This window comes from Rhodamnia argentea, chromosome 9 (genome assembly GCF_020921035.1).
Source record: "Rhodamnia argentea isolate NSW1041297 chromosome 9, ASM2092103v1, whole genome shotgun sequence".
NCBI classification, from domain to species: Eukaryota; Viridiplantae; Streptophyta; class Magnoliopsida; order Myrtales; family Myrtaceae; genus Rhodamnia; species Rhodamnia argentea.
The window spans coordinates 12,770,274-12,913,179 of NC_063158.1; the positions used below are offsets into that span (position 1 = coordinate 12,770,274).

The 142,906-nt window shown below is 38.4% G+C and overlaps 10 protein-coding genes across 15 annotated transcripts; 4 read left to right on the forward strand and 6 right to left on the reverse strand.

Moving 5' to 3' along the window:
• The first annotated feature begins 1,099 nt into the window (after positions 1-1,099).
• On the forward strand, positions 1,100-3,923 carry LOC115731219 (cytochrome P450 710A1-like). The gene is made up of 4 exons (XM_030661857.2): positions 1,100-1,866; positions 2,082-2,485; positions 2,767-2,997; positions 3,581-3,923. Exons 1-4 carry the CDS (start codon positions 1,248-1,250, stop codon positions 3,881-3,883), a joined length of 1,557 nt encoding a protein of 518 aa, XP_030517717.2. The 5' UTR covers positions 1,100-1,247; the 3' UTR covers positions 3,884-3,923.
• A 9,827-nt stretch (positions 3,924-13,750) lies between these two features.
• LOC125316713 (40S ribosomal protein S14-3) lies at positions 13,751-16,668 on the reverse strand. 2 transcript variants are annotated; one of them, XM_048285795.1, is made up of 6 exons: positions 16,567-16,668; positions 15,785-15,904; positions 15,649-15,694; positions 14,738-14,823; positions 14,339-14,468; positions 13,751-14,012 (listed from the first exon to the last, which is right to left on the reverse strand). In XM_048285795.1, the coding sequence occupies exons 1-6, from the start codon at positions 16,567-16,569 to the stop codon at positions 13,945-13,947; spliced, it is 453 nt and encodes a 150-aa protein (XP_048141752.1). In that variant the 5' UTR covers positions 16,570-16,668; the 3' UTR covers positions 13,751-13,944. The 2 variants fall into 2 exon arrangements, with proteins under 2 accessions (XP_048141752.1, XP_048141751.1); XM_048285794.1 differs by lacking the exon at positions 16,567-16,668 and adding an exon at positions 16,085-16,102.
• A 4,307-nt stretch (positions 16,669-20,975) lies between these two features.
• LOC125312455 (phospho-N-acetylmuramoyl-pentapeptide-transferase homolog) lies at positions 20,976-26,717 on the reverse strand. Of its 2 annotated transcripts, XM_048285460.1 has the most exons (9): positions 26,509-26,717; positions 25,953-26,027; positions 25,452-25,669; positions 24,888-25,338; positions 24,710-24,774; positions 23,310-23,503; positions 22,900-23,108; positions 21,420-21,617; positions 20,976-21,268 (listed from the first exon to the last, which is right to left on the reverse strand). In XM_048285460.1, exons 1-8 carry the CDS (start codon positions 26,644-26,646, stop codon positions 21,435-21,437), a joined length of 1,533 nt encoding a protein of 510 aa, XP_048141417.1. In that variant the 5' UTR covers positions 26,647-26,717; the 3' UTR covers positions 20,976-21,268; positions 21,420-21,434. The 2 variants fall into 2 exon arrangements, with proteins under 2 accessions (XP_048141417.1, XP_048141416.1); XM_048285459.1 differs by lacking the exon at positions 20,976-21,268 and having other exon boundaries at positions 21,291-21,617; positions 26,509-26,716.
• A 3,199-nt stretch (positions 26,718-29,916) lies between these two features.
• On the reverse strand, positions 29,917-35,863 carry LOC115756000 (la-related protein 6A-like). 2 transcript variants are annotated; one of them, XM_030695661.2, is made up of 11 exons: positions 35,534-35,863; positions 35,218-35,299; positions 33,948-34,042; positions 33,800-33,862; positions 33,638-33,717; positions 33,372-33,456; positions 31,618-31,665; positions 31,446-31,511; positions 31,204-31,341; positions 30,534-30,630; positions 29,917-30,448 (listed from the first exon to the last, which is right to left on the reverse strand). In XM_030695661.2, exons 1-11 carry the CDS (start codon positions 35,774-35,776, stop codon positions 30,321-30,323), a joined length of 1,125 nt encoding a protein of 374 aa, XP_030551521.2. In that variant the 5' UTR covers positions 35,777-35,863; the 3' UTR covers positions 29,917-30,320. The 2 variants fall into 2 exon arrangements, with proteins under 2 accessions (XP_030551521.2, XP_030551522.2); XM_030695662.2 differs by having other exon boundaries at positions 30,534-30,614; positions 31,203-31,341.
• A 3,421-nt stretch (positions 35,864-39,284) lies between these two features.
• Positions 39,285-47,683, reverse strand: LOC115755998 (mannosyl-oligosaccharide 1,2-alpha-mannosidase MNS3). The gene is made up of 6 exons (XM_030695657.2): positions 47,374-47,683; positions 43,821-44,782; positions 43,386-43,647; positions 40,820-41,017; positions 40,473-40,621; positions 39,285-40,336 (listed from the first exon to the last, which is right to left on the reverse strand). Exons 1-6 carry the CDS (start codon positions 47,449-47,451, stop codon positions 40,078-40,080), a joined length of 1,908 nt encoding a protein of 635 aa, XP_030551517.2. The 5' UTR covers positions 47,452-47,683; the 3' UTR covers positions 39,285-40,077.
• Positions 47,684-49,682: 1,999 nt separating this feature from the next.
• On the forward strand, positions 49,683-52,907 carry LOC115755997 (nuclear intron maturase 1, mitochondrial). Of its 3 annotated transcripts, XR_007199758.1 has the most exons (4): positions 49,683-50,874; positions 50,959-51,983; positions 52,241-52,341; positions 52,468-52,589. XR_007199758.1 is itself a non-coding variant. In XM_030695656.2 (2 exons), the coding sequence occupies exon 1, from the start codon at positions 49,939-49,941 to the stop codon at positions 51,979-51,981; it is 2,043 nt and encodes a 680-aa protein (XP_030551516.2). In that variant the 5' UTR covers positions 49,683-49,938; the 3' UTR covers positions 51,982-51,983; positions 52,468-52,589. The 3 variants fall into 3 exon arrangements, 1 of the variants encoding a protein (XP_030551516.2); XR_004017190.2 differs by having other exon boundaries at positions 49,685-51,983; positions 52,468-52,907; XM_030695656.2 differs by lacking the exon at positions 52,241-52,341 and having other exon boundaries at positions 49,683-51,983.
• Positions 52,908-71,155: 18,248 nt separating this feature from the next.
• Positions 71,156-73,468, forward strand: LOC115755992 (gibberellin 2-beta-dioxygenase). Its single transcript, XM_030695647.1, has 3 exons — positions 71,156-71,640; positions 72,015-72,369; positions 72,987-73,468. The coding sequence occupies exons 1-3, from the start codon at positions 71,234-71,236 to the stop codon at positions 73,236-73,238; spliced, it is 1,014 nt and encodes a 337-aa protein (XP_030551507.1). The 5' UTR covers positions 71,156-71,233; the 3' UTR covers positions 73,239-73,468.
• Positions 73,469-79,790: 6,322 nt separating this feature from the next.
• On the forward strand, positions 79,791-101,991 carry LOC125316661 (katanin p60 ATPase-containing subunit A-like 2). The gene is made up of 12 exons (XM_048285532.1): positions 79,791-79,803; positions 92,403-92,467; positions 92,929-93,075; positions 93,156-93,193; positions 93,692-93,757; positions 93,873-93,980; positions 94,608-94,674; positions 97,098-97,182; positions 97,435-97,595; positions 99,536-99,637; positions 100,002-100,224; positions 101,473-101,991. Exons 2-12 carry the CDS (start codon positions 92,429-92,431, stop codon positions 101,604-101,606), a joined length of 1,170 nt encoding a protein of 389 aa, XP_048141489.1. The 5' UTR covers positions 79,791-79,803; positions 92,403-92,428; the 3' UTR covers positions 101,607-101,991.
• A 2,015-nt stretch (positions 101,992-104,006) lies between these two features.
• Positions 104,007-107,250, reverse strand: LOC125316561 (calcyclin-binding protein-like). Its single transcript, XM_048285196.1, has 5 exons — positions 107,009-107,250; positions 105,602-105,742; positions 105,175-105,414; positions 105,027-105,086; positions 104,007-104,312 (listed from the first exon to the last, which is right to left on the reverse strand). The coding sequence occupies exons 1-5, from the start codon at positions 107,117-107,119 to the stop codon at positions 104,208-104,210; spliced, it is 657 nt and encodes a 218-aa protein (XP_048141153.1). The 5' UTR covers positions 107,120-107,250; the 3' UTR covers positions 104,007-104,207.
• Positions 107,251-114,363: 7,113 nt separating this feature from the next.
• LOC115728657 (glucan endo-1,3-beta-glucosidase 11-like) lies at positions 114,364-116,600 on the reverse strand. Its single transcript, XM_030659000.2, has 3 exons — positions 116,440-116,600; positions 115,238-116,271; positions 114,364-114,787 (listed from the first exon to the last, which is right to left on the reverse strand). Exons 1-3 carry the CDS (start codon positions 116,507-116,509, stop codon positions 114,701-114,703), a joined length of 1,191 nt encoding a protein of 396 aa, XP_030514860.1. The 5' UTR covers positions 116,510-116,600; the 3' UTR covers positions 114,364-114,700.
• Positions 116,601-142,906: the final 26,306 nt, after the last annotated feature.

Sequence of the window (142,906 nt, forward strand, 5' to 3'; positions counted from 1 at the left end):
GTGGTGACTAAAACGATTCTAATCTTGATAGCCTCCCAGACGGACATCAACATTGGTTTCGAACTTAGTATGTTCTTTCAATCATATCTAGAGAAATATTAATATATATATATATATATATATATATATATATATATATATATATGCTCCGTTTGTTTAGCGGAAAATATCACAATTTTGGAAAATGACCGTATTTTCCTGTGTTTGATTGAAATCTAAAAATAAAACAGAAAATATTTTCCAACGTTTAAAAAGAAATTTTTTTTTATTTTCTTCGATCATTTCATTATTTTCCATGTACAGTAAAACATTTCAAACTAAATTCGTAAAGGGATTTCAGTCAAACATTCCTAGCCCAGTCACACCCTTGACCAAGCATGGGCGTGACGATAGTAGCCCAATCGCCAGGGCTTCAACATTTCAAGCAACCCCTTCGCTTTGCTCTTGTTTATGCGTCGGATACCATTAAGCAATTTGGGTCCTAAGATGACATCATCCGCAACCCAAAAGTATCACGGATGATGATATCGTCCTCCTATGTGTTCTCCTGTTCCATAATCGGATTGTCTCCGTCACTTGGCGGGTTTAATATTACACTGCTATTTGCCGGATTTTTTTTTTTTTCAGTTCATGGATTGTTATTTACTATTGTACTTTCTTTTAATCTGGATATTTCATTTTTATGTATCTTACCAATTTATTTTATGTATTTTTATTTTTATTTTTTTAACAATTTTATCTATTATTTTATCTATATCTGTTAATTATTCACATACTAAACAAATTAATTACATAAATATTAAATTATTTATTAATTATATGTCTTCATAAATTTTACATTAATTATTAATAATTATGTTATAAAAAGAAGATTTAAAAGAAAAAAAGTCATATTTATAAAGTTGTATAAATATAAACGTTAGAAATAAATATTATTATAAATATAACATGAAAAAAAAGTAAAAAATAAAATAAAATAAATAAAGATGTGCCCCGGAAAAAGACTTGCAGACACCTGCCACGCCATCGTCCCCACCTAGCTGATCTAGTTGGCACCCCTCCGCCGTCCGCCGTCCTAATTATATCTCCGCGCTACCTCTCTCTCTCTCTCTCTCCACTTTTCTTCTAGACACTTCTAATCCAACATCCTTCCGACGGTTGACCGGAATATACACTCCGTCGCCGTCGCAAACGATAAAACCGCCCATTGCTTCAAGCACCCAAAAGTAGAGAGAGAGAGAGAGAGAATGACCTCCTCCTCCTCCTTGTTCGCTTCTCTCTCCTCCCTCGCACCCCATCTCTTCTCTCTCCTCGCCCTCCTCGTCCTCCTCGAGCAGGTCTCTTACCTCCTCAAGAAGCGCTCCCTCCCCGGCCCGCCCCTCGTCCTCCCCTTCCTCGGCAACGCCGTCCGGCTGGTCGCCGACCCGACCGGCTTCTGGGACTGCCAGTCCCGCCTCGCCGCCTCGTCCCCGCTCGGCCTCTCCGCCAACTACGTCGTCGGCCGCTTCATCCTCTTCGTCCGCGACTCCGAGCTGTCGCACCGGGTGTTCGCCAACGTCCGGCCCGACGCCTTCCACCTCGTCGGCCACCCCTTCGGCAAGAAGCTCTTTGGCGAGCACAACCTGATTTACATGATGGGCCAGGATCACAAGGACCTCCGCCGCCGCATCGCCCCCAACTTCACCCCCAAGGCCCTCTTCACCTACACCTCCCTCCAGCAGATCATAATTCTCAAGCATCTCAAGAGATGGGTCGATCTTTCTTCGCCACCGGCGGCGGCGGAGGCGGGTGAGCCGCGAAAGCCCATCGTGCTCCGGCTACACGCCCGTGACATGAACCTTGAGACCTCCCAGACTGTCTTTGCAGGTGATTCATGAAATTTATGCAACAGTATATGTCCTGCCCTCGAGCTAAAAGTTTGCCAACTTTGTATTTTTAATTTTTTAATCTTATCCCTCGTAATTTAAACTTTTGAATATGTCTCTGCTGCGGACATGGATAATGACATTGCAGCAGCAAGTGCCTGTAACCATTTTTTTTTTTTTTTGGTCCTGACTTGATGTCACTTCAATGGATGGTAGGGCCGTACTTGAGCCGAGAAGCTCGCGAGAGGTTCAATGTGGACTACAACCTGTTCAACGTGGGGCTGATGACGCTGCCCTTCGACTTGCCCGGGTTCGCCTTCCGGGAGGCGAGGCTCGCCGTCGACCGGCTCGTGGAGACACTGGCGGAGTGCGCAGGGAAGAGCAAGGAGAGGATGGAGAGAGGGGAGGAGCCGTGCTGCCTCATCGACTTCTGGATGCTGGAGACAGCGAGGGAGGTCGGCGCCGCAAGGGAGGCGGGGGAGGAGTTGCCGCCGCACTCGGGGGACAGGGAAATCGGCGGCCACCTCTTCGACTTCTTGTTCGCGGCTCAGGACGCGTCCACTTCGTCGCTGCTGTGGGCCGTCACACTCCTTGACTCGCATCCGCAGGTTCTTGCGAAGGTTAGCTTCTTTCCTTCTTTGGTTCAGAGTCTTAACGTTAAAAAGATCAAAAAGACAGTTACCGTAAAAAAAAAATAAGAAAAATAAATACTACCCTTCTTTGGGGGTGTGACAAAGTTAGTAAGACAGATACCCAATTTGGGTTTGAATTGTCAAACTTTGGTTTGGTTTGATTACATAAAATTTGAATAGCTTCGGTATCAAAAACAAATTGAGCCATCTTTGATCTTACTATTAGCCTAATTGAACCATTTTTGTACCCACTCTTCATTTTGCGACAGGTGCGTGAAGAGGTTGCCGGAATCTGGTTGCCGGATTCGGACCCATTGATCGCCAGCGACCAGCTGAGGGAGATGAGGTACACGGAGGCGGTGGCGCGTGAGGTCCTACGGTACCGGGCCCCGGCAACAATGGTCCCCCACATCGCCAGCGAGGAGTTCGCGTTGACCGACACCTACATGGTCCCGAAGGGCACCATCGTCTTTCCCTCGGTGTTCGAATCCTCTTTTCAGGCAAGACTATTAGTGCCGGTCTTATCATCGTGCTCACGTTAGGCTCCATTTATTTCGCCGAAAATTGAGTGATTCGAAAACTATTTTCTAAAAAACAAGGAAAAATATTTTCGCCGTTCATGAAAATATTCAAATATAAATTGTTGCCGAAAGTGCAAACATTTTCAATTGACTAATTATTCTAAGCGCCACAAAAGATTGTCTTTGGGAAAATATTTTTCATATTAATCATTTTTCGTGAAATAAACGGGATCTTAGAATCATGCGAAAAAATGTGCCAAAATACATATTACGCATATTTAAACTGGAGTACTATATTTTCCAAGATGAGCGACTACACATGACACGTGAAAAGAATTTAAAAACATTTTTAATCAGTTAATTAACAAGTGCTTTTAGAGTCACCGTTGACGGAATTCTTTTATATTATTCAATGGATTGGTCAACTTACTAATTCGCGTCAATTTGGTGCAAGTTGTGATGTTATCATGTTAGTGTCGGATTTTCTCTAGCGACCTTAAACCACGCTAGACAGACATCGTTACCGTGGCATGCCGGAAATTGACGTCCCCGAGTTGTGCAGGGGTTCACCGAACCGGACCGATTCGACCCGGACCGGTTCTCGGAGGAGCGGCGGGAGGACCAGGTCTACAAGAGGAACTTCTTGGCCTTCGGGGCCGGGGCCCACCAGTGCGTGGGCCAGAGGTACGCTCTGAACCACCTGATGCTCTTCATCGCAATGTTCGCGACGCTGGTCGACTTCCAGCGGGACCGGACGGACGGCTGCGACGAGATCACGTATGTCCCGACCATCTGCCCCAAGGACGGTTGCAGGGTCTCCCTGTCCGTGCGATGCGCTCAGTTCCCCCGGCTCTCCCTGCGTTGACCCGAGCAAAAGGTCGAAAATGCCCCTCCGCGCCGAATTGTTGTCCCTGGGCGGTACAGTGATTGTTGGATTTCTCGAGGGTGTTTCAGTCAAATGAACTTAATTTTTCTCTTTTCTTATTAAAAATGTACAGACATTTTCAGTGACGTAGGATTCTTTGGTGGGGACTGTTGGCATCGATTTGGGTGGATGTGTGTGGGACATTGTCGGGTATTTTTCCAATTTATTTTTTTTTAAATATTTACAAAAATATTTTTTAAAAATAAATATTTACAGATTTGGGCCTCGCTCGATAGTTGGGTTCTTGAGTGAGGCCCGCTCGGCAGCCCAATCGCCGAGCAGCCACTTGCTCACGGTTGGGCTGCAGAGCAAGGTGGCTTTTTTTTTTTTTAAGTGTTTTAATTATTTATATTTATAATATTTAGTTTATTTCATATTTTTTTAACATGTTTACATTTATTTTATTTATAATTTTTTTCTTGTGAAGCTTATCTTTATAACATAATTAGTAATAATTAATATAAAAATTATTAAGATCTATAATTAATAACTAATGTTGTAATTATGTAATTAATTAAAAATATTCACAAAATAAAATTAGTAAGATATATGAAATTAAGAAACCCCCTTCTTAATTCAATATCTTTATAAATTAATCAATCGAAAACCCATCTAGACGATCACGAATCGCAAAAATTGCTATTAATAAATCCTGAAAATCCTAAAAAAAAAAAGGAAAACTCATGTAGACGATCCCGAATCGCAAAAATCCATCGTTCATCACAGCCAATGGCAGTAAATATTGATTAAGACGTCGTTTCGCTTCTGCAGACCAAATTTGAGTCCGATTCGATGTCGTCGACCCGATCCGCCGATTCTTAACACATCACCGTTTCGCCTTCCGATTGGATTTCTGTCTGTCCAATCCATCTAGAAACGCACTACTAATACATTCCGCATCACTCTGGCAAAAGTACAAAAGGCGATAAAATTTGTTGTTTATGAAATATAGGGAAAATGCCAAAAGAAGGGTTTTTTTTTCCAATTTAATTTTAAAAAAATATTTACGAAATGACATCTAGATCCTCATCCTCCTTAATTTCATATATCTTACCAATTTTATTTTATGAATATTTTCAATTAATTACATAATTACAACATTATTTATGAATTATAGATCTTAATGATTTTTTATATTAATTATTACTAATTATGTTATAAAGATAAGCTTCGCAAAAAAAATTATAAATAAAATAAATATGAACATGTTAAAAAAATACGAAATAAACTAAATATTATAAATATAAATAATTAAAATACTTAAAAAATAAAATTATAAAAATAAAAAATAAAATAAAAAAAACCTAGCCTTGATCGGCGGCCCAGCTGCCAAGCAAGTGGGCTGCCAAGCGGGCCTCGCTCGACAACCCAAGTGCCGAGCGAGGCCCAAATCTGTAAATATTTATTTTTAAAAAATATTTTTGTAAATATTTATTTTTAAAAAATATTTTTGTAAATATTTTTTTTAAAAAATATTTTTGTAAATATTTTTTTTAAAAAATTAAATTGGAAAAAAACCCGACATTGTTGTTGTCAATTAAATTAATAAAAAGAAAAAAAATTCTCTCCCTTTTCTTTTCTTATTTTAGAATTTGGATAAGATTGAATAATTTTTGGAGGAAAAAATAGGAAATTGTAATTTTTTTTTTAAAGAAATTGTAATTGTTTAAGGTTGTGCCTTTGTAGATGAAAATGAAAGAGGTAGGCTGCCGATACAACAGAGTCATAGTTGAAAGGCTACCTCACTAAAGAAAGGAGCTTTTGCTTCTACAGGAGCCTCCAGCGCCCGTCTAATAACTCGGCGGATTGCTTGGATGCGTTCCTTATTTTAACGTGCTGATGTTCGCACGTCATGCACCCCAATTGCCGATTTTATCTCTTTTCTTCCATGATGACAGGAATACCTTCTAGTTGCTTTACGTCGGAGAGATCCCAAGGTCCAAATGACGCCTTAGACGAAGCAGTTTAAGGAAGATGTCTTATGAGTGGCCCCTTTTTTTTTGTTTCTTTTTTATTTTCGCCCTTTTTTGTGTTGAAAAGCGTTGTGAGAAGCTGACGTGGCTTTGTCTCGTACCTTGTTGGGGCACCAACATACCCCCACACGTGGGTGAGTCGATTTCTTGTGATGCAAGGTGGATTGCAAAGTGCCTTCTTTCTAGGGAGAATGACACGATCTGAACTTTCACTTAATTATATAATAAGATCCCTAAATTTTTAATGTGTACACTATGGTCTATAAACCAATTTGCAATGTCATCTCTAAAGTATAAATTTGTTCAATACGGTCCCTAAACTTTTGATGCATGTTCAATTTGATCCTAAACTTTTGATGCATGTTCAATTTGATCCTTAAACTATATGAAAATATTCAATGTTGTCCTTCCATTATTCAATGTTGTCCTTCCATTAATTTAAGTTCAGGAACAACATTGAGCATTTTCATATAGTTCATGAATTAAATTGAAAATTACCAAAAGTTTAGAAAGCACATTGGACGAATTAAAATTTTAGAAACAACATTACACTTTGAAATTAGGTTGAGGACCGCATTGAACAAATCTTATGGTACAATACAATTACTTTTTTAGGGCGCTTTCCACCCGATACAATTATTTGTATTGGAAAGTTCTTTTAAGATAGGGATAAAGGTAACGCTGTATCATTTCATTTTTTTTTTAAATTTTATTCAATTTCTTTCTTAGATAATTGATTTTTTGGCAATTTGGTCGTCAAACTAACTATATGTATTTTGTGTTCGAAATTATTTATCCATTTAAAAAGTAAAAATGAAATACGGACTTAGTAAGTAATGTTGTTGTGATATCCTGCGTGATTTCTAACTATATTTAGAAATATGAAAAAAAAAATTATAAAGGAAAAAAAAAAAAAAACACCAGCTCAACACCGACGCCACTTTCGAGAGTCAAGTCCCTCGCCGCTTGCTACAGCCGGTGGATGCGTTGGCGTGTCATGCAACCTTGGTGAGTGCTCGCCTAGGGTTCTGCATGGCGGTGGTTGGGGTCGCCAAACCTCCGCGGCCGCCCGCCTACGATTAAGCAAAGCATCATTTTTTGTTTGCACTTGCTAAGGCTGCCGCAAGTCTGAATGATAGAGATCCAATGTGCACTTGGTCTTGTAAGGGCGCGCATGGCAATCCTTTTTCCTTAGAAATCGACTTCTTTTCTACTTTTGGAGAAAAGTGAATTTTTTTTTTTATTTCTTCAAATGGTTCCAACTACTTCTTGAGCCAAAAAGTTCTTCAGAAGTAGAAAAATGAAAATACGTAACTAAACGGATTTTTACTTCAGAAGTTATGTTACCAAACAAATTTCTACTCTAGAAGTGTTGTTATGTGCTCCCTAAGCTATAGTGCTAACCGTATCATGTGCTGCTTGCGGGATATGCAATGTTCAAAGTCTGGCTTCCGAATTTTTCTGCTCCCACAGAAGACACCACATAGGGGGTCAAAACTACATAGTAGAGTTACAATACAAATTTCAAGAGTACAAAAGGGAAGAAAAGGGCAAAAAACTTAAACTACAAAACAAGGAAGTGGAAAGAGAAACTTGCGAGGGGAGATTTCAGAACTCCCATATTCACCATGTCAGGATTTTTGGTGAAAAAAGGGATAACATTGAAATTTGACGCAAAAATTTAGGACTACATTGATAAAATTGAAAAGTTTATGAATGAATTAACATCCATACAATAGGTTTAAAATTGGTTGAAAAATTTTGCAAACATAAGAAAGTTCCATGTATAGAACTTTCTTATGTTTGCTAAAACAGAGCTTTTCGCTCACAAATTGTATGATTTGGAATTATTCATGTGGCCACCGAATCGGTCTCTCTACGCCCACGATTTTAGCCTATTAAACTCTAAGCTAGACCAAGGGTGGGTCGGGTAAAAATGGTATGACTCAAATTGACCAATTTAACACATTATAGTGTAATGCAAATTTAATTACCCATACCGAAGTCGATCCATACCTAACTCATACCCGACCAGACCCATATTGCTAAGGCATTTCCATATTTAAGCCAAGTGAAGAGAGTCATAGAAGTGGGTTAGGTCTAAATAAGTTGTGATCCCATTTAACACTTAAAAAACTCATTTGTGACCCAACCAACTCATTTAACAACTTAATCTATAACCGAAACCAACCACAACTCATCCATTTATGACGGAACCAACTCAATCTATAACCGAAACCAACCTCACCTCACCCATCAATACATATGACTTATTCTATTTGAGAGAGAGAGAGAGAGAGAGAGAGAGAGAGAGAGAGAGAGATTTGTATGGGCTTGAATATTGTGTTTGATTTAGTATGTGGTTCTACATTATTTGTCGAATAGATAGCCACTCAAAAGGAGATCTCTCGGTAGGTATGTCATTTGCGAACGAACATGGCGAAAAGTGGTGGACCGCGCATCAATTCAATCCGATAAGGGCGGGGAGTAATTGTAGGACCAAATAGAGAGCTCAGATAAGGAGCGATTCCTAATTCTTAGGATGATAGCGAGAGCAGGAATAAATGGAATCAACCATAGCTATCAAATCCTAAGGTTCATTTAGATTGGGAGAAATAGTTGGGTCCCGAGTAATAGAGTGGGCATGGTGGGAGCGTAGTCACCTTTTTAGCTTCATCTAGGCTTTTTCATGTGATTCGTGATCTATTTTGACGTACAAACTAGGAGGGTTGGTTTGTTCTTCTCTTGTAGATGTTCGGCGAATTTACAATTGCACTTCGCTTGGGCAGAGTTAAGGAGTTTGGAGACGTCACGAAGTACACCGGCCGCTATATAGAAAATTTCCAACGTTGTAAGTCGAAGTTAGTGAATTGTAATGCAATTGTTGAGGTTGTTATTTGTCAAGGATACACAGTTCCAAGGTTGTGGTATCTGAAGTCACTGGAAACTCATATTTGAGGATAAAACACTTAATTTTCTTGAGCACTTTTCAATCCACCATGATCAGCAAAATATCATTCTGTTCTTTTTTTTTTCCCAATTTTCTGATTCGTAATAGTAACATAGTACAATAAATTCGTCGAGAGGTGCAAACCTCTCAATGGATGTTTCAAGCCAAGTTTCTAGATCCTGTCAAACTCAACAATCTCAAAGTGAAGCAACACGATGAATTTGCAGAGAGAGTGGGATATCTGATGTAAAACTTGTTTTGTAAAGCTTGTGCGTGTCTATTCTAGTATGAATTGAGCTTTTTTGATCTTTTTCTGGCCGTCGTCATGGAAATCATGGCATTCGGAGCTTTGTTGGCCGGCATTGTGCACGACATCAAGGCCTTCAAATGCGCTGATCGTCGCGACACCAAAGGAGCATATTTTTAGACCAGAAAACACCGTCCCTGCAAACTTTCGAACCAAAGGTGTCGGTATCCAGGTTCTTGACTCGTTAACATCATGTTCGTTAAGTTTTTGGCAGCCGTTTTCAGACGGGTGCTTCGGATTAGGCCTCGAAGGTAGCATAGTTTTCGAACGGCTCGCCTGCATCACGGCATCCCTGCATCGACATTGTTTCCAAAACTAAGGCCAGCAATGTCTGGTTCTTCGATCCAACTTGAACAACATCAGTGGAGACATGTCACTCCCATGGCTCTATTATAGATCTTCTCATGGACTTCAAATTTTGCAACTTTTACCTGCAAGTTGTTATTTTGTTGCTTTAGTTGTAGCCAATCATCCTCACTCCGATTTTGCTTCATTTGTAAAGCAATGGCTCTGTTATAGATGTATCATGCTCAGTGCATACATCTACTTGGTGTCACGATTGAAAAAAAAAAAGACCAAATCTAAATAATACTATTAGTTAGACCTATTAAAATGGCAAAAGTACGGTATGAGTGCCAATATTTATGTGCGGCGCTAACTTTAGTGCCAATATTTTTATTTCGAATCACTTAAGTGCCAAATCGGAGAAAAAACGATCATCGAGTTGCCAATTCCGGCCAAAAATAATTATTTAAGTGCTAATTCCGGTCAAACAGTACATGTGGCATTTTTATTAAATTTTTTATGTTACGATTCAATTTTTTTAAAAAAAAAATCAACCCACGTGGCGTCCACGTGGATTGTTCAACTTAAAAATAATTATTTTTAAAAAAAAATAAAGGGAACCGTGAGTTTGCAATGGCGAGGGATGGGGGATGGCTAGGGGTGAGCATGGTTCCGGGGTAGAGCCGAGAACACGGAACCGGAACCCGTAGGATCCAGTCTAGTTCCAGGTTCCAATGTATGTAGGGTAGGTTCTAGGTTCCAAAAAATGAGGAACCTGTTCTAATGGGTAGGTTCCAGGTTCCACTACTTGGAACCCGGAACCTAGACCCTAGACCTTGAAATAAATTTTTATATTTTTCTTGGTATGTGTTTTTGCACGATCCTGCAATGTTCTATTGCGTCTGATATTGAGTGTATAATTTGGAGCCAAACAAACTTTTAGGTTTCAGGTTAAAAAAAAATGATAAACGTGTTCCAATGGATTGGTTTCGGGTTCTAAATGTAATATGTACGGAACCTAAAACCACTCACCTCCACTTTCTTTTAGATGTTGTATCGTTCACTCTTATTTTGATTAACCAAAAATGAAAAAATAAAATAAAATAAAATAAAAAATTGATAGGTTCTCGGGTACCCTGGAACCGACCCTAGAACTTGTGACGGGGTAGGTTCCGGGTTCCAAGGTATGACGGGTAGGTTCCAGGTTCCAAAAAATGAGGAACCTGTTTCGACGAGTAGGTTCCGGGTTCTAGGTGGAACCTGTAAGGAACCTAGAACCGCTCACCCCTAGGGATGGCCAAGGGGGGTCGCCTGCCGAGGCCTCATCGGGGCTAGGCGCAGCCGGCCTCGCTTAGCAATGGCTCGGCAAGGCTTGGCCGTCGCTAGGCGAGGCCAACAACGGCTGGGCCTCGCTGACCCTAGCGACGCCTCGGCGAGGGTTGCCGAGGCTAGGCGACCCCCCTCGGCCATCCCCCACCCTTGCCGGCAATTGCTGGCTCATAGCCCTCGCCGTCGCACCGGACTTCTTCTTCTTCTTCTTTTTTGACTTTTTATTAATGTTTTTAACTCTTTGCTTTTTTTTTTTAAATTATTGCTGACTTGGAAGCTCCGGCGAGCCACGTGGACCTCATGTAGAATTTTTGGCGAATCTTGCCGGAGTTGGCATTAAAATAACCGTTTTTCAAAAAAATTGACACTTAAGTGATCCGGAAAAAAATATTGACACTAAAGTGAGCGCCATACGCTAATATTGGCACTCATGCTATACTTTTGCCTATTAAAATGAGTCATAAACTCATTTCTTAAATCATACTGGGTGAGCTAAGTTGTTATTACTGGTTAATTACATTCAATAAATGGATCATAAATGGGTTTACAGTTTACTTAATCCCAACTCATCGCTATGACTCTTTTTTCATTTTCTCTCACCATCATTCAATCTCGCGTTCACCCGCTTCACACTCTCACATCAGTTTGGGTATGAATTTTTCTAGATTTGATTAAATATGCAAGTGTTTTATGAATATGGATCGGGTTTGGTATGGGTCACTAGATTTGCATTACAATAAATGACTCATAAATGAGTTAAATGGGTATGTTTGAACCTATCTATATTTGACCTGATCCAAATCCAATCCGATTTCTCCGGTTTGACAAATTTACAAATAACCAAGAATTATAAGCAGAAAACAGCAAATAACCATTGCCAATGCAAATGCCAGCCTCAATATTTCTTCAATTGTCTAGTGTACCACCATGCCAAGACAATTCCATGAAACACATCTGACCCAGCGTGAATTGTTTTCGAGTTTAGACAAGTCTTGCATTAAATCAGGGAAGAGGAATTACATGAATTAAACGAGGAATCAAATCAATAGAAAACAAAATGGTGAATCTTAACAAGAGCATCTTTAATCGATTGAAATATGGAATAGGAGAAACATAGAGGCTCATTGCTAGCAAATCTACTGTAAATTTCGACTTTTTATGAACCAAGCGTAAAGAAAAAAAACAAAAACTCTAACAGACAAGTAGCAAAGATCAGAAGATCGAGTTCGACATACATAGTGCTTAGGATTTTTTGAGCTCGACAAACAAATCTGAGAAAAACAATCAAAGACGAGAAGATTGACAAAGAGTGTGCTCGACGAAGAAGAGTATTGCTTGAACGAATTCCGAAGCCTAGACAAGGACTGTGGACGATGAAGAGCATGCTTTGAGTGAGAGAGAGAATGTGTCTAAATTGAAAGAATGATGGCTAGATGAAGCAATAGAGAGACATGAATTTCCACGTGGATTTGCCACGTGTCATTCGACATCGGGAATTTATCAAAGCAATTTGAAGGAAGTTAAAAAGGGCCAAATGTGGCACGGGTATACCAATTCAAAATTTTTTATGAGAGAAAAATTAGTTTGGAGTAAATGTAGCTCAAGGGAAAAATTACAAAAAAAAAAAAAGGTGTTAAACCTATTGCACTTGTGCTAATTCATTCATAAACCTTTTAATTTGACCAATTTAATTATAAACCTTTTGATGATTTAGCAATTTATTTATTTTGAAAATCGCCAATATGGATGCGATCGGCGCTAATGTGACCAATTTTTTTAATTTCTTTATTATTTTTTTTATTTTTTCTTCTCTATTTTTCATTATAATTTTTTTCTTTTCCTTTATTTCTTCTTAGTCGAACACGGGACACGAGGCCCTTCCTAGACGTAAGCGAGGTCGTCGGCAACCGGGCGAGGGCCACGAGGCCCTTGCTAGTCACAAGCAAGGGTGGTCGCGTAGTGGCTGTTTGGGCAAGGGCTGCGACCCTTGCCCACCACTGGTGAGGGCAGTGCGGTCCTTGCCAGACTTGGGCAAGGGCTAGGACCCTCCCCCATGACTGGCGAGAGTTTGAAGAGGCTCATATATGGAATGTCTTAAATTAATACATGATATCCTTGCTCAAGGACCTTACTCAAGTTTCAAGACTACTTCTATTTTAGCAGCATTTTCGACTATTATAGCATATTCAATTTCCTTTATAAACAACATTAAAAAATTATTAACATCAATGCTAGTCGTCCTACGTGGGATGACATCCACGCCATCAATCTTTGGCTAAAATCGATCGAAATAACTAAATTGAAAAATTATCAAAGTATTTATGACTAAATTAGCTTGGACCAAAAAAAAAAATAGCCAAATTTAAAATGTTTAGAACCAAATTAGCATTAATGCATGTGCCAACTTGAAATTTTTTGTGGCAACTCTTCTTGTGGTTTTTCAAGTACTGTCAGAGATTGACAAGAAAAAAAATACTGATTGAGAATCAACTCCTCAAAAACCACGTCGGGAAACACGAGTTTGACTCGCGTAGTAAATTGATGCATGACGTTAATGTTTATCCAATCATTTCACATACACTCCCCTCGGTAAGTTCTTAAATTTAGATGACCATTTAAGTTACAGCAGAAATCTCTCAACTTTTGAGAGATTTCTACTCTCCCTCTTTACGGAGCGCGAAAGTCGCCATTCTCTCTCAGGCTCAAGATGTCATTTTACGCATGGTTTTTTCCAGATTATTTTGGTTTGATCATATTAATCAAACCTCACCGAAATTTAATCTTAGCTTGGTTGTAATTATAAATGTAATCTTTGCCTGGGACAAAGATGGGTAGTGAAAAGATTTCCATTCCTCGCAGTGCCACTGTAAATTCAACTTTCCTCCATACATGAAGAGACCAAAAGATCCACAGGGGAAAGAAATATATCCTACTCTATCCTCCGGAAACTGGTCAATCCACAATTAAGAATCTCAAATGCAACTATCACGATCCACGCCATAAATCTCCAGAGAATCCAATAATCAAGTATTCCAGCTTAGCCGTTTTTCAGAAGTACAAAAATAGTTTCTAAGAGCAAAACTGTTCCGACCCCAGAATCGAAGCTAATATGAGATACTGAAACACTGATCTGATAAGAGAGATGAAAGACACTGGCCTACAGCCTTCTTCCTCTTCTACCGCCCTTTCTTCGAGTGCTATCAGTTGGGATTGGCGTCACATCCTCTGGACAAATATGAACAACTTGAGTTAAGATCGAACAACACATGAGAAGGGTGCAAAGATGGTAAAAATAGACAAGATCGAAATGACATAAGAAGATTCCTATGGAATTGCATGGGAAAATGCTTGCACAAAGTTTATATTACGCTTGTCCTAGGCCAGTGTAATATTACCCTCACTGCTTTAATTCAAAAGATTTGCAAAAGTCCAACCTACCACTGTGATACCACTGTGATTATCGAATTTGACCAAATAGCTGAGATTTTCCATCACCCAAGTACAAAAACAGTTGCCATCGTTTTGAATACATTATCAAGATAATGACTTACCTATGCGACCAATTTTCATTCCAGAACGAGCCAAGGCTCGAAGAGCAGACTGGGCGCCAGGACCAGGAGTTTTTGTCTTGTTCCCGCCAGTTGCACGGAGCTTAATATGAAGGGCCGTGACGCCAAGCTCCTATATCCAAGGAAATAAACAATTACAACAAAACTTAGGAAAATGTAGTTCAGTGTATCGACTCAAACAGGAGCCTCTCAAAGAAAAATTAGAAGAGAAAACCTACAAGTAGAAGAATGACTCTAAAGTACGAGGGTGCATGGGAATACTCTGAGAGAGAGAGAGAGAGAGAGAGCAAAGAGAGAGAATGCATGCATGCTCTCTCCAGGAAACATTTTTACGTAAATGGGGGAATCTTTCAGGATATTTTAACAGAAATGAGAAGAAACCTTGCATCTTTGGGCAACGTCCTGGGCAGCAAGCATCGCAGCATATGGAGAAGACTCATCTCTATCAGCTTTAACCTTCATACCTCCTGTTGTATGAAAATTTAAACAGCCATTATACAGCAGTCAAAATTTTTTAATGCAAACATGAAAACTTCCAAAAAAGGAATAGGCGATAGATCATTTGCCCAAAGTTAATCCCTCAATATAGCTACAGTAAACCAAGCTTGTCCTCCTAAAATTCCTAATGGGTGCGCATCTCTTCTTCAATGATCACATTAGACTAGGAGCCCGAACATCCATTTCAACTCAAAGAGACAACATAAAACAAATGAGAACAGAATTAGGCGAAAAGCTGTAAGTGTTATATCATAGAGGACTTAGTCTCGGAATGGATACTGTATTCTAGTCTAGAATGCATACTGTTTTATGATTCCAAGTTTCTATCTTTCAGCTTGTAACAGTAGTAAGCCGCTGTAATTTGGCTACAATTTTCCGTGATGAATTATTTATTGAAAAGACTTTTTAGATCACCTAATTTTGCCTAAGCAACCACTTCCATCTTTTATTTGTGTTATTTTCCTTTTCCTTTCCACAACTACATTATCCACAGCTTACTTTACCAACTCTAAGCTTTCTATATGTCAGTCCATTTGTACATAAAATAACAGTTGCGAAAATTTTGACGCAGCAAAATGTAACGACCAAATGAGGCAAAATCAGGACTCGCCATACTCCTAACTGGTCCAAACATTTTCTTTGCTTCTCACAACGTGAAATGAATCATTGTGCCTACAAGGGGATTTCAATTGTTCGACATCCTACTCAGCGTGCATACAACCACAAAAAAAAAAAAAACAAAACGCGATTTGCACAGGATCCAAAATTAAACAGTATAATCATTATTTGCTTACCAGTAATACGGACGAGGGTCTCTCTACCAGATAAATCAGTCACATGCTGAAGTTCAAGCAAGAAAACCAAATTCCAATCAAGGGTGTACAAAGGGACAAACAAACTTATAAACTAAATCGACCACAATACACTTACAATGAATGTGTCATTAAAGGAGGCAAAGATGTGAGCCACGCCAAAGACATACTCTCCCTCTCTAACGGCAGGACCAAGAGTGACGTTTTCTTCCTTCGGCTCTCTAACCTTCCTTTTCGACTAAAACAGGGTAAAAAGACAAATAGGCGAATTATCATTAATGGAATTCCAATCAAATGACCAAAACATGAACACAAAAAGATTACAGGCAGCAAGTTCGAGTAACATCCTAAAAACGTAAGAGCCAACGAAAGAACAATGGAAACAAATCACACGACATATATCATCTCCTGAACAAACCATTTTAACAAACGCTACAATGGATGGAGCCAGTACAGCTTGAACTGCCCACGAGCTACTAGCCTCGAAGAAAATGGGCTAGTTAAAAAAAGGGTGAGCTAAGATCCGCCCAGTTCGAAACTTCAAAATCGGATAAACAAAATCTTGAACAGGAATAGATCTAATCGAAGAAGGACGGGCCGAATCTTCAACATTTTGAGAGGCACAAAGAGGCGGCGCCGCCACAGGCTCACAAGCTCCAACCTTTTCCACTAAGTGAACATGGCGATATCAAGCACAATTTAAGGGAATTCACGCAACGCCCAGAAGCCGAGCTCTAGATCTATCCACAGGCGTGATCTCATCTCTCGGTCAGACCATATGAACGCAGGATTCAAGATACAGAAGTCCCCGCAAATCAATGGAAACCTCAGGATCATGCTTCGTTGTGCAGATCTCTTACTCAACGAGAAGAGAGAGATATACAGGACATCTTTGCTCACCATAGCTGCAAAATTTGTCGAGTCGAGAGCTCGAGTGCTTAGGGCTTTGAGGAAGATCTTTGGTGCTGCGTCGGCTGCGAAGATATCAGACCAGAGGAAAGGGCGCTGCTTATCGACTCAGTTTTTATACGGCGAGTTCGGATTAGGGTTTTTATCTTAAATGGAAGGAAGCTAAGCTGTGAATTCCCGAGACTACCCTTTTGGCATTTTCCTTTTTCCTTTTTTTTTTTCTTTACAATAGTTATTCTTTGTTTTGTCTTTTCATTTTTCTACCTTTCCATATTGGTATTTTCCAAATATATATATTGGTGTTTTCCAAAACTTGTTCTCGATTTCAAAATTGAATATCTAAGGGTTGGGATGGGACACACATGGTCATTACCTTTACCAATGGAAAAAGTACAATTTTTTTTAAAATATATTGCATTGATACAAATTCAGTCATAAACCTTTTAATTTAACTAATTTAGTCTTAGAATTTTTTGTAATTGTGTCAATGTAGTCAAACTGAACAATTTTTACCGAAAATAACAAATATAGACGCTGATTGTCCCATACAATTTTTTAATTCTTTTCATGGAATTTTTCAATATCTTTTTTTCATCCTTTTTTTTACAACTCTAGCGATCGAGGGCTTCACGGTTCTCGCTAGATCTAGGTGAGCTCTCAAATTCCAACCCACGGTTGGGAAATAAAAGAAGACAAAAATGAAGAAAAAGGCAAAAAAAATTGAAAAAAATTTAAACGAATTTAAAAAAATTTAAAAAATATCCACGTCAGTATCAATAATGCCACATAAGATGGCCGGTGTCCATATCGGTAATTTTCTGCCAAAATTGGTTCGATGAACTACATTAACACAAATTCTTTAAAATATTTAGGACTAAATTAATATAATTAAAGAGTTTAAGATTGAATTATTCCCAATTCAATAAGTTTATGATTTTATATATATATATATATATATATATATATATATATATATTTTCCCCTTTACCAGTGCTTTTATCAATTGCTTTACCTCAATTATAATAATAAAAGAGATTCAAAATCATATGATAAATACACGAGCAAAAATCTAGTTAAATGAAGACAAGCGCAAGCCGTCTTTTAGCATGCTCCAAAAATTCTTCTACGGTGCTCTAGAATCCAATTTGATGCAATGGCTAAATTCAATAAATTAAGGCTCCGTTTATTTTGTAAAAAATAAATAATTTGGAGAATATTTTCCTAAAAAATGATCGTTTTTATCACTTAAAATAATTGATAAATTAAAATTATTTTCATTATGGACAATAATTTATGCCTGAACATTTTTTCTGGATGATGAAAATACTTTTGGTTTATTTATTTATGTAAGCAATACAAATGTTTATAGGAAAATATTTTTAAAATTATTCATTTTCCGCAAAATAAATGGAACCTAAAAGAGGGGCACGATGCTTGGATTTGATCCCAAATAGAAAAAAGCAGGCGTGAATTGTTAGCTCGACATTAGACTTTGAACATAGTGAAATGTCTAAGAAAGATCATATAAAAAAAAAATGATTTGAAAACTCGCGGCTTACTTTGTAATACTATACTTTGGACCGGAAAGCCAACTCTTTCTTATGCTTATCCCGTGACGCTATACTCTAGATGGCAGGGCATAAGTTTACCCAATTGCATATGTTTAACCAAGAATTTTTGAATTTTTATTAGTTTCACTACTAGTATCAAAACAACTTTCCAATTTTACCTATATGGGAAAGTTACCAAAAAATACTAAACCTTTTAGTTTTGTCAATTCGGTCATAAGCATTTTTACATTTTGCCAATTGAGTTCATATGGTCAACTTTGATAAGAAATTGTTGAAAATGATACCGACCTATCTATGTGGTAGGACCGACATTAACGTGAAATTTCTTTAATTTTTGGCAAGAATTGTTGCAGTAGGATAATGGCTAGGAGGTTATGAAAGGCATTATGGCATTAAGATTTTCAAGGTTTAGCCAAGGCTTAAAATAGCTTGACGCCTGAATGATAAAAAGTTTAACACCTCTCATTCTTATTACTACATTTTCATATACATCTATAATTTCATAGTATAGTAAGTCAAGATCCGACACGACATCACTATTAAGAGCATTCTTCTAAGGCAAAAAGAAAAGAGTTGGGCAACAAAGGTTCATTTTTTTCATTTTGTTTATTTTTTAAAGTGGCCGACCGTCGACCATTGGGCAAGGGCCTGTGAGCCTTCCCCGATCGCTGGCGAGGGTCGTAGTCCTCACCGACTATTGGTCGAGGGTCGTGGGCCTCGACCAATGGCTGGCGGTATCTTGCCATCCTTTAACAATAAAAATAAAAAAAAAAAAAGAGAAAAAATTAATAATTTTTGTTTTAAAAAATCATGTCGGCTTCGAGCGTGCTACATAGAACAGTTGGCGTCCATGTCTTTTGGCCAAAATTGACAAAATATGAAAATGATTTAGGACTAAATTGGCACAATTGATATATTTAGGATTGAATTAACACAATTATAATAAATTTAGATTTTTTTTATAATTTTTTGTTCCAAAATTAAATTTTGACCATCCAAAAATAAATGTGTAAAGAGTTTTTTGCATTATAACTGTGCTTATAAATAATGTACTTTGAATGAGATTGACCAATAAATAATACCATCATATGGTTTCACTCATTTCCTTTATAGTTTTAGCCTTCATTTGTTTCCCAAAAATGAGACATTTCTAAAAAATATTGGGTGGAGCTTTTTCCACTCCCTTTTTTGCTATCACACTCCTTGAATTAGTGTTTTCACAACAATATCCTTTGTGGTTCCCACCTTTTAATATATCATACCCATTAATAGATTACTAAATTCAAACATGAGCCCATTTTGTGTTTACTATCTTGTTTTTTTTCTTTTTCTTCACTATCTTTCTCTTTGCGTGTTTCTTGTTTTCTTCCTCACTACCTTCTTTAAGTGGGTCCTCCGTCGCGCCTCCGACCCAAAGGCTCCATTAGTTGCGTCGTTTGCTCACTTCTCCATCTTGCCACTCTTCGCGGCCTCGACCCAACATCATCAAGACCTTCTTGACCATTGTCTTCTCCTCCACAAAGGGGCACAAGATCAACGAGGCGTAGCTCGACTCCACCGTGTGCCTAAATGATTTTGAAGATGAAGATCCAACTAATTATGATGAAGTTAAGGAACTTGAGAGACAGAGAGAGAAATGAGAAAGAAGCAACCAACTTGACGATGCTCTTAAGGTGAAAACGCCACCCCTTCACGACGGAGTAGACAATAGTCGAGTAGGTCTCAATGACGACAAATCGAGGTGGCGAGGAGCGACGAGGTGGAGAAGTGAGAGAACAATGCAGCCAATGAAGCCTTTAGGGTCGGAGGTGCGGTGGAGGACGTACGTGAAGAAGGTAGCAAGGAAGAAAATGATCAACATGCAAAGAAAGAGAAGAGAGAGATAGGGAAGAAAAAGGAAAAAGAAAAAAGTAAACACAAAATAGGGCCCACGTTGGAATTTAATAATTTGTTAGTGGGTATGATGTACTAAAAGATAGGACCCACAACGGATATTATTGTCAAAACGCTAACTTAGGGAGCGTGGTAGCCAAAGAGGGAGCGAAAAAAGCGCTACTCAAAATATTATTCAGAGTCATTCTTCAAGATAATGGCAATATTTTTCGGTATTTGGCTACAACTTTAAAATAAATAGGAAAATATTTTCCACCGTTTGGTATAAATTGGTATGAAAAGTCTGAGTGATTTTTCTAAAGAAAATTACCAAAACATCAATATTTTTATTTCTTTTTTCTTTTTTTCTTTTTATAGGCCAAAGGCGAGCTTGGCCAAGGCTGGCAACGCCCAATCCGGTGAGGTCGAGCTCGACCCTCGCCGACCTCGAGCGAGGTGCTAGCAAGGCTCGAGCTCGTAGGCCACGGCTAAGCTCCACCTCACCCAAGGTTAGCGAGGCTTGTCCCTCACCTATGGCTGGCATTGTCAATCGCTAGAGGAAGAAAGAAAAGAAAAGAACAAAAACAAACATATTAAAAATAAGAAATTATTAAAAAAATTAGGTTTTTTAAATATTTAAAAAGAAAAGAAACGCCAACAAGTGCATGGAGGAAAGATGGGGAAAATGATTTCCCCTCTTAAGAAAGGGGAAATTATTTTGCACTTTGAAGATATTCTTTTCATTGGTGAAAAATATTTTCTTTGACTAATTTTTTTTTTTTTTTGTAAATCAAACACCAGAAAATCCTGCGGGAAAAGTAGGCATGGATAATAAAATGTATGGAATTTATCAAATCAAAAAACCCTTTTTGGTAAGATGTTTTCAAAGATTAGACCTCACACGGCCGGCTTATTTAGACCTAGTGGCATCTTTGATGAAAACCAAACAACCTAAGGAATAGAAAAGTAATAATGGAAAATTGAGTCTATTTCCGAAGGGTCAAGGCCTAGGAACTAAGCCCTCTTCAGGAGAGGAGGAATTATGTAGGGCGTTGGTAAAGGACTGCTTACTGCTTAGTCACAAATCCAATCTATCTCCCTCAACGTCTTGTGGATGGCGCACAAGAAAGAAAATTGGTAATTGCACTCAAATTGGCAATTGCTGCACGACAAGAGAGTGCAATTACCGAAGAAAGCCGAAGCAGCTGAAGATGAGGAACAGATAAATATGAGAGATACTTTTAGCGCGATTCGTATGCAAAAAATTAAATATGACCATCTGTTAACTCGGTATGAAATTTCAGCCAGAGAAAACGGCATAACAACAAAAGAATTGGTATCTAAGTAAACATTCCAACTAATGAAACGCGAATTAGCATGCTCTAACTAATATAGTTCTCTAAATTACTCAAAAAGTTACGCTGATATAAGACCCACATACCCAGCAAACAAGGACAGCACAGACGATAAAAGGTATGCCCCCGCTACAATAATCGGTTTCTTGAAACCATATAATTCAAGGTGATGATGAAGCGGTGCCATCTGAAAAATGCGATTCTCATATCCACGCAGGCATTTGGTGGCTTTGAAATGTGACACCTGAAATGTAGATACGATCAATTCCAGGAATTAGGCAAGGCAACGTGATATGAAAAATCATCACCATGGCTTTCGGCTGTACACGCTCAATGCAGGACAATTGGCGGTAAATGCAAAACAGAAGTAACGAAACTTTACCTGTCATGAGTAATGAATACTGGGGAACTTCTTGAATGTGCAAGAAGTTTGATTTACAACACAATGAACCTAAATGCCAACATCTTTCAACTACTACATCAAATAAGCAGGGGATGGAGAATTTGACTCAAGCCCTCTCTTGCTCAGATAACATATGATTAAAGTAACTTGAAGACCTACGTGTTCTGTTGAAACAGAAAAACGCTCAGTATAGAAATGTCAATTAGTGTCAAAAGGTAAATATCGAAACAATCTTTATTGAGAGTTAAATTTCTTGTGATGCTTAAAAAATATCCCCATTGCTTTGTTACTGACTAACTAACTGTCGAAAATCAATTTGCCTGATCAACAACAGGCGATCACATACGGCATTGGAATGCCAATATTCATGGACCTGTTATCCCCAAATTCTGTCCACTGATTCCTTCCTGGTTATGTTCTTATAGTCTTAAAACCAAAAAGTTAGCTGAAACCTGGACCTGATCTGTCTGAGATAAACCCTGGTACTGTGACTTAAACCAATCTTCCAAGATAAAGGGTTTAGCAGGGCCCCTGTGCTTCAGTACATTTGCGACTTCTTCTGGGATCAAGCAATAGATCTTCGGTGCTAAGAACTAACCTTCCTTAACTCTCGCTCTAGATTAAACTTACCTAAGACAGAAAAAGAAATCAATTCTTCTGATAGTGGCTGACCAAGCAGTAGCATTGCTCTTTGAGATATACAGGTACATATATATCCTAGCACAGGTAATCACCCCCATACGCTATTGATTGGTTAAAAAAATACACCAGTATTTATGGTCCTCTTTAGTGGTAAGTAGCCTCCTCTAGATGAGTACATCCCTATGTCGATCTCATGTTGAGGTCCCCGAAGAGGAGGTCACAAATCAGATCTTCTCAAATTTGTAAAGTAATCTTCAGTCAAACACAAGCTGTTTATCGGTAAAAGAAATGAGTGCATCACAGGATCATATTCCCAGACATCTAAATTTCCTTGACCTCGTTGATGTCATCTAATTGATGAAATGCCAACAATATCAAAACAGCCAGGCTACGGTTAGTTAGCAGGAACAAAGGACACTGCATATTCTTAGGTGAAAAAGTATATTGTAACCAAACTGTATTTAAGTATTCCATGACTAACCTGCAAAACTACAGAGAATGCTTCAACAACGAAAACCCCAGATGAAATGAACAACGGAAGGAACATTCCCGTACAGGCTGCCATTGCAGCTAGGGCTCCACCAAGTGCTAGAGATCCAGTATCACCCATGAAGACAGATGCTTTGTACCTATTATGCAAAAGAAAACCAACACAGGCTCCAGCCATTGATGCACCGAAGATAGCAAGGTCTACCTTCCAACATACACAGTTGTTAGTATACTGAAACATACAGAGAAAAAACTGACTCTGTGCCACTACTTAACCTCAGAACCGGACGCAATGAAACTCTCAGGATTAGTTTCTCCTTTTAAAAATTTATTCAGATTGTTAAACTCTTCAGATGCACGAGAAGACACTTTGCATCTATCTGCACTCTTCACAGTACTCACCAGCACATATTGGAAGCACGACAACTGACATTGCTATAAAAGCCAGTGCAGAAACCCCACCCGCCAATCCATCAAGACCATCAGTTAGATCAATCCCATTTCCCATAGACACGAAGCAAAATGATGTCAACAGAGAATAAGACTTTCCCAGGCATACAATGCCCAATGGCGCTGGCAGAGGAACCAACTTTTTCCTGCATTAAGGCGGCAAATGAGTGAATTGTTGAACTAATAGATGGATGCTTACAAAATAGAGAGGCAATGCCACAGTAGGAAGTAAACATTTTATCAGCTAAACAAAAAAAAAATTATAAAATTTGAAAATACAACCAACTACATATAACATGGCATCTTAATGAAGTGACATAATCTACTTCAACAGATTCGCAACAATTTTGTCACAGATTTTGGCTGTCTAATACTGAACATTCAGGATGTTCTCATAATAACTTTAGTACATAGCCCAGTTCATTAATAGTAAAGAAGAGGGAGGAGAAGAGGGGGGAGGTGGGGGGAGAGAGAGAGAAGGGGAAGGGAGAACCCCTAATGGATAATATAGGGTCCACCAAAATAGGGATCTGCAAATTGTCAACTTTTCATGTTCTTAACTCCATCCAATTGGAGAAGTCCCTATGCAAAACAGAAATAAGCACTTTCTTTCTGAAAAAGAAAGACACTTACAACATGATATAAGCAATTACAAAAGTTGAGACAAAGACTTGCCTAAGTCTCAGCTTTACTAGTACTAAAGAGAGCATCAAATAAAGAAAAACTCATGAATGCGGAATGAGATGCAAGTGGTGATATACAAGAAGCGAATCACATAAGTTAAATTCCTTTAGAAGAAAATAGTACTGAAGGTTGTTGATTGATCATTTGTTAGTGGAAGGATTCAGGTCTAATTGATCAGTAAATCACAATGTTCTACTAAAGTCCATTGTAAATTTCACAGAACTCCAAAAGCTGGATCAGTCAAGAAAAAGTGTGTCTCAGTACTTCTTGACAGAACACATGCTGTTATCAAGAAAGTTGAGTCATTAATGTATAACATGTCTGCAAACAGACAGACTCTCCAGTTAATTTTGATCCCAAAACTGTTCAACTTCCACTTAAGGTAATTTGCACCGTGCACCTAGTTTCACTATTTGCCATTACCATTCAAACGATGACATTGAAGAAGAATACCCATCCAATCTCTTTCCATACCAAAAAATAGTAAGTACCTTAAAATGTGGGGATTTATATAATGTTCATGCAGCATTTTAGTGTCTTCCATCAATCAACAGATGAAAGCACCAGACAATTTTTCAGTAGTGAAATTTGTTAGACATTGGCACAAGATTAGATATGTGAGTTACCATCAGATAAAGGTTGATCAGATTAGTTACAAGAAGGTATACATGCCATAAGGTGATGATATCCTCGTGCAATCCAGCCACAAAGCGAAACTTGTCGCAACAACAACCTGTAAAACAATTAAGAATCAGTTTTGAGATTTTTATCAAAAGGGTTCTTTGACTAAAGACACCTTAAGGAGACATCTGAATCTGTGTAGGGAACTGATGTAAGAAAGCTTGCCTCTAACAACAATTTCGCCCAGGCAGATAAACCATGATTTCGATTCTCGAGAAGGCTGAAGTTATCATCTATAAACCCAATTGCAGCAAATGCCAGAGTCGCTACGGTAGCTGCAGTAACTTCAGTTGAAGAAAAACCAGCTATGGCTTGTGCAACAGCCACACCAACAGGCACAAAAAACAATCCACCCATTGTGGGTGTTCTCTTTTTCAAATAATGTCTCACAGTTCCTTCCTTACGGATAATTTGGTAAATATTAAAACCATCAAGTAAGGGAACAAATATGTAGCCTACACAGGACGCTATAACAGCCGACATGAAAAAAGGGCGGGTCAAGTAAAATTGTGGCAGTGGTAATCTGACAATACGCCAAGCACACCAATCCAATAATAAAAGGAAGGTCGTCAGAAAAGTAATCAAACCCATGTTGTTCAACATCCCATATTTGATCCTGCAAGTATACATATTCGAAAAGACCAGATTAGTATGAAAAGAATCTTCCTTCGCATTGCATCCATAGGCATCTTTGGTCACATCCGACTTGATTGAAGCAGTTCTAAATACCTGCGTTTCTTCCGGCGCCTGCCAATCAGTGCAAATCTATGAGCAGTAATTGTTAATGCATCATTCGTTGATACTTTATACTTAGGCAAATCCACGTCACTGCTCGCAGTTAATATCAATTCACTGTCACTGTCTTCACCATCACTGGATGACATCATATAACCACTGGTACCCTCACTGCCATCCCAATCATTAAGGGGTGGAATATCAACTGAGTCCTAGAGAACATCAAAGAAAACGATGAATACTGTTAGATACTTCAACAGAATAGTTAAACAAGGGCATGAACCAACTAGAGAACTAGCACATGTTACTCAGAGATAAAGAGAAACGGGGTACCGAGGCAAGATGTTTATTTTCTGAAATGGATGATGATACAAAGTAAATTTTATTCGATTCGCATAGAGCATAGAAGATTCAAATGCAAGTGGATAAAAGCCTAAAACAGCAGAAACTTGCGTGGAGCAAAACATACTTTTTAGTAGTGTGCAAAAAGTTTACCTCATCAAATGCCCTGTATGGAACGAGTCTCCGCCGCAGACGGCAACCAAACCTCTGGAAAATCATACCATCTATCTGTTTGAGAAAAGAGCAGATAAAAGTGATTTGGGGGCACATAAACAGCGTATAGCCACCCAAGTTCAGACTCTGTAAGCTACAAAAAAAATTAATAACAGCACCAGGCCTAAGCACATCCAAACGACCGCACAGAAAAGGAATCCCACAGAACTCAGACGATGTCTTCTTCACGTCCATATTGATTTCACAGTCCATAGAACGAAATAGCAATCCACAGAAGCAAGCATCCTCCTCCCCCCCCCCCTCTCTAAGCGAGCCATCCGCTGTCTCCATTCCATTTTCTCCATATGACCGACTGAGAATTTCGAATCAACTCAATTAACTGATAGCAAGAGATAGCATTTCGCAATCGACGCAAGGCCCCATCGACTCCATTCCCGATCGGCAAGCTCGTCATCTCTCTTCCCGCACCGAAAATACCAAAAAAACAAGATAACAACGATAAAACCGACGAAGGGAAGAAGAATCAGAGTCAGACCTTAAGACCGGAACAAGCACCGACGGAGCGACGCGCGGGAGGACAACGCGATCGAGCGGAGGAGGAGCGAGCAGCGGGCGGGAGCTCACCGACGACAGAGGCGCGATCGCATTTGACGGAGGACAGCTGAGCACGCATGGCGTATCCGGCGATCGGCTGCGATCCTGAAGATCGGCGAACACGAGCGGCAGCAGCACAGGGGGAATCCAGAAGAAGAAGGAGGAGAGAGAGAGAGAGAATATTCGATCGGAAATCCGAAAGCAGTTTTTCATACGAGCGAGAGGGAAACTGACGTCGCTTCGGAATCTTCGCTACTGGAAAAGAATTGGAGTTCGGTAGCTGAGTTTGAGTCCCATCACGCGCCCTTCCGGAGCGTGCATCAACTTGCCGTCCATGTCGGGAACTAAAATTTTGCTCGAAATGCAAAATCGTCTCCCGTAACTTTTTTCTTTTTCCTTTTTAAAAATTTCGAGATGATCTTTGAAATTCTGAACGTTTTTCCTGCGATTTTCGTAAGGGGAATTCGACGACGAATTTCGCTGCCACCGATTTAACTTCCCCGAAAAAAGCGTGAGTTCACGCACACCCTCTTTGCCGATTTGGTGCATTTTGAAACAGGGTGTGTCATGTCATTTTGGAAAAAATTCCAAGTAAAAGCCTGATCTCAAGGGCATTTTTGTCATTTCACTTTTATTCCTTTTTCTTTGTCTCTTCCTTTTTGTATTTTTTTTAAGAATTTAAAATAAAAATAAAAAAAACAGACACACAGAAGTAGTGGATATCCACAAACTCTCGAAATAAAAGCTTTTGTATGTCCACATACTCTCGAAACTGATTTTTAAATTGCAAACCGCTTCATGGTTGAATATGACACACCAAAGCCTCCTTAGAAAATCACATCACCACCTTCTTGTCCAGATGAACCTAAGCCTTCACCATCTCCACCTTCGTCGCCAAAGGAATCTGTTACTTCTCCTTTCTGTAAGCCGATCCAAAAATGGGTAAAAAAAAAAACTCTTATCCCACGGAACTCTCCTGACCGCACACATGCGCTCCCAAGCCAAAACCACCTCTAGTATTATCCAGCATTTGTATGTTCCAACCTTAAGACTTCCCATTACTCCAGCCCTTAAGCCCACAGTAGAGATATTATCATGCACCCAAGATACTTGCTTCCAATGATGTGGATGCTCACGAACGACTCAAAAGATCCATTCCCTCCGAGACTGTCTTGAATTGGCGGACGGAAAATGCTCTTGCTCAGAATGTGATCCTTAATACAGTCGATGTCCGACTTGAACAAGTAGAGCAGACGACTGCTGTGTCCAAGAAGATGTTCAGAAAAGGCTTCATCTGCTTGAGATTAAGCAGATTCCTTCCAGTCATTACTAGGAAGGCCAGACCCTGAAATTGAAAAGCTCAAGCGTAAGTTCCAAATCCTCCAGAGTCAAAAGTCTTTTTATCCTTCTGAATCTTTTCTATTCCGTTCTATTGTCCCAACTCCAAGATCCGAATTCTCTCTAGGACCGTCTTCATTATTTGCAGATGTTTTCAACTCAGCCGCTCCACCACCCAAATCCATTTTCTTGTCTCTCCGAGAACGCTTGAAAAAATTGGAAAAAGACAAAGTGTCTCGAGGGAAAGACAAAGTGTCGCCTTCAGCACCCCCTCCCACCCTTACCCAAATCCCCACCGCCTCAATCACGTATGGTGTCAAATCCTCTAAAAAGTTTTCTTAGACACCAAGTCCAGATTCCTACCATCTCTGCCATAAACCAGTCAAAATGTCCTCAAAATGAATTATCTGATTCATCTGATTCCGAATTATCTGATGAATCCTCTCAGTCTGCTGATGTCATGATGGCATACCTAGTTCCGGAAGAAGATATGGCCTCAAAGCCAGAAGTGGTACATCCAAACACTTTTCCTACTAGAACTTCAACTTCATTGTCATCCAAGGTATACTTCACCTTAGATGATCTTTCATACCATAAGTGGCCCGATTGACTCAAAGAATTCCATTCCTGTTTGACTACTAGGCACCTTACTGAACACAGCACTTACAAAGTAATTCTTGAATTTTCTAGTAGATTCACAAGAGCTTTGAAAGATTGGTGGAAGGCAGCCGTAGCGCAAGACCAAATGTATTTTCTAACTCAAAACTCTGGATAATGCTATCCAGATTATTCATTTGTTCTTCATTGGCAAACCTGACAGCACTATAGAGCTCAAGAGAAAGGAATTCTTTGAATGAAAGTGTTGTTCTATGGCCAGAAAAGATCTTGACAAGCACTTCAAATAGATGGTCATGCTCTTTTATCTACTTGATGCAGATTGGAATCTCAAACCAGCCTTCATGTTTTCTATTCCCAAAGAAATCAGCCAAGCGGCTAAAAAAACTTTGAAAGCAAGACAGAGGCTTATAACAGAAGCCATGCTTGGAAAAATTCAACAAGCGATTCACATTGCAATCAAATAATTATGCCTCAGAAAAGAACCTTTTAAGAGTTATCTTCGAGAAAACAGAAAATTTGTCACGTATATATAAAAATATTAGCGGTGAATTTTTTCTTCTATTAGAAATTCACGATTAGATTTTTTTTTTTTGTTGCTAGGTATATTAATTTTGAGATGACTGGATATATGACTTACATATATATATTTTTGATAAATTTGTATTTTGACCCCTACCTTTTTTTTCGAAAGGGGGGTAAAACTCCTAACTTATTGAAAATACTTAAAATTAATCCTGTGCTTGTCGATGTGGCATGTCGATATGCTAGACTCGCGTGTCGTTGGCGTGCCTGAAGCGCTAACCACGCATCAATCACATGTCGAAAAGTATCGAATATGACACGAAAGTTTTTGAAAAGTGTCGGTGCTATGTAAGTTCTTACCACTTTCTCGAGGGACGTGGTTCTCTATGACGCAATATCACGAATAAAGCAGTAAGCAACATCAATGTGTTTCGCTGGCCCCTAATACATCTAATTCAAAAATTCCACATTGCTAGCCAAACCTCTAAGCCAAACAGCTTCCTTGATCCCTCTACTGACGCCGTTAACTCTGTTTCAATTGTTGACAAGACAACTACCAACGGAAATTGCGCCACAACCCACAAAAAATCACAAGCGATCTTATCACCGTCTAAAACTACGTAAATCTAAAATGTAAGAGTCGTCCATTGTTTTCCTTTGCGTCTCTAAACTTGTTCTCTTTCTTAACTTTGATTAATAGCTTAACCCCTTCGATTGTTTGGTCTAGATTTTCAATCATCTTACACCTTCCCCAACAATATTGAAATGTTTACATGGACAAATTGTCAACACGGAACCTGACGCCACGAAATGCGGAAGAAGAGATGACCAACCCTTTATCTTCAAATGCAGAGGTTAATGATATCAGACCATAAAAATTGGGGCATTCCTTGTTTTAAACCTCCACATATCTTTGAAGACCTCAAATATTGTTCTCCACAGCTTTTGTATATGCCACACTTCACAGAAACTGGACAAGTAGCAGTTTTTCGCCAACTCAGAACAAAAAAAAACTTGTGAGATAGGCATTTGTCACAAGTTCACAATGAAGTCCCAATATCAGAAGCTAAAGCACAAGCTGACCAGTTGACGGAATTTTCTTACTACTAAATTACAATCCCTTTGCTCGCAAAACATGAATGCCCAGCTCCATCTCTTTTGCACAATCAATCCACCATAAGTCCACTACCACCCGGAAACATTCAATCAAAGCTTTGAGCAATTAATTAACTGAGCATGAACCTCACATTTCACTCCGTATGATAGTAGATCTGCTTAACTTAAATCAGGGACTGGAGGTCTACCACGTCCCATAGTGAATCCTCTCGTTCCATCAGGCATTCTTGGGCCTGGAGGAGGTTTTGAGGGCTCAACGATGTGTGTTAAAGTTGTAGTTCCATGCCCTGGCAAAAGATTTATAACCATTGGCTATCTATACCATTTAAGACAAAAGAACAAACAGAAATAAATTAATTCACTATGGCATACCATGTCCATTCATCCCACGATGATTGTATCTCCTTGGTCGCCCGTGGTTTCGGCTTCTATCCCCATTTTTCTCCTTTGGAATAATACGGTCTCCATCCTTGTATATGAAAGGAGAGACATAACAATAAAGGGACAAAAAGGGCTTGAAAATTTCCCATGTTTGCTCATTCACTAATGCACCCAAAATTTTTCCATTGTTGAAAGGCAGGAAAAAGATTATTCTATTGGCTTTAAACCGTCACCCCTCTCTTTTATTCAGTTGGGAATATGGAAGGAAAGCATAATTCTATTGCTGATCTAGTATATAGCTGGAAATCCCCATTTTGTCTGGAACTTCTATAATTATCCTTGTACAGATAAAAGAAAGGCCTATAGATAAGGTTAAAATTGTACCCACTTTTCTTTTCCTTTTACACTCAATCAAGTAAACACCGGCTACTGTTGATTAACCGCTCACTCTCTATTTAACTTCTATCCCCCTAAGCCAGTATTTTTATTATTCATAAGTGACAACTCAACTTCACACATGCGTAGCGTGGTGCCCGCAAGCTAAGTCAACATTACTATACAAAAATTACCATCCCAGATAAAGCCAAATTAAATAAGATTTAGACCATAAAAGAGCTAACTCAAGTCATAGTCACAACATCAAAGATGCAGAATCACTCACCTCTTCATCAGGCACACGATCATGATGCTCACTTAACTTGTGATCTTCCTCAACACCAACTTGATCGAATAAATGAGCAGAACCATTATTCTCAGATTCAGTAACCCTCCAGTTTACTTTTCTCTGCCCTTGCTTGCCCTGAAGCAAAAGGAACAATTTCTTCCCTTTAAAAAAGGAGGAAGGAAAGCGAATGTCCAATATTTGATCATGCAGAGAAAGAGAGGAAATTTGAAACTGACTACCATGCGCTTAAGAATCTTGACATGCATGCCATTCCTCCAGTCCTCTTCATTATTCAAAGCAGCAACCTAATCAAGTCATCAGAGAAAAATCAATTCCTGCAGAGACAGCTCATTTAATTTTTGTAGTAATAAATGTTTTACAGTATTAAATTTAAAAAGACTTGATACTCACCGCTTTCTCAGTAGCTTCCACAGTCTCATATTCTATGAGAGCATGTAACTGCAACGACACGAAAGTGACTTAGGATAAAATAGCTGGAGAAAAATTGGCCAAACCTACCCAAATGTGTGGCTCACGGAATCACACACAAAAGACATCTCTATGACTATTAGACAGAGTGAAACTGTGCCAACTCTCAAAGAAAGGAATAATATCAAGCATCATGTCAGGGGCCCGCCAATTCGAAACCCACATCCACTGAACCACCACGATGCACAAATAAGACCACTATTTAACATTGGCCGAGCAGAAATAGGGGCAGAAAACTTGAGCATGTATTGAAATCACCTCAAGTAACAGAGAGGAACATTTATACAAAGCATAGTTTTACATTTATCCTTTTTAAGAATTTATCGCTGATGATTAGATAGCAAATCATGATCAAAATTATGCAAGACAATACTGAAAAAAAAAATGTCTTGCGAGGTTTCCTAGGAAACAAAACGAAAATCTTCCCAACCATATGATAAAAATGTCAATACATGCATCTTATGGTTGCACTCATGTTATGAGAGGAAACAGAACCTGCAATCACATAACGAAGACCATTCTTCAAGAAAATAGAAAACGAAACCTATTCAGTTTATCCACCATAGGTTTCTGGCCAAAAGCTAATGTTGATTCTTTCTAACTAAGAATATTTCCAGACCACACAGAACACCGGCATGATTGGTATTCACAATGTGGGAAAGTGCCTTTGGAAGAAACCTAATCCTGCATGTAAAAGTTGTACAAGACATTGACCAGCGGCACAGCAGTGTTTTCTATGTTAAGAGGCCAAATGATTACTTATTATTTTAACCTCGTGGGGTTGGATGTAGTTAAAAAAAAGGACTTGGAATAAGCAGCATATCGAAGTTCGCCAGGAAATGCAATAAATATAATGGGGCCATCCTTCTGAACCTCGGCACATGTTTAACGAGTTCACGAGGTCAACAAAGTATTTCGTGTTCATCCAGGATATCCATCTAGGCCTCGGCTCATGTTCATCCATTTAAGGTTGAGCCCTAAACGTTAAGCAAACTTATTCTAGTCATAAAAAGGTCCATGTTCTTTTAAACGGGGTCCTATCAGCATGAGGGCAGTGCGAAGAAATGTTATTAGTTACACTAGTTTAGACTTCCAATGGCATTAATGGACACGATGGAGACATATCAGCCTCAATTGGCTGTCATGGTGGATCGGTATAACCATCGTATTAACATTTGGATGAGCAAAATCAACACAGATTCTCATTTGGCCCTTTTGTACATAACCTCAACTTTTTCAATATGCAGAAAAGTCCCACAATTAGAAGGTAATATGAATTCGAGGTTCGTTAATACTATGGTCCTAGAAAAGGTTGCAGCCAGCTTACTGTATGAGGAACTATATTATTGAGAAGTAGTAACTTTTCCTCCACTAGGTGTCGAACAAATAAAACCTCATTAACCCCTAGACATAGTATTATACAATCAGTAAGGTTTCAAACTCGAGAATGCTCCTTAAAAGTCATATTTAAAGTCATCTTAGAGTTCTCCACTTGAAAGTGCTTTACAGTATGTTGAGGTCTTTTCACACATCTAAAACAATTCAAGTAAGCTTCCACTTGGTCATCGATCAATACTCGACAAAAAAATAAAGCAAAAAAATTCTAGACCTTCAGTATCAATCCCATGTATCATTAAGTCTAGCCACACGAAAAGCGAAAGCATCTAAATGAATACCTTGGTGCTATGAAGTTTTTCTGACTTGCCATGCTTTTTTGGCTCTTCTACAGCACTTGGATCGTGGACAGAGATACTCTTCACCCTACATACCAAAGAAGTCAGAAGTGCACACACGTGTTACAAAAAGACGAAGAAAAGTGAAGCAGGTGGACAGAATTTTTTTTAAGGAAAGGAACTCTTGCAATGAACGTAAAAATAAGAAACATAGGATTTTCTTTTAAGGAAAGGAACTCTTGCAATGAACGTAAAAATAAGAAACATACTTTCCAACTTCAACAAAAATTCTCTCAAGGTTCTCCACCGAGTGATCTTCTGGCAGGTTCTCCACCAGAACAGTACGAAACTAGAGTGCAGATATTCAGAGTTAAGAAATCCACAAAACACAGTATGATAGGAAGGAAAAATTTGGTCTGTTCTCAAGATACCAGAGCCTCTGTGCTTGGAAGAGGATGAAGACGCTTCACCTTCTTCCCATCTGAACTCACAACCTGCAGTACAAGAGGAAGTTGTTGTGGACCAATCCAATGCAGGACCTACAAGCTTTACATAACTACAGAATGAAAACGAGCTCACCAAAAATGTAGACTCCTTCAGTGCAGTTGTAACAGCTGAATGATCTTGGGTTAGCTTTTTCATTTTCCTAAAAGAAGCAACTAATCCAATAGGTACTGGAAAAACATAAATCAGAAGTTTAAAAAATATATGTGTAAATACACCATTCACATAAGCGTGCAACATATCCATGGTTAGTGTTAACATGAACTCTGAAAATGTCATGAGACCAAGCAAGGCAAAGCGTGACCGACATACACAAGAATAATAAAACAAAACAGAGAGCAGAAAAAAAGTTTATCATTTGAGTGGCACCAAAATCAGCAATTTTGGCTGTTCGGGCTAATACAAAATGGAAGATGATTAAGCCAGTGTAGTTGCAAATAAACAATTTCAGAAGAATCTAACACGTGTTCCGGTTACTTCCAACAACAAGTACCATTAACACATAGAATGAAGGTGCGATGGACCATCACTCCAATGCTGACGCATCCCACCACCTCAAATGTTTCCTAGAACTCTACCAAACCGCTCTCACCCCCCAGAGTCTCTTCCAAAACCTTAAAGGAAAAAAAACCACACACAGATATCCCTTCACCCCAAAAAGAGAAACCTCCTTTCTCTCGTGTTTCTCCTGTTATTCTTGATTTCCTTTCCTTAGGTCTTCATGGACAGATTCCATCTAGACAAAACTTAGGATCCGTTTGTTTCGCGAAAACTGAATGTTTTGGAAAACATTTTCTGAAAGATGATCGCTTGTATCACTTGAAATAATTAGTGAATGATACATATTTTCATTATCAATGACAATATATATCTAAACATTTTTGTTGATGATGAAATATTTTTCATCAATTCATTTTTTGTAAGCGATACAAATGATTATTTAGGAAGATATTTTTCAAATCGTTAATTTTCTGCGAAACGAACGGAACCTTACATGAGAGTTCCTTCACGATTCTTAAGAGTTATAACAATTTATAGAGCATTCACATGCGAAGATTTTTTGTTGTGAAAACAATAAATTAGTCATTTAGTGATCAAGAATTTATCATCCATTGTTTAATAGACGAAGGAAACGGGATATCCTAATTGAGCCCGATTTCCCCTTCAATAAATAGACTAACACTCCGCGTCTTAGTCAGCTACCCATCTTAAATGATATGGATCAGCTTAGAAGAGCATACGAAAAACAAAAAGAACATACTCAAGAATCGGCAATAGCCACTACAAGCCACTGATAATTGTACTGAACCCATCCTAATAAGAACCATGAAAGGAAAATACTTACCGAATCCTTGTTTGTTCTTCTTAATCAAACTCATCATGTACTTATCAGTGGGCAAGTTTTCATCGCTGAAATAATACTCCACCTGCAAAATAGAAGAGCATCCCATCAGGACAAGAACTCCAAACTAAGTGCTTCATCAACAAAAAGAAAAAACAAAAAAAAAAGCTTAATTGAGAAGGCACGTCGAGTCATTTCCACTCGCACAATCTTAACCCGTACGCTAAAGAAGCATGCCTTAATATCACTGAAAATATCAAAGAACACAACCCACAAAATGTTTAAACTAGAAGAGACGAGAGAAAGAGAGAGAGCTTGCCTGCCTGATGATCTTCCGCTTGAGATCATCAGTGAGGAAGCCGGTGGCAGCGGAATGAGCGAGGCCCTCATCATTGCCGTGATCGGGAGCAACATCCTCGTCAGACGACGGCGATTGGTCCTCCGAGCCCTTCTCCTCCGGAGATCCGACGATGGCATCATCGTGCCGCGGCGGAGGCAACGGGAGACCCGCCACTTCGCCGTTACCGGCGGCGGCGGGCTCCACTTCACCGTCCGGGGACATGGAGAAGGGCGAGCGAGGGAGGGGGCGAGAGAGAGAGAGGAGTCGGAGGGACTCGGTGGAGAGCGAACGATCCCGCCTTTTTCTTCTCTCTCTCTCTCGATTTCCATTGTGATGCCCCGCGTGCGATTTTATATAGTCAAAGCATAGAGGCCCCTAGAGAGAGAGAGAGAGAGAGAGAGAGAGAGGTGGGGTCAGGGAGGTCAAAATGGTCATTTCGTTGTCGCCTGATGAAGTCAAAACGCAAAGCGTTTTAGGACATATTTAAGGAAAGAGGGCTTTCCTGTCTAATTTGTTTGGTATTTATTCAGGTTTGTGTGTTTTCTACGGGATTTAGGTCAAATACGTGATCCTGAACAGCCAGACACCGCTATAGCTCTTTCCATACCGAAATGTAGAATTCGCCGCATGTGCTTGCAGGTGATGTGGGAAAATTATCAAAAAAAAAAAAAAGTTCTTAAATTTATTATAATTATGTCAATTCAGTCATAATTTTTTTTTTTTTTTACTGATTCAATCCTAAACCTTTTACAACTATGTCAATTCAGTCCATCCAACAACGTAGTATTTTAATATTTTGTTTGACCTCGCCAACCTTAGGCAAAGCTTGCCCTCGCAAGCCATTGGCGAGGATGCACCTCGCCGTCCCTAGGCAAGGTCGGCCTCGCCAACGATCTAGCAAGGTCTCGGTTGGCCTTGCTTGGCGACGGCAAGGTCCAGATCTAGGCTGATTCAAAATCACTTCTACCGGGAGCTCCATGGTGTATAGAAGGCAACAATGACTTGCCAACTTAAACGAGACCTAGGTTGACCTTGTAGTCGTCGGCGAGGCCGGTAGAGACCTCGCTAGATATGGGCTAGCAAGGTCGATGAGGCAGGCAAAGTCGACCTCGCCGGTTGTTATCTCTTGCTAGTCGTCGGCTAGAGGAAGAAAAAGAAGAGAGAAGAAAATAAAAAGAAAAGAAAAAGGGAAAAATTTTAAAAAGTATTAAAATAATATGTCGCCGTATGGCCGACGCCAGCCGGAGTCCATGTCAGCTCCGATTAGTCAAATTTGACCGGATTGACTGAATTTACATAATTACAAAAGGTTTAAGACTGAATTGGCTAAAAAAAAGTTTAGGGTTGAATTGACATAATTGCAATAGATTTAAGACTTTTTTGGGTAATTATTCCTGTAGGTGATTAACTATCGCTCTACATTACCATCGACTTGTTGCTCACGCTTGGCAACCACAAACAATTAGATCAAGAAACCCTAATCCCACCATCCCCTTTGTTCCCCATTTTGTCCCCTCCACTCTTTTGTATGCATTAGGAGTGAGTATGGTTTTAGAGTAAAACCGGGAACCCAAGAACCGCATCGGTAGAAATTGGTCTACTTGCAAGTTTAAGGACATAAGGATAGGTTCCAAATTCTAAAAATTGGGGAACCGGTTCTGATGGGCAGGTGGGAACAAATGTTTATGATTTTTTTGTTATGTATTTTCGTGCGGTATCCCATGTCCGTACGATGATGAATGCGTAATCTAAGACTACTAATGTGAGCTTCTATTTTCTGCGATATCTAGGGACTTTCGCTTTGTTGATATTTTATATTTTTCATGTGTCTAAATATGAGTAGCAGTAAATGGTGATAATTAGAGGTAGCGTTACTTAATTGTCGGTCTGAATTCATCTAACATTTAATCGTGTGACTCGCGTCTGTATTAACTTTTCAAGTCAATTTGCATATCTCGACTGTACATTTATGTTATTTGGAATGGAAATAGAATGTGTAGATGATAATGTCAGCAAATCTCTACAAAAGTGGAAATATCAATTTAAACTTGTTATTCTTATGGACAAGTCTGTTATATCATCTGGAATTCACATGAATTACATCGAAATTAGCACTGTTGCTGATGCTGCCAAGGTTGCTAGAGACAGAGTATAAAAGCTACAGATTGGTCGTATGCAAAAATGAAACTTCAGAGGGCAAAAATGAAACATCATCAGCATTTAATAGAAAATTTGGTCGTGTTCCAAATCAAAGCGCATTATTTATAAACAATAAGGTTTAACACAATATGCACTAATCTTCACCCAACACCAATATCTTATCCTAAATCTTCGGAAACTTATACGGTATTAATAAAACAACTTGATATCAGGAGAAAATGAAACGTTACATAAATTGGAGAACCCTCTGAAGTTATTTTAGCTCCGATCAAAAGCTGGCTTATTGATGCCAATTGAGTCCTAAATTTTTTGACCCTATACGGTGCGAGTGAGCCATGGTATGTATTCTCTCTAAATTAATTAGATTTTCGACCAACGAAGACTCTAAAATCATAAAAATAGCAAGAGGGAGGCCATTGACGAATTTATTTTTTTGGGTCGAACCATTGATGAAGTGACAATGTGCTTAATTGATATTTCCAGAGCGATTAGTTTTGTCGTACTCTTCAACTCGGCCAGCCTAGCATGACATGATTCTAAGAATATTTCATCCTCCTATGCATCAATCGATCAAAGCTTCCTTCCATATGTCACCTTTCCAAGTTGATTAAGCTTTTTGGTGCACCGTGTTTGATTATCTGAAGCCTGCGACATTTGCTTAGGTATAATGATCTTAGATTCATCAATTCCCCATCTTTCGCTCGGACGCATGGGGTTTGCCCGTCAGGAAAGATTTGGCCGATGGGGGAGCTCATAGTGTTATTTGAGACTAGATTGGCTACTTCAGGGATTTATTTGAGACAAAATTCACTTTCATCCATCTTTGGAGAAATCGATACCCTTATTTGAAGTTTTACCAACAGAAGATATTGACAGACACCTTTGCTTGAATTATGGTCCTTTAGAGCGACCACAAAGGATAACAAGTTCTGAAATAATAAGTAACCAATTCTCAGTATGAGAGACAGGAGACCACTGAAAGGCGCTTGCAACTAGGATGAGCACACCATTGTCGATTTCACCGGAGAACAACTTTCCGACCTGAAGAGGGCTCACACTAAGATTTCGAGAATCGACACTTGTTGGCTATGGTTGAAGAGCTCAACTCAGGAGAAGGATTGATTTTGGTTGAGAAGCTCGAACCTGGTCAAGGGGCTCGCAGTGGTGGTCACAAGCTCGCCGGAGACAACAAGACCGGCGACCGTAGGCTACTTTGCAGGGGCTGCACTTGGGTCTCACTGTACTGTCTTAGAGTTTGCAAGGTGCAGGCGGCTGCACTTGCACAATTGGCGATTTGTCACACGGGCGCTGATTCATGTGACAATGAGGTAAAGGATTGAGAGAAATACCCTGCGCCATGGAGAGACCACACATGTATGCACAACATATTTTCAGTGTCACAAGACATATAGGAAACCCAAGATTACAGCGTATTAGACAATCAGCATACGCATATATTAAGATACTATTTCCTATTCCCAACACGGAGAGTTCAAATTACAGTTCTGTAAGATCAAAACTGTTCAGTCGGCGCCAGAAACTGTCAGTAGAAAACTATCACACCCTGGAGAGCAGCAAGCAGCTTCATTCCTCATTCATATAAGTACTTGGAGGGAACAAAGGAATTGGCATTCCGATGTCCAAACAAAGTTCTGATTTCACAATCATCGACTTTTGTGCCAGAAAGTATAACTGAAAAAATTAACATACATAGCAGATGTCGAAAAAAGGTTCGATAAAACCAGTCTTAACTTATGCTTCATCTATAAGACTCAGCGCCAAAATCTCAAGGTAACATTCTGACATGAGTATACATTCAACAGTAAGGTATCGTGTATTGACTCCCATTAGCATCACTCCAGAGAATTTAGCATCCGGCTCTCTGTTGACACTTGAGCGCGTCCAGTCGCTCGCTCTGTTTTGCATTTGTCAGAACAGGTCAAATGGGCTCCAAAAGGTAGAGATGACGTGATGAACTGGAAAGCATAACATATAGTCCAACCACCCAATACTCGAGATGCTAAAAATCCTTTATCTATTGGTACAGAGAAGAAAAGAATCGAATGAGGAGCTATAAGACATATGAACAGCCCCGGTCGAAAGAGCGTGATACCAGTGCTGCCATAATCAAAGAGGCAGAAAAATTTGGGAATTTGAAAAAAACTCTGATTTGGGACAGCTCGTTGTTGTGCAAGGCGCATAACAGATGGATGATGCTTTATGGCAGAATTCACTGCAGATAACCCTCGCCAAACAGGCCATGCTTCCTTTGGGTCCTAGAGATACCAATAAGCAAAAAAGGCAGTTTGGCTGTGATCTTTCTGATGTATTATCTTCGGAGAGATCACGATGTACTGTATGTGTTAGCTACTCCTGACCGCACTTTTAATAGGCAAAGGGTGAGCTTCCGTGTTGAAAACGAACTTATCCAAGGAAATGACATCACTGTCCGAGAACAACAAATACAAATATTTCAGCGTCTCTCCCAAGAAGAAAGTCTCCATTTTGTCTCTCCTTCGAGGAGGAATGTGGGTGACGTCATCAAGAGAACTGTAGCCACCAGTATCGACCTTCGTGTAATTCTCAAATGCCTCAAAGATCTGCCAACCCCATTCACGGTATCTGCATCACAAGAATTCGATCACAACTGCACTCAGAAAGATGGGTGAGCAGGTGGATATGGACAAAAATCTAGGGTGCTGAATGGTCCTGGGAATAACAAATAAAGCATATTCTGAAAGAAATTAAAGGAGCATACTTTGGGTCTTCTGTAATGCGGTACAGAACAAACAATGATTCCACTGTTTCAGGACGCAAAAGATTATGAGTATCAGCGCGTTTGATAATAATGTCGCTCAAATACTTAGAGGTCTTATTTCCACCATCAAGACCCTCTTCAGAGTACTCCTGTTCAAATTAAAATGCTCATTAGATGCATTAGCAATGCAAATCAAAAGAATTATTACAAATTGATTGACATACAGTCGTATAATCAACTATCTCCTAAAACAAACAATAAATCAACTTGACTTACTAAAATTCCCTTTAACCAAACTCAAAAAATTGAAGTTCTAATCCAACAGCAAATTAAACGGAAAAACCTACCTCTGTATGGAAGTAAGCAATTTCAGGAGCAAGACCAGTAGAGGTTACTGAATACATCTGAAAGCATGTATGCGTCAAATCTTCAGCAAGCTTCAAATTTTCCAAGTCATCAAATGTAAGTAAATTGTCTTTCATTGCTCTCTCTTTTGTCTTGCCTTTTGTCGCACCGAGTGCAAGTGTACCAGGAAGGAAACATACCTAACAGTCATAAAAAGTCGTATGGTAAAATGAATGTGCTTATTCATATGTAATGTGTGGGGTGTGTGTGGGTGCTTGTGTGTGTGCGTGTGTGTGTGTGTGAGAGAGAGAGAGAGAGCGCAAAGCGTCAACATGAGCTCGATAAAGATAAATGATTTTTATGGTGAATTTCAGATTGATCTGACAGAAAATGCTTTAAAGAATCAGAGAACAAAAAGAATTACCATCTCCAGAGCAGGCTTCATGAATTTCAAATTTTTTGACACATAGATCACATAGATTTATTTCCTCTGGGTGAATATTGACTGTAAGTGCAGAAATTTGAAACTACAACATGTCACAATTCTAGGTATATTTTTGAGTATGATAGCTATATATTACCAATATTAAGATCGTAAACATTTCCTGGATTCAAGGAGGAGAGAAAATTAAGGAAAGGCTTCTAGATTTAAGCTGAAAGGTATGATCCTTCCCATGCACAAAATTAAGCACGTAAACAAAACCATCTAACAGATGGAGACCTGGGAGAGATTGTGCCAACAAAGTTAGTTCAGCATGTGTGTTAGTTTTCTTAAATCAGAAACCCAATAACTGATGTACTTTCAGCTAATTCAGCCATTGTTTGCAAAGATAGTGGTACACTGACCTGATGTCCAACGTTGAAAGAAGGGAAAAGTATGTTTTATTTTTTCAATTTTGCCAATCAGTTCTTACATTCAATACTGCTAACTGTCATCTTTTCCCAGCATTTTATGGTGGTCTGTTCTTAAATTGTGTTAAATTAAACGAGGAGTTTACTGGGTTCTTAGTTGGCGTGAACTCAGGTATCAAGAAATACATATTTGTAGTTTGAACTCTTCACTGGCCCAGCTGATGAAGGCTTTCTTCCATAAGTCTCAGAGACTGTAAAAGGTGACACAGACAAATGCATAGCCAAAGCAATATTTACTCAATAACCAATGTAGGTTAAATATTGCAGAAAGATGCCACTTATAGTCAGAATTATGGTCATTTGGAATGAACCAATTGCCATTTTGAACCATATATAGCTAGTGCAAAAGCAGCATCCAGCGTTCAGAAAGAGATGATTGTTTAACATACAGGGACTCAATGCCCTGCATAATTGAAAAATTTATAGTGCCATGACTTTTATTAGAATGGAAGAGGGAATAAAGGATTCACAATAAAAATGTGGCTGAAAACAGGGTACAGTCTCAATAAAGGTGGCTGAAAACAGGGTACAATCACAACGACCCATAGTTTTTAGACGGGATTTCAGTGAATTTATATAAACTCTGACTTCAACTTAACTTTTGAAATGAAAACATAACTTTTGAAAAGAAAAGAGTTAAGCAACTCAAATATATAAATGGCATTCTGGCAGAGGAAAACGGACAGATAAAGCAGCATCAATAGTATGAAATGAAGAGATGCCAAAATATCAAGCAATTGCCATACTCCAGCCAATTTGCAATCTATTGATGATGACGAAAGGATAATAAATACAAATGAACAACCACATGGCCAGAGGATGACGCTCAAGGTCAAGAGAAGATTCTAAAGTATTACTAGGTCAAACAGCCTCTACCAAGTTCAATATTAACGAGCTAGGTGTCATTAGACACGAAGAGCGGTGAAGCAAATTGTAGTTCAAGCCTACAGGAAATGAAGTTATAAATGCGAGAATGCAGGTGCTTGAAATAATATGGTTATTTCATCATGGTCTAGAAATGTTGAAGAGATCTTCTTATGTTCCGCAAACAAAATAATTCGTAAGGAATGACATTGACTGCTCAAAGCAAGCTGATATATCAGCAATCATGTAGCTAGAGGCAAAAACTAGCATGGCTTGAAAGGTTAGTTGTATCACTGATTTTAAGCATCCACTTGTCAAGAATAGTCTCAAATTTTCTGTAACAATTTTCCCACTTAATTGTTATAACCTTCTTTCTTCCCTCGGTTACTTTAACAAATTAGATCTGGTAGTTGAAATTGCATAAAGCCTATCTCTAAACAGTTAGCTCCTTGGATTTTCCTACTTTGACCCCAAAAAAAAAAAAAGGTTAGCTCCCTGGACATCTATAATTCCTACAGTCAATGATGTAGGACTTCAAACACCCTCTTTCATATGTAAGTCAGATGAAAGACAATGTAAAGGAACCAGCGAGGTATGTGGAATAGAAGATCAGGGGAGTAAGGCTAATGAGGATCCATAGGAGGAATTATTAACTAACAAGGAAGTAAAAAATTGGGTCGAGGGTCAGATACCATAGTGAAGTTCTAAGGCAACTTCCAACATTGTAAAACTTGAATTATTAGATGAAAATACAACTATTTTAGAGCACTTCAATAAGTAGAAACCACATACCAGGTGATCCATTTTAGGACTGAAAGCACCATTAGAACCGTAAGGCAGTTCTCCCACAAAAACCAAGCCATTCGGGACTGATCTATGCACAAGCCGGTTACGGACACCCTTCATAGCTTCAATGTACATGTTGTATAGGTAGGTCACATTACTATTTTCACTACCTCCCTGATGAAGCCACACTTTCAGCAAATACTCATAATAGCTGTCCCCCCGAGATCCTAGCCTGATATTTTCTCCGCTAAATTGACCAGATTGAGGGCTGCACTCAGCAGACAAACGTCATCAGAAGAGAATGGAAGATGAATCACTAGAAACCATATGCTTAACGAATGGGAAATCATCATTAAAGTATTCTGCAGCACTCATTATGATAATTGACGTTGCTTAAGTAATTGTTCCATGTCTGCAGGAATGAAATTAGGATTATCAAACCTTATGTAGATAGGAACCAAGCCCTCCACCTTGGGTAGAGTCTTCAGATGATCCAAGACTTTCATTGCTTCCAAACTGTATTTTGGATCACCAGAAACGGTACTGAGATAATTAAACTCAAGCTGCAAAGTAGAAACTTCTGAAGTACTACTCAGTCCATCAGGAGCCGGATGCGCTGAAGAATCACGTAAAATCACATCACTATAAGGTACTGAAGTTGGACTAGCAGTGAAAGCAGATAACAGACGATCAGCCAAATCCCTAGCAGTATCCAGGTATACTGTTGGTTTGGGACCATTTCTTGTCAACTTCATCCCTTCATCTCCTCCACTTAAATGATAGGCACTCAAAAGACCACCCAAAACACGTATTGTCGTCTCGAACAAATTGACTTGGCCTTTGTGTTTAATCCTGTCTAATAGCTGAGTTTCAATCCAAGAACCTGCTTCTGAGACAATTTCATCAGCACCCATTATAATAGCAGTATCAAGAGCATCCACGACTGTTGCACCTAAACCTCCTAATCCATCAACACCACGCTGGCTGAGGGGCATGAGTTCATCATAGCCCATTGCATGCTTCTTGTAACCAGACCATGCATGGATAAAAGCATCCTTAACCTTTTGTTGTCTACTTACCCACTTTAATCTGGAACTTGGATTCTCAGCTTCACGACTCAAAGAGTTTTTTCCGCCCTTCTCATCAGGTGATAAACGAGGAGGAAGCCTTGGGGGTTTCCTCCAAAATTTTCTAAGTCCACTTATACCATCACCATTGATCTTGTCCCCTTCATTTACCATGACATTTTTTGCTAACCCACCAGAAACTTCGGGTCCTGAACTTGTATGTGTCAAGAAAAGATATGCTAAACCAAAGAGCATCACCAAAGCAAGAAACTTCCCCGTACTACAACTTAACCAATCACGCTTTACGTTTTGAGTTAGCAAGGTCTGATTTATCACCTGGGAAAGCCAGACATGAAAGAATGCAACCAAAAACTTTCCATCAGAATCACATACTTTTTCTTGGACAAACTAAAAGCTCAATTTATTTGTCAAAAGAAAGGATAACCTGAAAGGATATTTTCATGAAGGAAAAAAGCAACTATTTCATTCAGGAGGGCTAACCACATTATAGGCCATTTGTTTGCGCTAACTTTACTAGTTACGACTAAAGTGCATAAGTTTGACAACACCAGTAAAAGAAGTAGAACAAGTCTGTCTGTCCCTATGAGGTATAAACAATCCTACTCATAACGATCAACAATATCGGATTCCTTCAGTTATCTAGAATACCCCAAATATGACAGTAATCTGGATAAAGCTAGTGGCTCCTGCCAGGTCCAGGAGCATCATAAGCATCCCATCTAGTTTACACATAATAGCAAGAACGTAACCTGAAGAGATATTCATGACCAGGATAAATTGAATAAGTTTTCAGGTAAATGCCAGCGGACAAACAAGAAAGATAAGGGGAAAACTGAAACTCAGTACAAACTTTCATAGCCAGAAGGGGCAACAGAACCACATAACTTTCCTACTTAAGCTTTTGAGAAGTTCAAGCGCGACAAGATCCCCCAAGGAGAAAATAAGAGTCTGTGCTTGGTTTATCTTTTGAGATTTATGCATTTATCCATCCTAGATATTACTAGGAAGCATCCCAGTCAGCTATTTTTCTTGGCTCAAGACGCTCATTTGTGCTTCATTTCTCAGAAAGCTTGAGATACACAGAGGTTTGGTTCTCTGTGATCTTCGGTTAAATTTCAAGCAAATATCACCTCAATGAGATTCAGGATTTTCATCCATTGGTCTTGCTACTCCTTTTAGAAAAGTTCAAGCCCCAAAATCAGACCGGTAACTTAAGCACATCTCAGAATATAACAGTGTCTTTCTCTCTTTTTTCTTTTCGCTTTTCTGACAGGAAAGCAGATGAAGGGAAGAGTAGAAATTGAATCCAACATCTCGAGTCTCAGTAAGGTGGACAACCATCAACAAACCCTTTGATCCTAAATTTCAAGGACAATTTCAACAACAAAGAACGATTAACAAGCTTAATCTAAACTTAAACATCATGAAAATTCTGATCTTTGTGTAAGCATTCAAGTGATACCCACATAACCAGACAATATCATTTTTGGCTCTACCAGACCGTACAAGACAAAAGAGCATGATCATTTGTACACAATGGAACAACTAGGGCAGTGGCATCAGAATATTACACTGATGTCAGAGTAAACACGTGATCATAGCATGCGATGGAAATCAATTAAGCCTATACTTTGCATAGCATGCAAAACACCTGAGCAACCTCAAGCCCATCTCTACATCACGACTTAGAAAAAGTACTTTGCTACTTAATAAGTTCACTGAGAAAAGACCGATATTCGCAATTCATGAAGTTATCTAAATGACCTCATTCAGAATCCTTGCAAGCTTAAGATGGAGATTCCTTTAGAAGGAGAAGGTAATTCTTATCATGCGAAGATTACACATGAGGCAGAGACATGTGCTGCATCAAGCCAATGGAAAAAATGACTGACTCCAAAATTTAGGCACCATGTAAGATGACAACGTGAGATTTTGTGGGACCACCGCCAACTGTTTTAAAAGCTTAAGTTGTTATATGAAAATGTCCTTCAATATTTGAATATTTTGCCACTCTCCCTCACGCTTAGTTTGGTCTTATTGCCTAGTATTAAGTATGGAAATATTTCATTTGGGAGGCAAATAGGGGACTGAAAAGATTTCAACCCGGGACCTCTTGCTCTAATACCAAGTGAGATTTTGTGAGGCCACCGCCAACTGTTCTAAAAGCTTAAGTTGTTAGATGAAAGTGTGACCCAATATTTAAATATTCTATTAGACTAGCATCTCACGCGGACAACGAGATTGGTCGGTCCCCGCACACCACGTAAGCCAAATGACCGACACATAAATACTTCTTCCCTTAGAAGATGATCGGTTAGCTAACAATGAAACACCCAGGACAATATATACAAGTTAAGAATCCTGGAACCCTTCAAATACACCTCATTTGTGTGCACACCTTATGGTATGGCTACTGGGTGGTGAGGAGATTTCACGAGTAATTCCTGAAGGAGAAGTTAAGCCAAAGAGAAACAATTTATCTGAAAGATAAGAAGAAAAGTTCCTAGCAGAGAGCCAACAAGACAATGCGGACGGATGATACATGTGCAATAACTTATTTTTCCCAGCTGAATTAAGCTAATCACCTATTCCCAAAAATGAGCAAGCCTTGACCAGATAGAATCACTACCAGAAACGCACACAGCTCAGATAAGTCCTGCCAAAGCTGGACTAAGTCGATACTTGTTCCAGTGGAAGCCGACCGATCAGATTAACTTCTAGCAAAAAGCATCGGACGTCTTTTCCTATGCAACTATGCAAGTACTCTAAAGCAACCCGATCCAAAAAAAATAAAAAATAAAAAAAAGGAGCAAGATCTAAAATCCTGGGTTTTGAGCCAAACAGCTCAATCACGCAGGAAATCGAAGACGAGGAGCACGGGGAGGCGAAGCAGAAGCTGGACGAACCTTGTAAAGCGATCGCTGGCGGAACTTGGCATTGTCGTAGCTCACGTCCTTCATCGAATACGGCAAAGAGTTGGACATGGTGGATGGATCGCTCTGCGTCTCTCTCCTCTCTCTCTCTCTCCGTCCGATCTGCTCCACGCGGCGATGAGGCCCTGATGCACAACAGAGAGACAGAGGCAGGGGGCAGAGACAGAGAGAGATCAAGAGTCCGACAGCAGCAAATCTCGGAGAGAGAGAGATTACGAGGCGGATCGATCGGCCGCTTGCAAGAACAGAGAGAAAGGGAGTTGCTTCGTTTTTGCAGGTCAATGACCGGGCGGTGGTCGTTAGTGGGTAAATCGAGAGCTTGTGGAGAGGAGTCACCATCCCCACCACTTGGTCGCATGTTCCCTCTGTTTTTTCTTCTTCTTTTCTTTTTAATTTTTTTTTAATCTAGAAAATCTCAAACTTTAGATTTACTCCAAATCTACCCCGAACTTTTCTTTGGCAAAGGGAAAAAAAAAAATCCAAACTTTAGATTCAATCTGAAATCTACCCGAACTTTTCTTTATTTAAGAGAAAGATCATCAATGTTTACTCTAGTCCGAAATCTACTCCATTGGCCCCCGTTCAAAATTTGCCATTAGCCATCTCTAATTGTCATATTCTAGAATGATTTCATTTTGAAGATAATTTTTCACATTGCATGCGAATTTATTATTGACGTGGAAATGTCACGTCAAAATTAGGACTAGAACATGGGGGTAGATTTGAAAATATATTGAAAGTTGATTTTTTTTTTTATGCAAAATCAAATTCATGATAGATTCGTGATTGGACCTAAAGTTTGGATTTTTTTTTTTTTTGGAGAATGAAGTTAGTTTTTAATACATGTAGCATTTCTTATAAAAAAGGTTATAAATCTATTGCAATTATGTCAATCCAGTCTTCAACTTTTTATTTATCATTTGATTCTTAAACGTTTTGCGGTTGTGTCAATTTAGTCCATTTGAATGGTTGGTGTTGGCGTGGCAAAATCTAATATTATCTTATTATTCTATGAATTTCTTAATTATTTTTTGATAATTTTGTTTTTGTCTTTTTTTATTTTCTTTTTCTTTAGGGCTTAGGGGGCTTAGGGCCGACGACCTCTATTGGCTCATGGATGAGGTCGGTCGGCAGCGTACGACGGTGGTGAAGTTTGCTAGTCGAGCGATGGGAATGCCGGACAAGCGAGGGAAGCTGGTTGGTTAATCTTTCTTCCTTGAGACTATGTTCTTTTTTTTTTCTTTTTTTATCGAGGAAATAAAGTGAGAGCCTGCTTCTCAAAAGTGATTTTGGAACAAAAAATCAATTTTATTTTATTGTTGATCCGCTTCAAATTTAATCCAGGAAACGGAATCATAGAATTTGAAAATCATAATCACTTACAAACAAGTTTCTCTTTCTTTTTTTTTTCTGATCGAAGAAACATAATCGGAGAATCAAAATAGTTATCAAACATGCCCTAATATGCAATATGGTTGATTAACTTAGGGTGGTCGGTCCCTAACATGCAATCGAAAGAATATTCGAATCAAGAACTTAATCGGTAGATTTGGGAATTGCTAGAACCTAATCGGCCCTTATATTTTGAGTAAAAGATCAAATTCTTATAAAGAAATATTAAAGTGGGGATGTTCAACATTTCCGAAAGCGGAAACGAATTAATTCTCCCTCTTCCAATGACTTGTTGTCGAAAAACTAAGAACTATATTAATCCTAAATTTTATTTAAAGTTAATATCACAAAAAATTCTAAACTGATACATCTATGACAAATTGACTTAAAACTAGTTTTTTAACCACCAAAAATTCTAAAAAGGTACACCTATGATAAATTTACCTTAAGCTATTTTTTCGGTCTCCGTAAATCCTAAAGCGATACATCTATGATAAATTTATTCAAAATTAATTATTTTGACCATAAAAAATTCAAAAATGATACATATATAACAAATTTACCCATCGTTAATTTCCGTTAAATTATATCAATACCACGAAAAATTATCAATTGATATAATAGTGGGTAAAATTCCTAAACGTGTATACAATTGTCACATGTCATCCAATTTAGCAATTTAACGATAAAATTTAACGAAAACTAACGGAGTGTAAACTTGTCACATGTGTATTAGTTTGGGGTAAATTTGTCAAAATCATCAGTTTAAGATTTTTGGAGGTCAAAAAAATAGTTTGGAGTAAATTTATCGTATGTGTACCGGTTTGGAGTTTTTTGTGATATTATCTTTTTTTATTTTAATGTCTTGAGGAAGAAAAAAGAAGAAGAGAAAATTGAGATTTAGTCCCTATCAAATAAATAAATTTTCGCAATTCATGATTAAAGTCGTTCATTTTGCCCTAGCCATGGAGGGAGGAGTCATGTCTGGTTCACTACAGTGGAACCACGATGAAGCCCAGCTTTTCCCGACCGGCGGCTGCTTTTCTAGATCTCGTATCTTCAGGTTGGAGAGCAGCTCCGAAGACTTTGATGGTTGATGCTGAAGTTGAAGCGTGGTCGTTTCCCATGCTGTCGAGGAGATAAGCGATGTCGAGGAGGAATTTCATCAAACACCTATCCTGCACTGTTCCTCCTGCCATCCCTCGGGCGTTGTCCCGGCCTTTTGCCTCGCTCCCGACGCTTTCCCGCCAAAGCAGCCAAGGAGCTCACCAGAACCAAGTGATTCAAGATCCGTATTCTCTCCTTAAGGAGGATCCCGTCGAACTTGTTTCTTCTTTATGGGTGAAATCATTCTCTTCACCGACCAACATTGTCTTCCCGAACCTCACGGGCTTCCTGGCGAAATTTGACCTCTGGGTCCTCGCCTACCAACGGACTTGTGCTCATGCGACTGGCACATTCCCGCCTCGCAATGCCATTCATTTCAACGCTCTCCATTCTCTCCTATCCCTCAGAAATGCAGTTACTCGCAACCAATTCAAGTGGAACGACAAGACCCATCAGCTGGTTCGCAGCCCTTTTGATAAAACAGGCACGAGGCTAATCTCTAAAACTAAGCTTAGGGCCATATTGGAGTCGAGCGAGCCCTGTTTCCAAGATAGGGTGGTCCAAGAGGTTCTACTCATGATTCTCGAGCCGGTTTTTGAGGCTCGGTTTTCTGTAAAATCACATGCTTTTCGGCCAGGAAGAAATGCCCATACTGTTATTAGGACAATTCGGAGTAATTTTTCCGGGTATTTGTGGTTCTTGAAGGGTGATGTGTCTGAAATATTGAACAGTTTGGACATAAATGTGGTGATGGGTCTCTTGGAGAAGGCTATCAAAGATAGAAGAGTGCTGGGACTGATCAAGTCAGCATTCAGAGCCACGGTCAGGAATCAAGTGCCAAGGGATGACAATGAGAAATTGAGAACAAAGAAGAAAAAGGGGACCAAGAAGAAGATTCTGCAAGAGAACGAGCCAAAACCAGATCCTTTCTGGTTAAGGACCTTTTTCGACTTTGCACCTGAGGAGGCTGCCAAGGTACCCGATTATGGTTGTTGTGGCATTATAAGTCCTTTACTTGCTAATGTTTGTCTGAATGAACTGGATCATTTCATGGAACAGAAGATTATTGAGTTCTTCAAACCATCTCAGTTTGATTCCATATGGAAAAGTTCAATTGATGATGGATGTCATAATCCTTCTTGGCCTGAGTTTGTTCCTTCTTGTGGGAAAGAGAAGACAAGGAAAATGGATTATATTAGGTATGGGGGTCATTTCTTGATAGGAATTCGAGGGCCTAGAGATGATGCAGTGCAAATACGGAAGGAAATTATTGAATTCTGCGATGTACAATTTGGTTTGAGGCTGGATAATTCCAAGTTGGAGATAGAGCATATCAGTAGAGGTATCCAGTTCTTGGACCACATTATCTGCCGTCGAGTAATACACCCAACACTCAGGTACACCTCTACTGGAGGCAAAATCGTGAGTGAAAAAGGTGTGGGCACTCTGCTTTCAGTTACTGCTAGCTTACAGCAATGTATTCGTCAATTCAGGCGTCTTAAGTTTGTTAAGGGTGATAAGGATCCTGAGCCATTACCTTGCACTCCAATGCTTTACTCCAGTCAAGCTCATTCAAATGCTCAAATGAATAAGTTTCTGGAGACCATGGCAGATTGGTACAGATATGCTGACAATCGCAAGAAAGTTGTGGGATTTTGTGCTTATGTGATTCGAAGCTCTCTAGCTAAACTCTATGCCGCGAGGTACAGACTAAAATCTCGTGCCAAGGTATATAAAATAGCTTCGCGTAACCTTAGCCGCCCATTAAGAGAGAGTAGCAACAATTCTGCGCCTGAATATTCTGATCTTTTGAGGATGGGGCTTGTTGATGCAATTGAAGGCGTTCAGTTCTCACACATGTCTTTGATTCCCTCCTGTGATTACACTCCCTTTCCTAGAAACTGGGTTCCTCATCACGAAAGGGTATTGCGTGAGTATATCAAACTGGAAGATCCCAAATTTTTCTGTGAGATACATAGATCGATAAAGAGGCGGGGTTTGAGTTTGCCTCAAGATGAGGTATCTGATATTGTATGGGACTGTAAAGTTCGTGGCTTAAGGCGTCATCAAATTGATGTGTGAAGGTTGGTTCACTCAAGCTCTTCTTTAACAATGCGATAGGAATATAATGATAATAAAATTTCCATTAACACTGCCTAGTGTCAATCCTTTTCCTAATCATTCACTTGATAGGCTACTGCATTTTTTACCAGATGTAGATCGATATATTCAGACTGGATAGCTGTAATAACATTTGTTATAATTTATGGTGCAGAAATACATCAAAGTAACTTTAGCAGATTTTTAAGTCATTCTAGCTCGACCTTTTCTTTTCCTGCAGATAAAAGGATCAAACGCTTTTAGTCTTGGCTCAAGGTTCTGTAGCATACTAGTCGACTTATGAAACCTACCAATTTCCACCTTGCTATATTTAATGCCTAGGTAAGCCTTCTGTTCCATTTTTGTGTTCTCACTCTAAGTATTCTGCATATCTCCACCTGTGATGTTTTATGTTGCTATCAATTATGTAAGTTTTACCTCTCAATAGCAGTCTATGATATTTTATAGGAAGAAGTCTCCTCGGAAGAATGAGTTAAAATCCTGGGGTGCCAAAGGGAGGACTCCTAAAAGTGAGGTTGAAGTTTTTTCGCCTTATTAATCCCAGAGGCAGTGGTGGAAATGTGAGCAGTGCCTCAAATTGGGTAAGTTCATGGTATCTTCGATCTTCATTAATGTACCTCATCTATCTCTAGTCAGAAACCTTGAAAAATCCCATCTGAATTTTTCATTAATGAGTAAAAATGTCTTAGCCAAAATTAAACAATTTCGATAAAATACAGTCCATAAACAAAGTACCACCAGTTTGCCTTTACAAAAGGGAAAGAGTAAATTTATTCTGGGTTTGTATTAGAATGATCTTGCATATTTTGCAAAAGTGATCATTGTAGGCTTGATCTTCAGGCCTTGTGATTTCCTTATGCCCTTAGGAAGATTACATGATTAATTTCTACAGATGCATCCGATCCTGAGTAAATATATCTTGTCGTAATTTGTAAATTTTATACATCGTGCTAGCCGAATGAAGCAGTTCACTTGGAAACTTGCTTTTTGCCCATCTAAGCTCTTTGGCCTGTGTTCAGAATCCTTTAAGTTACTGAGAGAATGGCCAAAACACCATCCCCCAACCAGTGCAGAGTTGTGATCTATTGAGTGGTCATTTTTCATCTTCCCTGCTGCAAATGGATCTTTTTCTTCTTTGCATGAAGGTTTCCATTAGACAGCCAGGTGGCTCTTGAGACCTATGAGATTCCATATTATCTCTATTCTTGCCTTCAGTATGTGGGTTTGGGTTACCCTTCAGGTTACTAGAAATCGCCAGGTACTGGATCTGTTACCCTGATAGTTTATCCTCCATGCCAAATTTTGCCGATTCTTGACTATATGGGAATGGGATAAGTGCACCACAAACCTTAAAACTTACCGTAAAAGTGCAATCAAGTTCTAAAATTTATTAAATTGGTCTAGTTAAGTCACTCTATTTAATCTGTCCAACTTGCTTATGGAAGATGCCGATGTGGCTTTTTTTGTCACTTCCTTATGACAAAGTGGCGCCGATATGGCACCTACCAAGCGCTATATCAGGAAAAAACTTAGTAATTAAAAAAAGAATAGAGAAAAATAAATTATAAAAATAAAAAATATAGTTAGTGGATAAAGACCAAAAACCTGCACTGTTCATCTTCTCTCTTTCTTTCACTGATGCGCAAGGTTTCTTTCATATTCTATTTTCTACAAACCTAAGCTTTCTGTCTTAGAGGGAATAGCACTCGCACTCTTGCCTTTGCTAATTCTCCATGAGCATCAGCTATGGAGCACTCATTGCCATCATAGTGCGAAGCCACAATGACACACTATGCTGAAATTGATCAACCACGATTATCTTCTGTGCTGCGAGTTTGAGCAGCTCCTCAGGAAGATTCGTCCAATTGTTCACCACGATTCGAAGCGTTGTATTACAAATTCAAACCCACTTCGAATAAAAATTTCCTAAAGATCTTTGAAAACCCTAAACAAAAGTTACTGGAGGTGACAGGCAAATCCCCTTTTAAACTTAGTGCATCTTGTTATTTTGTCTGTCTCATGATGAATTTTCTCTCTTTAACATGAAGCCCAAATTTAATGGAACTCTTCCTCATTTGAATACTTGAAGAGAAAATGTAAAGAATATGGCGGAAGAAGATCAACAGTTTGTAGCTTGGACGTCAATGAATGAAAGGAGATTAACAGTCTAAAATTTGGTCTTTATTCATTATTATTTCCATTTTTTTTAGTTTTTAGTTTTTTATTATTATTTTTAATTTTCAATTGTTCTTTTTTTTCTGATGTGGCGCTTGATGGGCACCACATGGACATCAAATGTCTTAAAAAATTAAAAAAAAAAAAAATCATGTTAACATTTTCTGTTAGCCAAATTGGATGGAATTGACGAATGGACTTGATTGCATCAATTTGACTAGTTTTAAAACTCGATTGCACTTTTTAACAGTTGTAGGACTCAATTGCACTTTCGCAATAAGTTTTAGGATTTCTAGTGCACTTGTCTCTTATTATATCTTCATCGTAGGATATATATTGGACGTTCAAGGATTGGGGTCTATATTGGAAAGCTTGTAGCAAATGTGGGAAACACTATGTGCGTCAGAAATATTTTACTACTCCCGCATGTAAATATCATTGTGTTGCCTGCAATACATAGATGGTGTAAACCAGTCTTTCTGGACCCAGTTTGTTGAGGATTAAAGCCCTCTTCCAGCTGTCTTAGTCTGTTTTTGACCTTCTATCTGCTAAAATTCATTGGAATCCCGAATCTTCTAGAGTTAGTTATAGTGACGTCAAGGGAACAGAGTCAAAGCTGTGCATATCATCTTACAGCATCCGATTGGATTTGCTCTTTAGCAATAACTTCTGAACATCCTTTAGAGTCCCACCTGCAATTTTTAGTTCTCTCCCTTCCAGGTAAAACTCTTTCTTGTTGAAAACAGTGATGCTATTGAACCGACTTAACACAGGGACATATAATTTAGATGCTTTTGAGGACAGGTGCTTGAAACTAGTCTGAAAATATCCATCCTGACACACTGATGGATCCACATTGTGAGGGGTGGGGGCAATTGCCCCCACTCATATGTTGGTGATATTTTAAATAATCTATCTAATGTTTTAAGTTCTTTTTTCCATTTATGCCCTCATAAAATTTCTAAAAAAGGTATTAACAGAAGCTAGTGTTGCCAAGTTCTGTTATTTTGCCCCTAGATTTAATAATCCCAGTCGGATATTCCATGTCATCCATTTCCTCCTTGCAACTGTACATTCACTGTGATGCTGTTATGCGATCCATAGCTAGCCTTAGACAACATTGATATGATGTTTAAAAACTTCAGAGAGGAAAATCTGATCACTTGCCTAGCTGCTTATAGATATTCCGAGCTCTATTTAAAATGCTATCACAGTTGTCGAAATTTCTGCCTTTCTGAGCTGTGTAGAAATTTCATACGCTTTCCAACTCTTGTACCTTTCACAACTTTGTTGACGAAGCATAGTTTTCGCATTAAGTCTTAATATTTGTTCCTCAACCCGCGTAACTTTCATAAATTTCTGCAAACTTGAAAATTTCGAGCTATTTCATTCAAAGCCGCTTATTTTAAGCCAGTCTTCATCTCAGTTAATGACACTGACATTGTGGTTATGCAGGTTGAACCATCAACTCTGTCAAATTCCTTTGTTGTGGGAAAAAAAATTTGTCTTGCAACATGTATATAGTAGTCATGGTTAGGGCGCACGTGACAACACTTATGGAGTAGAATTTCTGTTCTAGAAGTGCTTTCGAAGAAGAAATCCATTTGGTTTTGTAACTTCATTTTACTACTTCAGGAGCATTTTTTTGCTCCAGAAGTATAGAGCCACTTGAAGAATTTTTTTTAAAAAAAAATTACTTCTCTCTAGAAGTAGAAAACTCAACTTTTGGCTAGACTTCTGGCTAGAAGTTGATCTCTTGAGCAGAAGTGTTGCCATGCATGCCCTAAGCTGCCATATAGCGTGCTCCTGTTCATTTGCTTATAACCATTTACATCCTTGTCCTGGTGTCCAAAAAGTGTGAGATGTCCAGCCATCAGAGAATGTGAAAGGTGTACGAGCAGATTTCACTCTACCTAAGGGCCACATGCAGGGTGTGATGATAACATGAGGGATTTCAACTGTTGCAGTGCTGTCGATTGGAGGAAGTCAGCAGTTTGTGACATTCAGGTGAGGGTATAGTTCCATATTTTCGACTGTGCACCTTAAATGAGATATACTTGAGTCATATACATCCTTAGATGACAAGAGTCCAAAGATTTGGCCATTTGGTACACGAATGAGCTAGGCTTATGCCAGTATTGGCCCCATTAAGGGGACTAGTTGAGGTGCATCATTTTCATATCTCTGTGTTCTCAACATATTATGTGTAAATTGTTTTACGACAAGTTTTCAGTGACATAAAATTGAAATAACCTTGCCCATTCATTGTGAAATTGTTGAAGCACATATATGGTATATTGTCACATGTATTGCTGATTCGATGCGCTCTTGTCTGGATTGATATGGTTAATACCCTTAGTGCAAGTTGTATGATGGAGCGCATTATGACTATTTCGCAACTGGTGTAAGTTGTGTCATAGATTGCATTATGACTATTTCCCTGCCTTCAGGTGGAAGCCAATGTTGCACTCTGTTTTTCCTGATGAAAGGACGTGGGTGGATCAAATTCTTGAAGACTACTGCGGCTTGATATTTTGAGCTTCTCTACTCTGTGATGCACTTATATCTTCCTTACTCCACAGATTTATGGTTCACACTTATCCTTTTTGATCAGGCTACTCTTAGATCACATACTAAGATTCATGGCTGACGCGCACCCCTACAGTTTGCGACTTGAAATTAGGCCTGTTGGGATCACATGTTAAATTCCGTTCATAGTTCATTTGAAAATCCTGTCATTGCATATAGGATTGTAATTTTTGCTGAGCGTGCTAAGAAGTTCATTTGTTTGAATTTTGTGTAACTTTCAAGTTTATCAACGTTAGTTCCACACTAATGTATTGAGTTTGTGTCAAGTATCTCTAGATCAATCACAGCCGCCACTGGTGCCGACCGCCACCTCGCCTTTGCCCACCATCACTAGCGTTCCAAGTATCTCACAATGTTCAGAGAGGCCTAGGGCAAGAATATGAAAGGGTGTTATGATTACAACCTCTATGGCTGGAAAACATTCACACGTCGACGCTGTCATGATTGGTGATTTGGGTGGGATTGGTGTGAAAGTGAGTCAGAAATTTCAGCTCCTCCGGTGCGAGGTGTAGTTAGCGTCTTTTTCTCTAGAAAGTTGGAATGAGTCTTTGACCCAACATTCTATGTGCTGCCATGGTAATCTTTGTCAAGAATGGAGACATTCTTGTCTGGACCGGATGGATGAGTCGCAGTCATTGATTATGCGGCTTGTCCGACATGATCAAAGTTTGCGATGGGCTCGGGTCCAAACAAGTACCTTTCCCGAAAGACAACCGAACGCACGGCTGTCTACTCGTAAATTAAAGAAAAATGGCGACAAGATCGGTGATGGACTCATATGCCAAAGAGTGCTTCTCTTTCGCTTGCATCAATAAGCGTCACAATATTTAGGGCACGTTTGGCCGCGCATGTTTGATAGATGCATGCAAATACTAATCACAATATGGTTGATAGTAGTGCTTTTGCGCGTCCTAATGCTTGAGATAAAAATGCATGGAGATGGTTTTAGGAATGATTGTCCAAAAAATCTTAAACCTATTGTACGGAGGCCAATTTAGTTATAAACGTTTCAATTGTGCCAATTTAATCGTAAAGTTTTTGAAATTTTGTCAACCCATATTCAAGATCGACCAGCCTCTTATCAGAGAGTCCACGCATTCAAACTCAATGTTGATAAGAGTCTCATTAATAAACTTCATCATAAAGACTTTGTCAAGCCTACGAGACACCTCGAGACACCTACAAGCATTAATTAGCTCGTAGTTTTTAAGGGCGCGCATGATAACCATTCTATTTCTTTGTTTCTATTCCAAACTTGTTTCTGGAATAGGTTTGGAATAGAAATTTGTTTAGTAATATAATTCTATTTTTCTATTTTTAGAACAAATTTTTGTTCTAGAAATAGATTTGAAAGAGAAATGAGAAGCTAAAAATTGTAGCTTTTCTATTCCAAAAACAGAAATGAGAAATAACTTACCAAAACCCTTTGTTTTTTCTCAAGTCCTCGTTGCACTCTCTTTGTCACCCTTTCTTTGTCGGTCGCCGCCCACCACCGCCAACCGCAATGGGCTGCCGCAACCACTACCATTGCCTCCCACCATCACCCGGCGCCGCAATCATTGCGGCCGCCGGAGTAAAAAATAAATGATAATTTTTTATTTTTAAATAGTAAATAAAAAATTAAAAAAAAAATTAAAAAATGTAGTAGAAATTTTTTGCAAAGGATTTTGTGTTAATAATATTCTAGAAGTAGAAAATTTCAATCGTTATCAAATAAACTTCTGTTCTAGGAACAAAAATTTTATGTCTGTTATCAAACGCGTTTTTTTGCTTAAAAACTCATTCAGACACTAGAAATAAATATTTCTGGCCAAAAATTGATTCTAGAAATAGAATAGTTATCATGCGCACACTAAGTGTTTCTTGTTTCTATGTAGTTTAATAATTTCTAGGTTCTAGATTAGACTTTAGTCTTTTACTCTTCTTTTGTTTGGCTATGAACGACCATCAAGTTTCAGTAGAAAGGCAAACAAATTTAATTAATGAAAATTGCCTAGTGCATTTCCTTTGAATCTTAAAGAGTTCATACCATTGAAAACCTAGAAGAGTTTCCATTTCATTCTAGAAGGATCGAAGCTTTTCAAAGTCTGCATATTTAAAGAGTTGCAACCATCAATCTAGAAGAATCGATGCCCTTTCAACTTATTTGGAGGCCTAGAAGAACAACCATTGAAGTTCCTATTATTTTCTTTATTCTGTTCATTCACGGTTCGTCCACTTCATCCCATCATCGACATTCCTATAGTGATCATCTTGAAAACTCAAAACACGAAAGTTGTAGATCCAAGGGTTCTCGAACTTTTGGCGTCGGAAACAAGCCATTCTGATATGTATCGACAAAGTTAAGGCCATTCTCATGAACTCGTGCATAACTAAAATTTTTGCTCCTTTCATGACGGAGTTTCCGTGCACATAACTCATTCTCTCAATCCTATCGTGTCGGTAGTCATACCAGGACTGCATTATTTGGTATCAAAGCTTTGGAGGAGAAGACAATGCCTCCAAGACAAACAAGACGTCGAGGTGGCAGAACCATTCAATTAGAAGAAGTGCACAAAATTTCTGAGAACTTGCAGCAGTACATGCAACAATAAATTGATGACTTGATTCGAGAAGTTCAGCGTCTAAGGGCTGAGATAAACAACCCTACACCCCATTCTAGAACTGGAGAATCCAATGGTGATTCTTCTTATTCTTCGAAGAATGTTCAATCTTTTTCCCGAAGGAAGAATGCACCATATCACGCACGAGAAGTTTGTGATCCGGATCGGGAAAGGGAGATCATTCAAAATTTTCAGGTATTGATTCTACTAACGAAATTGTCAGTTGATTGACACTTGTGAATGAAGTTTTTGAGCATAGGAATGTCCCGAAAGATTGCCGAGTTGGCATCATTGAGATGCGATTTCGAGGTAAGGTTATAGCTTGGTGGAGACCCGAGAAGCAAACTCGCAAATTTGTCGGCAAGACTCCAATCACTTCATGGAGAAAAATGGCGGTCGAGATTTGAAAGTGTTTCCTTTCTAAAGGATACAAGAGAGAGCTCTATCAAAGGTACCAAAATCAGAGACAAGGTATGAGAACGGTGGACCAATATACTAATGAGTTCAATGAGTTAGGGATTCGTAACAACATTCAAGATTCGGAATAGGTGTTTGTGAACAACCTCTTGTATGGTCTTCAACCCCATAAACAAGAGGCCTTGGAAGACCTTGACATTTGGGATTTAAAAGATACACATCAACATGCACTCAAAGTATAGCGATCTCGCTCTAGGAGGTAACATCCCTCTACATCACCAAATCGAGCAACTAGAAGTACCATAGACACCGCCAAAGTTGTTGAAGCTACGGCACAATCTACTAGTAAAGCTTTCTGCTAGGCAAAAGAACACCTCAAGTGCAAATATTTGTGTATGACGCTCACGTTGATACCAATATTTATTTTTGGATCACTTAAGTGCCAATTTTTTTTGAAAAATGATTATTTAAGTGCCAACTCTAGTAAGGTCACTGGAATTTCTTGCCGTTGGTACTAAAGTGATCATTTTTTCTCCAATTTAGCGCTAAGTGATAATTTTTTGGATCATTTAAGTGCCCATTTTTTTTTAAAAAAAATGATTATTTAAGTGCCACTTGAAGAAGGACTGAAAGATGAAGAAGTTGTTGTTGAAGATGAACAAGTAATTCATGCTGATTCTGACGAGCTTCTCATGATGCAAAAGATTTTCCTCACTCCTAACAATGACGCTAGAGTTCAAAATCATGTTGCTGATGCTCTTAGTTAAAAGAAGAGCTTACTCGATACTATGCATTTTATTGTTCTTGGATTTGACTCTTTTCATGAGTTGTATAAAAGAAATCCTTATTTTTTCAAGATCATTCTAGATGTGCAAGACAAGAAGCTTGCTGATTTTACTTTATGGGATGGCTTCCTTTTCAAATGTAATCGTCTATGTGTATTGGATTGCTCTCTTAAAAAAAAGGTGATCGATGACAACTCCTGATTTTGGGATACATAGTTGGCACTTGGAGAATTTGCACAAAATTATTTAGTAAACTGTACAACCGGAATAGTTCCTTTGTGATGATGTATGGATGACAATCGAAGATTGTCCTTGATCTTACACTCATTCCTTTTGCTAAAAAGCCGATTGATAAGGTGGATGATATTATTTCTTAAATAAGGATAGTTCATGAAGATGTGCACCAAAGGTTGGAGAGCAAAGCCGAGTCCTATAAAAAGGATGTCAATAAGCGGCGATGTAAAATTATCTTTGAGCCTAGAGATTTTGTTTGGGCTTATTTGCTACCAGAGCATCTTCCCGTTGGGAGCTACAACAAGCTTAGTGATCGAAAGCTTGGTCCACTTGAAGTTCTTGAACGAATCAATACTGACGCATATCAATTAAAACTTCTTTCTTAGATAAAGATACATAATGGGTTCAATGTTGGGCATTTAACACCTTATGTGGGTGATTCTTCCTGTAATGATAATTCGAATTTGGAGACAAATTCCTCTAAAGAAGGGGAGAATGATGCAGCCCGTGTTCAAGACAAGTGTGCTCAACCAAGAAGACCAACCTGTATTTAATATCGATGAGCCTCTCATTGGAAAGTCCCTGCATTCAAACTCAACGTTGATAAGTACGAGAGTCTCATTGATAAACTTCATCATAAAGACTTTGTCATCTCGCATGCATCAGAAGCCTACAAGACACCTCGGGACAGCTATGAGCATTAATTAGCTCCTAGTTTCTAAGTGTTTCTAGCTTCAATGTAATTTAATAATATATAGATTCTAGAATAGACTTTAGTCTTTTACTCTTCTTTTTTTTGTTCTATAAAAGATCATCAAGTGTCTTTAGACAGGCAAACAGATTCGATTAATGAAAATTGCCTAGTGCATTTCCTTTGAACCTTGAAGAGTTCATACTCATGAAATTCTAGAAGAGTTTTCACTCCGTCCTAAAAGGGTTGGAACTTTTCAAAGTTTGCATCTTTGAAGAGTTGTAGCCATCAATCTAGAAGAATTGATGCCTTTTCAAATTCCTTGGAGGCCTAAAAGAGCAACCATTGAAGTTTCTATCATTTTCTTTATTCTGTCCATTCACAAACCGTCCACTTCATCCCATCATTGACATTTCTACAACTCAAAACACGAAATTTGTTGATCCAAGAGTCCTCGAACTTTTGACGTTAGAATCAAGTCATTCCGATTTGTATCGACAAAGTTATGACCATTCTCCATTTTTCCAATTGCTCCTTTAGTCTTCCATCGATTTTTCTTCTTGAGGATTTCGATAAAAATATTACAATTAATGTAATGATCTAGGAGGGAGAGTTACTGAAAAAGTCCTAAATATATTGCAATTATGCCAATTCAGTCCTAAACTTTTTTTTGTCAATTCAGTCATAAGCTTTTTGCAATTATACTAATGTAGTCTATTTGGCTGGCCGACGCCGATGTGGCCAATTTTTAATTATTTTTAATAATTTTTTTTATTTTCTTTCTTTTTGGCTTTGGGTCGATAGCCTCTTGCCGACCATCGACCGAGGGCTGGGGAAGGTTGCCGATCCCTTGGCAAGGGCGTGCGAGCCCTGGCCGGCCTCTGGGCAAGGGTTGCAAACCCTTGCTCGCGGACGGCAACCTCCACAAGTGACCCGTAGGAGGCCCAAAGCCAAAGAAGAAAAGAAAAGAAAAAAAGCAGAAAAAATTATCCAAAAATAATTAAAAATAAAAATATTAAAATTTTACTAAAAATTTACCATGTCGACGCCAGCCGACTAAATGAATTGAATTGGCACAATTGCAAAACATTTATGGCTGAATTGGTAAAAAAAAAATTTAGGAGGTTTAAGACTGTTTTGGTAATTTTCCCATATAGGACGTATAATTATATTGCTCCTTCATTCAAAGAATATAAACCACTGACTTGATCTAGGTTCTCTATTAAATGTTTGAGGCTATCATTAAGATCAAGACGACTACTAATTAAGTCCAGGCTTAATTTGAGCTGATAATCAAAGATGTTAAGAACATGGGAGCCTCACTGTTTGGCACTCTTTGATCTTGGTGATCAAGGGCGTGTCTGGATTGACTTTTATCATTTATTTTTTACTAGATTTAAATATTATGGCGGACACATTTTGACTATTTTATTTTTTTTATAAAAAAAAAAACCTTTAACATTTTGAGTTGGTTTAAAAAAACGTCTGTGGGAAAAGCTTATGTTGTTAGGAAACCCTCCCACACGTTTGTATAAGCCAGTCTTTAGCGCGCGAGTCAAGTCGGGTTGTGGACAAAACAACATTAACAAAGTTATTGGTTAAACAGGAAAAAGAGAATTGACAGGGAATGTCGGGATACGAACCCTTGACTTGTGCAGTGATATTATTTTAGACAAATCGTTTTTCTTAAAAGTTTAAATTAGTAGGAAACATGACAATAATGTATTTACAGCATGTTACTTAACAGGCTTTCACAAAATATAAACATGGACTTTTACATTAGCATATCATCTTTCCATAATCTTTTGAAATTTGATTTATACTTAAAATTTGGTGGGAACGTAAGAAAGTACCTTTTGCTTTTACTTTTTGTAGAGTCACTAAGGAACTTTTAAAATTGAGCATCCAACTGTTTGTCCTAGAAACTTCACCAGTTAAATATCTCTAGTTCCTCTTTTATTCTATGAGACTAGTTTTTCTTTTTTATTCATCAACAAGGATAACCTTTGAACATCTAGAATCTTTCAAAAAGACAAAATTGAAATCCGTGATTTGTGACGGGATCATCGTTCTTTAGGGCTTTTGTCCTTAGAAGAGTCGGCAAAATGAAATTACAAATTTGAACCAAATACGTCGTCGTAAAATTTGTAGCGAAAGTTTGGTGGCAAATGAGGTCCTTTGTTTTTTCCATTATTATATTTTCTGTTTTGGTTTCTGATGTGTCAACAAACATTATGTGTTCATTCAATGACATGTGATCTTGTCGCCCATGTCCACATCAATAAAACGAAAAAAAAAAATCAATTGATAAATTATGAAAAGAAGAGGATGGCTGTGCAACACACTTGGGAGTCTCGGTTTAAGAAATAAACAGTAGAATTTCCAATAATTTAATCCTTTCTTTTTACAAAATTGGCGGCTTTAACTGCCAAATCTTCAAAAAAGGAAAAAAAGGGTATTTGACGAATTGCAAGGAGCCGTTGACCTGTTACATGAACAGATTCGAGACATTGATTTCAATTCCCCATCCATACAATAATTGGGAGCACGAAGACTGTTGAGATCCTATGCTATGATTCAAGGACAGCTTAGGGTGCTGTAACGAAATAGCATGGATTAGGTTTCTTTTTTAATTTTTATTTTTTAACTCTCTTTTGATTTCTGCAATTGCTAGCCAACGGATGTGTTGGAGCCGACAAGAATCTAACTCGAGCGTGTCGAGAGATCCCATTGCTCGAAGTCTGGTTGACGGACTCTTGTTGATCTCGATGGACGCGTCAATCTAGTTTATTGGATTTGAGAAGTAATGTAAGTACAACGACTCAATCAGTCTAAGGCTTGCGTTGGAGTTAAACGCGTAACTTTAAAGACCCAAAATCAGATTCTTACCATGGCATTCGTACATGTTCGTATATCATAATTGCTTGCAAGTTAAAATGATTTTCAATCATAATGCACAAATTACAAGCTTCAATTGAAAAAACAAGGATTATCTCATCGTGTGCTCTTTGCGTGACCAAATAAGTTTATATAGAGTATTATCATACTACTTTTCTCATTGATAAAAGTACTAATATTTAGTACTATCACTTTCGGCTAATATTCATTAGCCAACATGATTGACGGTAGCCAACTATTCCGGTCAGCAGATAATTGGACAAAGTGAGATCTTTGTCACGAGAAAATTCTTAGGATGCATCACTATCGCTTTTGACCCATTTGTTCTTTAGAAACCTGACAATTTGACTCGACCCATTTTTCCAATGTTCCCACTCTAGGAAAGGTCAGCCTTTCTATGCAATTCCTAATAAAAGATTAGCCAAGCATTTCCAGCAATTAGAACATTAAAAAAAAAAAAAAAGACACTTTGAAAATGTCAATAGCGTTTGTCGGTAATTTTTAAGAAGTTGTCCCCTTCAGTCACACGCCCCTCTATTAAGGCAAAGTTCTCAATCTAAAGTCAACTCTTTTGATCAACCTTTCCTACACAAAGTCAAACAAATGCAAGGAAAAACATTCACACAAGAAGGATGGGCTATAAAGTTACCTACATTATTAAAATAAATTCTTAGCGTTTAGTAGTTCTTTTACGAGTGGCGTAACTAACATTAGGTTTGATTCAATGAAGTACCTACCATCTATAATAATTTGATGAGAGAAGCAGTCGAGGTTCAATTGAATGTCAATTGTCATTCCCGTCTCCAATCACACATAAGAGGTCCGTCGATCCTGTGAACATTCGAAAATGTTCCTCCAAGGATGTGATCACAACCAAGATTCTCATTTTAAGATTCTCAAGAATGTTCCAATCACATGTGAGGGGTTGGTCCGTTTAAGTATTAGATCGCCTGATTCAAATCCTGTATACTGCATGCAACCTACTCTAAGTGAGGACCACGAGATTGACAAAGTGCTCTATATGCCGACATGTACCCGAGCCTCTATATGGGTGCTTCTTGATTATTAAAGCGTGTTCATTGGAAAAGCATAAGCGACACTTGTCTTGTCCTATATTTATGGGCAAATCCTAATGACACTGTTACTATACACAAATAAGGCACTCTCATTATATACAAATAACTTTAAAGCTAGTAAATGGACCAAGGATACATATCCTAAAGTTCTAAAGAAATCGAATAACAAATTTTCAAAACTAATCCAATCAAATATCGATATAATTTTGTCATGCATCAATTGTCCATGCTATAAAAAGCAATTGCATTTCGAATCAGAAATGAAGGGGGTGATTGGCTAGGAGGTTGGGCACAATGGTTGGGACTCAACTTCGCCAAGCAACATGGTTTTCATAAGCTCACCATTGAGATTGACTCAAAAATGATTGCTGAACTTGTTAATCAAAAAACTCTGGTAGATTGTTAAGTTCTTACTTTGAGTTTAAAGTGCAACATAATTTTCGCGAAGAAACAGTTTGCTGTGCACTGAATTGCAACCGTGGACTACCCCAAGGATCCGAACTAGCTTGATCACGAGATCAATGCACATGAACAGCTTGGCCAGATACGATTGCGACCCACCCATGGTCCATTGAAAAGACCTAAACCCTTTTCCAACACATCAAGAGGGGGTATTCGATTCTATTACAATAGATATCGATTTATTCGCCCTCAATCGGAATAAAGTGTCTGTGAAAGGAGAGATGCGAGAGCCATGGAATTCATTTTGTTCCTTTTTAGGTCATAATCAGTTGGTATCCCCTTCCATTTCACATGGACATGAACGCATAATGCCTTCCCAGCTGAAACCTAATCAAACCGGTCAACTCAAGGACTCATTCGGATTTCAGATATTTGAAAAAGATACTTTGCCTAAACTGGTTGGACTCCACTTGCCAAATACCCCGAAAGTAATTGCAAAAGGAAAAAAAATAATCTGTCCTAACATAAGGAAGATCGTACGTTTTCTTTAGAGAAAAAAATCACCAAAAATCCTAAATTATGCTTTGCGACACTTTTACCTCAAACTTTTTTTATAACACAAAAACTGAAAATTTGTATCTATATGACTCATTTGCTCCAAGTATTGTCTTGTTTAGCATTTTTTATGTTAAAAGAAATAAAATGGAGTAAATGTATCACACGAACATAAATTTAGGGTTACTAGTGTCATAATAAAAAAGTTTAAGGTAAATATGTCACATAGATACAAATTTGAGGTTTTTTGTGTCACAAAAATAAAAAATTGGGATAAATGTATCACAATGGACTTAGTTTAGGATATTTGGTGGTTTTTCCCCTTTTTCTTTTATATATTTCTATTTCCACTTTTGAAAGGATCAACTAGATGGAAATTGAAATCCATTCTTTCCATATTTTCATATCAATATAAACCTTCCATGAAAGTATATTTGTTTTCTTTGTATATTTCAATTTCCATTTTTGAGACGATGGTATACTTGGAAGTTGAAATCCCATCTTTCTATATTATTGTTTTAGTTTTTCCTCACTTAATTTGATTCCATCTTACCAAGTAAGATTTGAAAAACAAAGGGAACCAAAAAATACAAAGAAAACAGGAATCTTATAGAAATATGTGAACATATAGCCCCTGTTGTAGCATCCCAATCTCGCCACCGCTTACCAACCTGTGCTATGCTTTGATATGATATTATGTATATTAGAGGGCACATGCGGAAGACTATACTATACAAGACGGCCATACGGACATACAAGTACATGAGAACAAACGGTAGGCACGACGCTTAAGGGTATGACCTTAATAGGTTTTCACTAACTTGTAGTAGTCACACAGTAAGATTATTCAGCAAATTGGTAAAATACTTACTTTTATATATAATAAACATTTTAAGTACATCATCCAAAGCCAAAATAAGAACAGACATCCGGGAGGCAATCAAAATAAACCTAGTGCTCCCCATCTCATCATCCACCACCACACGGCCACACTTATCCATAGCCTTGTTTAAGCATCCGAAAAGAGGGCAACAAACAATAGTGAGCCGAAGCTCAACAAGCAGTGCCTCTAACCGAATGACTAAACTATCTATTTTTCATTCGGTCAGCCATAATACACAACTCGCCGGAGCACTAGGACAATCTCAGCTACGAGATACCAAGCTACTAGTCAACACCAATCACAAACAATTATGAGACTCGGCAATGACTCCACATGTCATGAACTATGACCTTTGCCTAAATCATGAACTTCATAACCATGGTCGGTGTCCCATGGACAATAAGTTGAGGTGTTTATCTATTTGGTTATAGCCCTCAAACAATACACACTCCACCACGATATTGTTGGGTCGCTGGTCAACTAGCTCGCCTGGGTTTGAAACCATTCCAAGGCTACCCTAGTCACACAGTAGAGGCGCTTTCTATGACTCACATTGGGAGGCACAAACCAACCTTTACTAATACCACAAGGCGCAGAAGTATCACGTAATCGCGCCATCTTGATCCACTCATCATCTTTCATCCGTCGCTCAAGATGCAATGCTATGCATTTTCAAAAAAAATAAATAATAATAATAATTATTATTATTATTATGAGAACCAACTTTAATGCCATAAACACGTGCAATGCATGATCGTCCTTACTACTTATTACAAGTTACTCAATTTCACTTCGATCCTTACCGATTTGATCCTTCTAACTCTATAGGCGATCATAACCTGTCCAAGATCAATTGCATATGCTCGACCTATATACCTCAAGTTCGGTAGTTGATAATCCGGAATCACAATCATATAGTTCAACTAGCCTTTCATCCATAACAAAATCACTAAACCTCAAGCACATTTGCCAACTCAAATCCCTGCTTAAAACTTCCTAATTCTTGTTCGCTTCCTTGCGAATCTCAATCACATCACCACTCGGGGCCATTAATGAAAGTCGATAACTAAAACCATCAAAACACAACACAAGTTCAAACCTATACTCAATTACATATCCATAATTCAAATCTATCTATTTCTCGCGACCGCCTATAGCTAACTTACAATAGGGACATCCTATCGTGGACAATACACTATTCCTTAGCGACGTCGATTCAGGTTGTCCCGCGGAGCGTTCCCTTGCGGTTGTCCTCCTTGTAACGACAGTGCTTGAACTCCCTTTTGCCTCTATTGGCAATCTGTCACCCGGTGCTCACGCCGACCACACCCGAAACAAGCTCCTCCTCGGAAAGGGCACATGGCTGTTCCATGCCTCCACTTACGAGTCGACACTCACCATTGGGTTGTATACCGATTTTCCCACGATTTTCCTTTGATTTGGAGGAATATGATATTTTCCTCCTATTATCGGTCTTTTCCCGAACCGATGACCATCCTTAGCGGGAGGTGCGAATCGCGATCCAAATGTGATTGCCCTTTCAGCTATGCTTCTCTCCACAAGTTAGGCCCTTTCGAACATCTCATTATAATCCTTGAGATTCAACAACACCAGCTGATCCTTAATCTCGAGTTTCAATCCATCCCGAAATCTTCTTGCCTTATTCACAGGGTCTTCGATCATTCTTGGTGTATACTTTGATAGCTCGGCGAACTTCACCTCATACTGATCTACTAATATCTGATTATGTCGAAGACGCAAGAACTCAGCCATCTTCTTCTTTCTCGCGCAGTCTAAAAAGCACTTTCCATCACTCCGAGACCATACCTTCGGGAAAGATCCTTCCTTGCGTGACTTCCCACCACGTGCTAGCGTCACCTTGTAGTTGGTAAACAGCCAGCATCGGTTTATCCTCTTCTGAGCATCTCAACAAGGCAAAGGCCTTCTCCAACTTCCTAATCCACAAGGTTGCAGCCTCTGGATCACATACTCCCGAAAACTTAGGCGACTTAAGCTTCAAGAACTACTTGACTTTCTCTGACCGATGCTATCAGATTTTCTAAATCCGTTTCAAAAGAAATAAATTAACAACCAATAATTGTCCATTAAAGCTCAAAAATCTCATCATATTCACGGGGCATCGAATCGCAAGGCGTTTTTCCTTCCATGCAAGCACAACTTTAACCCGACATACCCACACTTAAAATCTGTATTTCGTGCTAAATCGAGTGATCAACGGACATGTTAGTAGTAAGGTTAGAAATCCACTTGCCTCTGGTCCTAAGCTCGAGAAGACGGAGCTCGAATCAATGCTGGAACAAGCTCTGGTCATTACTTCAATTCATGTCGATTCAAAGATAGATAAGACAATCAGCCCATATACTCATGTTACCCAAGACCAGTGGACACTAAATCAAGCGATGGATTGTCTATGCAAAACTGTTTTCCCCCACATGCAAACTAATCTTCTCATTGAGATACCCAAAATCCAATGGCAATATCGCGCTGAATCGATGAACAATAACCAATCGAATGGAAGGGTTAAGAGTTCTACTAGCCTCAGATTCAAGCTCGAAGAAAACGAAACTTAATTTACCGATCTCATTCTTCTTTGGTAGTGTGTGGCCGAACAAGCGGAGGAGGAGGGACAATGTAGGTTGGGCAGCAGGTCGGTTAGGCCAAGGACGAGGCTCGGAAGCTCACGGGACCGCCGGCATCGAGCTTAGGACCGTCAAACTTCGAGCTGGGCGAGAGGAGGGCGAGGTGAGAGAGACCGAGAGGCTAGATAGGAAGAGGGGCTGTCCATTAAGAAGAAGAGAGGAGAAATGAGAGGGAAAAGAGAGAGGATGGCTATTTATAGTACGGGTATGGGCTCAGATCGGTTTAGGGAGCTTCGCGCTCTAATCATGAAACAAATTTTGGGGCGAACAATCCCCTAGAGGTCCAAAATAATTATTGGCGAATTTACAATTCCACTTTTAGATTTTTGTCGCGCCTGATGATAAACTAAAGCCCAATAATTCTCCGTTCAAGATTAAATCCCAAATTGCCATCACTTAATAATCCAAATTAGACATTGCCTATTTCGCTCGTTAAACTCTCTGATGAAATTTAGGTCATCACACCTCTCTTATGAAAAGTGTAAGACAATAGATGTTTTTGGCTTTTATAGCAGAATACAAACAAGATTATAGACTAAGGAGCTATGGTTGAAGCAACAAAATGATCTTTAACCCCTAGAGTTCAGTGACCCTAGAAAGAATTACTATGGATCCATTTACAAAGCTTATTAGCATGACATCAACTTTAATGGGTACCAATCACTAGGACAGTGCCCCGAAGCATCTCACTACAACTGAATGGTCTACTATCTATATGTATTTTTTTGGGAAAATTACGTGAAAAAAAAAAAGTTGTAAACCTATTGCAATTGTGTCAATTCAGTCTTAAATTTTTTTTTTATGCCAATTGAGTCCTAAACTTTTCGCATTTGTGCCAAGTCAAAAGGACGGCTTGGCGAGGCCGTCCTTTTGAATTGACACAAATGCGAAAGGTTTGTGACTCAATTGACCCAAAAAAAGAAAAGGACTTATAACTGAATTGACACAATTACAATAAGGTTATGATCCGATGATAGAGTTGTCAAATATGGTAATTTTACTTGAGTAGATTAAGGAGACTTTGTAAAGTACTTAGTTCTCACGTCAAGAAAATGACAGAAGGTTCTTGCAAACAAGGCAATCACATCCTCCTAAGTCCCTCTTTATAGTATGGAACGCCCCACCTCTCTCTCTCTTCAACAAAATATTCTCGACCCATTTATAAATAACAACTCATCATCGTCTCAACTCCCCATCATCCCATCCTCATTGCCTCTCATTAACTCCCCTTCCTCTTCTTCAGTCATGGTGGTTCTATCTCAAGGGGCGACAAACCACCTTGCCTTCGTCAAGACGTGCAAGCCGAGCAGCGCCATCTTCGACGGGGTCCCCGTCGTCGACCTGTCGAGGACTGACGCCGGCGCGGCCATGGTTCGGGCGTGCCAGGAGTTCGGGTTCTTCAAGGTGGTGAACCATGGGGTCTCGCAGGAGGTCGTGGATAGGTTGGAGGACGAGGCGATCGGTTTCTTCGGCTTGCCACAGTCCGAGAAGGACAAGGTAGGTCCGGCCAACCCTTTCGGTTATGGGAACAAGCGGATTGGCCTGAACGGCGACGTTGGCTGGATTGAATACCTCCTCCTACACACCAACTCTAGTGAGGATGACAAGAGACTGTCTCTCCCCCTTTCTCAGGGAAACCAGGAATTTCTCCGGTGATTATATCAAACTTTTTCTAGTATAGGCGTACATAATTTTTCATCATATTTTCAATTTTACATGAACGAGTTTCTCAATAATTCATCGTTAAGTAGCTTATTTTATTGGTAAAATTCATTTTTCTTTGCGCTTTTGAAATATTTTCTCATTTGTATTTCTCATTTATCTTTCGTTTTTAGCTATCATTAATGCAAGCGCATAAATTAGCACAATCTGATGCGCCTACCTTGTCAAGTTATTCGATCTTTAAAATGTTACTGGTTTGTCAACTTCAACCATGCCAAATTAAATATCCGCCTGCTTATTTAATCGAGCAGCTTTAATCAGTCAATTAATTTCCATTATTCTTGTTGACAAAAATAAAATACAGATGTGCAGTGGATGATTACGTGAGAGCAGTGAAGGAGGTGGCGTTCCGAGTGGTGGAACTGATGGCTGACGGGCTTGGAATCGAGCCGAGGGATGCGCTGAGCGGCATGTTGAGGAGCGAGGCTAGCGACTCGTGCTTCAGGCTGAACCACTACCCACCGTGCCCCGAGCTGCAAGCATTGAGCCCGAGCGGTCACAACTTGATCGGGTTCGGGGAACACACTGACCCGCAAATAATCTCAGTCCTGAGATCCAACAACACGTCGGGCCTCCAAATATGCCTCCCGGATGGGGCTTGGGTCTCTGTCCCACCCGATCACTCCTCCCTTTTCATCAATGTTGGTGATTCTATGCAGGTACTCTTTGATTTTCCTAGTGAGTTTGTTTTTTTTTTTTTCTCCTTTTGTTATCCCTTTGTAAAAATCTTGGGGGTGAAAAATTAGTTTGGATTTGCATGAGTTCTTTCATTTGTCTAATTAGTTTTTATTGGTAGAGTTACACTGTGAACATCATGTTGATACATAAGATATATGCGAGGGTAATAAGAGATCATGTCGGACGGTCATTGTCTTGCAAAGGGGCAAAAGTATATGATTATGGCATATGTTCTAGCTAGGGCCACTTACAGCTTACAAAACGTGTGGGGTTCATTTCATGCTTCTTTTGCACTTCGGGGTTGGGTTCCTCTGCTTTTCGATGATTGTGATTCACTCGAGACGTGGACATTAGCCCCCCGTCTCGCAAAGTTACACTGACTTCATATACCATGTTGGGTCCTCGACTCGTGGGATCCATATAGGATCCTGTCGATTTCGACGGTCCAGATTCAATCTCGGTATACAAAACACTCATAGCAATAATTTCTTCTCTCTCTCTCTCTCTCTCTCGCTCGTTTGCTCACTCTTCCATTCTAATGTTTTGACAAGATCTTTGTTTGGTGTGTGTGGGTGTGTGGGGTTCCATTTGATCTCAGGTATTGACCAATGGAAGGTTCAGAAGTGTGAAGCACAGGGTGTTGGCTGGCCATGGAAAACCAAGGATCTCAATGATATACTTTGGAGGGCCAGCTTTGGAAGAAAAGATGGCACCTTTGCCCTCCCTGCTGGCAGAGGGGGAGAGCAGCCTGTACAAGGAGTTCACATGGTCTGAGTACAAGAGATCTGCTTACAAGTCTAGGCTGGCTGATTACAGGCTTGGGCTCTTTGAGAAACCAAGGGTCCAGTGATCATTTTTCTTGTTCAAGATTCAAGAAAAAAGAAGAAAAACAAATTTTACCCCTATTGGAGCAAAATTTTATAGTAAGGGTTCTTCTTTTTTTCTCTATTTGAAGTTGTTCTGCTTGCCAAAGATGGAAAGCCAAACAGGGGTTTGATTGTTTCTTTCTTGATTAGCTTCTCCTTTGCCATCCTTTTTCCCTCCTTAATTAGGGTTTTGCTCACCTCCTTTTCTCCCAAATAATGATGAGAGGATATGGTGTAATTCCACCACCTGCACTGAATTGCTCCTCTTTAACCTGTCATTGTGGGCCTCATATGTGCATGAACTCAGATTCATTCAATGGTGGGGGGCGCACGTCCAAGGAAACTGTGCTCTCTAGTATCCAGCTTTATAAGGAAGTCCTTAACTTAAGAATGTAAGCTGTTGACCGGTGGAGGGCACATGTGTCTGATTGTGAATCGACCAAACGGGCGGCGGTATCTGACCCTAATCCCATATGTTTCCCGGAACTAGATGTCGGCAAGTTCGAAAGCCACGTGTACTCAACGTACGATTTCTTTCTAGCACGTTTAATTAGTAGAAATATGAGATTTTTCGCCATGATATGACTTGACGCGGGTTCATCGTACGAACCCAACAATTTGAACACGAACTGCCGTCCCTAGTTTGGCGCGGCGCCGATGATTCGATTCTCAAAGCCACAACTAAATAGAGTGTGAAAAACTCAAAGGTGAATCCTTTTGCTGTTTAGGAATAGTATGGGGGATAGATGCTTGCAATGATCTTAAATGGTGCACTTCTAAAATCCAAATGTGGCTTCATTTTGCAGCACAAGAAGTTACTGAACGAATTGACTATAAAGTTCCCTAACATCTTTCACTAGACAGAAGGGCATCTCAATGTATTTGACACTTTCCCCATGGGAAGAGCTGGGAATGAATTTTAGCTGTCATTTTCGATTGGGACCAATACTTTGATACATCAACATTCATAGGCGAAGGATACTAGTCCTCCCTCTCTCTCTAGATTTCCAAATGAAGAGAGTGAAATGTTGCTTTCTTTCTCTTTCTCATTTTTTTTAATTTGAAATATGTTGCATTAGAAAGTTTCTAATTCTCAATTATTGACCGAACCATCCTAGATCCCCTCTTAAATATTTCTGCCCCCGCAAGGCACTGTCACTCCATAAATCGAGTCAATACCCACGTCGCAAAATCTCGAAACTTTTACCATCGTAAAGATCCCGCGTGAGATTCACCAAATTTGATTAAAAAAGCTACAGTCAGTAGTCATTTGGTATGCTCTATTACTAGCTATTGTTTGGTCTCGAGTTAGGGTGATCGTTACGCCGATCGGTTCCTAAGTCGGTAAGTTCCGGACCTAGACAGACCTATAACCTGGAACCTACTTTGTTATAATCGATTATCGGTTTTTGAAACTTGGAATCTACCCCGTTTTTTTGGAACTGGTTCTAGAACCTACTTTATTTTTTCAGTCCGATTTCGGGATCTACTCGAGAACCTATTTTTTTTTCCTTTTTTGATTTTATTTTTTTAGTAAAATAATATGAGCAACAAAATGGCTCAAAATAAAATATGATCAACATAAATCCATATCCACCATTCATCAAACACGTAACATAAAACATAAACTATAAAACTCTGTTCCACATTCATAAAAAAAAAATTTTAAACTCCATTCTCCATTTATCCATAAAAATATTGCTCCAAAGAAAAAAAAAGGAGAGAGGCGACAAAAAATTGAGAACAAATAAATGAGATGATGCAGAGTTAGACTCAATTTAGAGAAATGATGTTGTTTTTACTATAGCTAAGAATCGGTTTCAAAATCGGTCCGATTTTCAAGTGAGTCTTCACTTGGAACCGTGAATTGGACCTGTTCAAGCCGGTTCCAAATTTTGGAACTGGGAACCGGACATGTTCATGTTGGAATCGAGAATCGGATCGGTTTTTTGGGTAGTTTGATCCGATTCCCAGTTCAACCTGATCCGATTGCATTCCTCTAGTGATCATACTTTCTTGGAGGAGAATGTGCTATCTCATGTGGCTTGACGAAGTAAATAGAAGCACATTCTCCTGCCAACAATCTCGAGGAATTTTCAACATGTCAAGCCGCCTCGGCATTTCTGCGTGGCTTCCAAGCTGGCTTTTACTTTTTACCTTCTCTTTCTAGTTAAAGAACAACCAAACTTTCCCAAGCGAGGCAGTAATTAATCTGACTAGATTCATTTAAGTAAAACCTCACAGACTAAGGCTTTGTTTATTTCACAAAAAATAATTGATTTAAAAAGTATTTTCCTAAGAGTTATCTTTTGTATCACTTGAAATACTCAGTCACCTGAAAATATTTTCGCGAGCAACAACAATTCATTTGTAAATATTTTCGTGTACGATGAGAATATTTTTTCGTTTATTCATTTTTGTAACCGATACAATTGATCATTTTTGAAAAATATTTTTTAAATCATTCATTTTTCGCTAAACGAATTCAGCTTAAGTTAAGTTGCACACTGCATTTAATTAACCACATGCAATTTCACTTGCTAAAAAGGAAAGAAGAGCTCGAGCTTCACCTCCAAATGTTTTTCTTTTCCTTTTTTCGAAAATAGAAGAGGCGTAACAGCCTAAGTCATTATTTTTCTTATTTTAAATCCATGTGTTATAGTGTGTCAATTTTTTTTTTAATTTTTGGTACCATATTGGAATAGATGAACAATAGATCATTATCAAAAAAATCCGAAACCTATTTAGTTTTTAACAATTCAGTAATAAACCTTTTGTCAATTGAGTCCTAAATCTTTTCACATTTTATCAATTGAGTTTAGCCTGCAAATTCGGGCTGGAAGTCCTTGACGTGGATGCCAACCGGCTTACGTCACGACCGATACCGACGTAGATAATTTTTAATGATAATTTTTATTTTTATTTTGAATTTTTATTTTCCTTTTTCTCTTTGCTCTATTTTTTTTTTTTTTTTGTGTTGGCTTAGGGCTACTGGTGACCCTTGTCAACCGCGAGTGAGGTGACCCTCACTAGATCTAGCAAGGGCCTTCGTGCCCTCACCTACAGCCGGCAATATCGTGATGGCCTTGGGTAAGGGTGTTGTAGCCCTGCCGGCTGGCCTCACTAGATCCGAGTGAGGGTCACCTTGCTCCTGGCAGGCAAGGCGGCAAAGGCCCTCGCCACGGCTAGCGAAGGTTGCCAATCACTCTCGCTGATATTATTAAAAATTATTAATATCAATGTCGGTCGTGTTACTTGAGACGGTCGGCCTCCGCATCAGCGATTTTCGTTTAAAATATTTATTATTTAATTCTTAAAATGAAAAAGTTTAAAACTCAATTAGTAAAAATGTAATAAATATAAAAAAATTTGGATAATTTTTCCAGCCGACCACTGCACAGGAAAGAGGAAGGTCACTCGCTTATAATGGGACCCAAGTAAACTGACCAAGTCTAATCGCGAATTCAATTGCCAAGAACAGGACATGTAACAATAGTCACGTGCTTACTAGACAAGTCTGCTTGTAGCGTACGACCTCCCTCAGCTTTCAGGCCGAAAACCATTTTATGATTTCCAATTTATTTTAGATTAATACTGCAAAAAATCCTAATATATTTGTGATAAATTTACTTTAAATTATTTTTTTAATCACAAAAATCATAAATTGGTATACTAATGATAAATTTATTCCAAACTACTTTTTACCACAAAAAAAATATAAATTAGTATACCCGTGATAAATTTACTAAACTCGGTATTCTTATGACAAATCTAACCTCCATTAGTTTCATTAAATTATATTAATACCATTAAAAATCTCAAATTGATACATCTCGAGACAAACAGAGAATAAAAAGCACAATATGATGTATTCGTCAATCGCCGCATCTCATCCAACTCGAAATTTGACAAGAAATTTAACAAAAATTAACGAAAGGTAAATTTATCACAGTGTGAACGCATATGGGATAAATTTTCCATGACTGTACTAGTTTAGGAGTTTTATTGGTTAACAAAATAGTTTGGGGTAAATATTTGTCACATGTGTACCGGTTTGAGGTTTTTGTAGTAAAAAAATAGTTTGTGATAAATTTATCATAAGTGTACCAGTTTAGAATTTTTGGTGATATTAACCCATCTTTTTTTACCGAAAAAGATGGATACACCTAACTAACGATCAATCGAAAGAAAACCACACGAGAATAAATGGATCATCGAGACCTATCAGCTTTGTAAATATCTTTCAAGCTTGAGAAAAACAAACCGATTATTCTAACTTTGGCAAGAAAATAAATTACAAATTTTTTGTTATTGTTTTGATGTTCTTCTTTTTTATTGGCGAAAGTATAATCTTCGCTTCAACGATGCATTAATATGGCATTTTGAATTAAATTTTTTTCGTTGAATGCCAAATTTAAGACAAAACGATCACTTTATTATCTCCGATGAGAAGATCCGGCCAAAATTAATATGTGTCATTTTTTAAATATTAAGTGATATTTTTTAAAAAAATTAAGTCCACGTGGACTTCTAAACTTAAAATTTAAATATATTTTAACAGGAAAAATCAACAATTTATTTAAAATACAAATTTCATTAAATTAAAATTAAAAAATTAGCTTAAAAATTTAACAAAAAAACTAAAAAAAAATGAAGAACTAGGTAGTAAGGGCTTGCACAGCCCTCGTCGCCGCCGCCCCACCATCATCGGCAATGGCTAGCAAGGTGGGGCACAACCAGCGAGGTTCACTAAGCCCCGACCGGCTACAAGCAAGGGCTTGCAAGCCCTCGCCTAAGACTAGGCAGGAGTAGTAGGCCCCTAGCCGTGGCTCGGTGATCCCCGCATAGCCCTTGCCGTTTAGTAATCCATCTAGTTGTTTGTTTTTCAATTTTTGGCTTTTTTTTTTTGTTGTTAAATTTTTGAACTTTTTTTAAAATGAATAATTGTATTTTAGAGAAATTTTCTTAATTTTGCTTTTTTAAAATATAATTTAAATGAAAGTTGTATTAAAAATTGAATTTGAACCAAACCGACATCGTCTTAACCACGTCATTACCACGTAGAAGAGAAAAAATATTTAAAAGCTTCATCATTTTTCGGAGTTAACGTAAGGACTTGTTTGAACCAGTTTGACAAATTTTAGGACTTTATTACACTTTTTGTAAGTTTTATGACTCAATTTCATTTTCATAAGAAATTTTAGGACCTCTATTAGACATGTCCTTTTTTTGTATTTTCAATTTTATTTTTATTTTTAAAACCAATTAACTTTGTATTTTTATTTTTAAAATTTTTAAATTTTTATGATAAAAATATAAAAATAACTGCATACGCGGCAGCACCAACTATGAGAAATTCGTCAATCTTGGCTAAATTGACAGTTCTAAGAGGGTAATGGATTTAAGATTTTTCGAGTTATCATTAATAGTTTGCTTTGTGTGTAGGGTTGTGGTACAAGTACAACGTAGTTTTTGCCCTATGAGAAAAGTCATTTTCAATGGAGGACGAAGCCGAGGTCCACCCCCAGGCCGTTGCCGTTACGAACAAACACTCCCAGTCGGGTACTACTGAGGGCCGCAGTCGTTTCAGTTTTACTTTTAGGGAACAAGAACCAGAGGGCACCTTGATGGGATTCTGTACGAACGGCTTTCTATCAAAATGGAAAGGCATCGCCCGTACTCTCCATATGTGGAAAACAATCTGTGGCCCCTTTGCTGTTGCCTCACAAATAATATCAACTTCAATATCTCACTCCCATCACCATGATCCACGATTGTCAGCTCAGTGGAAAGAGGAATCTTCTCCTCATATCTAACCTAGCTCTAAGCAAAATCATGACCACAGGAAGGTCTTTATTCTTATCTTCAGGAAAGAGGAATCTCTTACCTAGCTTTGAAAAAAAAAAAATTTTGAGAAATCTCTTGTGACAAGAAAACTCGTATCTAACCTAGTTTTAAGAAAAGTGGAATCTCTCGTGACTTCGTAAGTGATGGCCAGAGGAATTTTCGCAAACAAGGTATGGCGTTTGGCTAGACTTGAGGAGGCAAAGGGGCTGAGATAGAATGGAATTGGACATTGAATTGGGGGGAGAGAATTGGGTTATGTATGTAAAGCTGCAATTAACTTAAAGGAGACATGTTTTGTTTTAACGATGTATCTAGTGTTGTGTGTGCTTATATACCGTGAGGCTTAGTACTGGATCTGGCTAAATGGACAATTAACCTAGCCTGTTGCACATGAGCTAAGCCACCAAGAGTGCTCAAGTGGCAACTATTTGGGAGTGGGTCTTACTAGTGAATCAATTTAAAAGGCCTTTGTCACCCGACATAGGACTTGAGGTATTCCGAACTCCCTCGTTTAGGCTCCATTTGTTTTTATGGAAAATAACTTCAAGGGAAAAGTTTTTCGTCTTTTCCGACGTTTGATTCATGGAAAACAAACTAGTCAAAGAAAATATTTTCGATCAATAAAAAAACACCTTCAAAAGTAGGGAAGATGATTTCATCTTTTTGAAAAGAGGAAATCATTTTCTCTCCTCTTTCCTCCTTGTACTCATTCGCGTTCATTTTCTTTTCATTTAATTTTAATTTTAATTTTTTTTCCATTTTTCCTAGGCTGGTCACTAACCATAGCGATAGTGGGGGATCGGCCACAAGTGAGGGTGAGCTTGGCCAAGGCCGGCGTGGCTCCACCTCTCGCTAGATCCGGCTTGGTGGAGCTTGCGCAAGGCCGTTGAGTTCAAGCCTCGTTGGCCTTGGGTGAGCTCGTCCCTCACCCGTGGCCGGTCGTCGATCGTTAATATGACTAGTAGAGGTAGAAAGAAAGGAAAAATGAAAAATAATTAGAAATTCGAATTTTTTGGTAATTTTCTCTAGTCATATTGTCCCTACCAAATGGCGGAACATTGGAAAATGACTTTATGAAAAACATTTTCGAGAAATATCTCATTTTTTGCTAAACAAACAGAGCATTAAAGTACAGACATCTTCGTCGATGTTGACCTATTTTCATCCAGCAATATTCTCTCTATTAATTGTGTCATTCGATCCATTTCCAACTTCTTTGTCGTTTTAGAAGGTTGCCAGCAGTTTGCGCCCTTTTCCCCCCGCCTTCTCGTCTCGGAATCATTTCATTCACTCATCAGACAGACCCCGGGGTCAAGTTCCTCTCAAACCACACATCTGCTGACAAAGACATTGACCCCCTCTGGAAGCCTTAGATTGCATTGGAGAGAGAACATGTACGGGGATACGCACGCTCAAATAGTCACCGCGTCACCATTTGAATTCTCATCTTTAGGACCTTGGCCTATGTGATCGTGCTACATTTAGCCATTTCTCTTTGATTTTGGATATTGTAAGCCGCCAATCGATGTAGATCAAAGAATATCTCCGGTTACTAATGGCCCCGCAACATCCAAGCATATCGATATTTGTTTATGTGAATAGGTACGCATCGCATTGTGTTTTCAAGGTATAATTACAGCACGAGTCCTAAACTTTGTGTCGATTCGGTACTTGAGTCCTAAAATATGTTGTTCGTGCATCCGATTAAGTCTTGTTAAAACTTGTCGCAGTCCTACATGTAAGTTCTTCCGTCGGCACCGTCTATTTTTCATTGATGGCAAAGTCCACTCGGAATTATTCTTTTTTTTATTTAATATTTGCACAAGTGGCACTTGATGTTGCGCCAAATAAGAGCCGCTTTTAAAAAAGATTGAAAAAAATTCTAGAAGAAAAGAAAAAGTCAAAACACAAAAAGAAATGGCGGAAGGGCGGCGGCAAGAAGGGGGGCCGGCGCCACTGCTCCCTTTGTCGCCGACGAGTGTTGGGATCGTCGGCCGGGGTCGCATTTCTTTCTTGCTGTTGAATTTGAAAAAAAAAAAAAGGGGGGGAGGTGGGGTTTGTGGTCATCCTTCGAACCCAGAGAAGGCCCGTGACTTTGTGGTGTGGGCTCAATGGTTTCTACCATCATGTAGTACCAAGAAAGCAGATAAAAATTTGCTAAGGGTCCTAAATTTGGCCAGTGCTGTCATCGGATCTAATTTAAACAAGAGAATTACCATTTACTCCATATATCAAGTCAAGTCCAATACAAAGGCCATTTACTATTTACTAGATTGAACTTAGACGAACATCATAAGTTATTACAAACGGAGGGGGAGATCTCAGCATATGTTCATCACTAAATCTGGTAATCGGTCGGCGATCGTTTACGGTAACAGATCTGTTCTCGAGGAATAAGAGTGTGATTCTAGCTACAGACTGTGCTTTATTATTTTCTTTCTGACATTTACTTTGTTTGGCAGTTATTTGGCATTTAAATGGCGTTGCTGATAAAGTTACTGTGTTTTTCGGTGCCAACTTGAAGTGGACCGAATTTCTAGAGTAAATCCATATTTCAAAGGATGTAACCCAAGCGTCATCATTACTTTTTTTTTGGGGGGAGGGGGGGATCCCAAGGGCTACTCTCGGACTTCCAATCTTGTTTGGCCGGAACGATTAGTTGAAGCTCATAGGTATCTATGATAGAATCACCTAGAGTGTGAAGGGATGCTAGAACACCATTTAAAAAAATTTCATTCCATTCACTAACTCGATTATAGTGATCTTAGATTCGGACATTCACATGACCTACTAAAAGACATCGGGATCGAAAGACTCCTAACGAATTCTGAATTAAACCTAGGACGGCGAGCATCGGCGATGGCTTCAACAACGTAAGAGAGCGATAGAATTGGTCTCGTAAAAAATCATCTGTGGTTCGGGTTGCGGTACCCCTATGATAGAAGGCAAATCAATGAAAGGACAAAGCCGAGGTCCACCTAACGCCATCGCGGCTACGAACATGTTACTTGCGGTTGGGTGCTTTGAAGGCCGCAGTACTCTCGGTTACTTTTTCGGGGAACACGAAGCGATTGCTCTGAAGGGATTTTGTAGTAACGTGTCCTATGAAAATGGAAACAAATCTTAGGTACTCCTTACCATGTATGGAAAACAATCTTGGGTGCTTTTGCTGTTGCCCCACAAATAATGCAAAACAATCTTTGAGGAATCTTCTCCTCATATCTAACCTTAGCTTGAGCAAAATCATGACCACAGGAAAGCCCAATTCCCTCCTTTTCATGGCTAGTTTCTTTAATCTTGCCTTTTGTGTAGTTAAGGAGCAACTATCTTTGCTTTTAGCTTCATTTGAGGGCCTTTTATTTATGGATTCTTCACTCCCCGAAATCCCTACGGGAGCTCGATATGGAATGTATTGGTAGTGTGTTTCTGGATCAATTGACAGTGAAGAAAGCCGATCGGAAGGCGAAATGGTGATGTGCCAAGAACCGGCGGATCGGGTCGACGACATTAAATCAATCTCAAATTCGGTCGGCTGAAGCGGAATGGCGTCCCGATCAATATTCACCGCCTTTAGCTGTGACTAACGATGGATTTTGACGATTCGGGAATGTCTAGATGGATTTTCCTTTTTTTTTAGTATTTTTTGGGATTTATTTTACTATTAATGGCAGTTTTGTAATTTTGGATTTTGATGTTTAGAATCCTACTAGGGTTAGGTTTAGGGTTAATATCCTATAAAAAGTGTTGTTATCACGTTTTTAAGGACGATTATTGATTATTGAACTTTGAAATTTCTCTTAAACAAGGATTTACTTGTTATCTTCGCCGAACGCCGTATAAAAGGTGTCGGCGTCTCTCGAGAAATTATTTCTTGTGGAGCAATAAATGGTAGTTCACAAACAATGGATCTCATATATATATATTGTTAAATCTTTTACATCCTATGAGTTTGAAACGCTTTGTATAGAAAGTACGACATGACGCTAAATGTTGATTTCGACCACCGTAACGTCACACGCTCAAGACTTTAGTTTCTTCACAACTTATGTACTTTCGCTGGAGCCCGTCGTATTTTCGGTGAAATGCTGTTTGCTGACCACATGGCAATAACTCAATATCTAGAAATTTGGTCATAGGTCCGCCATTTCAGTTTCGCGATGCAAAATTGATTGGGATTAGCTCAATGTGCATGAATTGCTCAAAAAAATTGGATGTTTCCATTGTGAGATTGAAACAAACCCAGACAACAAAACCCGCCAAAGTTCCATGACTCCCATGAAATTTGCCGTAATGACCCATTACGATGAGGACTAGGACCAGTTGCAGAGGTAAGACGTCCTATTAGGGTCCTGTTCCTGGCAAATTTTTAGGATTCGAAACAAATTGCACATCGAAGGAGATGGTGATTTGCATTATAAAAGGGCATTTGAAATTAACTTAAAAGAGATTCTTTAGGTGTAACTACATACTTATGTACAAAAAGAATGAAAAAATCAATATGAAATAGGGGAAACCAGATGACACATCAACCGAATTAAACGAAGACATCCTGCTATAATATTTGAGCAAGATTTTCTTTAGTAGGTGCGTGGATTTACAGATGAGCTGAAGTCGGCGATCTTGTGGCAACCTAATCCAAGAAGGGTAGAGAGTGATCACCAAGGCTAGAGTTCTCACACAATGTACAGCACCAGCCTAGACATTAGATGGATTGGAATTGGACATCGAATTGGGGGAGAGTACTGGTTATATATGTGAATCTGGAATTAACTTAAAAGTGACACCATTTTGGTTTCAATAATATTCTTTTGAAATTGAAATTTTAGTGTTAAGTTTGCTTAGCATTGGATAGGCCCAAATAGATAATTAACCTAGCCTGTTACATAATTGGCCTCCAGGAGTGCTCAAGCAGTAACTGTTTGGGAGTGGGTCTTACTTGTAAATAGACTTGTCAAAATGTGTTATGAATGGACTAAGTCATTATTTCTTAACCCATATTTGATGGGCTGAGTCAATAAATGGGTTAATTACGTTCATTAAATAAGTTATAAATGGTTTAGATCGGAAAAGCCCAAAAAAAATATATGTGTATTAAATGGATTCACAATTTACCCCGAAGATAACCCACTTTTGTGACTTTCTCTTCATCCTCTATGAGAAAATAATGGACTCCTTGGATTGTTCGAAATTGAGAGAAGTCTTGATGGGCTCATAAGATGGACATGACTTTACACTCATTAAGAATACCAAGACGGTTTCTTTTTTCCCCATTATATTTTTATATTAATCTTGTAAATTCGTTTATTAGTTATTGAAGTATATCTTTTCTTGGTTGCATTTGGTATTGTTTTTTTTTTACTTTATGTTCTAATCTTAGTTCTTGTCATTGCAATCCGTGATCTGCATAAATCATCTTGTTCAATATTTTATATTTCATTTAATTAAAATTGGAATTCCTCCACGTTATTCGTTGATGTGATTTATAAATTCACTACCAAGTACTAAATTTCATTTATTCTTCAATCGTGAATTAATGCAAAAATCTTATTTTCTATGCAATGTTGAAAGACAATCCTGGAGCATCTTATAGTCGAAATAGCAATTTTATCCAAATAACATGTACACATGAAGAGCTTAAACTAGGTGTACACAGATTTTTCATAGGTTGCATTAAATACGAAAGTATTTTAGTAAAAGGATCGAGTCGGATATATGACGGGTATGAGTTAGGTTGGGTATGAGTCGCTAAATTTGTGTTGCTTATAAATGTGTCAAAAACGGGTTAAATTGATCAATTTTGGTCAGATCATTTTTTACCCAATCTAAGCCGAACCGGACCCGACCATTTGACGGCCCTACTTGTGAATCAATTCGCAAAGCTTCCATAACTCAGGAGAAGACTTGAGATTTTACGAACGCCCTTACACTTTTTTTGTTCGGAAACTCCCTTACTTAAAAGCACAAACATCGTCGTCAATATTGACCTATTTCACCCAGCAATATTCTCTCTACTAGACATGTGCTTTGGTCTATTCTCACCTCCTTCATGTCTTAGAAGGATGGTAGAAGCTGCTGCGCCTTTTCTCCCAGCCCTCTCAGATCGGGATCATTCCATTCTCTCGTTAGATCGACTCGGGGCTTGGTTCCCCTCAAACCACACATCGACTGACAAAGACATGGACACTTTGATTAAGGGTGCTTCTAACGCGCAAGACTTATATTTTATTGGACAGACATCACAAAGGGGAGAAGTACATGAGAAGTCCCAAAAATTATGTATGGTACTTACTTCAGTGTCAAAAGTTTCGGTCGGATCACTTTTTTTTTTTTTTGTCGATCCGCCGGATTACTCAAGTGTCAATTTTTTTTGAAAAACCATCATTTAAGTACGAACTCTAATTTACTTGGCTACAAATCCGACGTTTCATTTTTTCATCAATATCCGAAGCCGACGTGGCTCGTTGGAGGTCCAGTTAGCAATAATAAAAAAATATAAAAGTTCAAGAACAAAAAATACAAATTTACTTAGGCTAAAAAAATAAAAAAAAATGGCAATAAGCTTAAAAAAATTAGAAAAAAAGATAGGGTTGCACAAACCTCGCCGCCCCCAAAAAAAACCATCGCCAGCGGTGGTTGGGGCCGGCGACTCCCGCTAACTGCAGATGAGGGCCTCCGAGAAGAAATTCCAATCAAATTGATTACGTGAAACTTATGATAAAATTTTTAATCCGACATGGCAAATTTTTTAAAATTTTAGTGCACATGGACTACCACGTGGATTTTTTTAAATTAAAAATAAGCTAAAAATGTTAGAGAGAGAGAGAGAGAGAGAGAGAGAGAGAGAGAGAGAGAGAGAGAGAGAGAGAGAGGCGGTTGCACAGGTGGCGAGGACTTGCATAGCCCTCGTTGTCGCCGCCCCCATCACTGGCAAGGGTTGGGGACCGTCGGGATCGCATTTCTTTCTTATTATTGAATTCGAAAGAGGGTAGTCCCATGTATTATCAAGAAACCACATAATACTCGACTTGGGCCGAAGCCTAGACGAGAGCCATTAACTTTTGCACGGCAAATCGGCATTGACACGATAATGATTTCAACCAAAAAGGGCCATGGCATCAATACATTTGCGACGGTTGGGGTCCAATCTGTTGCTCGTTTTGGCGTCCATGGAAAGGGGAGAATCTAAATGCGCCGCCCGATCTTCCGCACATCTTCCTCGTTATGAAAATCCACACGTAGATTCCAATTTGGACATTTTCAAATGGAATTGAGTGTCACCATTGAACAATGCGTTCGTCGTATCGCAAAAACTGATCACTTGATATGTGCCATGTGGGAGATTAATCATAAAGTTATACGACTCCGATTTATCTAGTGACTCGTAAATTTGTTTTGTGAGATACTTACATTTGGAGTGAAATGAATCTTTATTTTGAGAGGAAATTCAAAAATTAACAATTTGCGAACAGTCTTAAATTTGGACCGTATCTTTATTAGATATGATCTTAAATGAATAAATAAATAAATAAACAAACGACGGGATTTCAAAATTAAAGACAAACTGCATTTCGAGAATTCATCCATTTTCTTTTTCATTAAAAGTAAAGACAAACTACAACTAGGGGAAATATTGCAACATAAGTCTTAAATGATTTGTCCAACATGAGATGAAGTCCTAAATGTTTGAAAATGTATAGTTGAATCTTAAATGTTTTGGAATTCGGCACAATCAAGTCCTTCCGATAACCATTCATCCAATTTTCCTAACGCGGGGCCAGAAAAACTAAAGTGCGATTTCTCAAGTACTTTTTTAGCATATGTGGCATTAATGTAACGGCAAAAAAAATATAATAAATATAAGTCGCAAATTAAAAAAGAAATTTAGTGGGGTCATTTGAGCCCAATCAAACCAGGGATAAGTAATATCTGCACCATGCATAGATGGGCTTCACCTGGTGAGCCCATGCTGGATCTGAAGCCCAAGTCCAATTACAAGGAAAGAAAGATGTTCCAAGCCCTAAATTATTTCCTTAAGAAAGAAGGTAAAAAGTGACAAAAAACTCGAAACTATGCTCGCTGTGATATATTTATCCTGATTTTTTTTTTGTGACATATATAATTTCAAACTTGTACCTGTACGACACATTTACCCTCCGTCAAGATTCCGTCGGATAATTTCTCAACAAAGCAACGTCGTTTTTGTTTCATTTAAGCCACGTGGGTATCGTGTCAACATTGTCTATTTTCCGGCATTCATATAGGTAGGTACTTAACGGTACTCATTGATAGAAGGTAGATGCATCACGCACGTACAAGTTTGAGATTTTTTTTTTCATGTCATGGAAAATGAAAATTAGAGTACATTGCAGCAGGTATAATTTGAGATTTTTCGTGGCGTGGCTTTTGCCCTTTAAAGAATTGGATCAACCGGAGGTCGTAAACAATGCCATTGTCTCCCCTGCCCTTTTGGAATCGCTTCTTTTGAAAACTCATTTACTCTGCACGCGGTCCTCAGGCAGGCTGCTCCTCCACGTGCGTTGTACTGCCAAATCAAAGGTTTGATTCCCTTTGGTCAGACTCTTATGAGGGACACGTCTTTTTCATGGTTCTAACTCATCATTTTTGCTCACGTTTGATTCCCAATTTCTTGATTTCGCTACTCTCTGTCGTGATTCCCGTGCTCCCCTGGTTAGATTAATGTCGTTCTTGAAAGATCCCAAAGAGGGAATCTTGGAAAGAATCGGAGTAACGTGCACGATGCATTTTTGTGTGTCTGTGGTTGCTTCACTCGCCACTCCGCTCAACGAGGAGGACAAATTTTTTTCAATCATCCAATTGAATGGGAGAACTGAATTAGAAGACTTTTAAAAAACTTGTTGATGAATCACGTAAGTCCTGCGATATTCTTAAAATCGTCCCATCAAGAATCCGAACGACTTCACTTGCCTCACGAAATCTTTCACAATGCGATTACCGGGATGGCTTTCGAAAGAGAGGGAAAATTTTTTAGATATATGTTTTGAAAATCTTTCCAGTGATGAAAATTCTCACGTGGATTATATCCATCGCTAAGCAATTTCTTGCGAATAGGATTAATAGAGTCGTTCACTTTCATTTGTTGAGAGGATAGAATTGAAGGATTACTACACCAGTTGCACGTAGCTTACTCTAACTTTAGAACAAGACCTTCTACATTGGAAAAACATCTTTTAGGCCTCTTCTCGGGACGTTTCGTCATGGCGGTCGACGTGAAGTGACTCAACTGAAATCTACTAAAGGGTAAATCCCTTCCACCTTTTTATCGTTTGACTTGTCTTACAATAGAAAGAGTACTTTTTTACAAAGAATGACAAATTACGGATGGGAAGTCAATTCACTTAATTGTTATATGAAGCAACATATAATTCATTCTCTATAAATTAAACTAACTTTGATGTGCACATGAGTGAATGATTACTTATGTTGTTTATCAAATCAAATCGAATTGAAACATAATTGGATTTCTTCAAGTAGAAGTCATCTCCATCAGTTTCCTTATGGATTTTAATTACTAATCGAATTGCAGAGAGTTATTTAATTTCTTTTCTTATTTTATAATCGACAATGTGTAACACTTCAATTCTAAAAAAAAGAGTAATCCACTTTAAGCTCCGTTTGTTCCACGAAAAATGAATAAACTGGAAAACATTTCTCAAAAAAAAAAAAAAAAATGATTGCTTGTATCTCTTGAAACCAATTCATCTGTTTACCTTTGATTTGTGGACAATTTCTCTTAAAAATAATATATTGATAAAATTTAAAGGTTGTATGTTGACCTCATTAGTTGTGATTGAATTTAGTAATCAATTATGTACCATTAGTTTTGTTTACCAGTTGTCTACGGTGCATTTTCGAATAGCTTTTTCATGAAACTTTGGATCTCTAAAGTCCCTCGGAAAAAAGTTGGATGGTTGAAAAATCTTTTTGCACCCACTTTCCCGAAAATGTCAACCTTAGGAAAATTGAAAGCTCGCGACAGAGGCTCAAGGTAGGTGGTTCTAGCCATTTTCGGATGGCCTCTTTCACTTCCTCATGAGATTTGCCCATCGATCGACGAACGTTCATACTATTAGGTAACTAATTCAGTTCCTTCCTATGCCTCCATTGTTATCCTAGAAGCTAGACAAGAGAGTTGCACCTTGCTTGAGCGCTTTTAGCCTCGACGTTCGCTCGCCGCGCTCATAGGACAGAGTAGAAAATCACATTCCACTTTCGTAGCCGATGCAGAACTTCCCGGATTATTAAATAATGTTACCTTGGATTTATCTTCCACTAAAAAATGCACTTTTGCTCGGGGGTGGTCAGTTTAGGACGGCAAAGACTTAAAGGCGATTCGCTGTTGCCATAGACACAAATTTACGACGAGAACCGCGTAAACCGATAGGTCTAAAATGGCTCGGGACTTTCTAGACTTGGCACTTTTGGGATGAATGAAATGTACGGTCTTTATTTAAATTGGAATCAAGAGCATCGGTTTCCAAGGTTCACCATTTCAGACACATTTGATTGAATATCCTCCGAGCGATGTTAAATAAAATTTGGCCATTAAGTCCGTCTAAGCCCGAGACTTTCAAATGTTCCCAGTTGGAACAGGACTTCCTTCGCTTCCTCCGTGGACACGGGAGTCGTCAGTCAAAGCTTTCATTCGTATCTTCAAGTCCAGACAAGGGCAATCTTTCAGAATTGATTGGAAATCCCTTTCTGCCAAAAGAAATCCCTTCTTTCCACGTCACCGCTCGATGTCATGAAAATTACATCTAGTAGTGTTAGAAAATTTTTTGAACACTTTGGAACTTTATTCGCAACTGCAAATTGCTCATAAGGTTAAAAAAAAAATTACTAACCACTTGCCAAAAACCTATGGAGCACCGACACGCCAAACCGCTCGGCCTGTTGGTGTCGAACACGGATACGCGTCTGACATACGGTCAACGCATGTCGAAGGTCCGACACGTGGTCAACGCCAGCGACACGCTGGGACACACAAGTCGGTGAGGAAAGAGGACGGGGGAAAAGCAGATCCGAAGGGCATAAAACGGTGGGGGAGGGAGGGGAAGAGCGATCTCGGGCCGTGAGAGAGATGAAATCAGGGTGGTCGACGCCGTGGTTGGTTTCGCGGAGTGACAGAGAGAAAGGGGTGTGAGATTTTTTCAGGAGGTAGAGAGGAGAGAGAGATGTTTCGGGTGATGTTTCGAAAACAGAGAAGAGGGGGAGACAGAGAAGAGAGAGAGAGAGAGAGGAGGAGGAGGAGAAAGGTGTCAGAGATTTTTTAAAAAGTAAAGAGAGAAGGGAAGGAGACGTGAGAAAGGAGGGGGAAGCGTGCAGATCGCAGATAACAGGATTTATTTTTCTTTTAGTTTTATTACTTATTTATTTTTTTAGGCTAGTTGGGATCAAATTACGGGAGTATTCATGATATGAGCTTTCTTTTTATTATAAGAACTCTTTTCGTAAACTTTCTATTTTATAAAAAAAATTGTAAGAAATAATAATATATCATGCATATATAAAAATATATTTAATATATAATGTATCCCCAATGTGTCAAAAATCTCTAATTTTTTTTAAAATAACGTATCGACGTATCGTGTCGTATTACGGGTCTCGTTATCGGTGTCGGTGCTACTTAGGCCAAAGCTTCTAATTGCTAGAAAGAAAGAAACCAACGTTTCCAATTTAGAAATTACGGATATTTTACCCACAAAAAAATAATAGAAATTACAGATAAACACAGTAAAAATAATTTGGTAGGATATGTCTCATATCACTTAATTTAATTTCGGATTGATTTGAATTTCTTTTTTTGAGTTTTCAAATTATTAAAAACCTAATAAATTACTCACCGTTTTGTAAGAGAGAGAACTCACTTTCACAATCGGGAAAGTTACTACAAAATATGGCAAACTTGCTTCTTATAGCATAAACGGAAACTTACTTTTCTACTTAATGAAAATTTTACTTAAAAAAACGTATTGCAGTTACTGTTTTTTTTTATAATTGCTTATTTCGGAGTTTAGGCTTTGATATTTATCATAGAAAAAAAGTAAATAACATGCCCATCTCGTGGCACCACCGTGGCTGCTCCTTCAAAGCACCGTGCCGCCCCCAAGACACAATTGTGGCGGCCGAGTTGCCTTGGCATGGGTGGCGATGGCGTAGGGGGCAGCGTGCTATCTATGAACCGGAATTACTTTGGATTGTGTCGCGAGAAAATTGATGGACTGACACGTGTTTGTTCGCCGTGGCACATGTCCATCGGCGAGTGGAAGGACGAGTGCCTCCAGCAACAGCTAAACTAGCTATTATTTTTGTTATTTTTTTCTCATAAACGTGCTAGAAATAAAAAAAAATTCAAATAAATACATGAAGTGTCCTTGTTTTTTTTTTTGTTTAAATAAGGGTCTGAAATGAATCTTATTTCAAATAAGGGCCTATTGTGGCCATGTCAATCTCAAATAAGGATTTGAGATGGATCTTATTTCAAACAAGGATCCGACTTAGCTATGTCGGTCTCAAATAAGAGTATGAAAAAGATTTTGTTTTAAATAAGGACCTAATATGGTTATGCCAATCTCAAATAAGGATAGTGTCAAATAAGAACTTGAAGTGATTATGGTAGTTTCAAATAATTGCCTCCCTCACCGGCCGGCTAAATATTCCAACTAATCAAAGACATTTTCATCCAAATATAATTTTAATTTTAATTTTTTTTTCTTTTGCTACAAGCTCTCATTGGCCATTGGATGAGGGCCTGGCACCCTCGTTGGGTGCTAGCGAGGGTGGCCTCGTTCGGGCCCTTGCTAGTCGTGCTTGGGCTTGCGATTGGGCGAGGAAAACCCTCACCCAAATCTAGTGGGGGTTGGCCTCGCTTATGGCTGGCGAGGCCAGCCCTCGTGTGTGGCTTGGATGGCAGCCCTTGCTAGCCCTCTCTCAGCTTCGCCGGAGAACGGCCACCAGAAAAAAAAAAAAACTGAAAAAAGGAAGGAAAAACAAAAGAGGATAAAATTTAGAAAAGAAGGTAAAGGACAACAATGTCCTTAAATTAAAAAATGACTCCATTTTTGGCTGGTTGTTTCGAATTTTCCTAATAAAGAATAAAATATATATGGATGCGCACATGCGGCGAGCGCTTTCCTGTCCTGTCCTTCCCTCCGTCCCCGGTGAATATCGCTCGCAGAGTCTGTGGAGTGTGCCACCGATCGCACCAGCTGCACAGCGAGAGAGAGAGAGAGAGAGAGAGAGAGAGAGAGAGAGAGAGAGAGAGTTCTCCATTCGAGAATCATCGGCCATGGCGGAGGAAGCTTCGCGCGGTCCCTGGTCCTTCCTGGTAATCTCTCTCTCTCTCTCTTTCTCTCTGCCTGTGTTGACTTGGTGAGTCTACGAGTCTCGTGTCTCCCGATTCGAACTGTTTCTGGAGGCATTCGGTGCGTTGAGTAATGAGGACGGCATTGTGTTGTTGGAGACTCCAACTATGTCGGAAGCTCCATTTCGGCTCCCAGCTTCGCGCGGAAACTCCGTTCGGAGAGAGCGATAGCTCGATTGGCTCGATTTTCGCTTGCCCATTAGTAGCGCAGCAGTTATTCGAGCGCGGAGGGGATTGATTTTGGGACGAATGATCCACCGGTTGATCTTAAAATTTGTCAGCCTTCGTACTTCTTCGACTTGGAGTGGAAAAATGTCTTATCCGATTTAAATCACTACTGTAGATATGTAGTGGACTTTGCTTTTTTTTTTGTTGCGGCGGTGTTTTGTGTAGGGTGAATCTTATAATGTCTTTTCGATGTGAAGTTTGCGAAAAAGAAGGAGTCGCAAGACGGTCATGTTGATGACAAGAAAGCCGTATCCAATGGGAATCATTCGAACGGCACATCGGATGGTAATGGGTATGTCAAGAGAGCATCCGATTTGGCGATCTATGAACAGTACCGGGGCCAGGTGAGGTTTTTAACTCCCCTGCTGAGTGCTGACTTGCAATGTCTGCTTTGGTATTATTAAGTGGTTTACGTGACGTGCAGGGTGGAAGCTCTCTACACTCAAACGGGGCCCCCACGCCGTAAGATTTTGTGGCTCATTATGTACTCTCTTCTTGATTAGTAGTGTGTTGCTGTAAGTTTTGAGTGGAATGCCTGATGTAAGGTTCTGTCTGCCTTCAGATCCTATAATGATCACCAAGCCAACATGTTTATCGCGATCTTTTATTATGCGATGTGTGTTGGAATACGACATTAGTACTCTCAATCAGTCTCTAAGCTTCTGTTGCCATAACTGATCTTGATTAGGTTAGGCATCACTGTTGGGAATGAAAACCAGGACTTTGCTCAAGAGTACTCAGAATCATGCGATGCATTTGCAGCTTTGTGGTTCACTAGTGTCAGTTTGACTTGAACGAGGATACTTAACTGTGCATTTGCTGATAAGAGCAACTTATTCATGTCCTCATGAAGTCAATTTCTCTCTCACGACCACTAAATTGCTTTTGGAACCATGTTACTGGATCAATTTCTCACACTTCAATCATTTTGGTGTTTTCTTTTGCCCCTTCCACTTTCAGGCAAAAGCCTCTATTTCCTCCCTTTGAATCACCGGAAATGCTCACTTTGGCTGAGAGTTTAACCAGGTAACATGCAGAACACTGGATTGACACTTCACCTTATAATGACTTATAATATTCATATCATTGTGATAATCTTATCACGATACCGAGTGTTTGGTCCATTTTCATATTCTACCAGGGATATCATTCGTGGGAGTCGAGATGTTACATGGGAGAGCATCAAAGGCCTAGAAAATGCAAAACGCTTACTCAAAGAAGCAGTTGTCATGCCAATTAAATATCCCAAGTGATCATCTGCAATTCCTTATTAATCATTTCATCCTTTGTATTTGTCTATTTATGTTTTTATGGCTTCTGCTTTCCAACATTGGTTATTTTCACCTGTTTGAACCTTGGAAAGAATGTGGATAGAATAGTAATTTTGTTAGCAAATATGTTGGTCCTTTCGGTTAGATGAGATTTAGTTTTGGTTTCCTGTTTTTCTCATGGAACTGATTCACCTTCTTGAGGATAACGGAGTGTACTGCTTGGGTTGACTTATGCTTTTAGCTCTTTGCTATTAGCGTTCGGAAGTCTTATTTGATACCGAATGAGTCAAACTATCTGAAAGATATATAAATATCGACCTTATAATCATTGTGAATTTGTTCATAGTTTTGAAGGAATTAATATGCTGTTTTACTTGGGGAAACTTAAAAGAGGTGCTTATTTCAAGCTGCACTGAAAATGCATTGAGTTTTCAAAATTTGTATCCCAATATTTTATTTATTTATTGGGAGCACAGGAATTGGGATTTGCTCGACTAATGTGATTTCCGTGAAATTTAAGATTCAAATAATTTTTCTGCATTTATAATTCTTTGTCTTGATCTTAATATCTAATAACCGAAGCATGTTTTCCCCTTTGACTCTAGGTATTTCACTGGTCTTCTATCACCATGGAAGGGTATTCTTCTGTTTGGTCCTCCAGGGACGGGAAAGGTCTGAATTTTAACATATGAACTTTGTGCTTCTTTTATTTGCATATGCTGATGCTTGTTGAGTTGCTTATGCTTTAGTCTCTAATGTAAGAGATCTAACTTATGATTTATAAGAGGTTTGCTGGGAGTCTGGCAGAGCATGTTCATGATTCTTTTCACCGAAAATTTTAGAAAATTCTGACGTGCGGTGGAGGGAGAGATAATTATGATAGTCTTCCAGTTATTCAATTAAATAGGTGGCTCCAATTTCCTAATCGTGTGATTCGTTTCATCAGAATCATGGAAAATTAGATAGCGGAGCCACTTAGTGGGATTGGGGTAGGGTATTCTATTTCTTTTAACATTTATACTATAGTTGTAGTGTTTGATTAAGGGAAAACCCTTATGGGCTTTATTAACATTCCTTCGGAATCAGCAGGCTGTTTTCTGGTAGTTATTGCATCAGTGAAGCTATTTGGTGTGAGCTCATAGTTAAAAGTTGAAAGACGTATATAAACACTTCTACAAGTTCCAAATTGTGTTGGATGATTAAAAGTTTAATAGGAGTCTGAGCGTGAACACTGTGCTTTGCACCTGTATTCACTTCGGTTCAGGTGTGACTTCAAATGTGATCGTTTTGCCAATTTTATGTGTTGCCCATTTAGTACATCTTTGGCATCTTGATGACTGTAGATTTAGTACCAGGTATTCATACTTTCTATTAAGCACCCTTTTTATTTGTTTGAAAATGTCAGAACTACAAATTTCTTTCGTGGAAAAGCAATGATTTTTCGAATGAATGTATCAATTTGACAATGCTTTCTCAAAACTGCTGTCTCAACGTTAAGAGACATTCAGAAAGCTATGTATGGTCTGAGATACTTTAAGACAAAAACTTGCTCTTGTCTCCTGGATAAGACATGCACATGCATGCTGGGTAAGTTTGGCTGACCATTCGACTTGGACCAGGGCTATGCCATCCTTGAAATTGTGGAAGTTATGAATTTATTGATGAACAATGCTTTTGGAAGAAGCATATGGATTACTAAATCTCCTAGATGAATGCATACCCAAGCATTGTGCAGCTATGGATGTCAGTGCAATGCTTGTACAACATTCTTACTGTATGCCGAACATGAAGCACCTAACTGTCATGTGAAATGGTTGAAGGGGAGAAAGAAATGCTACTTCTCCTGCTACTCTAGGCACACATATTCGGTTAAACTTGTAGGTCAGGACAAAATTATAGTCAAACACTCGCAGATCCACCGTTTTAGAAATCCATGTTATCTCCTGATGACAAGTTCTGAACAGTTGAAGAAAATGATGAAACTCTTGGCAAATACTTTCAATTATTAGAGGGCTTAGCAGGAAGATGCAGTATTTAAGGCTGGTAATAGTATGATCGTGGTCATAATTGTTGTTTCATGGTTGTAGTCATTGTCATCCACCACAACGACTCATTTCCGGTTAGCTGAAATTTTCTAAATGACCATAGCTGCAAAATATTATTCGGACAATTGCTAAATAATTACATGTTGAGACATGTAATATGGTCTCTTTTGGATCTTTAAGAGACGGGCCTTCTATTTTTCTTCCTTTAGAACAAGACCCGATGTGTGAGGGGGAGATTGTTGAGGTTGTCCTACATCGGTTATGGAATGGGCTGGTGATCGGTTCATAAGTGCGAGGGAAAGGCTCAAATACTTTGAGCCAGCTTTTGGGATTAGAGAGGCCCAAGGCTACGCAACATTGGTATCGGAGTTCAAGTTACCAACAAGTCTGGACTCAACAATCACACGGAAGAGATATGGGTTGTTGCTGCTTTGACCCAGGGCCCGATGTATGAGGGGAAGATTGTTGGGTTATCCCACATCGGTCGTGGAAGGGGCTAGTAGCTAGATTATAAATGTGAGGGATCCTCATCCTTTGAGCTAAATTTTGGGATGACAGAAGCCTAAGACCACCTAACACCGGTATCAGAGAACCCAGGTTATCAACAAGTCTGGACCCAATAGTCACATGGGAGAGATACAGGTTGTTGCTTCTCTAACTCAAGGCTTGATGTGTGATGGGGAGATTGTTGGGGTTGTCCCACATCGATTGTGGGAGGGGTTGGTGTTTGGTCTATAAGTGTGAGGAAAAGTCTCATCCTTTGACCTAACTTTTGGGATGGGAGATGAGAGAAGCTAAGACCACCCAATAATTCATGCGTTCTTTAAGAGGGCGTCTTAGATGATGGGGGCCATCATATGACTGTTGTCCACTTGGATTTGGTGAATTGGTTCTTGATTTTCAGTATGTACTTTTTTTGCCTGGTAAAAGGCCATTCTTTCTCGGCTGGGTTAAATAGGGTCCGCTGATTAGTCTCTGAATAGTTGCATGGTTCTTCTGTTGTTTGTTTAGTTGTTGAACTGATTGATGAATTAACTTCGTATGTTGCAGACTATGCTTGCAAAGGCTATTGCAACTGAATGCAATACTACGTTTTTTAACATATCTGCATCATCAGTTGTCAGCAAATGGCGCGGTAAGAGTCAATTAAGATTAACAGGTCACGCATCTCTTACTTTCTGTTTCTTGTTGGGTCCATTATTATGGATGAGGCATTTTGAAGAAGGCGAACACAATCTATTTCTTCGACTTGCTGCTCTGAAGTACAGTCTTTGGCGAAGTGAAGATTTGTTTTATATTGTAACTTTTCTGTCAAATCCATGCATGATCTGGTAATGCAAATTGAATTCAAGTAAATTTGATTTCCATTTTCTTTATGATATGGCAGGTGATTCAGAGAAGTTGATAAGAGTCCTATTTGACCTTGCAAGGCACCATGCACCATCAACAATATTTCTTGATGAAATTGATGCAATCATTAGTCACCGTGGTGAGGCCCGTAGTGAGCATGAAGCTAGTAGGCGTTTGAAGACTGAGCTACTTATTCAGGTGATGTTCGTTCTGTACTGTTCTATAGTCCTCATTCTGGAATGATGTAGATAGATTGACATGTCTCTCCGTGCCCATGGTATGTTATATAGCAATATCCTTCATTGTTTTTGGTTGACCTGTTTCCCTGTTAGTTCCTCATAAAAAATGGCTCTGCATAAAATTGATTTTCAATGGCATCAATTGTCTCTCAATTGGCATCAATGTCAAACTTCGACTTTCTTAAGGTACGTTTGGTTTTAGGGAAATCTCCAAGTTTTAATCGAACATACATCAACATCAACATCAACATCAACATCAACATCACCTTTATCTCAAACTAGTCGGGGTCGGCGGTCGATGAACTCAAAAATAAATAAAATAAAAGCAAGACCGATGGAGGGAAAATAAATAATTATATAAAAATAAAAATGAATCTTCTAGAATCCGTTTTCCACGGTTCTACCACTTTTTCAGAATGAGTAGTGGTACATTAGTTCAACGCCGGTATTGGTCTGCTTTCGATGAAGTATAGTGACGCTTAGATAGTGTAATAAAGACATAATTATTCTCTGCATTAGGCTATGTTTGGGAGGAGGGGAACAAGAAAATTGGGGTGGAAAATGCCTCAAAATTTAAATCTTCCCTCCTTTGCCTTATCAACAATTTTAAATTTTTTATCAATTTTTGATCCAAATTTTCATCCCCTCTATACTTTCCCAAACGTATCTTTTTTGAAAACATGTTGTCTCTTCAGATTAAACTGCCACATTCCTCTTACTCTTATGCCATGTTTTGGAGCACATTATGGAAGGAAAGAACGAGGATAGAAATTGGTGGAGATGGAAATTGGAGAGATGAAATTTTGTTATAATCAGTTTTTTTGGATGAGGAGGGACAAAGGCTGATATGAGAAAATATATTAAATATGTGGTTGTAGTGTTAATGTGAAATACTTCTGTATCCCTCATAAGTTTGAAATTTCTGTGTTATATGACTGTTATGGAAAATTTTATGTAAAAGAAAGAGACCATTTTGATAGTCTTGTAATACTATTTCTAGGTTGTCACAGTTAACATGCAACCATGATAAAAAATTAATGGAAGAAAATTGAAAGCCATAATAAATAGGGTAGACAGAAGTTGATGACAATTTTGTATTAGTGAACCCAACCTGAGGTTAGAATGGGCTTTTTGCAGCAAAACTAGCAGAAATAGCGAACTTTTTTTTTATACCAGTTTGAATGTTTATACTCTTCAAAATCAGACCCTCTATTTTTGATAAGTGTCCCAAGTAAATGAAAGTTGCTGATATCAGCAACCTTCTTTAAGCCCAAAATCTGTCCCTCACTTCTACCTCTTCTAATCATACACTTAGCCTGATCTCGAAAATGTTGGTTACTTTTTAGTACCTTTGATACTTAGAGACAATTCTGGGTGAGACACAAACAGAAATAAAGTCATTAAAGAAAAAGGTTATGCGAGAGTGAGAGGGAGTGAGTATATGGTTTAGTTCATTGGCCAAAACCAAACGCTTGTAAACCTACAGGGTTGGCTTAGTGATTGAGGAGAGAACTTGTGTGTGTGAATATAAACCCATATGCATGACGAGGGTTGTGTTCTCTACTACATAGAATGCAAAGAGCCCACATTTGGAACACCTACTCTTGTTTTGGCCTGTCTCTTATTTGGTTGATGAAATTAATGGGGTATTCAATGGGTTCAGGGAATTTTGACATTTTTCTTGATGGTAAAAGTTTTCTGAAGTACAATTATATGTAGCAGTTTCCTGAAGATATTGAGCGCAAGATTTTAACTGTTTTTACTTTTCAGTAGAGGGGCCATTAGTGTCCCCAAACTCTCTCCAATTATTTATGAACCCCTGACTGAAAGTTCTCTCTCATTTTCTCAATGTGATTGCAATGTTCCACCTGAAAATAATGCGTGCTTAATCTACTGCAGATGGATGGTTTGACACGGACAAATGAACTTGTGTTTGTATTGGCGGCAACTAACCTCCCCTGGGAGTTGGATGCAGCCATGCTCCGTCGTCTTGAAAAGCGAGTATCCTTATTATGTGATTTTAACAGGGAAATGATTTGATTCCCATCATAAACATAGTTAAAAGAAAAAGAGATGTAACTCTGCATGACTCATGCCGACACATTTATAAACATCTGTCTTGTGCGAGATTTGCGTAACGAAGAGGTTGTCATCCTGATCAAATGCCCTTTGGTTGCATGATAAATAGTCAATGTGCCTCATGGATGTATGTTAAATTACTTTTAGTCTATTAGCACGCTTAAGAATCGTCAAGGATGTATTTTCAGTACATTTAGCTTGATAGCTGGCTTCTGTCTAAAAACAACATCTTGAAAGATTAGTATGAAGATCTGTACAGCCATTCATTCTCCTTTGACTGCTATAGATCCTTGTACCACTTCCAGAACCTGAAGCAAGAAGAGCCATGTTTGAGGAGTTACTACCCCAAGTGCCTGGTGAAGAGGCACTTCCATATCATTTATTGGTCGAAAGAACTGAAGGATATTCCGGTTCAGACATTAGGTTAGTATCCAAGGAGGCTGCTATGCAACCTCTAAGAAGGTTAATGGCACTTCTTGAGGACCGACAGGAAGTGGTTCGAGAGGAAGGTACCCATCTTATCTAAGACACATTTTTCACCGACTATAGACAGATAATTTCGGAGTTAATTGTTATGACATATTCTTGTGCAACATCATGATAGTTTTAGACATGCATATCCATCGAGGTGGGTAGGTGTCTTTGCAAGATATTGAAACTTTTCTTGAGGGGATGTAAGCCATTAACCAATTAGATTGGCATGCTCCTTGACATTTTGGGAAGATGATATCAACCTGGCTCCTAGATTACTTGTTGCTGTCATAAGTTAATGTCATCAGATGGCACATGCAAAACAATTTGTTTCAATAAGACATTGCATGGAAATTGGATGACCATTAGTTTTGAGTAATCGTCAAACTTCTTCTCTGATCAAAATTTTGACAGCAGGACAAAGAACAAGTCATGTTAGCTTTTACTCAATAACCTGTGTTCCAACTCCTGTATTGAGAACTTCAGGACATGTTTGGTATCTGAAGTTTTGCAAGACTCAACTGAAAAATATGTTTTGTTCTTTTGATGGTTTCCACTCTCACTATTTCTTACTCGCATTTAGCAGCTGGTCTCACCTCTCTTTCGTTGAAGCTTCCGCAAAGCTTTTGAACCATGTCAATGCATACTTGGAGATGGAAGAGCATGAAGAGTGCTTGAAAAATCATTTTCGTTTTCCTGTATTTTCTGCACTTTTGAAGAAAGTATTGTGCCTAGCTTACAGAAAACTTCCCAAAGTAACTTCAAGGCTTGACTAAAACGAGACAAAGAAAAAGAAAACATTAAATTGTGTCACATTTTCTTGTATATAGAATACGATGCCTGTGAAAGTTGATGAATTCTTAATCTTCCATTTTCAACACTTCTGTTTAATTTATAGGCCTCTTCAAAATTTTAATTTCACGAGAATGTCTAGCCTATCAAATATTTGGTGAAGTTATTAAATAAAACTTGGTACTTTTTAATTTTCGATGAAACAGACACATTGTAGATGATAAGACAAAAGTAATTCATAAATTGAGGGGAACATTGTTTTGTTAATTTTGTTCAACTTCAAAGTTCGAGTGTTGAAAGCTGTATACATCTCCAGTTCCTCATGTTCTGCAATTACTTGTAAATACACGTCTTGTATTTCTGCCTGCTCAAATAGGACATGCAGGAGTTTCTCTTTATATATATCTTTTAAAGTGTTTGAATTCTCTTCGAAAGAGGACAATTAAGAACTTTCGATTATGTTAATCTGATCAATGAATGTCGTTACATTATAGAGCTACCGAATGTGGAACCAATTAGACCTGAAGATATTGAGGTGGCTTTGAAGAACACAAGGCCATCAGCTCATCTGCATGCCCATCTCTATGATAAGTTCAATGATGATTATGGTAGTCAAATCCTCCAATGAAGGCACCAAGTGTCTTCCTGATTTCAACATTTATATGTTCTCAATCCAGTGGATTTGCAGCGTCAGTTGATTCGAATCTTCTTCTTTCCAGCTGAAAATTTTGGATTTCCTTTGCTGCAATAGACTTGTGTACTATTGTTTTCCAATTTATGTGTTATTTGTAGGAATAGTATCTTATTGAATACATTCTTAATAGATGGTTGAGAAACTCTTCGTATAACGTTTCTAAACCCATGCGACAATTGTGTAGGTGATAAATCATTGACATTGACAACATTGTGAATGTCATTAGCCCAATTTCATTGGGGCACAAATTTTCAAAGTCTTGTCCTTGGGATCTTTCATGACAGCATGGTCTCAATTCTACTCCAGATGGGACTTGGGGGCTTTCCTTTTTGTTTTTCCTCTGGAAAATTAAAGCTTGTTGATCCCATGCAATTAGTCCATCCTTTTCTTACAGCTTCTAGAATACAGGTGGGTAATTCATTGAAGGAAGATACCCCCAGGAAAATTTGAGAGGCACCAGAGTGCTAAATTGTGAGATTCTGTTTTGCATATTCATCTCTGTTTTCATCAGGGGTGTGGGCAGCAAATGGTGGATGCATTGTGTACTTCTGATTTTAGTCTCCCATGGATCCAGATCTGTTTGAGCATCCAGAACATTTAACGGCTGTTTGGTTTTCCCCTTTACGAAGAAGATGAGGTATTACCATGTCTGGTGCCAATCGTAATGCCCATTGGGGTGCTCTCATCTCTGCTCTCAAAACTGGGTACACTTGTCCATGCCTCGATCGTCCTCCTAGTAATTTGCCTTTGCAATTCCCTAGAATGACTAAAATGGAGATTTCGATTCAGGAAACTGCGGTGTGGCCATATAAATAAAGCTGGTGGGGCTATCCAAGTAAAGGTGAGATCTGGCCCCCTGATGAGAAATAAGAGGATGCTCACTTGTATTACCCAGGCAATGTGGGTGGAACGAGTTTGTTGGATCTGCTTATCCCAGTCCCAGCAGAACATTATCAAACAGTCGAGCATCAGTCACCGCATGCTTCCCTTGATAATCTTTGGTTGTTATTGTTGCATGACGAAAAGCCCGTACCCCTGAGAGGATTGTCGAGATGCAATCCAAACCATCTTGTAGTGTCCTTGTATGCACCTTGATTTGATGTCCGGGCGGTAGATATGTATTAGCTGGGTCCACTGCCTCTGGAATCCTGTATTGTCTAGGTCGTAGATGTGAAATGCTGGCTAAGAGTGATTGAGATCGATGATGATGATGAAACTTTTCCGTACTTAGGAGTTTTCCATCGAGAAGACGAGGGCATAATCAATCCGAGTCGAGCCCATACAGTACCGAGCTCAAGTTAGACTTGACTCGCTATGAAACTTGAGTTGATCTTGATAGACCATGGAACTCCTTGCCCAAGCTCGACTCAAATGGAAAATCAGCATATCTGGCTCGGCTCAATTGCGAAGAAGTTATAAATGAGCACGAGTTCATAAGCATTATAATCTCATATATTCTATCTGGAGAAGAAGTGGGGATGTAAGTCTTCAGTCATCACTTCCGTATATTCAGCTAAGAACGGGAGAATTACCGAAAAAATCCTTAAATTATTACAAATGTGTCAATTTTATTTTAATTTTTTTTTTGTCAATTAAGTCATGAATTTTCTGCATTTGTATCAATTCAATCTATCAAACAAATTTTGACTGAAAATTAATGAAGCAAATATCAATCGCCATACACGTCACGATAGACGTTGACGTGAATAATTTTTAATAGTATATGTTATCATTATTTTTTTTTCATTGCTCTTTCTTTCTTTTTTTCCCTTCTTCCTTGGCGAGGGGTGAGCCTTGCCATCATTGGGTAATATCGCCTGGCCACCGATACGATTGACACAATCACAATAAATTTAAATTTTTTTTGATAATCTTTCCTACTCTCAAGGCACTTTGTATTTATTTCGATAAAGACAATAAGCCTTTCTAAGATTTTTACTTTTGCTTTAAACTTGACATCTCTCACTACAGATGCATCCCAACTTTTTTACAGCCAAATGAATTTCACGTGGGATACAAAAAATATTTAGCTGTAACCTTTTGAATTTATGGAGTACTTCAAATTCTAGTGAAACGTCCTCAATTGCTGAAAGCTTATGGAAAGGCTCGGTAAGGGATGCGATGAGTATCTGCAAGCCCACTGGACGAAGAACTCGACCAAAAATGTAGCATTCGACACGAGTGTCACCGAGTTGAGCCTAAACTACTAATGAGTAGAACACCATTAGGTCTGAAGAAGTAGAATCCCTGATGTAGCATTGGTGCCAGAGCTCCCTCCGTGGAAGTTACGGTTCATCGGCACTGAGCTGATGTTATAAAATTCACTCACACTCCATAATGAGGATGGCTCAGATCACCACCCATCTCAAGGAAAGATATACATGATGATTGCAAAAGATGCATAATAACATAAAAAGACCAAAAGTTCATGAGGACTCTCAGAAAAGCGCTCCAAGGCCTCACCGCAAAATGTCACGAAAGTCCACAAAATTTGACAGAAACCTGATCTCAGCCTGACAACGGCGTGTTTTAACTTCAACGGTATCCCTTCAAAGGATCGGCTGCTTTGCCAGTTCGGGCATCTGTCCACGCTTTTGCAATTGTCTTCTTCATTTCGTCATCACCTTCCTCGTACATATTCTGCAATCACCATATCATTGGGTAATCATGAGTGTTCATCAGGAAATATAGATGTGAGCAAAACCTACTTCGCCAAAAGTGTTTTATGAAAGGATAATTCACATTTCATTTCACGGAAGAAGGCAGAGACATGCCCTATGATGCCTTTCTTCTCTCTGGCCCCCAAAAAAAAAAAAAAAAATTGTGTTCCATAGTTCTACAAGCAACAGATATCAGTCACTTATCAAATTCATGAACTTGGTTTCAATACTTATGACCCTCAGTGCATGATGACCCAAACAAGGACATCCCACAAGAGAAACAATGCATTGCCCTTCTTTTAGAGCATAGTTACTAGTCAATCATATCTCTTACTCTTCTACCGAGGGTAAGACCCAGGCCTGACCACTACTTTCTCTGTCCATGAAGGAGACCTCCATTGGAGCTTAATGCAAGTGACTGATTCCACATTTGAGATCAAAGTACAGACCTAAATCCTATCTCAATCAAGATCTTGGATAACAAGGAATATTCAGAAATCAAATAATTTCCAGGAAACAAAGATGAAGTGGAATAGCTAATGGATTTCTACATCATTTAGGCTAGCTAACTCTGGCAGCGTCCTGTTGATACCAGGATCAGCCCCACAGCACGCTTTACAAACAAAATGATTTTGAGATTGTCCATAATCCAACAAAGAGAACACCCATGCAAAAGGAAAGAAAAATAATATACCTTCATCAAATCCATAATTCCAGCCATGGGATCTTTGTCTTTGTTGACACTAGGCTTTACCTACAAAAACGGGAAGATATAAAGCACCATGAGGAGTAGTATTATACAAGGAAAACTACACCACTGACCCTAACAACAGATCACTTACCTTGTCCTCCTTAAATTGCAAATCTAACCAGTTCCCCTTTGAGGCCTTAAACAATGTCACAATTATTCTCGACGGTTTAACTACAACCTTAGATTTCTCTGGCACAATCTCCTTGTTCAATTTGGGTATGGTAAAGCAATAGTTCTTCCCTTGTACATCATGGATCTTTATGTCAAGCGACATTGTCTTGAACTCACTTTCCATTTTTTCCTGATCAACTCCCTCCAGAGAAAGATAAATCTGCATCAGAAGGGGAAAAAATCACAGCCACATCAAATAACCAATAAATCAGTCCAAGCACTTGGATTCAGCAACCTAATATTTTTTTATTCTTCTATCTCAGCCTTCGGATTGCCAAATTGGGAAAATAGTCTCTACTAGACAATGTTACAGAAGATGAACTGACAGTGAGACTGATTATTATTACCTTGACTTTGTCACTATCCTGATCCCAGCTGAAAGATGCAAGCGTGACATAATTCAAAGCTGGGGTACAAGGAACCCTTGCTTGAGTTGATATTGGCTCAGGTGTCTGTGAGGCATGAGCAGTAACAGCATCTGTTGACAACTGTAGAGGAAAAGCATCATGAGATAAAAATCCTCTTAGCTAAAAACAAAACATTTGAAAAGGGCTAAAATGGGGTAAGTTTTTCACATGCTCGCAATTTTCTAGCAATGCGAACACACAAACAAAGTTTGAATAGCATCATTTGGAACATAAAGAACACCTCTGAGACACCCAAATTCCTTTGACCAAAAGGTTGTGATCCTGTGGGCCAGAGATAGAAACTTAGAAAAAAGATCAGAATGCATGACTGCATTTTAGTCCATCCACCTATGATAATAAGCGCCATTGAATTTTCAAGTAAATGCCTTTAAAATATGGGTTTCATCTCACTTGTGCTTGCTTTTCATTTCCCCCAGTCATTCAAAGATCTATAAAACCATCTAAATTGTCGCAAATATCTCAACATAAGCCAATTGTCAGAGCGAGTGCAAATTCATAGCATAAGCATCAAGTTTGACAGCTCAATTAATATGAATAGCTGATGCTGAGCTTCATATTTTGACAATATGCTCAAGAACAAAAGTATGTCATGAGCTGCTCAGATAGCTGAAAGGAAATTACAACATCATATCCAGACTATAACTGAAATAATAGGTAGCGGTAGGTGGTTCACATAAGGCAGATTCTACTCATTGTGCTACTCTTAATGAAATTCGTGTAAGAATGATATGGCTACAGAAGATAAAGTACAAGGGACCCCAGTGAAAACATACTATCAAAATTAAAAATTTAAAAACAGCAGTTACCCTCGCATTCCGATTATTGATGATGATTTAGCAATTGGGTCACCTAACAAATTTAGAAGTCTCAAAGCCTTGCAGAGAGACTACAAATTTCAATTTCTCAATCTTACAATCTGTTCTAATTCCTGAGAATGCAGTCCAGACGCTCCCAATATCAACAGCTCAGTCGGAAGATTAACCACAACACCCCGCAAGCTCACATCAATTCACAGTACTGAAGCCAAGCAACATCGAAACAGCCACTCAAAAGCACCACAATCGCTGCGAAACATTATGATAATCGGCAACAGCAGCACTCTTCAAATGCACACCGCCAACAACTAAACATGGTGGAAAAATGCTATGGTCAAGAAAATACTTGCAAAACACACGAATCATCGACCCCAAAATCCCATTTTTTTTCCTTTTTCCACTACTTCGATTCCACAAAGGGGGAGAGACCCACAAGGGAACTACAGGAAAAAAAAACCAGCTAACCAAATGAAACGGTGACGAAAACAAGATAGAAGAGAAAAGGAAAGACCTTTTCCAAGTTGCGTATCTCCGAGGAGATGAGAGAGACGACGCGAGGACGCTTCGCGATTCTCTGAAGTTGCCGGAGCTCCTCCAAGTCGAGGGCGTACTCATCCGCCATTTTCGTTCTTCTGCGCAGAGAGAGAGAGAGAGAGAGAGAGAGAGAGAAGAGGCGGGGGAGGTCGGAGGTGATAAATCCTCTCCGAGGAAGATGCTAGAACCGACTCAGAGCTGCGGGGACACTTCGGGGATTTTGAGACTTAGATGGTTCCAGACTTTGGATTTTCCTTTTTTTTTATATTATAATTTTATTACATCTGCTAGGGTTTTTAAGAAGCTGCCCCATATTGTGGGAAAATTTCAAAAAATGGCCTTAAGTGCTCTTATTTTCTTAAATAAGGGCCCGAAGTGGATTTTGTTTCAAATAAGGGTTTGAAGTATTCTAATCGTGTCAAAGAAGCCTATGAAGAGGCTATAGTTGTTTTAAATAAGGGCCTAGCCTTAACTACCGGCTGGCTAAATTTTCCCTTTGGTCAAGGGTATTTTCGTAAAAATATAAATTTAACTTAATTTTTTTTATTAAATTAAATTAAAACAAAAAAAAAACAGAAAATAAAAAAAAAAAAACAAAAACACAGGCGGGAGGTTTTTGAGGTAAAAAACCTCCCCCTTGTGTTCTTCCTTTCTTCTTTTTTTTTTTTTGAATTTTTTGTTTTTTTCAAAATTTCTTAAAAAATAGAAAAAGGAAAAAATAAAATAAAATAGTAAATGATCAAAATGTCCCTAGCTAAAATGACTCGGGCTCTTTTTTTTAGAGTAATATAGTCACTTTAAGTCCTTAGTTGAAACAATATGCACTTCGGGCCTTCTTTTGACATAATCATGATACATCAGGCCTTTATTTGAAACAAGATTCACTTCGGGTTCTTATTTAAGAAAATGAGGACACTTGATGTCCTTTTTTAGAATTTTTTCCCCTATATTGTCGGCAATTCATTAACACCATTTTGGGAGAAAAATACGAGGTGGAGAAATTAATTATTTTTCCCTCAATGTTTAGAAGCGTGGAGAGCAAAGGCGGAGAAGAAAAGAAGAATGATTTTCCTAATTTTCAATAAAAATAGTTAATTTTTATTTGTTTGGTAGTATGTTTTTTTTGGCCCGGGGTGGGGGGTGGTGTTGTTTCTGGAATTTGGTAGTCTGTTGAAAGATAGGATAAAACACGTTTTTGATGTTTGCATCATATTTATGAGGAATAAATCCTCTCAATGTAATAAAAATAAATTCCTTTTGATTAGAACACCGCACAATCAAAGAGTAAAAGATGGTGCAAGTCTATGCTTCCACCGATCTATATTCTATTTGATTAGAACGTTGCGCGATCAAATCTCGGCTACAAATTTGCAAAAATGAAAACGAAAAGATAGATATCAAAGTGGGACTCTCCTATGATTTTGTGGCTGGAATTTCACCGTTATGATATCATCCTTATTTTGTTTTGCCTTTGATCATATTATCATATTGAATCGAACAAGATTGCGTAATGTAAAAAAAGTATCTCTATCACTTGTAGTGATTTATTATTCACTGAATGATTGATCCATGAGTAGATATATAGGAATCCAAATCTGTCGATTCGATCTACCCTTGTGTGATACCTGTTGAAGCATATACAACCAAGATGCTCCATCACATGCGGGACTTCTTTCAAGCAACGAAGAGGAATATGCCTGATCAACCTGTACTTGAGAGAAATCTAACACCAGGGGTACTTAGTTCGGATTGTCTTTCCACGGTGGAGGGACTTCATAACATGGAACAAAGCCCATGGCCCATAAGAAACGTGTTGGAAAATTGCAGAGACATGATGGCCCAATTAAAAATTGTTTTAGTCATTTATGCTCCACGGGAAGCCAAATCTCGCTGTGTGGATTGGATCGTAAAGGCCCATAGACTCGGTTATCTCCCCCTTAACTGGGTTTTTAAGCCCCCCAACCCTTTAGGAATTTGTTATGTGTTGACGCTAGTTATGTTTATTTTGCCGGGACTTGTAAGTTAATGAAAGTATGTTTCTTTTGACAAGAAAATGACGTGAAGATCACGCGTATTGAATATTGGTTGCGCAAGGAGAAGATCAAGACAGATCGAGGACAGTGTCGCGGTCCGAACGTCATCAAAGTATAGGGTGCAACACTTTAAAAGGTGAACACCTCACCCACTCGAACAATATCGGATTAGTGCAATGGAACAAAGCAATCTCCCTTCTTGTGCAATGGAACAAAGCAAAAAAAAAAAAAAAATGATGTAACGATCATGCGATTGAATATTTGATGCGCAAGGAGAAGACCAAGACAGATCGAGGATAGTGTCACGATTTGAACGCCGTCAAAGTATATGGTGCAACACTTTAAAACATGAACACCTCACCCACTCAAACAATATCACGGATTAGTGCAACGGAACAAAGAAATCTCCCTTCTTGTGCAAACCTAATAGGAAACAAACATAATAGAGCAATATATCTACCACAATATAAATACCAATCATTCACATACACGAGATAGTTTTCACATGGAAATCCCTCTGGTGTGAGGAGATCAAAAACACAAGATCGGATTCTTCCCAAAATCTTCACTATCAACAAAATTGGGTGCACAAAGTTCTCCTCTAGTCAATACTAGAGGTAGATAACAGTAAGAACATCAAGACAACCATTCTTGATAGTACACATGAATTTTACAAGAGGTCAAGGATAAATCTCACTAAAATGCAGGTTTAGTTATACCCATGAAAAACTTGATGAAGATTCGGATGAAAATCAAACCGATCAGATTCGAGAATAATGTGTCGTGAGCAATCGGACCACGAATCAACCTCCAATTGTTCGCTTGATGAAAATTGGACAACACCATCTCTCCCAGACTTTCTGCCTCTCTTTCCCTCTTGCTACTGCCTCACGTCGATCCTTCTTTTCTTCTATGTCATAAAATATAGAGAAACCCTATTATTTAGGCCAAATATATCCTCCCATTAATCTTTTCATATAAATGGGCTCAAACCTTTGTCTTGCATTTCATTGGGCTTCCTTCACATGGGAGTGAACTCAGCCCAATATCCTTATCTCAGAAACTAAGAGTGATTGGTTCCTGGTTTGATTCGGTTCTCGAGCGGTCCAATGGAACCTGTTGAAGAATTTAATTTTAATATATTAATTAAAGTTAGATTTGCATTTATGAAATTAAGAAATAATTGATGGATTGTTAGGTTTTGCATTTAAAAATAAATAAATAAGTAAAAAATAATCGATCCAGTCCGGTTCTCCTTGAAATTGGGAGTTGGACCGAAAATCATCGGTTTCAATTTTATGGAGCCGAGAACTGGACCGGCGCTCCTAGAAATTGGACCAAATAGACTGGATTAGTTTGGTACGGTTCGAACGATTCCCGGTTCGGTTGGTTCGGTTGGTTCGTCCCTACCGATATAAAGCAACCGTCAACATTTTGCAGTCGACCCTACATAACGCTATTCTCCTTGACGGTAAGGTAATCTTAGTCCACAAGATAATAGCCAGCCTCAGCGAGAGATCTTTATCAAAACTCATAAAATACTTGGGTTACCTTCAACCAACTTCAAGAATTCACAAAGTGGGGGCAAACACACGATCACCGGACACTGAATCACAGGAAGAGGACAGAAATTTCTAACTGTAGATGACCGTGTAACAGGGGGTCAATCGCCGATCGGTATATCTGCTACTCTCCACGCATCTGTCTTTACGAGTCAAAAGCACATGCTAGAACGTAAAAGCTTTCATGGTGATGATGCACTACACTTTGGGACGCGTCATTCTTGCGCAGAAAGGTTCACAAAACGCCGAGCTACAGCTACCGTTTGGTTCTTGCCTACAATGCGTTGGTTTCTGACCACAATGTTCAAAGAAGCAAACCATAAAAAAAGGTGATCAAGAGGTCAGCTCCCTTTATCTCTCTCTCTCTCTCTTTCTTTCTTTCTTTATCGAGATAGATCTTGAGGTGTTTCCACACCACAAACCCTTTTGTCTGTTTAAATGCGGGTTCGAGGTTTATCCATATCGATTGCCCAAATTGAAAGCACCGTCACGTCGGCAAGAGAAAAAAACAACGTAGAAATCCATGACACTATGAGACACCCCCACATTTCTTTCTTTATCCTAAACTAGCACAAACATGTGCTGGACGGCCAACCGCGAAATCGTGGTTAGGTTGTCGACACCAATATTTGTCATGCATATATCACGTATAGGAAGGTATTTCACTTTCTTACCGTATGTTAAAGATCATGGATTATGAAGAGGAAACTGAAAGAGTATGAGAGAACGTGGATTGTAGTCGGAGAGAGGAACACATCGCACATGAGCCATTTCCTAGCGGGGAAATAACTCCCACAATGATAATTTTCCTTCATTTCATCTATGCAAATCATGCATAGTAAAGGTAGGGTCGGCAATGCCGGACACCACCCGTTTGCACGACACTAGATAAAACACGAATTACACAGAGGAGAAAATCCGAATATGACATGATACAACATACCTGACTGTGATAGCACGTCTATGGGGTTTGCCGTATTAACCAGGTCTCGGTTTTTATGCCCGAAAACACAGTCTAGGCATATCACAAAAACATTCTTCCGGCTATGCATATTCAACAAAATAGAGCAAATGGGCTCGTTAGGAAGAGGATGAGTACGGCTTACAGAGCACATGTAGCGCTGAATCGACATGGATCAACACGTTTTCATTACAAGCCATTTATTTGGCACTTAGATAAAAGAAAAAAAAATCAAGATGTTTTAAGTTACAAACACGATTATGACACGCCGATATGAACTGTCGGTCCTAACTAAAGGCCATGTTAGTAATTGAAAGGGAGAGATTGTTGGAATATATAAACATTAAACCACGCCTTCTTCTATGAGCTCAAGTTTTTAGAGCGGTTGGTCGTGATTCCATAAAATCTTTCATGATATCAGAGTATGATGTTTCGAGTTTAAACCTTTCCAGACCCCTATTTGACTCCCCAATGAATATGTCCATGCTTAGTACTAGGTAAAAGACCGGACTAAGCGTGATGGTGAGTGTTAGAATATATAAGAGTTTAAACTTTTAGAGCGGTTGGTCGTGGTCCCATAAAATCTTTCGGAGGGTGAGTGTTGAAATATATAAATAACCACGCATTCTTTTATGAGTTTAAGCTTTTAGAGCAGTTGGTCACCTTCTTCTATGAGTTTAAGCTTTTAGAGTAGTTGGTCGTGGTCCCATAAAATCTTTCGGAGGGGGAGTATTGGAATATATAAATAACCACGCCTTCTTCTATGAGTTTAAGTTTTTAGAGCTATTAGTCGTGGTCCCATAAAATCTTTCGTAGACCACGACAAATCTCTCTCTTTATTTGGTACATCATATAAGGGGAAAATTATCAAAAAAGTCCTAAATATATTGCAATTGTGTCGATTCGGTCATAAACCTTTTGCATTTGTACCAATTCGATCCTTCCGATCAACTTTGGATGGCCGGTGCTAATGTGGGCGTCGGTGCTGACGTGGATAATTTTTAATAATATTTTAATATATTATTTCACTTTTCAATTTTTTTCAATTTTTTTGTAAATTTTCTTCTCCTTCCTTCCTCCGGCCTATCGACGGATCGGCAACCGGCGAGGGTGAGGGGGGGCTTGGCCGAGCCTCGCCACCTTCGCCGGGCGAGCTCGTTGACGATGGCGAGGCTTGGCCTCACCAAATTTGGGCGAGGTTGACCTTGCCGTGGCGGGCGAGCTCGGGCTAGGCAACCATGGCGGCCGAGGTCGGCCTTGCCCGGTTCTAGTGAGGCCAAGCTCGCCCGGCCATGGCAAGGTCGGCCTCGACCGGATCTAGCAAGGCCGAGCCTCTTCGTCGCAAGGCAAGGTCGAGCTTGCCCAGTCATGGCGAGGTCTAGCCAGCGAGGCTTGGGGCAGACTTTTTCTCATCGAATATAACACAACGTTGGGCGCATGTTCGCCACGTCGGACAATACGAAATTGGGAAGCCCATCCTCGTCAAGTATTACGTGGTCTGATCTTATTTTGTCTCCCTCTCCACTTCTCCACCAAAAAGAAAAAAAAAAGCCCCCCCTCCAAAAAAAAAAAAAAAAACAAAAACAAATGGCGAAAAAAAATTAAAAGAAGAAAAGAGAAAAGGGGAAAAAAGCTCCTTTTTCCACAAAGCGTTGTCATGGGAGGCCATATGCTGACGGTTATCTGACCCGGAGAGAATAAACGTGGGGCCCCCCCCATTCGCCGGTTGAGGATAGAAAGGAGGGAAACGCCCTCTCAACTAAAGCCTTCCCCTTTTCAACTCCCTTTTAATCTTCTTCATTGTCATCTCTCATCTCTCCCTTTGCTTAATAATAACTTTCGTTTCTTTAATTCTAGATAATGTCATGGTGGTGGACATTTTCTCCGAACAATAGAGATAAGATTAAGAATCATTGTTTAATGTATTTTGGTGGGATTAAGGAGAACAAATTGATCATCGTGATGCCGACATTCGTACAGAATACCTCTAGGTAAGTATTGGGTGGACCGTCACACTCGATGGAAAGCAATCTCGGATGCATCGATTATCATTTATCTGATTTTATGAGTAGTCCCAATTCTCTGGCAAATATAGCCCTTTTGATCATCGTTTCTCGCCCACTACGGATCCCATACTACCCTCGAATAGAAAACGATTGATCCATTCTATATTTCAATCTCACAAGAGTGGCCTAGTGACACTGCTCGAATTATCAAGAAGTGTATCCACGGCTTCTTGTACCAATTGGTTTTGGATCTTTCAAATCATTCCCGCAGGAGATCTTGGTTGGGTCCAAAATAAGAATATCCATTTTATATGATCCCTCTCCTTCCTCCGGCTTATCACTGGTAGTCTATTCAGGATTCCAAACTCAACGGTGGCAACTAAACATGACCGGCCGAAAATAACGACGTGTTGGATCGGAGATATGAAACGGAGTTGCGAGTTACGTGGTTTCTTCTGTCATATTTTTTGCTTTCTTGAACTTAATGGGTGCTTTTGCTTTATAAAGTCTATTGACTGATTCTCATTAAGACAATTGAGGCGGTTTGCTTAATTTTACGTTTTGGGAAGGGACGAACAGTATGGATTCCACGTCCAAAAGCAAAGTGCTTTGTTGAAAACCAATTACATTCGGGCGACATATGGTCTCTTAGCTCTGTATTCTTAAAATTAAAAGTAAAGGCAAAAGCAAGAAAAGAATACTTTTGACTTTCGTGTATTGCATAGCCCAAATTATACACTATACACATTTTATTGTGACAACGGTAAGTAAAAAAAAAAAAAAGTCATTCTCGGTTGCCGACTAATGTGGACGGAAAATAAAGTTCAATTTCATCAGAGACGGACAAAATTCGGAAAATAAATCGTTCATATGATTAATGAAGGTCATAATAGCACAATGAATTGCTCAGGATTTGAATCCTCTTCGATTATGTGCTCCTATAATTGGAGTTGTTTATCCTCTCTCTCTCTCTTTTGCGAATATTGTGATGCATGGACCGACGAAATTGGACCCACCCATGTAACACTTTGGAGCACACGAAGAGACCCTACAGTAAATCTTACCAGAAGCAACATATGTACAAACGACACATCTCTCCATCAGCATTTAAAACTGTCTTCGAATAAAAACTTGACAAGTCAGCAAAAACACAAACATCCAGTAGACCAAGCTTTGATATTCCTTACGTGCATCCTGTTTTAGAGTAAATCCCATTTCATAAGAAAAAGACAAACAAAAAAGAAGGAATTAGAACTCATATTATCGCATAAACCTTTCTTCGTATAAATCCAACACAAAGCTTCTGAGAACTACAAACAAATTCTGCTCAATGCCTAGCTTCTAAACATTCACTTCCTAACAGAACCCTAATTCTTGTACAAGTTTATTGCTTAGAACATGTGTTTGTATGTGAAATTCGAAAGAATAAGTGGAAGAGAACGAAAGGAAAGAAAAGGGTTTGTATGTCGGGTGGAAAAGAGAGTTTTCGCAAGCGGCCTTAGGATTCAGACACTTGCGCAACAAGTTTAGGACTCAAACTGCACACTGTGTCTAAATCTTGACACCGCCTCCGGAAACTATTTTTTCCATCTGGGTCGGATGGGATATATAAGTTTTAAGATCAAGGATTTTTCATGGCTTTACCTTCGTGGCAGAAGAAGTGAGAGAAATGGAGGCTGAGGAGGTGGACGACGAGGTAGACAGAGCGGAGAGGCCGACATTGTAAGCCATTGTCCCATCCGGCCGAAAAAGTCCGTAGTTCCTCTCGGAAGTTGGCCCTGGCTTCAGGTCCTCATTGAACAAGGCGAACACATAGACCTCGAGCCTCATGTTAGGCCTCAATGGCGTCCCTTCATTCTTCAACTGCCTCCTCAGCAAGTTCTTGTTGTAGATCGCGGCATTCTCGAGGGTTGCGCCTACCTCGTCCGGGTCGCCCTTCGATGGCCATCCGGTCTCGGAAACCCTAACTTCGATCCCTTCGAAACCCATTCTCGCCATGGCGAAAGTGACCGCGTCCGCTTGTGCATACAACATGTTGTCGTAGCGCAATTTAGTGTACGGATCCAACATGCCCGGGTTCGGGTTGAAAAGCACATAGTCGAGGGATATCTGGGATGAGTCGTCCTTGTAAGCGAAATACGGGTAGGCATTGATCCAAAATGGCGACTTGGTAGTCGATAAGAATTGCAAGAATTGATAGACCACGCTATAGACTTCGCTCTTGAAGGTACCGGCTGAAGGAGGGAACGACTGGGCGAGGACCGCCAAGGAATTGGGGGAGGAGACTTGGATGTAGGAATCTAACCCTAGCTGGACTAGAGCTCCGCGGATGCTACCCATCGCCGGCACGAGATTGGCCGTGACTGTGGGGTCCGGGTCGGTTAACACCTCATTGCCTACTTGGATGCCGGTGATCCGCGTGGCGGGGAAGTAAGGCTTGATGCGGGCGCTCACCCACTGCAAGGCTTGCTGGGGATCCCTCAGCTGGCCCAGCATGTCGTTCTCGACGGTCACGATGAGCTCGACGTTGGAATTCGCGAATGCGGTCAGGACTTGCGGATTGGTGTCGTAGATTCTCGCCTTGGTGACCTTCAGGGATCTCAAGAGCTCGAGAACTCGCTCCGGCTGGGGCAAATTGTTGGCAACTTGCCCATAGTTGATCCCAAGTGAAGCAACTCCTACAACACGATACACCATGAATGTAGTGATCAAATCTGAACATGCAGCTAAATTTTCCAGAAGAAGAAGAAGAAGATGTGCAGTAACATGCTAGATCAAAGCCCAATCCAAAAGAGCCGGTGAAGAAAGAATCAAGAACATTAGTAAAGAGCTAAAAAAGTTGGCACCTGTTGATAAATAGATAGAGAACAAAATTACAGCATAAGCCATGGCGATTCTACTATAAAGGGTTGCCATCTTGAGAGAGAGAGAGAGAGAGAGAGAGAGAGAGAGAGGAGGAAGCAGAGGAGGGAGTTATATAGAGAGAGAGAAGCTCGATGCTGAGGGAGGAGAGAAGCCACGAATTCTTTTCTTTACTTGTTTGAGATAATTTTGGCTTCGGTTTTGTATTTAGCTTGCCTTACAAGGTTGCCTTTGTTTTGGGCCTTTTGGCTTGTCCCTCATAAATGATTTTCGTATTTATAAATGTACTTTAGGGTTTTCTTTGTAACACATTTCTTCAGCTGAATGGCTTCTTTTGGACCGGCTTGTCTGTTTCCAACCTACGCCAAATCCCGTCCGAAACGACCAAAATGCCCCGGCCACTTTCTTCAACGAAAAGCAAAGGGCAATCCCCCCACAAGATTGGATAATTATTATAAGGAAGCCAATTGGGTGGGGATCCCGAAATTTTGGGGTGAGGGTAAATAGTGGTTAACCTTCATGGTGGGAGATTCTGCTTTAATTTAGATTATCTATGCCGTAGATTCCTTCACTTTTTAGGCCAATGCGTTCAATTAGGGTTCATCATTTGAAGAAAAAGTGTGTCGGTTGCAATATAGGATAGTTTTGCTTTAATGAAGATGCCTCTTGATCAATCTTTCATGTTTAGTGAAAGAGACAATGGGGTATAAAACCAAAAAAAAAAGAAGAGACAATGGGGTATATTCAACTTTGGCTCATTCCATAATGCCCCTTACGGTTTTGTGCTTTGGTACATGGGTAGGTACTTCCGAAGCAACCACACATCAAGTTAGTATTCTCTGTTGAGCATGCTTGATATGGGAGTTTCAATGCTCAACAAAATCGTTGAACTAAAAGATGGCTCTGATGAGTTATTTTAGATATAAGTTTTTCTGTTCACTTCGCGGAAATGTTTTTTTAAGAAAATATTTTCTGAATTTTTGGAGTTTGGTTAACGAAAAATAAATCGATCGAGAAAAACATTTTTCGTCAATGAAAAAAAACACTCCAGAAGTGGGGAAAATGACTTTCTCTTTTTGAATAGAGGAAATCATTTTTACTTATCTTTCCTCCCTCCACTTCTTCCTATTTATTTTTAAAAGAATTCAAAACTTTTTTATTTATTTTTATTCTTAATAATTTTTTATTTTTCTTTTATTTTTTTATTTTTTTCATTCTTCCTTGGCCGGACACCGGTGGCAACGGCGGCCGACTAGCTTGAGGATAGCCGGATCCTAACAAGCTTGTGTTTGCTCGTGGTCATCCATTGGGCGAGCCACGAGCTCGCCAATGGCCATCATCGGTCGATCGCGGTAGAGGAAGGAGTGAAAAGAATAGTAAAGAAAAGAAAAGAGAAAAGAGAAAAATAAAAAAAATTAAAATTTTGATTTTATCAATAGAAAAAATAAAAAATGAAATAAAAATAAAAAAAAATTATTAAAAGGAGTGCACACTGATAAAAAAAAAAAATCCAATTTTCCATGCCAAATGTTCGAAAATATTTTTCAGTTAATTTTTAGATTTCAGCCGAACACCGGAAAATATTGTCATTTTTCTGAAAATTGACTTTGTGGAAAATATTTTCCATGAAATGAATGGAGCCTAAGGTGAAAGAAAGAGTTGTTGAGCCTTGGCCTTGTATGCCCACAGTTGTGTATAGTAGATCGGTCGACTCCACCAGCATAAGGCCATTTTTAACCTATTTATTCTAGTATCATAGGTGATTGAATGACCACCAAGAATTTACCAGTTGGACCTGTTGTTATAGTTCCTTAAGTACTTATTGTTCAAAGCTGAGTCATCCTTAGAATGATTTCGGGAGAAGAACACCAGAATTGCCAAAAGTTGTGTACGACATCCACTTTAGTACCAAAAGTTTCTGCCGAATTGCTTAAGTGCCAAATCGGAGAAAAAGCGGTCATTTAAGTGCCTTCGGTGAGATAAATTTTAAAAAAATTAAGTCCATATGGACTTCTCAACTTTTAAAAAATTAAAATAAATTAAATTTAAATTTAAAAATTTGCTAGAAACTAATTTTTTAAATACTAATTATTTTTTGACCAAAAAAATTCTAATTATTTAAATTAACTTTTAAAAATAAGCTTATTTTAAAAAAAAATTCTAAAATTTAAAAAGGGGAAATTAAAATTTTTTATAAATTATTTTAAATAAATTTTAAAATTAAAAAAATTTGAAATTTTAAAAAAAAAAATTCTTGCCTCCTATTTCTTCCCCACCCTCCTTTTTTTTTTTTTTTTTTTTTTTTTTTTAATTTTATCCTTTTTACGTTAAATTTTTAAGCCTATTTTTAAATTTAAATTTAATAAAATTTGTCTTTTTTTTTTTTAAATTAGCTTCTAGGAAAATTTTAAATCTATTTTTTTAATTTTTTAAAAAATTATTTTTTTTGCAAATTTTAAATCCAATTTTTTTTATAAATTTAAAAAAGAATTGGTTTTTTTTGGAATTTTTGTCTCTCTATTTTTAATCTAATTAAGCTTGTATTTTGTGTTTTATTTATTTATTTATTTTCCAATTTTTTTTTTATCTTTTTTATTGTTGACTAGACCTCCAATGAGCCACGTCGGTTTCTAATATTAATTAAAAAAAGGCCACATCGATTTTTTGACCAAGCAGATCGGAGTTGGTACTTAAGTTATCGTTTTTGAAAAAGTTTGGCACTTAAGTTATTTGAGATAAACTTTTGGCATTAAAGTGAACGCTGTACATAATTTTTGGTACTCCCGGTGTTCTTCTCCTAATAATTCCTATAGATAGGACATAGGATCAATTAAAAGCATCGTTGATTGGAGTTTAGATGTCGGACAAAGATGCTCGTTGCTTAACACTAATAGTTCCTCAATCTTTATCTGGCTTGGATCGGGAGGCGATGCCTATACCTTAATTGTGTTCTCTCTTTATAGAGGAAAAATTGTCTAAAAAATCCTAAACCTACGACACTTTTGCCAATTTAGTGCTAATTATTTTAATTTTGTCAATTGAATCTTAAACATTTTCATCTTTTTCCAATTGAACCTATCCCACTACTGTTGGTTGGAAATCGCTAATGTGGATGCCAACTGTCTTACATGGTATTGCCGACTCTGATGTGAATATCTTTTATTAACCGGGTGTGGGCAGCATTCATGGCAATCGGGACTACTTTCTCCCGAGGGCATTTTCAATTTTGATTTTCAATACAAGTTCGCAAGAATTTACTCAAAGATTGAATATTATGGTTTATGCATGCGTTACATATAATTTATCCATTTTTTTTTTCCTTTTCATGGATGGTTTTATAATATTCTTACACATTTAGAATTGACAAAAAATTTGTTTTCGCAAAAGGTTTGAATGTATTGTCTTATAATGTGATTACAATTCTTATAATTTCTTGTCAACAGCTAATTATACCAGTAATCAAGGGAAAGATAGTATTCTATGTAACGATGTTTGAGGAGTATTTTCTTATGCATTTGACTGATAATAATGGATGTTTAAAATTTTTTATGTGCTTAACTTTGTCATATTTTTAATCTTTTTGAAAGTATCTTTTAAAACATCCTGCAATGATGGCATGAAAACTAAATGGTTATAGGAATACTACATTTGCCGAATAAAATGAAAGTTGAGCAATTAAAGTACACAAGTTATATGGTAATGACACATATTAATGTTATAATTAAACGAAATGCGTTCAAAAACTGGTAAATGGTTCTTTTAACTCTTACTTATGCTTAGTTTATTTTTTGTAGTTTCTTAGTACAAACAAAGAGAAATGTCAACTCATTAACACAATAATTTTTTAGCTATAAACTATTTCTTTTGGAAGACGAGAACACTGATTTTGTTCCAAATGGAGAAGAAAAGGAAAAAATCAAAAAGAAGAAAAAAAAACAGGAAATAATGTTAAATCAAGAGTGGGCCCAGCATTTGACATTAATAAATATTGTTTGAGAGGAGCATGGGTAGTTTCGTCTATGGCAAAATTGAAATAAAAGAAAACGAAGAAAAAAAGGAAAGAAATAATCTTAAGTTATATTAAGACCGCAAGGGTTAATGTAGTCAAATCAATAAGATAGGGAGTATCATGAGCTAATAAGAGGGTGAAAATAACACGATCCATTAGAAAAGTGGAATTTATTGTATAAGAAATTGGTCCACCGATTCACTGAGTGAGTCTTTCTTACCCATGTTGACCAAAACCTCACTGCAGTGGCTTGTAGACTTGCTGCCAAAAAGCTTGGTTTACTCCACATCGTTTTTGGGTTTTTTATTTTTATTTTTTTGTGATCCTACGCTTTGTGTCTGCGGTTTTTTTTTTATTTTTGGATAACCTAAATATATCATATAAGGCAAATGAAATAAAATTAAAAAATTGTCAAATCTTAAAACAAGTATAAAAAGAGCAATTAAGTAGTTTCCATTTTTTAAGGACATATACGAGAGAGAAGATTTTGCGGCCGCAAACCACTTCTCTATATATGTATGAGTGTGTTTATTTTCCCTTTCAGGATAAGTGCATGAAAAGTCATAAAGCTTATTTTGAAAGTGTAATAGAATTATAAAATTTTTAAAGAGTACAATCAAGTCCAAAAAAATCATCAACAAAGTTTTAAATCTATTACAATTGTGCCAATTCAGTTTTAAACTTTTTTTTTACAAATTGAGTCCACATTTTTTTGCAATTGTGCCAATTTAGTCCATTTGGCTGGTCAATACCGACATGGATAATTTTTAATAATATTTTGACTTTTTTTGATAGTTTTTTTCTTTTGTTTTGTTAGGGCCGAAAAGAGGCTGTTGACCACTAGGTGCAAGCCCCTTCTAGATCTAGGTGGGCGAGAGTCCCGACCCTCGCCCAATGGGCTGTGGAGGTTGGTGGTCGGCAAGAGGCTTAACAGAAAAAAAGAAAAAGAAGAAAAAGCCAGAAATAAATTATTACAAAAATAATTTAAAATATTAAAATTTTATTAAAAATTATCCACATCAGAGCCGGTCAATCAAATGGTTTGAATTGGCGCAAATGCAAAATTTTTAGGACTCAATTGCAAAAAAATTAGGGCTTAATTGGCACAATTGTAATAGGTTAATGACTTTTTTGGTAATTTTTTCATTAAGTCCTAAAATTTATTAAATTGGTACAATCGATCCTTCCATTAGTTCTATGTAATTTGGCTGACAAATAATACTAACATGACTTTTTATTTAATATTTTCAAATGCACGTTGTGCCAATTCGCCGACATCATAATAAAAAAAATAATTCCAAATAATGGCTTGAATTGTCCTCATTGTTTCAAAGAATGGCATGACCAATGGTATTTTCGTCATTTACTTATTTTCCTTTTTCTTCTTTCTTTTTTTTTCTTCTATTTTTTTCCTTCCTTTGTGCGTTGGCTAGCCATACTGAGGGGAGGGCTGGATGGGTCACCTCGCCCTGCCTAGGTGAGACCCGCCCTAACCAAATCTGGGTGAGACCCTGGTTTGAGGTAAACCTCATTAGAGAAGGCAGAGAGGTGGTAACGACAAGCCACTTCTCTATATGACAAACCATTTCTCTATATGTGTATGGGTGTGCCAAATTTTTTCTTCTGAATAAGTGCACCAAAAGCTATAAATATGTTTCGAAAGTGTAATTAAGTTAAAAAAACTTTTAAAAAGTACAAACAAGTAAGAAAAATTATCAAATTGGTACGATGAACCCTCCATTAATTTCTTATAATTTGGCTAACAAATACTAACGAGACACATTTTAGTATTTTTATTAGACATGTAGCGCCAATATGGCACCAATTAGCTGCTACATCATAAAAAAAAATTCAAAAATGAAAAAGAGATAATAATATAAAAAGGAAAAGAGTAAAGAAAAAGAGTCAATGAAAAAAGCCAATAAATTTGAAAAAAGAATAAATGCAGATTCGAGGTTGGGTTGGTGGTTGACCCTTATTGTGCTGGGGCCGACGAGGGCCGTCGGTCATCCTAGCGAGCAGGCAAGGGCTCGGAGCTCTTTACCTATCGTGCGCGTGTTTTTTCGTGTTCTTACTAGTGGTGAGTGCCAGCGGCCCTCGCTTGTGGCTTGGCGAGGTCGCCAGCCCTTGCCTGCACCTCAAAGACTCATCAACCACCTTAACCCTTAAGCTTCCTTGGATAGACTGTATTTTTCATTTTATTTTTGCCTTTTTATCTATTACCAATTAATATAAGGAGGGAAACAACCTCGTTTAGGTCATTGTTGCACGCCTCATTGGCGTAATGGCCATGTAGGAAAGAGAAAGTAGTAAGGAAAAAGCTACTTCAATATTTTTTGTTTGCTAAATTGGACGAATCTAACAGGAGAGTTTAACTACACTAATTTGAAAATTTTTAGCATTTGATTGTACATTTTAGAAGTTTTTGAGACTCAATTGCACTTTGATAATAAGTTTGAGGTGTTCTGGTGAATGCATTCCTTCTTTTTTTAGTCATTTTGCTGCTGTGGCATCTGCTTGGCACTCCATCAGAACCTACTTGGTGCCACATCAACGCCACGAATCAAGAATGAACCTTATAAATAGCCATATGGAAGTCTTCCATCACTCAAAATGGCTGAAACAATGGGAAGCAATCCGTTGAACGTTTTGGATACTATTTTTCCTACATAATTGCACTTTTTAAAAAATTTAATGGTCGATTATGTCTTCATTATAGGTTTTAGGAAATTCTTTGTAGTCGCTCTGATTTTTGTCATAAAAATTTTCATAACAAACCTATCCTTGTAAACGCATAATCTGCATGATTTTTGATCCGAGTAACGTGTGATATGGAACTATCCCATTGTGGTGATTGATAGTACAGCCTTGTTGAAGAAGACTATAAATAAGCCAAAAGGCAAAAGTGAACAGCTTGTTGAAGAAGTAATGCCCTGAAATCTACTTAACTCTCGCTGCACATTCTGACTTTTGGACCTCATGCTCATAACTCTTCAATTTAGATAGGCTTTCGATCATTCTTGGTGAATTAGTCGCAGCGTCGAGGAAGCAGATCCGATTGACCAAGTAATCCATCACCTCTTTTGGGATACACAGGATGAACATGATAACACATGATGTTGCAATACCACGTATCCTCCGGAAAAATTGTTTAATTAATCATAAACCTATTGTACAGATACCAATTCAGTCCCACACTTTTTAATTTTATCAATTGAATCTTAAATCTTTGCACGAAATTTTAATGTAGTCCTTTCGACCATCTCTCTTGGGAGGGGGGGTTGTTAAGAGAATCGCCTATAACAATTATCTTTCTCTCAGGCGGTGGAAGACATCAAACATGAAGAAGCCTATGGTGTCACTGGTCACGTGTCTTACCATCTAAATGACTAAGAAACGCATGAACACCTTAATTATCAGACCTCAACTACGTTAAATCCCATGAAGATGACCTCTTCAATTCTTTAATTATCTAGAAATGAAAGTATCATTTTTTCAAAGCTTAATCTGAAAAAAAATCCATTTTTATCCAGGTAATCAGCTTTAGTAATCCTTAAAAATTTCTCGAACTACTCAAGCCGGTGGCTTTCGGGCGAAAGACGGTCCATTAGTGGCGAGGGTATCTACTAGACCTTAATCATGATCAACTGGCAGCCCACGTCTTTGTTCATCTCTAATTAGGGAAACTTCCTCCAACCTTATTTTTTGAGGGGTGCATGAACATAAAGATTGGCATTGCCCTTGCTTATATTTACTTAAGTTAGTATGTACGCAAAGTCTCTGACATTGTAACACCCTAATAAGACATATGGTTAGATGGAATTTCCTCTAATTTGGAATGAAAGAAAATAGACTTTGCTAGTATAACAGTTTTTAGGTTACTGTAAAAATAACGGTATGTTGTGAGCCGCAAATTCTTAAAAGAGTAGAACCCACAATGATTTTTAATTAATTATTTTTTTATTATTTTTGTGGCAAAAAACAGACTGTTAGTCACTCAAAAACAGTAACATAATCAATTTCTAAAGAAAATATAGCCAGTTACTCGCATCTAGAGTTGGAAGTACTCTTTCTTCTCAATACTTAAGTGTATAGGTGATATTAGATTAACATCGCTTAAAAGGTAAAACTTTTCCTTCTTTAGCGAACAACGTAAAATTCCATTTCTTTAACGAAGTAATTTCTTTAATTAAAAGCTCTCAATTGAAAGTTGAAAGTAAATGCTCGACTTATTAAGATGAATTAAACTTCGTTGCATTGTAAAAATCACACTTCGTTTTTTTTTTTATTAATTTAGTTCCTCAAACCAGTGCCTACGTGGTACTCGTTAACAAAATTCTTCAATTGAAGCTATAATTTAGGAGGAACCTTGCTATAAGATCTCCTCAACCATCGACAAGAATCAAATGAAGAACCAACCATTAGCACATTGGTTGCGGGTCAAAGAGATTCATTGAAGTTTAGCGAGGCCACTTTTGACGAGGGAACAACAAAGGGAAGAGCAAGAGTCGAAATTCAAGTAACCCCTAGAAAATTCGTGGACAAGCTAACGTGGGGGTTGGCCAAAAATCAAGAAGGGCAAAAAGAGAGGGCAAAAGAGATTTGGCGAGTGGATAAGGAATGGAATTGGACGTGCCAATGATGTGAGACGCAGTTGCCCTTATCTGAAAGCAGCCTTCTTTTTTTCTTTGCCCTTCCTCTTTTTGGTGACGCATGAGTCAAATCGTGAGCAGGCACAAGATCACTCATAGGACCCCCGACCCATTGTGCTTCCCTTTTCTATGGTCTGCATATTGCTTTAGGCTATTACCCACATGGATAATATCAACACACTTTTTTTTTTCTTTTGTCAAAGATGTCGACGCACTTTTACTTTACCTATAAATCATCTATAGCATCACATAAAAAAAAGGACAAAAATAAATCAATTCATCTAAACTTATTTATACGTATGTATAATGTGCGTGTATTGGCGAATTTTATCCGAAACCCTTATAGTTTACGAGCTTTATGGCGAAAAGAGGGCACTTTTGATCTTACTTGTTAGGGGCACTTCTTGCCATGCATCTAGATGGCTTTTATCAAATTTTAAAGGAATTAAAAGAAAATTAAAGCTTGACTTTTTCAAAACACAACCAAATTAAATGTTCCTAGGGCAGCAACGATTGAACATCAAGTATAGTAACATAATTTTTTTTTATTGATATATATATATATATATATATATTAAATTACGTATTACAACATTATACGTACTATAATTTGTATTAACATAATAATTAGAGTTATTAATAACACCATTGAATAATGAATTTCATTAAACAAGATTATTGAGCAGTGTATATTCTCACAAGAGTGTTTGTACTATATTCTCATACGAGTGTCTTACTAGTAATGTATTGGCAATTCGTATAGCAATGATTGTATTAACAATATGAAAATTTAACACTATTCTTATGACTATGTTATATGAACACTGTTACAATATCTCACAATGAGTAACTTTAGTTTCTAATGGTTATAGCGGTATCAATAGTGTAATCCTCTTCAAGTCGTAAAACTAGTTTCATGTCAAACAAAGTTAATGATAAGATGCAGTATTATTGAAGAGCAAAAGTTGGCACACCCTATCCTTATTTTCAATTTTCCTAAGTTTGCAGTACTAAGAGTTGATAAATGTAATTCGTTGGTTGAAAAAAGGGACAAATAAAAGTAAGTGAATGGTAGCAAAAGTTAATAAGCTAAAAATACCAAATAAACATTGGTAAATAATTCAAATGGAAGTTTGTAAACAAAATTAGTAGGCAATTTAATGAGCAAAAAGTTAGTAAATCACGCAAATAAAGGTTAGTAAATTAAATATAAGGGCTGATAAATTAGGCTCTGGTAAGAATAATAAATAAAAATTTATAAAGGATAATAAAATTTTGTACTTTGCAAACTATTATAAAAGTTGGTAATCTTACAAAAGAATATATCAGTAAGTCATCAATAAATTATCAGGAAATCAAGTGATCGATGACTCTTTTCACGTAAGGTTTTTCAATCTCACAAACTCTGGTAGAAATCTACCAGTATGGAAAAAAGATCCCGTCTTTCAGCCAGTGTTTAAGCATTAGATTGTGTGTGGTATGTTAAAAGTTTTTTTTTTTTTTTTGAATGTATATGTCTTCCATTAATCACTTGTAATAAAAAAACCATTATTCATACCAAGAAAAGTATTCCTTCCCTGAGTTTGAAATCATAGCAATTTGGTTTCAGAATCTGGGCAGTCTTGAGCCAGGTTGATTGGCATAACTTCTGTTTGTTCCAAAATTCCATGAAGATGTCATGCAATAGGACCAAAACCCCGTTCAGACTGGCCAAGGAAAACACCGGCGGAGTTCCGTAGAGAAGAGGCCAACTACGAAGGCAAAGACATTGAAAATGATAAACACGACATCGAAAGTTGCTGAACCAGATTAAATCCAATAAGATGCGGCCAAATGATGTCAAAAATTGTGTTTGTGAGATTTTGTGGGATCACTGTCAACCATTCTAAAAACTTCAATTGTTAGATGAATGCGTAATTTAATATTTAATTATTCTATCACTCCCCTCAAGCTTGTTTGGTCTATTTGCCTAGTGTGTACAAATATTTAATTGAGGAGGCAAATGAAGTCTAGTGAGATTTTGTGGGACAATTAACTGTTCTAAAAGATTGAGCTGTTAGATAAAGATATGGTTTAATATTTAATTATTCTGTCGGTCTTGTCATCACAAACGTAACAAGAGTTAAATACTCCCAAAACCCTAAACAGAAATAAAAAGAAGTTGGAAACTATCAATTAACGGGTTGAAATAGTGCAGAAAATAGGCCCAAACATTGCGAAACCAAGCCGCCGAAAACAATTAAATAGAAAGTAGCAAATAGATTGAACATGAGATTTCTTATGTGATTCAATCGATGTGATTTATATGCACCAAGAGAGCAGCAGAAAATTTAATTACAGAATCCAGCCATGCAAAGTACATTACAATTACATGGCAATTACTGGAGCCTTGGTTATATTTAGGGGTGTCAAAACCAAACTGGAAAACCTGATCGAACCGCGGATCGAATCGAACTAAATTGAAAATTTGCGCATTTCAGTTTGGTTCGGTTTTTGGTTTAGGTAATTGAAAATAATCTCATTTTTTTAGTTCAGTTCGATTCGGTTTGATTAACTAGAACGTGTTAAAAATCTTCAAAATAAAAATTCTTTCATTTTTCTTTATTTTCGTTTCTATTTTTCTTTTTTAGGGCAAAGGACCGGCGGCTCCACCAGATTTGAACCAAAAAAGAAAGAAAAAGGGAAAATAAAAGTACAAATTAGAAAAGAAAAATAGAAACCGAACCGAACCGAACCGAACCGAACTGGATTTTTGGTTCAGTTCATGTTTAGCTCAAGGCGAGATTCGATTATGTTCAAGTTTACAACTCAATGATTCAGTTTGGTTTGGTTTCTTGAAAACGAAATCGAATTGAACTGGTGACACCCCTAGTTATATGCAATGGTACAAATATTAGCCCTCACTAGACTTTCCACGAAAGTTCAACCAAATCTTAGAGAAAAGGCTTACAAAATCCTCTCAAATGGCTATTCCTGTTGATCTTAACAACGTAAGCGACTCAAAAAAGTACAAAAGAAGAACTAGAAAACCCTCCTGGTCGTGCTTTGGGTCTTGAGATTAATCCTACTGCAACCGAGAAAGGGTATCCAGAAAATTCGAGGACGCATCCTCGGTGCTTGGCCATGTTGGTCTAGGTGCCCTGGCAAGCTCGGGCGCTCGACCTGTGCCGGCCGGGCTCACGTTGCAACTTAATAGTTGGGCACCTAGATTAGCTCTGGCATTGTGCATTCTACGGGAGCCTAGATCCGATCTACGGGGCACCTGCCTCTTTTAGCCCATCTTTGTTTTTCACACTTCAGGCCATTCCTAGCACCTTATCTAAATTGGCTTTTCATTCAACTGGCCAAACTCCGATCATAGTTTCAACGTCTCCAACCTGCCTCGATGTTTGTAATCTAAGTCAAGATCGTTTTGCAACGCCACTACACAATGGCTACTTGAAATTAACAATCCACCTTGCCATTTTCAACGGCCCGTCATACTGCTGTTGAATCGTTACAGATGTTCCTAACCGTGGTTGAACATAGCAAAAAAAACGTGGGCCGACTTTTGAACACCGACTCCACATGAACCTATATTTAATTCACAAGAACCGTAAGAAAAAATTTCCTATATCATAAATAACCCCAAATTATCATTACAACCACATTTTTAGGCTCTAACTGGCTATTCACACTGTTTGTGACAACTGCTATTCTACCTCTACCTCATGTTGAACACCATTGGTATCTAGGTCACCAGCATTGCTTTCGAGGCTTCTACCTAAGAATACGATAAACAAGTCGAAGGTAAAGGCTCTTTAGATAATAATTTGTCCCTTCATCCTAGGCCAGCGCAAAACCGATAGCCCCACTCTTCGTCAGAGATATGTGCCACATTGCCCTCCCTTCAAACTTACCACAACTTACTAGTACATAACCTAAACTACGCCACTAATTGGCAACTTCACTTGACCATGCTTCCTTATGAATCTGGCATTCAACTGCAATCAATGGAGATCTGTCCTAACAAGTTGTCCTGAGTGCGCTCGTAAAAAACACTCCTAGAGAGTCATTTATGGGCATTCTCTAACTATGTTCCCCTTACCAACTTTGCAACTCTAATGTGTTGTCATTCATTGATAAAAGTGCGATATTCCAATACCCTATTCATGCGGAGCAACTGAGAATAGAATTCCATCCCAATGTTATTACGTATTTACTAGATCTTCTTACTGGTCAGCACCTTGATAGAAGTTCTATAGTACCCTGAAGATAACATCAAGTGTGTTCCTTAGCACAAACACCCGCACCTTCCTCGAGAAACCATCAACAATGTTAACGAATCACCATAAATCTGGCATTTCATTGTTCTTGATCTCTTTGGTTAAGTAATTCTGCGCTTGGTTCAGATATAGCAGATCCATCTGTGAATGACCAACAGTGCAGCCTGGAGTCATACTCGATCAGTATATAAGTACTTCCAATGTTAGAGTGCTTTAGAAATTAAGATGACAAAAGGTCAAAGAGGACAAACAAGTAGAATTACCGCATGCTTTATCAGTATAGAGGTACTTCCAATAATTCACTTCAGTACTAGTATAGCTGATAGACACCTCTTGAGGAAACGAAAGCCAGAAAGTATCCCGCAACGAGTGCAACCCTCGTGTTTAGTCTCGCTTGGTCGAGAGAGAGAGAAGCATTTGGAGTTAAGCAAACGCTCGATAATTTAAGTTCTCCATTTATTCCATCGCTTAGGCACCACAAACTTACTGGCTATCTTCCTGTTGCCAATTCACGTGGACTGACTAGTAAAAGAGATAAAAAAGACAGGCCTACAGTTCAAAAAGGTCCTCTCAAAGAAAAGCAACAACCGTCACCAACCCCTTTTGGAACAGTCCATCCATATGGATTTTCATATCGAACATGATCTTGCGTTGCTTTGTATCAATTTACGTGGGCCATGCTTGCTTTTCCTTCCTCTTCGACTGTCTGGATCTTAATAAAATTAGCATAAAAAGAAAATTTATGGGGAGAAAAGGACAAAAGCAGCATAAGTATGGCTATGCGAAGCAAGGTTTGGCGGAAGAAAAGAAGGCCTTGGGGGAAGGACGAGAAGGAATTACTGGTAACATGGATGGTCAATTCCAATCCATGTCAATGATTCTTATCTAATGGCTCAATTCCCTTAAAGAACAACAAATTTCATTCAATGTCAATAGGATTGATATCATTAGATGGGCAACTTGGTGGGGGGTCATATACTGACTGAAAAATGGTGCTTTTTATATGAGACAAGAAAAGTATGGGCAAGAATTGGGACACGAGCTAAAGTTGTTGTTCTTTAATGAAAAAATTTTTAAAAAAATTGGTGTAGAATTGAACCCGACCTAAAGTTTAACCAAATCGGCTGGGTCAATGAAATGGTTTTTTTTTTCTCTCTCTCTCTTCCATCTATCTTTTTCCCAATCCAAAGATTTAATTGCATGCTTTTGAAAGAAATGAAGGAGGGGTTTCTTTTGAAGAACATGCATTGCCTTTTGGTAAAGGCGTTTCTGGTGCAAAAGAGGGAGCATCAAGATGTGGAAGAATTGGGCGAGAAAGCTTCGGGAGGTGCATGTACGGGTGGTGGGCAAGCAGTGAGAGAGTTGACAAAAGTCATGTGGTTTGCTTACCCGAGTCTGTTTGTTTGAGAATATTCCACAACACACCATGAACTCGGCACTTCACAGAAATTATAATCGGAATGTTGATTTATCACAAAACATAGATAGACTAATGGATGTTCCCATTAAGTTCATTTCAAAATTGGATGACCATCCTTTCTGCTTCCCTTTTTTTTATATCACGAGAAAGTCCTCCGAGTCTAAATCCTAAACCCATGATTATACTTGATTAACCTCATGGATCAGGTAGGACCTGAGCTCAGCCCCGTGTGGATGGCTATCCTTTCTATTGTAAAATATGCACTTAGTTAATTGCGATAATTAGTGTAGCGTTTTCATGATGTGACATATTGATGTGGTGTCATTTAGTGCATATATGTTAGTTTTAATCATTTGTCTTGGGAAAAATTATTCAAAGAGTTATAAACTCATTGTATGGCAATCAATTCAGTCACGATCCTTTCAATTGTGTTAATTTAGTCATAAACCTTTTTGATAACTTATCAATTTGGTACTAAACCTTTATGTCAATTTAGTTCCAAACTTTTTGAAAACTTATTAATTTAGTCCGAAATCTTTTAATGATTTGCCAATTTAGTCCTTTTGGCTGAAAAATAGTCAATGTGGCGATCTAGTCAACGTTGGCTATTCTATGTGGCAATACTGGCAACGGCCGGCGCCGACATGGGTAGTTATTTTTTTTAAATTATTTTTGTACTTCATATAATTCTTTATATATATTTTATTGTTTCTATATTTTAATTTTAAATTTTAAATTTCCTTCTTGCTCTAACAGGTCGTCGGGTCACGATGATGGCCAATGATCGCCTAAAAGCAAGGGATGGCAAGGTCAACCTTGCCCTTTGTAGGCCATTGGCGAGGGCGAACCTCGCCCCCACATTGACAAGCAGACGAGGTCGACCTTGCCAGCCCGGTGAAGGTGAGACTCCATGTTGTTGGGTTAGGTCTACCTTGCCTTGCCATTGGCAAGGCTTAACCCTTGCCAACTCCGATGAGGGCGAGTTTCGCTCGAGGTTCGTGAGGTCGACCTTGCCCTACCATTGGTGAGGTTCAACCTCTCCCGAGGTTGGCTAAGCCACCGGTGATGATGACCTTGCCACCCGGGTGAGGGCAAACAACGCGCAAGGATGACGAGGTCAAGCCTTACTAATGGTCGGTTGCCAGCCAAAGGACGTAGGAAAGATAAAAAGAAAGAAAGAAAAGAAAAAAAAAACTACAAAAATTTTAGAAATTCACAAAATATAAAAAAAATTCACCTTAGCACCAATATGTTGACCAGCTGATTAGACTGCCACATCCGTGATTTTAGACAAAAACCGTTGGAAAGACTAAATTGACAAATCGTTAAGAGTTTTAGGATTAAATTGGCAAATCTTCAAAAGGTTTTTGACTATAGGATTGAATTAGCAAGCTTTCAAATGATTTATGACTAAATTGGTAAAATTGAAAAGTTCAAGAATGAATTGACTGCTATTCAATAGGTTTAAAACTTTTTGGACAATTTTTTTTGTTTTCTTGTCATGTCAATGAGATGCGGTGTTACATGAAGTTTATTAAAAATCTCTGGGAATTAGCTGGAGATTACCACGTTGTCGAGTACTTTTAAGTAAACCTACTAAGAACCAACTAGGCTGCTTTTGGTCGTCAATATATGAGTCAAGATATGATATGTTTTAACCTGTCTTGTGTGTTGCAGCTATTGATAGGATAAATGGGGGATATAAGGGATATAGCTAGGATAAAAAATCCCGGGGGAGGGGGTGGGATAGACCAGGATAGGATTTTTCAAGAGAGCGGACACGAGGAGAATTGAGTTTTTCCCACAACCACCGCATCTCCTTTGTGTTGGGCTACCTCTCTGCCACGCTAGGCCACCTCTCTAGCAAGGGGCTGCCTCTTCGGTAACGATGATCATCAAGTGTGGCCGTCTCTCCAAGGACGCTAGGCTGGGGTCTTCGGCCACAAACCGGGTATCTCCATGACCTTGTTCTTTAATAGATTGTTTGGCGATATATGAGATCATGTTCCTTCTTCTTTAACCGCTTGAATCTTTCAACATTCGAAAATAGTCTCGACATGTTATGAAGAACTCTAGGCAGATCATCGACTTTCAAAAGAGGTCTCGATATTCGAAAGGGCTCTCTTTGACATTTGAAAGGATTTCATTGGACGACATGCATGAGTGCATCTTCAACTTGCGAAAAGAGGTCGAATAATTAAATTGTTTAGCACTTGTTTAGTCACTCGAGGCTAGGGGGTCATTCTCAAAGGATTCAACTCCAAATCAAGACCCCCAATTCTACGGAGCCTGCTTCGTCGATGTTGTGCCCAAATTCAGATGGCACAAACCTTTGCTAAAAAATAACTCGCTCATTAAAACCCATCATTTCTAATGCATCTTGATGTTTAAGCTAAATACAATCGATCTCAGTCGAGCCTTGGCTTTGCTTATCCAACTTTAAATCCATAGTTCACCGGACAGTAGATAGGATATGACAAAATCCTTAGATTTCTTATCTATCATATCCACTCTTATCCCGACTAGAAATCCGAATGACTAAACGCAGCCATAGTGGTTACTTCCTACGTGAGCAAATGGAAAGGTTTAATTTCTAAACAAAAACCCTAGTCAAACCCAAGTTTTGGAAATTATCGCCTATCTAATCATGAAGTTTTATTTATTGTATTTGTAAAGGATCTCGTATATCTCCATCGGTGATTGGAGGAAATTTCTTCCAATCAGACTTTCAATTGATATATTACAAATATGACTATCACTCATCCGCTAACTTAGCTATAAAAAAATATTTGTGATAACTAAATGAAAAAATATCGTCTAACACGGAGGAAACTATGGTCATTTAATAAAAGGATGATAATTTATGGAGACACTAGCAAGAATATGGTGTGGTATTCTGTTAGAGACATTTAGGATATTCAGCATATCTTGGATATCTTCATAATTTTTTTTGGTCGAAATATCTTTCTAATTGATTGTAATTGATTTTGGAATATTCTGTCCCTTTAGATAGCCGTCCTTCAAAATCTATAAATAGGCTCATGTGCTCTATATTATTGCACATAAAAAATGTACACAATTTTCATATTTCTCTCTTCTGCATATTACTTTCTAACATAGTTACCAAGCAAGAGATCATCGGTTCAAATCTTTCTAGGCCTCTATATTCTTTCCCAACTACATATTTTCACGCTTAGGTCAAAGTCCATGGGGAAAATTATAAAAAAGTCCTAAACATATTGCAATTGTGCCAATTCAATCATAAATCTTTTTTTTTTTTTTGCTGATTTAGTCATAAACCTTTTGCAATTGTGTCAATTCAATCCATTCGGCTAAAATTGGCTGATAGGCGCTAACATGGATGCTGAATAGCGTCGGCCGTTCAACGGCATAATATTTTAATATTTTTTGAATTTTTTTATTTTAGTTCTTTTTTTTTTTTTCATTTTTTTCCTTTCATTTTTTCCTTTGCCCTCTTCTTCTACCTCTAGCCGGTTGCTAACCAAAGGTGTCACCGATGAGCAGACGAAGGTCGCCACGAGCCTCATCGACCCGGATCCGGTGAGGTCTCTACCGGCCTCGTCCGGCGATGGCGAGGTCAAGCCTTGTCGGATCCGGGTTGGCGAGGTTTGGTCCCATGTAGCCATGGCTAGGCAAGCCTTGTAGATCCTTGGTGAGGTCAACCTCGCCCGGTGACGGCGAGGCTCCCCACGAGACTTGAAGTCCAACGAAGTTCTCTGCCAACCCCCATAGCTTTAAAGATATATTCGCCACTACTATAAGTTTCTCAACTTAGTGTTCTTCTATAAGTTAATGCAAATTCATGATGACTTTTTTGAACCATTGCCACTACAATCGGTCATAAGGCAATGATTTCTCAATTCAATATGCTTCTATTCACATTGGTTGAATACCTAGTGTTGTTGGATTGCCTAGTGACGGAGGGAGGAGGAAAAGGTTAGAAAAAGAAAAGAGAGAAAAGAAAAAAAAAGGAATAAAATAAAATAAAATGAAATATAAAATATTAAAATATTTTGTCGCCGGATAGCATTGACATTAGCGCTGGCAGGCCAATTTTTGCTAGATGGATTGAGTTGGTACAATTGCAAAAGGTTTAGGACTACATCATCAAAAAAGAGATAGATTTAAGACTGAATTGGCACAATTGCAATATGTTCAAGAAATAAGAACAACTATGCTCTGATACCAATAAGGGAAACGGATCCCAATAATATACATACATATAACAATGGATACATTAAATTATATGCCTTATATTAACTTGAATCACTGATTGGAGAAGTATATCACGTAGAATAAATATACCTCGATAGCTGTAGAATAAGAGCCCCAATCCCAGATGAGAAAGAATCCGGATTCGCCGATTGCTCGTTCTTTGAGAGAAAACCATGGAGAGTTTTTTGGAGAGTATAATTGCTTCATAACTTACGTTTGTTCTGATAGAGGGAATGAATGTATTTCTCTTCTTTTAGAATCAAAATCAAATCTCTAATTATTGCAATCAAATAAGACTCGGCTATTTTAGTCTTATATTATATGGTAATTGATACCATACAAAAGCAATCTTTATGTTTGCCATTAATGGCAGCAATTATTTCCAACATCTTCTACTCGCCCATAAGGTAAACATCTCAATTTCTCTTCTCACAGTAAAGTTCATATGAGCAAATAATCCGTGTGAACAACATACTCTAAGAGCTCGTTGCTATACATCTGTTAGGAATATATAGCATCTCACATTGGGCATTATAATTTAGAGTAGATCCAGTATGCTATACCCTAAATCAATCAGTCATATTTGCATCTCTCATGATTTCTTCGGAAGTTCTATATTTATTATATTCACGATTACGATTATACTCATACAATCATAATTGGTCGACCTGTGAATACAAAATCATAACATGACGTCAACAATGAATTGATCTTCCTTCTTCCTTGAAATCTCTCAATTTCAACTCAATTCGCTTTTCTAGAAATGGTCCGCTAGATTGAATCATCCATGATCATTGGTTACACTTTAGGATAGCAAACACCGAAGCAAAATTTCAAGAATAGGTCAGAGTTGTGAGGGCACTTAGTTGAGGAACTCATATCTTCAAGAGTTTCACACAGCTATAGAGTTGAGATCAATACTCTTGCCAACTCTTCTTGGTCATCTCATGTATGCGTAATATGAAGTACGTATTACGATATTCTTTACTTTCCCATTGAGCGCATGTCTCTACATTTAATACCGTACATATGATAATTCGGAGATTCCGAATGTCCAACTTGAGTTCACAAATCTACTCTTCTCAAAGAATCCATTAGAACTAACATCTAGAAGACAAATAAAGTGAAATACGTAGTTTTTAACTTTCGGGTGTAACTTATTATGACCTCATCTTACCACTCTTGTTAAGGCAACATCAGAATTTCAAGCTTAAGTTCTCAAATATCACCTAGATAATAAGCTTGAAATCATCTCATCTCTATTTATCACATAGTAAATAGAGGCAATTACCCATGTGATTGGGTTAATCTCTAATCCGCTCGACATACTTTCTCAATAAATGCACTAACCATTAATATGCATAAATGTCATCCAAACTCATAGGCATCAATAATGATAACAAATATCATTAACTATGAACTTTGAAAAATATAAATATCCAGTGCTCCAACTTCAACGCACTTCCAGAGATTTTAATGTAGGACAGTAATCTCTTTGTCAACACATGACCAAGGAAAACATCTCTAGGAATTAATTTCGTCATAGGATCTGTTTTCACTCTATGCGTAGATATGTACCGTATGTGCATATTTTTTCATACAACCACGCCTTTCACAAAATTATACTTCGTGACTATATGTTTGGTCTTGCAATAGATCCTTAGTGTAAGCTATTGCTGTTTGGCTCTCACAATTAACAAATAATTGAACCTGCAGTATCCTCAATATTACCTCATTGATCCAAACATCTCTTGAGCTAAATATCCTCTTGCACTCGCTGCGATAACACTACGAGATCGGTTTTCATCATGGATAAGGCTATACATGTTTGCTTCTTACTACTCCAAGATGTTGCACCCCTGCATAGTAAGAATACAAATCCAAAGGTAGATTTCCCTTCATCTAAAACTCTTCCTCAGTCAATATCAATATAGCCTTCAAGGCACAGATCTTTACCTTGATAGCTCAGCAAAAATTGGTAGTACTTTTCAAATGCCTCGGGATTCTCTTGATGCCAATCCAATGTGCTTGACCTGGATTGGATTGGTACCTACTTACCATTCAACTACATAACAAATATTAGGTCTTATACACATGATTTCATGCATTAAGCTTCCACGGCATTAGCAAATGGATCACTTTTCATTTCTTAATTTGCTTGTGGAGTCTTAGGACACATTTTGCGATTCAGGTCTTCACCTCTTGTAATAGGAGTATCTTTGGGTTTACAATCTTGCATACGAAATCATTCAAATACTCTATCTATATAAGTCTCTTGTCAAAGAGATCACAATCTCTTTGGACGATCTCTTGAAATCTTAATTCCAAGAATACATGCAGCTTCACCCATATCTTTTATTTCAAAATTGGAACACAATCAGTTCTTGATTGTATTAAAAAACTTCATATTGTTCCTAGTAATTAGTATATCATCAACATATAATGATAAGATCACATGTTGATCTTTGAATCTTTTGATATATACGCAATGATCTTCATCAATCATTACAAAATCATATGCTACTATGGTATTACGAAAAAGTATATACCATTGTGTCGACGATTGCTTAAGGCCATATATCGATTTCAAAAGTCGATATACTTTTTATTCTTGACTTTTTTTAACAAACCCAATGGGTTGTTTCATATAAAATTTATATTTTAATTTTCTATTGAGAAAAGTAGTTTTTACATCAATTTGATGTAATTCAAGATCCATACTAATCACTATTATGAGAATAAGGTGAATTGAGGTAAATCTCATCACAGGAGAAAAAACCTCTTCATAATTAATTCCTTCTTGTTGATTATACAATTTCATCACAAGACGAGCCTTATATCTCTCAATAGAGCTATCGGCTTTATGCTTTATTTTGAGAACCCACTTGTTCCCAATGGCTTTGGGTCCGTTCGGAAGTTCGACCAATTACCAAACTTGGTTTGATCTCATTGACTCCATCTCTTCTTCCATTGTTTGTATCCATTTTTCCTTACCAAGGCAAGTTAGAGCCTTATTTACATTTCTTAACTTATCCTCTTTTTGTGGAGTGACCATGAAAGCTTTACCTTTAAAGTCTAAACGTCGACGAGCGATGGAGAACGCTTTTGTTACTTGTTCACCAAATTGAAAATTGTATACTTAGTACATCATGCTCTATTGCGCTCCCACTTCGGTGACTTGTTTGTTGTATTAAAGATCGTACACTTAATACATCATTCTCTATTACGTTCCTACCGGATCTTCACATCAAGTAGTTGCGGTTGAGACTGGTTTGAAACAAATTCCCCACTTCTCATATTGCTCCCACTTAGATGAGATACCCTAGTAAAATCATTATCACTATCCAAGATTTAAAATAGAGAATAGTTTTCTCCTACCTCGTCCCGTCCCTTTTGAGAAATTCATTCACTAAGAATGTGACATCTCGTGATTCAAATTTATTTAAACCCCCACTTTCTTGCTCACCTTTAACACATATCTTTTCGAGCGCCCTCGGTATCTCATGAAGATCATCTTTTTGCCTCTAGGGCCCATTTTCCCATACCCGTGGGAGAACTCGTGTGTATATGAAGCACATCAAGGTCTACGAAAACTCAAATCTCATTTTTGACCAGTCTATAACATTTTCAACCAGTCTCCAACTCATATGGAGTGCAAATACCCGATTTAAAAGGCATGCGGTTAAATATCTAGACAACAATCAACAAATCTTCACCCCAAAAGGTGATGGACAAATTAGTCTGCGCTATCATAGACCTATCCATTTTCATTGTGACCTGTTTCTGCTCTCTGCAGCTCCATTCCGTTGAGGAGTTGCTGGAATAGTCAACTGTCTTTTTATTCCTTTTTCTCACGTAAACATCCGAACCGATCGGATAGATTTTTCTCAACCTCGATTGAATTTTTTTTGGTTAAATTGATTTCCTACTAGGCTCATAAATTTCTTAAAGCCTCTCATGTCTCAAATATATGAGAAATCAAAAAATGACATGTCCAAATCAAGTGTAATCACCTATAATTGTGATGAAATAAGCAGCCCCATGCTTTGCTCTCACGTTCCTTGAACCATATATGTCTGAATGGATCAACTGCAAAGGAAAATAAGTTTTTGTTCCTTTTCCAAATGACTTACTTGTTGTTTTTTCCTCTAGGCAATGCTCACAAATAGGCAAATCAACTTTTTCAATATTGCCTAATAATCCCTCTTTGCCTTATCTAAACATTCGCTATTGGCCAATATGACTTAGCTTAGCATGCCATATGTTTGCATCATTATAGAAGATGTAAATAGGGAATAACAAACATTCACATTATTGTACCAAACAATCAGAATAATAAAACCACCCAGAAAATATCCAGAACCATACTAATTTGTTCCCAACGACAAGTTATCACCAACGTTATGAAAGTTCAAACTAAAGCCAAGTTTAACCAATCCTAACACATAAATTAAATTCCGTCGAGTTTTTAGAGCATATAACACATCATGTAGGAACAAAATGCAACCATAGTGCATACTCAATTGGTAGGTGCCAATCCCTTTAACTTCCACATAGGAATTGTTTTCCCACATTTATCCATGTCGTTCCATGGGAAACTTGTCGAAATTCCACGAAGGCATTTTTGTCCTTCGCTACATGGCCTGTGGCCCTTATGTCTACAATTCACAAAGGATGAAACTCAGTTATGAAAATTGAACTGGAGACATAAGTAAAACTCTCGAGTGTATAAAGGGTTTCTAACTTCTTTGGCTCCCCACAATCATGAGCAAAGTGACCCTTCTTACCATAGTTAAAACATTTCACCTTTGAGATGTTTTTCTTGAAATGATACTTTCCTTTACCATGTTGGTTAAACTTTGATTTCTATCTTGAAGAATCTGTTCCCTTGTCCTTCCACTTTTTGAACCCATCTTGATGCTTATGCTTGGAGCACGAAGCTCCATTTGAGCTAGAACTAGCATAACAAATGTTGGTTTTTGGTTTATCTCGCCGAAGGGGGTCCACCTCTAGTTCAAGAAGGCGCATAGCATCCTCAAAAGTATTTACTTTTTATTGTGGATCAAGTGGATTTTCAAATGCACCCACCTATGAGGCAAAGAACAAATTACTACTTGCACTTGCCGCTCATTAGTTAAAATGTGGCCTACATCTTACAGTTCACTTGTTATTGTTGACATATGCCCCAAAAGTTGTTTCATATTCTGCTCATAAGGCATCATATAAGTGTCGGACCTTATAGTGATTTGTCTCAACTTGGTAACTGACCAAATTTATTTTTTAATGCTTCCCACTTGACTTTGGCATTTTCATTAATGCTTCAATTCACGCATAAAACTATTTTCCATGCTACTCAGTAACATATTGCGAGCAATATAGTTAATCTTTTTCCATACAACAAATGCCTCTTTATACTTTTTATGATGTGTAGTATTTCCATCGTCAGGTTCTTCCATAATTATGTTAAGAGCTTCTAGTGCTTAGCTCTTCTAGCACAAATGGAATTTTCATATTCCAATTTTCGTAATTTTTTCCGTTCAATTTCTCTTCTTTGTTCAGCTCAACTACGATATTCTAAAATTCCGTAGCCATTGTATCTAAACATGAAGTTTTATAGACATGTATTCACAAACTATTAATGACTAACATTTATGTATCTATTATACACTAACTAATTATATTAATAAAAAGTTTCACATAAGGTCACAAATTTGAAAGTTTACTATGTTCGTAATCATCGTCTAAGAATCCTCGTATGAAATTACCATTAATATAATCATCTATGTAAAATTGAGTTCACTAAAGTTACAAAAACTTTCTAGAACTCCCCACTCAAATAAAGATTATAAATCAAATAATGATCTCCTCATCTTGTAATCATAAAATTGCATGACATGATTTAAGCTAATATATAAATAATTTATTCATCGAATTATACTCAAATCACGGAGTACCGGATGTAAATAGCAAGTACACTAAACTTTACACATGCTACCAATAAAACATGCTCTACACAATTTCCATGTAGCTATCCATATGTAAGATATATTCTGTATTTTTTAAAAAATAGAGAGATACAGGTAAAAATACTCGAAAAATGCCTCAAAATACGTGTATCATGGGTTTCACACGTATTTTCACAACTTTAAATACATCAAACATGTACAATATCTATATCAAATTGTAAATAATTTCAATATGAACACAATGGTACCTCACACGCCCCCAACGGAGCTCATACGCTCCCGCACTCGCCGGTCAAACCTTACGTGTTGATTAGTCAACGGTCGGTCAACGTTGGTCAAAATGCAATTTCTCGAAAATTCGAGAATCAAATCGCAACTTCTAAAAAATTGAGGGACAAAATTGCAATTTCTAGAAAGTTCTAGGACCAAATTGCAATTTTTAAAAAGTTTGAGGACCAAATTGCAACTTTCATAAAGCTTGGGTACCAAATTGTATTTCAAAGAAAGTTTGGGGACCACAATGCAATTCTCAAAAAGTTCGGGGATCAAATTGTAATTTTTAAAAGGTTTGAGGACTAAATTGCAATTTTCAGCCTGATTCAAGAAGGGGTCGTGGATCGGTTCGGAATCGAGTCACGGGTCAAGCCGGTTCCCGACTCACCGACGTCGCCCACGTGGTTGCAATGGTGACCGCACGTGTGTCTCATGTGGGCGCATGACGCCTACGTGCATCGGACCACTACGGCGCTTGGGGGCGCATGTGGCTCTGCTCGGCCACCTCTAACAACGAAACACCCCTTAAAATGCTCGTCTCATCGATACGAGTCCGATGGTATACTTATATTCCATTTTCACCGAGAGAAATTACACGAAAAGGCAAGGTTTTGCCGCTGCCTCGGGGATCCGAACCCATCGCGGGGCGTAGCGCGCGTATGGCCTCTGTCGGCGTCACTTAGCGATTAACGACCACTCAAATTTCTTGTCTCTTTGAGTTCGTTCTGAATATGTGCTCAAAAATAGTTTTTATTACATAGAAATTCATGAACGAGCTGTGAATAGTACCATTGAAAAATGGTTTTTTACGATCGAATTGACGAAAAAACACAATGCGATCAGGAAACAAGAACGACTATGATCTAATACCAATTAAAGGAGCAAATCCCAATAATATACATACATATTCGCAACGGATTACATTAAATTACATGCTCTATATCAACTTGAATCACCGATCGGAGAAGTATATTACGTAGAACAAACATACCTCGATAGCCACAGATTAAGAGCCCCAATCACATATGAGAAAGAATCCGGATCCACAGATCGCTCGTTCTTCGAGAGAAAACCACAAAGAGTTTTTTGGATACCATAATTACTTTAGACTTACGTTCGTTTTGACAGAGGGAATGAATGTATTTCTCCTCTTTTAGAATCAGAATCAAATCTCTGATTATTGCAATCAAATAAGACTTACCTATTTTAGTCTTATATTATACCGTAATCGATACCATACAAAAGCAATCTTTATGTTTGCCATTAATGGCCGCAATTATTTCCAACACAAGTCTATGCATGGGAAAAAGTGTTCTACTAACAACATCTTTTTAACAGCTTAAACTTTTAGAATTGTTAGCAAGTGGTCTAAAAAATATCACACTGAAAATTTGATTGATTTAACTATGGTACATATACTATAAGTTGTAAATGGATGTATTAGATTAAAATTAAGGCAGATGGTATGTTGGAATGCTATAAAGCTTGACTAGTCCAAAAAGGCTTTATAAGTATGTGATTGACTATAATGAGACCTTCGCTCCAGTTGCATGTTTTACTTCTATTCAAAGTTTTCTTGTTGTTGCCGCTACTAAGCAATGTCATTTGTTCTAGATGAATGCTACTAAAT

Excerpts from the sequence above, each read along its gene's own strand:
- LOC115756000 (XM_030695661.2), bottom strand. The coding sequence starts at position 35,776 with ATGTCCCCGGACGGTGAAGTGGAGCCCGCCGCCGCCGGTAACGGCGAA. Across the intron at positions 35,300-35,533 it reads AGCGGAAGATCATCAGGCAG|GTGGAGTATTATTTCAGCGA; the intron begins GCAAGCTCTCTC and ends TCTATTTTGCAG. Across the intron at positions 34,043-35,217 it reads GAAGAACAAACAAGGATTCG|TACCTATTGGATTAGTTGCT; the intron begins GTAAGTATTTTC and ends ATGTTTTTCCAG.
- LOC115755998 (XM_030695657.2), bottom strand. The coding sequence starts at position 47,451 with ATGTCCAACTCTTTGCCGTATTCGATGAAGGACGTGAGCTACGACAAT. Across the intron at positions 43,648-43,820 it reads TTGGTTCCTATCTACATAAG|CCCTCAATCTGGTCAATTTA; the intron begins GTTTGATAATCC and ends TGCTGAGTGCAG. Across the intron at positions 40,337-40,472 it reads CGCATTACAGAAGACCCAAA|ATACCGTGAATGGGGTTGGC; the intron begins GTATGCTCCTTT and ends CTTGTGATGCAG.
- LOC125316661 (XM_048285532.1), top strand. The coding sequence starts at position 92,429 with ATGGCGGAGGAAGCTTCGCGCGGTCCCTGGTCCTTCCTG. Across the intron at positions 97,596-99,535 it reads AGACTGAGCTACTTATTCAG|ATGGATGGTTTGACACGGAC; the intron begins GTGATGTTCGTT and ends AATCTACTGCAG. Across the intron at positions 100,225-101,472 it reads GGAAGTGGTTCGAGAGGAAG|AGCTACCGAATGTGGAACCA; the intron begins GTACCCATCTTA and ends GTTACATTATAG.
- LOC115731219 (XM_030661857.2), top strand. The coding sequence starts at position 1,248 with ATGACCTCCTCCTCCTCCTTGTTCGCTTCTCTCTCCTCCCTCGCACCC. Across the intron at positions 2,486-2,766 it reads ATCCGCAGGTTCTTGCGAAG|GTGCGTGAAGAGGTTGCCGG; the intron begins GTTAGCTTCTTT and ends ATTTTGCGACAG. Across the intron at positions 2,998-3,580 it reads TGTTCGAATCCTCTTTTCAG|GGGTTCACCGAACCGGACCG; the intron begins GCAAGACTATTA and ends CGAGTTGTGCAG.
- LOC115755997 (XM_030695656.2), top strand. The coding sequence starts at position 49,939 with ATGTCGAGGAGGAATTTCATCAAACACCTATCCTGCACTGTTCCTCCT.
- LOC125312455 (XM_048285460.1), bottom strand. The coding sequence starts at position 26,646 with ATGCGTGCTCAGCTGTCCTCCGTCAAATGCGATCGCGCCTCTGTCGTC. Across the intron at positions 23,504-24,709 it reads ATATCATCACCTTATGGCAT|GAAAAAGTTGGTTCCTCTGC; the intron begins GTATACCTTCTT and ends GCCTTAATGCAG. Across the intron at positions 21,618-22,899 it reads CATTCTCTGTAGTTTTGCAG|GTGTCACATTTCAAAGCCAC; the intron begins GTTAGTCATGGA and ends TCTACATTTCAG.
- LOC125316713 (XM_048285795.1), bottom strand. Across the intron at positions 14,824-15,648 it reads GACCCTCGTCCGTATTACTG|GAGGTATGAAGGTTAAAGCT; the intron begins GTAAGCAAATAA and ends TTCATACAACAG. Across the intron at positions 14,469-14,737 it reads ACGTTGCCCAAAGATGCAAG|GAGCTTGGCGTCACGGCCCT; the intron begins GTTTCTTCTCAT and ends CCTTGGATATAG.
- LOC125316561 (XM_048285196.1), bottom strand. The coding sequence starts at position 107,119 with ATGGCGGATGAGTACGCCCTCGACTTGGAGGAGCTCCGGCAACTTCAG. Across the intron at positions 105,743-107,008 it reads AGATACGCAACTTGGAAAAG|TTGTCAACAGATGCTGTTAC; the intron begins GTCTTTCCTTTT and ends TTTCCTCTACAG. Across the intron at positions 104,313-105,026 it reads GAATTATGGATTTGATGAAG|AATATGTACGAGGAAGGTGA; the intron begins GTATATTATTTT and ends TGGTGATTGCAG.
- LOC115755992 (XM_030695647.1), top strand. The coding sequence starts at position 71,234 with ATGGTGGTTCTATCTCAAGGGGCGACAAACCACCTTGCCTTCGTCAAG. Across the intron at positions 71,641-72,014 it reads GGAAACCAGGAATTTCTCCG|ATGTGCAGTGGATGATTACG; the intron begins GTGATTATATCA and ends AATAAAATACAG. Across the intron at positions 72,370-72,986 it reads ATGTTGGTGATTCTATGCAG|GTATTGACCAATGGAAGGTT; the intron begins GTACTCTTTGAT and ends ATTTGATCTCAG.
- LOC115728657 (XM_030659000.2), bottom strand. The coding sequence starts at position 116,509 with ATGGCAACCCTTTATAGTAGAATCGCCATGGCTTATGCTGTAATTTTG. Across the intron at positions 116,272-116,439 it reads CTCTATCTATTTATCAACAG|GAGTTGCTTCACTTGGGATC; the intron begins GTGCCAACTTTT and ends ATCGTGTTGTAG. Across the intron at positions 114,788-115,237 it reads TCACTTCTTCTGCCACGAAG|GATGCACGTAAGGAATATCA; the intron begins GTAAAGCCATGA and ends ACTCTAAAACAG.